The sequence below is a fragment of the Pseudorca crassidens genome, chromosome 13 (assembly GCF_039906515.1).
Source record: "Pseudorca crassidens isolate mPseCra1 chromosome 13, mPseCra1.hap1, whole genome shotgun sequence".
Classification (NCBI taxonomy): Eukaryota; Metazoa; Chordata; class Mammalia; order Artiodactyla; family Delphinidae; genus Pseudorca; species Pseudorca crassidens.
The window spans coordinates 44,501,558-44,645,736 of NC_090308.1; positions in this window are offsets into that span (position 1 = coordinate 44,501,558).

A 144,179-nucleotide genomic window follows, 5' to 3' on the forward strand; every position below is an offset into this window, starting at 1 on the left:
TTGTTCACTTTATACAACAATAAAACATCTTTTGACCTGAAATTTTATAATATAAGGAATCTGTCATTTCTCTAATGACCTTAACAGGTAAATTGTTTTTTCTTAGAAAAATTGTTTGACCATGTATTATCACTTGTACAAATATACCTAAGAAAAACTATTGAAAGCAGAAAAATCTTTACATTTGAAGATGCTCATCACATTATTTATAAAAGAAAATATTGAAAATAAGCTAAATGCTGGTTAATATGCAAATAATTACATAATTTTGGAACATTTGCTTGAATAAATAAGCCAAAACTTAAAAAATAGTTTTTATGGTGAATTTCAACACGCACTGCCTACAATAACTATATTCATTAATTTATTCATGTATTTAGCAAATGTCTTTAGCATGTGCTAGACACTGTATCATAAAAAATTTATATGATAAGTTTTTAAAAGCAGCATGCAAAATTATAAATCATATATTATTGAAACCATTTTAGTACCACAACAAAAATTATGAATATAAAAATATCAGAAGGAAAGTTAGTAACTGTAAAAAATTAATTTTGAACTTCCAATTTTCTGTATATTTAATATTACTATACTGATTTTTACAAAAACAGCTTTAAAAATTCAAGAAATAGGTAGAGGCTGAAAACCCTGACTTATAAAAATTAGTGACACAAGAATTAAAATACACTCTGTAGGCTTTTATGTATATAAAAAATGCACTGTCTTATTCAGTTCTCTATTCTCTTTATGCATAACAGAGCTTGTCTACTCTAGTTATTTGCTATTTCAGTATCAGTGATAACCAGGGTCAAAGGGCTCCCAGTCTTTGAAAAGGTACTGTATAACAGATTAGTTATAGGGTATCAGTAAATTGGATCTAAATGCAAGGCATTTCTCACAACATGTCTCAGTGTCGCTTTTCAGATTCTCCCTTGTAACTTCAGTAGCAGCACATGTAGAAAGCTAGCTTAGCCTACAGAAAAAAACCTTTTCAACTGGCATTTATTTTTATGTCCAAAGTAAAAAATTTCAGAGGTTGACTCACTGGTTGGCTGCATTAATCCCAAACCAAGTGAAGTTTCTACACAGTCATATACTAAGTTTCTCTCAGCAGGATTCCTAAACTTTTTGCAGAATATATCTGAATTTTCTGGCCACAAGACAATGGTAGGAGAAACAGTGCACTGTGGAATAATTAATTTAATCAAAATGTGTGTTTTCTGTTAAATATTCTCCTATTTAAGAAGCTGTGAAGACCATCTGTGATGGTTGATTTTATGTGTCAATTTTGGCTAGGCTGCGGTACCAAATTTTTTTTTTTTTTTTTTTTGCGGTATGCGGGCCTCTCATTGTTGTGGCCTCTCCCGTTGCAGAGCACAGGCTCCGGACGCGCAGGCTCAGCGGTCATGGCTCACGCGCCCAGCCGCTCCGCGGCATGTGGGATCTTCCCGGACCGGGGCACGAACCCGTGTCCCCTACATCGGCAGGCGGACTCTCAACCACTGCGCCACCAGGGAAGCCCGGTACCAAATATTTGATCGAACAGCATTCTACATATTTCTGTGAAAGTATTTCTGGGATGGAGTAATATTTAAATCAGTAACCTTGAGTAAAGCAGACTGCCCTCCATTATGTGAGTGGAACTCATGCAATCAGTTGAAGGACTTGAGAAAAAGACTCATCTCCCTCAAGGGAGATTTCTGCTGGCAGCCTGCCTTTGGATTCATAATGCAACTCTTCCCTGCTTCTCTAGCCTGCTCACCTACTCTGCATATTTTGGACTTGCTGGTATCCACAATCATGTGAGACAAGGAGACAATTCCTTAAAATAAATTTTTCTCTCTCTCCCCACCCTTCTCTTACACACACACACACACACACACACACACACACTCACACATGCTATTAGATACATTATCTTATGTGTCTTCTTTCTCTCTCTCTCTCTCTCTCCCCCTCCCCTTCTTTTACACACACACACACACACACACACACACACACATGCTCACACATGCTATTAGTTCTGCTTCTCTGGAGAATATTGACTAATACTTTATCTTATGTGTCTTCTTTGTCACATTGTCTCTTATCAATACCCAGTGTACTGGCCTCTTTCTTAAGTGTCGTCATTACACAAAGTTGCTTGTGGAATATAAAATAATTCACCATGTTATAAATTCAGAGAAAATTCTCCTGTAATTCAGCTAGTGAATCGGGTCCTAGTTCAGGTGTCTCCCCCATCCACCCCTTTTTGATACACTGGCCAATAAGAGGATACTTTGGATACTAAGGCTAGGGAAGATCACCGTATCATTAAAACCATAAATAACTTAGGTTTTACAAACAAGTTTGGGAGTTTAATTACAGTCTAGCTATATCACAGAAATGGATGTTTATATTATTAATTGGCAATATTTACCAGGTGAAGGAAGTAACTTTCAGTATACTAGGTTAAACAGGTAAATCCTAATGGTTTTATAGAATTTTACCTCAGATTCAACATCACACAGATTTTTTTATAAGCTTTGCATTTGCTGTGAACTCATTTTTAGGACTCCCAGTCTATCAGAACAAAAGGCTTCCTGTCTAGAAAGCCTTGTGGTTAAGACTGGCACATTTTTTTCACAGTGTTTTGCCTGACACCAAAGATGACATCTTAAGTAATTTTACATTTAAAGAAAAGAAAAAAATAACCTGTAAGAGCAAAATTGCTCCAATCGAAGAAGAAAATATTTTTCTACCAAGAGTCCATATATAGCTCTTACATCAGCACAAAAGATAATATTTCAAAATGGAAAAACCAAATCAAAATCAATATGTCCAACTGACACTAAAATGAGCTCAAAATTAAACTCCAGATTTAAGGGTTTCATTGACTGGATAGGATCTTGGACATAACCCAAGGAAGGAAATGTTGTATCAGTAATGTTTCCCAGTTCTTTCTCAGTTGCTTTTTTCTTTTCTTTTCTTTTTTTAGCTAGTACTAGCAGCCACAGTTCACCATGACAAAACTTTACAGATGCAAAAAGTACACATCACATTTAAAGGTTTTGTGATATACCAACTATATTGTAGAGCTTATTCAGAGATATGTGGTGATGGAATTATCTGCACAGTTTTCTTATGAACTTCATATCTTAAGGCTGTACAGCAGGCCTCCCTAAGCTACTGGAAAAAAAAAATACACAGAAAACTTTGGGTGAGATATCCGTGTCCTGAGCTGCAGGGATTAAGACAGCTAAATAAAGAGGAGGAGTATGTGTAAGACTTAAATGGATAGAGACAGACAGCAACTTCATATGAAAAAGTATGGCACACCTGGGCAGGACCATATCAGCTGCAGTAAACGACGTTCTGGTGTGTAACAGGAAGTCATTCAATGTCTTCAAATATAACTCCAAGATACTGCACAGAACTAACCTGTGGTAAGTTGGAGAAATTATCCAAACTCAAGTGCACTTATAACAGTAAAATGAACAGAAGTCAAGAATCTGCTAATAACTAGAGTCACAAATAAAGTGAGAACAGAAACACGGTTTAGACAAGAGGAAGAAATGTCAGTCATGTGAGAATATGAACCACCTAGCAGCAGTGAAAAAAGAAACTGCTGGCAGCTCACACTTCCAGTAGTTCATAGGGAAGTTGAACAGGACTCAAAGCCATTATAGCTACTCAATTCTGGATTGTTCTTGAAGGGAGGATGGAACCAAGGGGCAGTGACCGAAAGTACACGTATTTAATTCACCTTATTTTCTAAATAGCAAAATGATGTATAATACCAGAATATTGACTCAGATATTTCTACAGTCTACATTTTCACAATTCGTCAATAAAGAAGACTAGTAAAATTCTTCTTTCTCTGAGAAAATACAATCAACAATAAACTTTATTTGAAAGAATAATTTTAAATATAGCCCTAGTGTTAAATCATAATCGCCAGCCCCTCCTTGAATGTAGTTATCTCCTTAAAAACAAAATATTCCAAAACATGCCACAAAAGTTTAGCACCTAAATAACCTTTTTTCTTGGCTTTCATATATGCACATCTCTAGATTTCTCTTTGTCTTGATGTCACCTCCTCAACTTCTGTGGCAAGATTCTCAGTTATTCAGACTATTTAAATAATCAGGTTTCTCAGTGTTAAGTATCTGGGCTCTCTTCTCTTCAAACTCTACACTCTATCTGTATATTATTTGTCAATTCTTATGCTTTCTATTCAGTTACCATCTGATGACCAATGACTCCCATATCTCCATTCCAATTATGTTGCTTATTTAATGCATATATATAGAGAGAGGCTAGAATATATGAGTAGCTTGGCATCTTAGATGTCAATTTGGATGGCTCACAAGAACTTCAAACTTCTGAATATTCAAATATTTGAAAACATGAATTATTAATCTCATTCTGTAAAACCTGTTTCTTCCCAGTCTTTGTTGTATTATTAAAGGGCATTTCCTAGCCTTGTCTTTTCCCTCTTTATCATTCTCTATGTTCAGTTTACTACCAAATCCTCTGGATTCTACTTCCAAAAGGATATATGTGATTCTCTTCATTTTCACTGTCTCCACCTTAATTCCATTCATCATTATTCCTTACCTGGATCACCGCAAAGGGCTTCTAACGGGTCTCCCTGCTTCACCTTTATTTTCACTCTAATTCTTTCCCACACATATACTAACATGATCTTCCCAAAACCTAACCTGGATCACGTCACTCTCCAGCACAAAATCCTTCCAGGCTCCATTGTATTCTGATTAATATCTAAAATCCTCAACATGGCCTAGAAAATCTTTTCAGATTCATCTGATGCCACATTTCTTCCATCTTCACCTCCACTGACCTGCGTCCATTGATCTTTCAACTCCTGATTCATTAGGTGTCTCTCGGTTCTTCTCTGTTCAGCTTACAAAGGTACAGTTTCCTCTAACCAAATTATTCTTTTTTCTTCCCTGTCTCCTGTCCTATGATTCTCATTAACTCTTAGTATCTACCACATCACATATTCCTCTGAGAAGATTTCCTTAAGTACTTAACCAAAGTTAGAATCCCCATTATACTCTCCCATTAGGAAAACTTTATGCTATATAACCATATATTGGAGTAATTGTGTATTTAATGTATTCCTTTCCCATTCCACCCAGGAGAATGGGGTCAAAATAGTTTTATTTAGTATTATATATTCAGTATGCAGTCAATAAATGTCTCATGTTAAATAAAATCTAGATTTTATTCTGTTCTATTCTAATATGAAATATTCATAGTAACACTGATACAAGTTGTTTTCCTCAAAATGCTTTCTGTTAAATTTATAAACTCAATATGACTTATAAGTTTGTCAACAGTTGTTTAAAAATGCTTTATAAATAATCTTTCTTGTTCCATGAAGGACTTCTTGAAAAATCCCAGTCATAGGACTTAAGAGTACTGGCTCACAGACTGCTTAGAAGTCACTTTTTTTTTCTTTAAATAAGTTATTTCCCCTTAATTTGAGTGTAAAATCTTTGAGGACTTTTCCCTCTACATGTAAATTATATTGCATTTTTTCAAGCAGGCAGACCCTCATACTGCCAATTTTTTTTCTATTTATAATTATACGGAGTTGGCATGTGTTACATCATTAAATTTGTAGAATCATTTGTATTTTCCAAAGTGTTCTTAGCATGCAGATGATCAGGGTTGCAGGAGATAGGATACCTCACTAGAAAAATATTTACAAAGAAAAAAAAATAACTATGCAGTATTGGCATAGCCACTTATTCCAGAAACTAAAGTAAAACAATTTGATTTTAATATTATTTTAGAGAGTTAGATGTTTGTGTAAGTTTGAGTCATGTTGTTTTGCTTTTACTCCCACCAATTCCGGTGTAATTTTGCTCTCTCAAGTTTTCTATTAAAAGTCTGAAACTGTACCTTACTTCCTTTGACCAGTAGTTTGCTCCCCCTGGTGGTCTTTGCTAAGTTCAAACTGTTAACAAAATACAGATATTTAATTTATAATTTGGCTTTTTTTTCTTGATGTTTTCGAAGACTGACATCTCAGCACCCTATTTCTGGGGGAGTAGGAGATGTCACTAAACTTACTGGCAAGAAATGCTGTCCATTGGTTTGGAGGGATCACCCCAGTATCTCTAGTTCAAAAATTTCTCATTATAATCCCTAAATCAAATCATTTTTATAAGAATTTAACATTAAGAAGCATGGTGACAGGATGATAATTATAAGCTTATTATAAAGATCTATCAAGATGGACCAATATCTAGAAATACTGCGGGGCAGGGGCTGGGAGGTGGCAGGGGGGAAGGCAAAGATTTCCTGCTTGGGAAAAATCTTTCATCTGAGACTATAACATTATTTCCTATTTCACTGAATATCATTACAACGTAAGGAGTTTCTTTTGAAATCACTGAATGTTTCTGATATAAAAGAGATACAGGTTGAAAAGGAATTGGATTAAGGAAAGTAGCACTTACTTGAATCCAGTCTTCTGAAATAAGGTAGAGCATTAAAAATAAATGGCCACATTTCTAAAGACCATTAAAAATAAATGGCCTTTTCTAATTTGACATCACGTAAATACTTCAAATATTTAATGGTGGCAGAGTACAAGCTAAATTCTGAGACAAATGCTGAAACAGTATATTTGTGTCAAAATGTCATATTGGCTTCCAACTTAAGAAGCCTTCAGTGAAATGCTCTCAGACAAAGGAGAAGGGAGCTATCTCCAGCTGAATATACGCCTGCTCCCAAGCTGTACTCAAAATGTTTTACCCTGGGCTCATAATGCTGGAGAAGGCATGCAGAAGAAAATCTACAATATTTTTTCCTCAGATGTCTTATCTTGAAGACTTTTTGCATTGTTTAAGCCTCCCTATCTGTCAGAGCCCAGTGAAGAGATGGATTCACTCCAGTAAGTTTTGAAAAAGCTACTGGCTATTAAGAATAATGAATGAAAAGAGAAAACAGAAAGGGAGCTGAGAACAAGGCGGGGAAGGGAGTTGAGCATTTACATCTGAAGTATAAAGATCTTTAGAAAGTTTTGGGCTTAGCAATATCGTTTACATAACAAACACTTGAGAAGATTTAGAACTCCTTGCAATCATAAGGATTTAGGTGATTTTAGGAACTTTTCATTCAACCACTATTCAGTGCAGACTTATATTAATGCTACTGGATTTATCCCATCAACATTAGCTGCTTATGGACTAGTAGGTACTGTAACTGTGCAGAAATAATAACTAGTAACTGCAGCGAATTAAGAACCCTCTGGAGAAATCATCTGTGACATTCTTTTGTAAGATCAGGGCATCTATGAAGCTTTTCTGTATTGATTTCGAGATATTGGAGAATCTGAAAGGGGGTTAAACCTTTTCCATTTATGGTAGCCCTAATCTTAATAGAGGGCCAGCTGGTCCCCTGTAAAGCTCTCTGTTACATTTAGCATGAGGCTTTGTTGTACATAGTTCTCTTAAGCCAATTAAAACTTGACATTTTGTACACCCTGTAATTAAAATGCAAATGAAGGGATGAATTTTATTTTCAAAAATAGATTACACAGGTTGATTAAAATGAAAACTTACCTAGACCCAGGTTTACAGATAAATAGTGTTTTCAAAGAGCCTACTAACATGGCAGAATATGAATTCTGAGCCTGTGCTCTACACAATAGAAAGATCCATTATCTACATGTCAAAGCAAGGGAAGGAAGTCCCAGAGACTGAAAAATATAATTATTAGGTAGACTCTTTAAAGTAATGGTATAGAGAAAGCAATTCACCAGTTTCTATTTGAAATTAACTTTTCTATGGTTCCATTTTGCCTCAGACTTAGAAAATGCTAGCTTTAAAAAGCACATAGCCTTCAGATGGTATGGATAATGAAAATTACCACAATGAATGCATTTATGAAAACCATAAACCTTTGTGCACTTACTCTATTTTTATCTGTCCACTTGAGTAATTAAAGGGGAGCTTCTGGACACACTAGAGACATTTGGGTCACAATTCAAACATATAACCTCCCTCTCTCAGAGGAAAGGTGAACAAAGCTAAGAAAAGCAAACACTTTAGAAATGACCTTGCATTATTCTTGTTGCTACTGCAAGAAGATGCAATTCTAAGGGCGATGATGGAAAGGAATAAAATGCAACATTCATTTTCCACTGAAAAGCCAAATAATGCTTTGTTATTGGTTTTTCTAAGAAAGCATTTTCTAGTCTTTGCCACTTAATCATAGCTGAACTCCTTGCACATACAAAACACAATGTCATATTTAATTTTTAGCCATTAGGAAGATGGATACCTTGTAGATGTTAAAAGCAGCAAAGATAAAGAAACAATTATATAATATTTGTGGCGTAAGAAATAAAATACTCCTAGATATCATTGATCACATACAATAATTATTTTAAAAACTTAAAGACATGACACCAAACTGAAAATTTGGGGCGTAGATAATTAACATGGGGTTAGAAAAGGTCACCTTAGCTACCGTGAAACTGAAACTATTGCCACAATTTAAATTAGGCCATTAGAAACTGAGTGTGGGAGTTGAACCAGCATCCACAGCATGATATAGCACCCTGGAACATCTCATTAAATACTTCAAATTGATGAAGTGCTTTAACATCCTTATGTTTTTATTTACTGATTTAAATTCAGTCCTACAGAGCAGAAAAGGAAACAGAATACAGTTTAGAACCTAAAGGAGAACTAGAAGGGAGGAGATATTTTACTGGATTCTTTAGAATATATTTGTTTCTTATGCAAGTCACTTCAGTGGGCTTCCAGGGCATGGCTTTTCTCAAGAGAAAACGAAGACTGCAGATTTTTCTCTCATTGAGACACTTACTCCTTCATTTTCTTATGCCTTTTTAAGAACCAAATCCCTAATTTCTCTTACCTTTATTCTACAATTTGGACATAACAAGATATTAAAGTCCCAAGATAATACAATCTGTCTGCTTTTTGCTTCTAAAATAACAAATGAATTTTCCAAAGATATTCCTTACCATTTTCATTATATTCTTAGTGTGTTAGTCATTCTTTAGTGTTTCTGTTATCTTGTTCACACACACACACACACACACACACACACACACACACTATTTTTAATGTTTTACTTTCTGGAAAAGTTTTCTCCTGAGCCTTATAAACATATATAAGCATCCCAAGAGTCTTTACTTTCAAGAACGTGGTTATTGGCTCTCTCTCTCTTTTTAAGACTGAACCCCTTTCTTTGAATCTTTTATTTCACTCTTTTTTCCCCCTCATAATTTCAATCATGTAGTTCCAGAAGGCTTTTGCTATGGGATATCAAGATCTGGCTAAATGTGGGGTCTCTGCATGGCAAGCTAATAGACCCTGGTTATTTAGGAAATTCAGCCCTTTCTTCTACTCTGAGGACATAACAGGAACTCACAGGCCCAATGCAGAGCACTCTTAAACAGCAGAAAGGCAATGATTGTGCCCATGGGGCTACTCATGCTCTTTCACTCCCCAGCTGCTAGTCAAGTCCTTTAAAGAAGCTGATGGGCAGCAACACATGTGTGTTACCAGGGGATATTCCATCAACCCTGGAAAAAAGCAAACCGCCCCTTTGGGATAAATAGAGACTGTCACCACAGAGCCAGGCTTTTCCCTCATTTACTTTCTCTCCTTTGTGACTGCATATCCTGTTCTCAGAAACAGTTTGTTTCTCTTCCTAAGACTTCTTTCAGTCCACCCCAGGGAAGATTCCCTATTTACATCTTGCTCCAGCTTTAGGAAAGGCTACTTTCCTTGGTTATCAGCTACCATCTCAACAGGGAATCAGGAATCAATACCATGGATCACTACTCTAAGAACTAGTTTAGAGTTTCCTGGCTCATTCTGAAGGAGTACAAGTTTTTCCATCCACCAAAAACTGATACGATTACAAAGAAGGAATATGTCCCAGGAACTCAATTACCTTTCCTCTCTAACCTTAGTCTAGAATTTTCCAGGAGCGTTATAATGAATTCTCCCTGACAATCTGCTGGAGTTCTGAAGGACAGTCCATCCGCCTACATCATGGATTATCTGACTCGACCTGGAACCTGGTCCCTTAGAAATGCTGAAATAACAGCAGAGATACATGGAACTTTGAGATACAGCACGACACTACACTTAACATCCTGTCACCCTTAATCAGAAGCCAGTGTTCTGTTCACTCTCGTTTCCATAGTTTCATGCTTTACTTTCCTACTTAGACTTCACTGATCTTCTCCTCCCAAAACTTTATATATTCCTTCTAAAATCCCTGTTTCATGGCAAACAAAGCAAAGCAAAGCAAAACAACACAGAACAAACAAACAAAAAACCCTCTTTTACATCCCTTCATCAAACATTCCCTTCAGTTCCCTGCTTTTGCTAAAAATAGTCTTCCCCTTTCCACTAACCCCAGCTCTCTGAAATGGAGACTGTGAAGTCTCAGGGTCAGGATGTTCATGTCAGGAGGGGTGTCAGCATTCTGCTAGCCCCTAGCTCCACCCCATCCATAGACCTGGCACTTAGAACCCTAACTCCCCCCGCCCCCACCCTGGATAGAGCCTGCCTCCTCTGACATCATGCCATTCAACTCTACAATCCAGAATCATGCACAAGCCTCTGGGTCATTTTCCCACATTTATCAAAGGATTTAGCACCATGACTGTGGGCTTCCCCTCCACTCAACTTCTTGTCAATACTCTCCCATGCAGGTGACCAGTTCAAGTGCTTGCTTCATAGTTTCTGGAGCTTTTTGACTCTGGTGAACTTTATATTCACCTTGCTGCAGGCCCTCAAACCCAAAACTACATCTGGGATCTTGTAATCACATGGAACTACTCCATCTCTGAAGTTTTCAGCTGTAAATTCTCATTTGTTCTAATACCTATCCTTCCATTTCCTCACTTATTTATTCCTATTACAGCTATAATTGAAGCCCATAAGCCTCTAGCTGCTTATCTCTATACCTTTCCTCAATCTATGGACAAACTCCATATTCCTTCCTATCCAATCTAGAGTCACCAACTTGAATGCATCTCTTGTTAACAACATCTGCTTCCTTTCTCCTTTAACCTCCTGCCATCCCTGCTCTGAAAAATCTCCAACCTGGATCTGGAACATCCCACCTCCTCTACTCTCACACCAGAGCTGCCAAAATGAGATTGGAGACAACCACAGAGCTATGCACATTGGGCCACAACAAAGTCCAAGTCTCAAACCTCAGCTTGGTACCTTACATTGCATGGCAGTCTTTCCAGTTAGTTCCCTTGTACAAGTACCAGCTATTAGAAGAATTCTCAATCGTTGTATCCTGACGCATCCCCATGAGTTTTAAAATTAACTTTTTATGAAAGCATAAAATGACATAACAAAAAATGCACATAAGTTTACATATTGATGGGTTTTCAAAAATTTAATACACCTGTGTAAGCTGGCAATCTAACCAGGAAACCAAACATTATCAGCAACCCTGAAGCCCTGCTGGGCTCCCTTTTGCCCTATTCGCCTGACTTTAAACAATACAGGTTGTTTTGCTTTTTTAAAAATTTCCTTGTTTCCTTTCTTTTTCCTTCTCTTCTTTTTTTTTTTTTTTAATGGATATACCATAGTACATTTATCTATTATAGTATAGGCAGACATTTGGTATGCTTCTAGTTTTGGGGTATTAAAAATAATGCTATTATAAAAATTCTAGTACACTTTTTGGGGTGAACACAGTTGTGCACTTCTGATAGATGTATACATAGGAGTGGAATCATTAGATTACATGGCCTGCCTATGTTCAGCTCTACTAGAAGTGCCAAACCACTTTTCAAATTGAGTGCACCACTCTATACTCTTATGCAGACCTTGACCTCATGAATTACCTTTCAGTAAGAAAAAACAAATAAACTAAATAATTACAGCTTGTGGCAAGTGCTATAAAGGATATAAACAATTAATGGGATAGACAGTGCTTGGGAGATTAAAAGTGAGCTACCTGTGCGGTGAGGAAAGAGCACTCTGTGGCAATGACATTTGAACTTGGACTTATCAGGAAGAGATTCCCATAGGAAGAGCCAGGAAAAGCACATGCTAGGCAAAAAGAAAAGCAAATATAAAAGCCCTCGGACAGGAAAGAGTTTGGTATGTTCATGGTACACAAAAAAGGCAAGAGACTTATTTGGCTGATAGATTATAAGAAAGAAAGGGAGGGGCACACATTCTGGGATGAGTTGGGAAAGGTGAACAAGGATCAGTTCGTGCACGGCCTTCCAGACTACTGGCTGGAGTTTGCTTTTAACTTTATATTCAGTGGAATGCTCCAGGAAGTCTGAAGCTGGGAATGAGTGTGTGTGGGGGGGGAGGATTGACACCATCTGATTACTTTTCATTCTGGCAGCCACCTGAAGAACAGACTGTATACCGACAAGAGTAGGAACTGGAGCATCCATTAGTAAGGTGACCAGGTGTCTTAGGACCCCTAAATTTTTGTCTAATGTTCCACCTGAGCATAATAGCATCCTTTATCAATCTCAGAAATGCTTTGTTTAAGTTAGGAAGTTAAGCATATGGTCACCCTAACCATTAAGGGACTTTAGCAGGAGTATACAAGATAGATACTGTTGGCCTGAATCGGGTTGTTGGTGTTCGAGAAAGTAAGAAGTGATTCAATTGAAGACCTATTTTGAAGGTAGCACTGAAGGATGTATTCATGGGTTGCATATGGGAAATAAGAGAAAGGCACAGACTGAGCATGATTTCTAGATTTTTGCCCGAAATTTATGGGGGTACCATTTCTTAGATAGGGACATCTGAAGTATGAGAAAGACAAATCTACCCAACTGATGGAGAAATCAGAACAGGAGAGATGGAAGAAAAAACAGAAAGTAAAATTGCCAAAATAAATATTTACTTTTTTAAAAAAATTAAATTATTTATTTATTTTTGGCTGCATCAGGTCTTCGTTGCTGCATGTGGGCTTTCTCTAGTTGCAGCAAGCAGGAGCTACACTTCATTGCGGTGCACGGGCTTCTCATTGTGGTGACTTCTCTGGTTGCGGAGCATGGGCTCTAGGCACATGGGCTTCAGTAGTTGTGGCTCACGGGCTCAGTAGTTGTGGCTCGCGGGCTCAGTAGTTGTGGCTCGCGGGCTCAAGAATGCAGGCTCAGTAGTTGTGGTGCACGGGCTTAGTTGCTCTGCGGCATGTGGGATCTTCCTTGACCAGGGCTCGAACCTGTCTCCCCTGCATTGGCAGGCGGATTCTTAACCACTGCACCACCAGGGAAGCCCAAATATTTCTTTCTTTTCTTCTTCTGTTAGTAGAAGAAAGACTGTCTTTAACCTGAAGTATAATCCTTCCACTTGTTCTCTAAATCTTCTCCCCTTCCTTTTTTATTTGCCTCACACTCCCAGTTATCCCTGCTTCAATTTTACCTTTTCCATCTTATTCACTCTTTCTGAAAGACTATAGATGTGAACAACTATTCATCTTTAAAAAAAAAAAAGAACAAGTAAGCAAACCCCCAACACTCCAAGAACCCTACATCCTTTTTTCACTACCACAGTTTCTGGGACTTTCAGAGCCAAATTTCTGAAAGTGGTAATCTACAGTCAAGATCACCCTTTCCTTGCCTCCCATTTCCATGAAATCACTGGCACTATGATTTCCATCCTCATCACTTTGATTAAAATCTCTCCCACCCGTTACCTCCACAGGGCAAATGAATGAATACTTCTGATTCTTCGCTTATTTGACTTTCAGAATCCTTTATCACTTTTTGGATATTGTCTCTTACATTTTTCCTACCCTTCCATAAAATTAATATTCTTCAGAAATCTATTTAGTCCAGTTTTCTTCTCATTTTAAAAGGTATTCCAGGACTTCCCTGATGGTCCGGTGGTTAAGACTCCGCACTTCCAATGCAGGGGGCACAGGTCTGATCCTTGGTCAGGGAACTGAGATCCCACACGCCACACGGTGTGGCCTAAAAATAAATAAAGGTATTCCTCCAAAAGATTCCACTCGGTTCTTATACTCACCTCAAAAGGGTGATAAATATATTTACTGTCTTGATTTTGGTAATGTTTCCATGGATGGACACAGAAAGCAAAGCTTATCAAATTATACACTTCAAATGTGTGAAATTTATTGTAAATAAAGCTGCTGAAGAATTTGTCCCTTAGTTTGAATGAATCTTGGCAGAAAATCATAAAAAGAGAAGACTTGTTCCCATAACACTCTTGCTATGGTGGATATTTTCTGATTTCCAGTGGGACATACCTGCCATGTGAGTTAAATCTTATATCACCAGCTATTTATTGCTCAGACGTTGACAATATGTTCCTAAAGGCAAAATTCAATAAAATTAACTTGAGTGACTTTTCAGGTATGAATCTAGTTATGATTTTTCAGATATGAGTCTGGTGTGAAGCTTTCTGAATGGGTAATTTTTTTTCTCATGAATGCCTCAGGTACAGGTCTCATGTTTTGTCTGAACACTCTAGCCTATCTTACCTCAGAAGAACAAAGACTGAGTTAGCTCTATGTCTATTTCTTTCTGGGCCTCCAAAGTTACTACAACTTATTTCCAGAGTATTATAGTATGCTAGAGAGTACCCCCATTATAAAGTAATATACAATAGTTCCTAGAGCAGCAATCGCTTGCCTTTGGAGGAAGTGTGATCTCTGCCACCAAGACTCAGTTTTTCCCTCCTTAAGATCACTCTCTGAAACTCCGAATCACTTTGCTAGGCGGAAATCATCAAGCCTAGTGTTTCACCATTACTGTAGTGTGGATTCCAGAGAGAGAGCCCCAGATACTAGCTTTGCCGAACTTTTTAGGATAAAACAATCTGTTTGCAGCCCCAGAGGTTCTACACCCCCTTGCTAGGTGGGATACTGGTAAACTGAGACTACAACCTGTGGGATAGAGCAAATGCATCTCTTTTTCTCAAGCTTGACCTAAAATAAAACCTATAACATAGTCTCCAAGAGCTGCCACTCTGAAATGCCCCATAGCATCCAGTTAATGCTGCTCAAGACTAAAGACAAGGAGATGTTATCAGTCCACACTTAGAAGAAGCTTCTATACGTATACCTCTGATCATTATCTATGGTGAGCCATTTCAGCAGTAAAAACTTACATTTAGAAATGAAGCCTCAGACTTAGCTGTCAGGTTTCTAATAGGAACTATCCCTGGGAATTTTTCCCTGGAGTTTGGATATAGTACCCTAAGCTTTCCAAATTGACTTCAGTGCTATTATGAAAATGTTTTGGGGGGTGGTGAGGGAAAGTCAGTACTGGAGTGTTATTAGTCAATAATTCAAGATCACTGTCAGACATTCCCTGTCTCTTATCTGATCCTTAGATTTACTTTTGGGTATGTATATTAATAAATATTCACTTAACATTAGCACCTTCTATTTTGCCTAAACCAGCCCTAGTCCAATTTGTCCAGGATAACGCCAAATTGACTAGCTCTAATAGTAGACTCCAAACTTCTTTGATCAAATACTCATATCATTAACAATTAATTAAAATATAAAAAATAAAATAGCCATGCATGATCAGAATCTACATATGCATTCCTTTTCTTTAGAAGTGATACATGTGTGTGTACTACTATTCTAAGCCAATATTTCAAGGCATAAAATATGCTTAAGATTAGGTTTATTGCTAAATATAGTATATATAACTTTATATTTCAAACAGTTTTCTTAATAATTTTATAATTTCAAAGAATTTAGCTGACTTTTTTTATCAGACCTGATTAGATCTTCATTGATCTTGCCTTGACATGTGGCTGGCAAAAAAACCCACATGTACTAGTAGCAGAAATTTCAGCTCTAACATCCTCAGAGGGTGGAGAGGAGGGTTGTTTGCTTCTACTTAAAAACATTATCCTCAACCCAGGGTTATTCTGCAGGGTTCATTTTGATCCACTTATTCATTTCCACAAGTTTAGTGTAGTTAAAACTAGATAATATAATCCATATAACAACTTAATGAGACACATCTAAACTACACAGCCTTACAAAATGCTGAAAGCAAACATCTACTTGGTTTTATGTAAACTCCACTCTTCCGCCAGATACCTTATGGATTCTTCATGAAATTGCAAATATGACATAATGACCTAGTGAAGATTCCAGTGCCTATTCACATTTCAAATATCAACAAGACTTAATTTTTATTTCAACTTCAGGAAAAAATATCAATATCAGTGCTAATATTTTCTTCACACTCTTCAAAGGGCCATCCGTGTATCTAATGGTGCACTCACCCCAATTTAGAGACCACTGATTTACACGTGAGTGCTTACGCCACAATTCCTATTGGTTCTATCTTCTCTGTATATTTCAACAGTGCAGGCAAGATCTCTTCCACCACAATAATGTGTATTTATTTTAATCACAATTAAGTAAAACATTATATCTCTTTTTTTCTTAGTCTGTATATTTAACTATACCTCATTAAGATCTTAAAAATTCCACAATTCTTTTTATATATAAAAAAGACAATTTTTTATTTTAACTTTATGTTATGACAGTATTTAATTACTACATTCAATATTAGTGAATAAAGCTAGAAAATCCTTCAAACAAACACTAATATACAAGTGGTATCGACATCTCACAGCCAACAATCCAGGCCTCCAGCTAGTTCTATTTGATAGACACCCACTTAGTTTCACCCTCGATAGCAAACTATCTATCTATATGCTCAAGAGATGCAATGATTGTTGTTTCACTACCATTATCTAAAGGAATAAAATATGAATCCCATTTTTATATATTCCTGCCCTCTAAGAACATTAATATTTAAACATTATTAAATATTCAGTAGTTTAATTTCACAGCTAGATATTTAGAAAAAGTCACTGAATCTTAGACATGCATAGTATTGAACAGACAATACCTGTAAAAGCATTATCTGTGAATAGAGCAAAATAATCTAAAATTGGACACTCCACTTCAGTAATAATTGCATGAGTGAAACATGGAAATAATTCCATTTATTTAATGAGTGGTCACTATGTTTAGAACAGGCTAGATGATCCTGTTATGAATCATGAAGTTGACTGAAGGACTAATTAAAAAAAAGAAATATATGATAAGGACAAGCACTAAATACAAAGATGAGGAAAAATAAATGTATGAAAATAAAGGGGTTAGGGATTTTCACTGAGAAGATTAGAGGGAATAAACAAATACTCCTTTTCTCAGTAAATAAAAGCTCTGGAGTTCAGAACTCAGCTTGTCCCAAAATAACATCTTGATTATCTTTCTAAAATTCTAATTTATGACTCCTGGATCGTCATCTGTTTTAGAATATAACTTCTACTTAAGATTCAACACATTTTTGTTAAGTAAATGAAAATGAATAAATTAGAAAAAAATGGATATCTGATATAAAGGGGACAATTTTTGTTTTGCACTGCCTAATACAAACTTGCATTACTTCTTTTGTTATTGTCCAAAATATTAAGATTATATTGTACATAATTTTACGTAGTCTCTAGTACTATGAGAAAAAATTGTTTTTAAAATGTTACGTAAAGCAATTATACTCCAGTAAAGATGTTAAAATAAATAAATAAATAAATAAAAAGGTTAAAAAAAAAAAAAGTCAACCAAAACAAGTCATAAAAATGCTATTTTTACCAAGGAAGGACAAGTTTCCACAGGAAAATAAAAGTGAAATTTATAATCATAATTTTAAAAAAATTGTTAAACATACAGTTGGTGTTGCTACTTATGGAGCAATGTGGTTAATTAGGGTTTGGATTGGGATTGGGTTAAGAGAAATAATGTTCATAATCTATATAATATATGCTCAGTGTTTTGGAGTTGTTTGTAATTACTGTTGGACTAATGTGACAGCAAACATTTTGCAAACAGCCCACAGCAGGCCTTAGATCGTTTACATTTTATGAGCAGCTTTTCTGACTGAAGAATTAACTTAATAGTAATTTTTGAAAATTAGAACATTCTACAGAGTAAAAAGAATATAATAAGTCTACCCACAATCAAGATTAATATTTTGGTAGGTTTCAAGCATGTCTTCTCTGAGATATATACATTTGTCACATGAAATTACATTCCTACAATATGTACCATATGTAGTTGCATCCTATTTTTTTTTACTTAACTCCCCTATTACGAATATTTCTCCATTCATTAAATACTCCCTAAAACCATGACTTAAACATTCTTATAATATTCCGTTCTATACTTGTACTGTAATTTATAAAGCCTTTCTCATTTTTGTGGCTATTTACATTATATCTGATCAAAACCCACATATTTTGAAAAATTCCAAAACATGAAATTTCTGGTCCTAAAGTTATTTAAAACTCCTGCTGCAATTTTCCAACTGTCCTTGCAGAAAGGTTCTTATACCCAAGCTAGTACTGCATAAGAGAAACTCCCATTTTACTATAGATAGTCTTAAATGCACTAGATATTATGCTACTAACCGTCACACTTCATGGGAGATTAAATAGTATTACATTTTACTTTTATTTTTCTTATAAACTACTAACTAACATGCTTTTACATGTTTGTTTTTATAGATAATTCTTGACTTTACTGTATATGTTCTTTTCTGAATTCTCTACTCTTGCCATAATTTTCTAAGTGATTTTAAGAACATACGTCTTTACATATTAAGGATGATACTGCTATATTTAATATATATTTTTTGAATATTTCCCCATTTATTATTTCTTCCAATGTTTTGAACCTCAAAGTTTAAATCGTTATTCAATCTTTATTCTTTATTTTTCTCATGCCATTTATTCTGCTGTTTTTGTTCTTAGAAAGTTCTCCATTCTGAAACTATATAAATATTTATCTAAATGTCCATCTTGTTACAGTTTTTGTTTTCTTATATTTTGTTATTTAATCCATCTGAAATAATTTGATTCAGGGTATAAGAAAAAACACTTTATTTTTTATTTAGGAACAATTGTTCCAGCACCACAGAGTGAATCTACCTTTTCATTCAATAAGGACTCCCTACTCACAGTAAGCCAGCCTCTGCCCTAGGCACTGAATCATTCCTCCTTTGCTGCATTGGTCATAGTCAACCTTTTTAAACTATGCTGTATCACTTCTTGTGCCAGGAACATATTATTTTAAGTATTGTCTATTTACAATTCACTGTAATATGCAGAGAGGCAGATTGTCTTCAGATGTCCCTACATATTTGGTTTGTTTGTAAACTTTGGGAGAATGTGTGGGACTGGATGAGGACAGTAATCTTTTAAATTTCTTCATTCAATTATGTGTGGTTTTAATTTTAATAACATAGGTTACTTTTATAACTTTACTTTTTTACTGCTTTATCATTTTTAACTACTTCAAAAAGTTTAATATTCCTCCCATTATTCTGTTTAGAATCACATCATATGAATGAATATGAAAATGATTAATGTATCTACTTTCACAATATTCAATTTCCCATTTGAGAATATATTTTGTCTCTTTGTTTAGCCATTTGATTTCATCCTCATGATTTTTTGTAATAGCTTTTACAATGGCTTTGTGTGTTTCTTTTTTTATAATTCAAGTGTTAGATTATTGGAAATGCAATATTTAAAAATTACTTTTGCAACTATTTTTGGCTACTATATTGAATTCTATTGTTTGGTATATTTATTTGTAACAATTTGCTTTTAAAAACAATATTTCTAATTTATTTTTAGTAGAATCCCTTGATTTATACTTCTTTTTTCTGAGAACGCTGTGATTGTGTTTCCTCTTTTTTAACAGTACTCTTATCCCAGAACAATGCTAATAGTAATGTCAGTGCCTCCTGGTCTTGTTTTGATTTTAATGGGAATGCCTCTGCTGTTTCAAGGTTAAGTATAATGTTGTCTGTTGACTTCAATAGATAGCCTTTATTATAAGTGATAACTATCTTTCCATTACTATCTTTCTATAATTTTAAAATAAAAATTTATTGTTATAAACTGTAAAATTTCCTTTCTGATTCTTTTAAAAATAGTGTTTTTTCCCTCTGACTTATTGTCAAAACTTATTGATTGTTAAAACTTTTTTTTTTTTGCTATAATAAGCCCCACCTGGGTATCTGGGTATGTTTGATGAAAACATCTTAAATATAAATGGTCTGTAGTTTCGTCTTTTGTGCTTTCTTCTACAGGTGTCAGTTTGTAGATTATCATGGTTTAATAAGTGATACATGTTCAAATAGGATTTTTGGGGGGAGAATGGAATGGATTACACAAAAAGAGAATTACCAGTTATTTGAAAACTGAAAAGAATATATTAATTAAACTGATTGGGTTTAGAGACTTTGGGAAGTAATTCTTTCACTTTTTGTTTCCACTTTTTCATGGGCTTAGTCAATAATATCTAACAATTTTACATTGCATTTATTTGCTGCCGTGCTATTTAAATGGGGTTCCAGGTAAATCTTATTGCATTTGATATTCAATACAACATGATGAATCAAGTGTATGTAGTTGTTTCCCCATTAAAGATAAAAATAGTAGCTCAAACAGGCTTGACTTGTCCAATGTCACACTGGTGTAACAAGCAGCAGTCAAGGTTAAAATCCCAAATAATTCAGAGGCCAGTTTTCTTTTGAGCACACTATCTTGCCTTTTACTCTAACTTTTAAATGGCCCCATGGGTCACCTTAATTTATCCCTCCAATGCAACTTAACACTTATCTACCTATGTTTTCCTTGAGATAGACTCCATCACTTCATTTATCACACTGAATTGACCAATATGTCCTTAGTGTTGCCTCTGTTTGACTAAACTTGAGACAGGTTTCTTCCTGCCCTGACCTCCCTTTTCTTAGAGCATTTACTTTAGAAAACAGTTATAAATGCTGTCTTTGTCTCTTTGAGATGTAAGTATTCTCCCAGCCTCTTGCCAATTTTACAACCCAGGAAGGTCCTACTCAAGGACCTAGGAGCCATCCCCTGGAAAGGTAATCATCAAGAAAGATGGCACCTTTATCTTCCAGTGTCTGTGTGACATAGGAGCCGAAGCTTCTAAGATAAGCACCAATTAGCAAACACAGAAGGCCCAATTTCATTGACCAATCTCCTCTTTAATATCCTCCTGTACTTTTCACTAGCTGACCCCAGTGCTTGAAAACTCTCCCATCTATTGTCTGAGTGGAGTAGAGTTCAGTCTCTCTCCGGTGTTAACAATAGTCTTGAATAAAGTACTCCTTGTCCATTTAACTCTGTCAGGTACAATTTTTCTTTTACAGTATTAAAATGTATCTATTTATTTGGTAGTTTTCCACTCTGTTCTTTGAAGTTCTTAGAAGCTATACTGGGTTTCAATCCTGTTTTTAATTCCTAACACAACAAAAGTACCTAAATATATGAGGTATTTAATAAATGTTGATTGAATACATGGAATATGTTTGAATGAATAAATGAATGAATAAATGAATGACTGAATGAATGGGCTGCAGGAAGGCAATTTGTGGTCCAGAGTCCCTGTCCCCATTATAAGTAGAGCTCTCTCAATTTTTTTTAAATAACATTTGGAAGTGCTGATCTATAGCAGATACCTCCTGCTATGCAAAGACAGAAAATAACAAGTGACTGCTCTGTAAGTGGTACTTCTTCTAAGGAGATCCAGATACTGTTAAGGGGGTGATCTCATCCTTCTAATTTAAATCCATCCTCCATTTTTCCCAAGGATCACTAGTTGAAATAACACTGTCAGGCCTGTGCCCCAAGAATAATAAGTTAAATGAGTGTTTTGTTGGAATACAGCACCTCCATAAAGCTTTGTTTCAATGAGAGAGTTTGATTTCACCCACCAACATTCACCTTTCCTCAGATATCAGAAGATCAGAGAGACTTTCTGTTATCAGCTTAAGGAATAGGCATGTAGTTTGGCAAAAGTATAAAGTAGGTAAATAGCAATGCCTTCTTTAGCCCCTTTTTTCTAAAAACTGTCTTCTGAGATGGTGATGTAATTGAACTTATTTATTAATGAAGGTCAGCTCACTAGATTTCCTATCATGATGCACTTTGATATAGCAGCTTTTCTACATCACTAGTCGCCAAGGTCTTGCCATTTCTTTTTGCTATCTTACTATGTTTGTTTTAATTCCTTATGTTTTTCATTGTTTTATATAGCCAGCCAATATGTACATTGTTTGTAATTGTGTCTGTTTGCCAAGTCATACTCTCTCATTCAGACTGAACCAACCTCACTTTTGTTTTAGTTCAACTTCTCTCTGTAGGGTATGTGCATTTCCACCACGCTCCTTCCCAGGAGTTCAGGCTGTTTACCTTTAAGGGAAGTAGACCCAGCAGGGGCCCAGCCAAGGGACCCTTCTCTTCTGCCCACGTCACCTGTAACTTTGCCTCCAGGTGCTTCCTTACCATTCCTTGTATTGATGTTTCCTTTATAATACTTAGCACAATCGGCAATTATGTGTTTATTCCTGCATATATTTGTTCAACGTATGTCCTTTCCATTAGACTGAAAAGTATGATCATAGGCCATGTCTTTTTACTGACTGCTGTATCCTGGCACATGGTAGCCACTGCACAAATACCTCGACTACGAAATGGTAATCTCAAAGAAGCTAGGTCACTATTGAGAGAGGTAACCCACATGTCTTGGGTGGAGAGTTCATGAAAGGCCAGCAGTCCAAAGCAGAGCCCATGCCTGAAACTCTGACAAGGTCTTCTATCTCCCTCTACCAGGAAAGGAGGAATACAAGGCCTGTCACTAGCATCCCACCCACAAGCTGCCATCAGTTCTTTAAAATACTTGAAAATGTACAGTCAAAATTGCTACCATTTAGGAATATAGCATTTATTGGGAATCTGTAACATCTTGATAACTTTCTATAAAGCAAATCATTTTAGCAGCAGTGTTTGTAATTTTTGAAATTTTTTTCTAAAAAATCCAGAAAATCTAACTTTTAAAAATAAACAACCATATATTTATTGATGAACTGTCTAGGCCTAGAGCCGGGGTAGCAACTAGGGCCAACTAAGTCCATTTTCCATCCTGGGACCATTCTCCTCTGCCCACTTCACCTGTGACTGCCTTCAGGTGCTCCTCTATCACTCGTCATTTTGCATTTTTCTAACACAAGGTACACATTTCCAGTAAAGTATTGCAAGAAGGAAGCGAAAAGGTGAGAGGTGTCCTAGAATGCTGCCTAATATTAAAATATTTACCTGAAGGTATAAAAGCCAGAATGGCAAATTATGCCACTCTGTTAATACTGATATTTTTAATTGGACAGTGGTGAGAATAGCTGTGGGCTGATGTAATTAGTGGTTAGAACACAGGTCTGAATTAGTGCCTTAGCTCCATATCTTAGTAATTATACACACAATAAGCAGTTTTATTCACCTTTTTTAGAACTGTTTTTATAACATATAAAATAACACAGTATTCTCTTTTTAAAAGCCAAGGATATAATATTTGTAAAGTGTCTAATGCAGTGTCAGGCACATTATTAGTGCTCAGTAAATGACGATGATGTGATGATGGTGATGTTAGTGATGACAAAGAACATGTAACTGACACCTTCATATACTGAATAACTTAAAGTTTTCTTTTAAACCACATAAGGCATAAATACATCCCTCAGTTTTTAATTTTAAACTGTTAAATGTGGCAGAAAAACATGTATACATACTATCCTTCAATCACTCTAAACTATCATTCTCTCACACCTGTTTTCCTCCCATCAATAGCCTCTTGTTTTTGTTGTTTCTGTGGTAAGATCCTATTTTATCCTGGGTTGGAGGGTAGGATAGGGGCAGGGAGGTATCAGGAAGGCTGACCACTGTCAGAAGAACTATCAACCCAAGATGTTTGATGCCTTTTCTCTGGAGACCTGGGTTCCAGTCTGGGCTCTACTACCAGTTAATGATATAACCTTGGGCAAGTGACAACCTGTCTAGGCTTAGCTCCTCATTTGTAAAATGAAGGAATTGGCAAAGAGTCCCTTCTAAAGCTCCTTCCACTTCTACAAGGACTATGATTAGTTCCTATCACTCTAGGCAACATCTTACTGTCTTAGCTAATAAGGTCACGTATGTTCAGTCTATCAATACATCATTTTGCAGAGGTATTAACAATTCTCTATTGATGTTCTTCTGATCAGTTTGAATGAGTGCTATTAGTAGAAATATTCTCCCTAAAAATGTACCAGGTAATAAACTTGTAGTTTAAGCCACACAATCATTAACAAGTTATTCCCAAGAGTTCAATAAAAAATATTTCTCTAGGCACACTCCTATCTTTGTAGATATCACATAGGTTAATCCTGACATCAATGGCCATCATTATCCTCACCAATTACTATGAATAGTGATCACAACAGACAAACAGGCTTCTTTGGGACATCCAGAAATTATGCACGTTAGCCTATAAGAAGAAAAACCAAGAGAAATAAAATAGCTCTTTACAGAATTCCTATGTTTTTCTCTTATTTTCCTTTGTTAAGAGTATTAGGAAGTAGGGCACTTTATCCTTTCACTTAATTTTGAGGGTTGAATTTAATGATTTTTTTAAAATTATGTAATTTGTAGTTTTTACTAAATTTTTTTGTTATTTATTTCTCTTCCAGAATCATATTTCTAGGCTTTAGTGACTTTGTCTCACTTGGTCTCAGCAGGATTTAGACAAACACAAACACACCAAAAAAAACACACATACACATACAAACAGTTGTTTCCTTTCTTTGTTATGCACATCTCTTTACAGGACTTGACTTCATCAGATTCTTTAGAAATGCTTACTACATGTGACACAATAACCCTATAGATAAATGTCCTGAATAGATAGTATAATTAAATTAAACTTTGGAGGCTAATTTTCTTCACCTTGTGGTGCTGGTAGCTGGATTAGAGTATTTACATTCACATTTTAATCCATTAATCTAGGAATCAATGTATGACCTGAGGCAACAAGTAAATAGCTTGCCAAAACGAAGCCTGGGCAGGTGGCAACATTGATCCAGATGGCAATTTCCCAAGACCCCTGGAAATATCTGGTGCAAGAGTCTGACAAACAGTCACAAAGGAGTCAGGGCCCTGCCCAGGACAGCTCTCTGATCCCTGTGGCACGGCTTATCTTCTCTTCCAACTCAAGGCACTGAGTTTCCCGCATTTTCCATAAAAACTATACATGTTATTAACAAGTCCTGCTTTCTCTGGGACACCATGGATCATGCAAATCATATTTCCATTCAATTTACCCAGGCCATGACAAATATGCCCTCTCCTTTCTCAATAATTCCAGTAACATATCCCTGTAACTTTGTGAAAGGTTTTCTTTCTGTTTTTCTTTTTGAATTCTGCCTCACTTATTTGTCACTATCTATTCTTTGGAACTCTTGAGATTTTATAATTTATTCTTTTTTTTTGAGAAAAATTCCCAAAACATCTTAAGATGTCAAATATTTCTTTTAGGTAAAACCTTCAGGGCCTTGGCTTCACAGCAGATGGCAACACAATGCAGTGGTATTGTGTTTGGCCAGTGACAGTTTCCATATTTAAAGCAGCGGTATTGTTCCTGGTAAGCACTCAGATGAATGTACTGGATCTCTCTGCTATTAAATTTTTGTGCTCCTTGGTCAATAGCACACTTCTGCACGTGTTTGCCTTGTCTTTTGTTCACATCTTTTCCTGTAACTCACAACCTGAAAGCCATATTCTTTTTCTTTCTATTGCCTGACTTTTTACCTTGCAGGTTGTGTTTGCTCCTGATGTTCCAGTGGACATTTAGTAACCATCAAAGAGTCCATTTGAAGGTGCTATTTGCAGTTTCTATATGTTCAATTGAATAGATCCCATCTTTATCATCTCTTTCATTTCCCCCAATCCTTAATTCATGAAGGATAGTTAATTAAGTAACTGCGATGACTTAGTTGCCTTGCTTATTTCATTCTCACATCTAATGTACATGGCCCTATTAGTTCTCTGATCAATTTATAACCTTGATCAAAATCTGACATTCCCAAATCAAATAAGCTTGTTTTCCACTATTCCCCAACAAGCCACTTCCACTTCACTCAGGTTGCCTCTTCCTTTTTCATTGAACACTCAGTGCTCATTTCTAGCTCTACTGCTTGGCCTGCCTGAACCACTTTGTCCTTTCCATGGATAACCTGTATCTCTGTCAGCCTCCGTGTCGTTGCAGCCATTCTGCCTACAGCAGCCCACACAGTCACTCTCCTTTGTACCTTCGCAGCACTTCAATCAGGCCTTACAGTCTAATACACATCAAATACACTTTTGTACTGTTCCATCTAGATTGCAAGCTCTCTGCCCTACACTCTCTCTGAAGGTGCCTTAATGCCATCTATGACCCCACACAGTAAAGATTTTGATTGAACTGTATCAGTGGGTCACTTGGTATTACATCTTATCTTCTACAGTCTTAAAATATAAAACCTCTTCTTAAAATTAATATGTCCAGTTTTTCCCTATTAAAACATAGCATAAAATACATGCAAAATATAAACTATAATAATAATCTCCATTTTCCAAATACTCAGATAATACCTATTGTTAGTATGTTGATATATTTCTTTCCAGTCTTTTACAGATAGAGAGATAGAAAAGCCACATACTTATGTCTTTAATTATCTGAAAATGTGTATTTCCATTTTATTTTTTCCACTTAGTCAAACATGAAGATTTTCTTAAGGACCTTGTATAGCCTTCAGAGGCATGATCATATACTTATATAATCATCTAATTACTCTCATATTATTGGACATTTATATTTAGTCTAATATTCTAATTTTTTAATACTATTAGTAATTCTGTTATGAACACACTTCACATAAACTTGTGTGTTTCTGATTATTTCCTTAGAACAGACTCCTCAAGTGGAATTGCTAGGTCAAAGTGTAGGAATTACTTTAAGACATTTGATTAATATTGATAATTTGGCAGGGTTATAGTGTCCTCTTGATTTCTTTTTGATTCATTATTCATTCTCTTATCCAATTCATTAATTCTACCAACGTTTGTTGAGTATGGGTATCTGCTACTTGCTGAAGAGATCCTGAAGCCAACTTCAGTCCAGTGCTGCTGTTGTTACAATGAGAGGAAATCCCTCCAGGATTACGGTGACAGACTGTCTGTCAGTCTATGTGCCGTTATGGTTTACTCTTTTAAAATGATGTGGTCTTCTTGGCTTCACTTTACACTCAAGTGATTTCCAGAGACTTATCAGAGATCCTTTTACCGTGTTCCACTCGATTAAACTCAAATAAAAGGCAACTTAATGGTACTCACTCTCTTTCAAATTTCTACCCCTCAATATAAAACACCAACCATTTTCCCATTTTGCCAGCACCATTACAATCCAAGTTGGAAAGTTTCATACCTATGGAGAAGTTCTGTAGCTTCTCCATAATGTTTCTCTCATGCAATGGTGTCATTTGATTTGAACTATGAAACTGAATAAACTGCACAGTTTAAAAAATGTGGACTATCGGGAATTCCTTGGTGGTCCAGTGGCTGGAACTCTGTGCTCTCACTGCCGAGGGCCTGGGATTAATCCCCGGTTAGGGAACTAAAATCCCACTGGCCGTGCTGCGAGGCAGAAAAAGAAAAAATGTAGACTATCATAGAGGTATAGAATTTTACTCCTAGATTTTACTCTTATGACCTAGCTCTGGCAGGCTAAGCCATTATCTTCTACTGTGAACACTCCAGAAAGAGAAAATTCATATAACCAATGAGGGTAGTCAGAAAATGAAAACTAAAAGGCAGAGGAAAACTGAATGAAGCATTGGAGTATCCATCTTTTAGATGGTGCGGATAAACAGAAAGGAGATACCTATCTGGCTCCTAGATGGGCTCCTCGTCCCTAGCCTAGCAGATAGGTCAGGAGGGAATATCTGAGTCACATGCAAGGTCAGGAGGGTATTTGTTCAGGCTATTCCTCAATATCATTTTCTTTTGCCTTTTATTTCCCTACTCTTGCTCCTTTTCCTCTTTCATATGTGATTTTCATCCTTTATTTCACCTCAGAATTGCCTGATCTGAAACATGATTACTTTAAGTTTGTTCAACTTCTTTAAATCATTCAGAGACAGTTTCAGATTTGCATTTCTATTTCTGGAGTCGAGGGAGTGCTTTCAAATTCCCCCCATTGTTCTTCAGAACCACCTTTTTCTTATCACATTTCTAATCAAATTTTAGTCATAAAATACCTGTCATTTCTTATAGACTTTGGAAGTTTTTGGTGTTCTGAAAGAAGTTGTTGAGGAGGCTTTTAAAAATTATTATTTGTAAAATAAAATAAAACTATAATTTGAGAGAATAGTTTGACTTATCCCAATGGTTTTATTCTATTAATTGTAATCATCAAGGACAAACTTTACATTGTTTTCTCTGTCTCTTTTTTCTTTTTTTTAAGTTTGTTAATAGGGTTGAATTTCATTAGTCACAGAATGGTTTTAAATAACTTTGTCCAAGATCCTTTGGATGAATTCAGAAACACACATTTATATGAACTTTAGATTAATGCCTTTGTATCATTTTCACCAGTGTCAGCAACTTGTGGAAGATCGTGTTTGATTACCCTACTGCCTCTCAGATTTTTCAGGTGTATGATTCAGGGAGGGAAGCCGAATATGTGCTGGAAACACTCATCTGACCTGAACCTCTTGGTTCCTCCATAGCTGCCACCTAAACCCTCGTTTCCCATAGTCCCCACTGGCTGAGAAACTGGGCTGTGGACCCCTCAACTCCTTAAGGGAGACTTTCCCCATCCTCACCCATATTTAGGCCCCATCCAAAGGGCTAGGTTATGGCCCAGGTGTCCAACCTCAGTTTTCATCCTATTGCTTTCTCAGTACTTCTTTGTAGGACTGGAACTCTGCTCATCTGCTAGTCTTCTGGCCCAGATCCGGGTCTTGTATTCCACTATCCCTGTCTACTCCCAAGTGTCCTGTCAGAGAGTGAAAATCACAGTGCAAATCAAAGAGTGAAACCATCTTTTGCTTTTTGGTCATTTCCTCAGCAGGTCTTCTTTGGCCACCCTATTTATAGACGATGTCCTCCAGAAATGCCTCACGAGTCCAATATTGTGTATGGATGTGTGTTTCCTTTATGACGCTTATTACAACTTAGAGTCATGATATTTATTATCTGGAAATGTGGCTTTTGTCCACCTCCATGGAAGCCAGGGATGTACCTGTCTTGCTAGTTTTTATTATCAAAATTTAAGATAGTGTTATAAACATAGTGAGCACCAAATAAATGCTCACTAAATGAAAATATGAGCAACACTGACCTGTTGATCATTTTCATGTCAGGCTCTGTGCTGCTTTCATCAAAATTACCAACTTACCCTCAACTGTCCTGAGAGTCTCAATATGAACCCAGACATCTCTTATGACATGTACTCCTCTGATTCTAGCACCTACTCAAGGTGCTTGCTCTAAAACCTCAGTGCCTCTTTGGAAGTGAATACATGATTACAGAATTAGAAACCTATTTTAGGCATTAGAAATTCTGCATTTGTCACAAGGATATAACTCAAACAGAGAATGTACTTGGTAGTGCTCATGTTCTTGTTCTGAATACACTTGAGGGGCCATTTCTAGACATAAGTACTTCTCAGCAGCTTCCTTGTTCTTGCCCTGACTAAATACACACAACACAGCTCTTCAGCTGGCATACGCAGCCCTGCCTCAGCTTCAACTCAGCCATAACCAAGTCTGGTCACATACCAGTAGCTCTAGCCCCTCAGCACTTGAGGTCTAGATTTACCCACTGCTCTCATTCTGGCACCCAGTAGATCTGGAACAAACCAACATTCATTTGCATGCTAACTAAACTGCAGACTTTCTCCCTGACTTCTAGACTGTGTATAAAATATGCACGACCAGATATTTATCCTGAATCCTGATTTATACTCGAGTTTTCTCAACTGGAACTGAAGCAGTCACCAAACCTTAGATCATCTGGCTTTACTAGAAGAACCCTGACATGTCATCTGGTTCTTGCCAGCATTCCTTTCCAAGAGCAAGACACACTTCTCCGTGCAGCTGCTAACTCCAAACCAAAACCACAATGCCACTACCACCTGTCAATCCTGGCACCACTTGCCCCTCACCCAAGCAGAGCCCATGTGCATGCATCAACCCAGATCAGGTCAAGGATGTCAGAGACCTTCAGCTTTGCAGTTTGTATTGTAAGCTTTCAGTCTTCAGAAATGAGACTTTGAGACCAGGAGAGGGCCCTTGCTCTTGTCCCACCCATCCTCCGATTATGGTGTCTCCCAAAGAAGCTGCCATCACTTCTGGTATACTCTGAGGCCCTTGAATTATGAATGTGCTCCTCAGAAGAGCTCAGGTTAACCACTGCTAACATAAAATCCACCAGAGATAGGTATTTAGTCTGTAGCAAGACTTACATGAGTAGTGACAGTTTCTGAGACACATTCTTTTCTTTTCCATCCTTTAGCTTTAAGGATCTACATTATTTAAAAAATAAGTTAACAATTATCTAAAGAAAATATCGAGACTCCAAGAACTATAGTAATCTAGTGCCTTCCTCAGAGTGTGGTTCCAGTACCTGAGAACCAGTAGAAATGCAAACTCTCAGGTCCTGACCTAGACCCACTAAGTCAGAAACTGCATTTTTAACAAGGACCTCAGGTGATGTGTATACACAGAAAAAATGATAAACATTGATCTAGCAAATATGAGAGAAGTATGTAGATTGCCTCTAAACACAGAGTAATGTTGTTTGGCTTGCACTGAAAATTAATCCTTCCTTTGCCTACTAGGCAAGCTTCCATCTATCCTTCAAAATCCTGCTCAAATATTACCCCTTCCATGAAGACTTTTCTGTAAGAAATCCAAGGAAGAGTGGTTTACTCTCATCCTCTCCTTAGCTGATTTTATCCTTTTCTTTACACGATGTTATCCATAACAAGAGGTTTTCATAAATAAGTAAAATTAAATAAATCATGTGAGTTCCCCCATAGGTAAAATTATGAACACATAGGTCATAATAATAATAACAGCTTACAGTTTTTGAACACAATGTGCAAATAATGTTCTGAACACTATAAATATATTAACTTAACCCCTAAAAGCTGTTTGAGGTGGATGCTATTATTATTTCCATTTTCAGACTCTGTTAGCTGTAAGCTCATCAATTTAGAATAATAACACTGGGAAAGAACCATGGTTCACAAATTACGCTGGCTTGTATTTTCTTAAATCTAGAAATAAAATGTAGACTAGAAACTGACCATCTACTAAACGCTTTAGTTTCCAAAGTTTCATGTTTCTAATGCAATATCAGACATATAGTTGCCTTGAAACCTCATTTTCACATTCAACAAGGAGTTATTTTTTTTAAATAGAGGGTTTAATCTTTAAATCCTTAGTAGGAATAAAACTAGAATCTCCTAGATCACCTCCACACTGTTGCCTCTCTAATGCATAGTATTAAATGCTACACACAGAAGGCAATTAAATGTATGAGCTTGACTGAATTTCTTCAAACCTATCTAGAGAGATGAGATACACCTGGTTGTTCTGTTAACTCTTCTTCACAGGTTACAGTTACACACAGAGAAGACAAATAATAAGCAGGTCCAATTCTGAAACAGCTGTCTCAGGTTTCTGCAAAGCATGGGCTATCACCAACAGCATTCGATCTGATCAGAGCCAAGTAAGCTCTGATTGGCTGTTACATAGCAATAAGCATGGCAGGGCACCGCCCCTAAGGGCCATGTCAGGGCCAAGACTCTTTAGCAGTGCCTCCAAAGGGCCCTTGCAAATTCTCATACACTGCCATTTTCTTTGAGATATTTTATAGGACTGGAATCACTGACCCCTTAAATTGTCTTCATTACACACTTTATTTCAGAGACTTAAAAGAAAAAGGACAAAGAATTAGAAGGTGAGGGCAAGGTGAATATATTCATCAGCAGTATATATTCATCAGCAGTGTGAGGACACAACTTATAGTATTTCCCTGTATTATTCCATATGATTCTGTTTGTTGAGGCCATTACATTTGCCAAAGATTGTGTGCTCCCATTCCCCACTCCCCAACTAAATAAAAAATTTAAAATAAAGAGTGCCAGAGTATTAAAAAAAAAATCAACCTAATACAGGACATACATTGACCAGTCTAGTCATCTAATATAATAAATGATTTAATACCAGGGGAAAAAAATTCTCTGAGTCAGGAATTACTTTGCATTCAACTGTATTGTGTAAGATAATACAGAAGCCAGACAAATTAAGAACCCACAGGCACTTATTTAAACTGAGAGAAATGTGTCTATCCTTTATCAATCTCATCAGATTTCTAACACTATTTCATAAATATCAAAAGAAAATATAAAGTCATAGGTTGTTAACCTTCAGATGCAACTGAAACATATGATGCTTATGTTTGCAAAATGAAAAACAGAGGTTTGAAAGTTCAGTAAAATATTCTACTGCAACCTAGTATAAGTTTATTCACTATTTCTAACTCATCATTTACTACAGAATTACCCATTTGAAGTATTTTAATAAAATTTATAATTTCTGGGTCTCTTACACATTTCTTATGCATGCTGAAGTACAAAATTTGGGGAGATTTGAGACCCTCAAATTTCCTTAATCAGTTTTGCACATCTGCAATTTGCTGCCATGCTGCTATTGACATAAACAGTGATACTTATTCTGTCAATAAAAACAGCATTGATGCTAAGAAGCATTTTAGAATATTGATCCCCAGAAGTCTCATATAATCTAAAGCCACTGTTTATTATTCATTATCACCCATTGCTAGAAAAACACTTCCCGCTCTCAAATTTCAGACCATTATCTAACTGCTGAGACTGCTGTTGCTGTTATTAGAGTCAAATGCTTTCAGTATGTGACTCCATAATTGTACTGCAGGGGAAAATTCCATAGAAACTCCACTTCAGTTTTAAAGAGCAGGGTGGAATGGGGAGAAAGATTTTCTCTGAGGAAGCTGTCTTGCTAGCATTCCTGGAATAGCCTGGTTTCAATGGATCCACTGTGCTTCCATCTGAACCTCTATTGATTCCAGCTGCTGTCTAATTGGCCCATGACTGAGTAACACCCCTGAATGTGTTGCATTTGTATCACCAAAGTAAACAAGGAATCTCTGCCCTGTATAACATCAGTGGCTGCCTGAAGGAAAATGCTTTTAGATATCTGAATGTTTCATCCCCAGATTTCTGGATACCTGTGGCCTTTTGTACAATCTCTATGATTGAATTCCCTGGCAAGTAGAATCTTAACAGGCCTCTGGTGGGATGCCATACACCACACTTAGACAATTTAATAATGATAATAGTGGTAGTGGTAGAAGTAGTAATCAACACTTGCAGGAAAGTCCAATGCATGGTGTGCAAAAGCTTCAAAGAAATGAATTACTGCCATATATACATATACTGAAAAATTACTTTTAATCCTGTATTCTTGAGTTAAAAAAAAAAAAAGATAAATTCTAACTTCAGGTACATACCAAGAATCTTTTTCTCCTACTCTATTTCTGGGGGTGAATTTGCTCTAAATATTTAATTTTGGAAAAAGAAGTTGTTGTCCTTTTAAGCTAAATTTCTTTTCCCCTGAAGGAAAAGAGAAGAAAATAAATTTATTTTATAATTAATCTGGGAGAGCTTTTTGCCATCCTTTTTTGTTTTTATTATGGATGACTAGAACAGCTGCCACCTGCAATGCCAATGGTGAAGTAAAACTTAATTATCACCAGCTGGTGGATGAGGTTAAACTTGCTTACTGATGACCCAGGACAAGATCTAAATAAGGCAAATAAATAAAGTAAATAAGAGTTGGGAGGTTTACCTTCCAGTAACCATTTTCAAGAGATGTGTTAATTTTAGTAGAACTTCCAAAATCTTACTTTCACTGAATAAGGCATATAATTTTATTTAAAGGGGGAAAAAAATGTGTGTCTATATACTCTCTACATCATACACATGAAACTATAATACACCTAAGAAAAATCTTTACTGATATAATTATTGCAATATTGTGAATATATATTATAAGGATCTATCACATTATGGAGGCCACATTTTAGGGACTCAAGGATCTTCTTTTTTTCCTAAATTATAGTAATCTGGTTTTATTTTTTTAAGTAATTTTCACTCCTCTGTGCAAAATTTCTAACCCTAAGCAAATAATTCGGAAGATGCAGGTGATTTTTTACAAGTAAGGCTCCAGAAAACTTTGGCAATTATTTCCTGATGCGTATACACAACACCTGGCTATATAAATAGATTGATGACTGAGAGCAGTTTAGTTTGTTGGAAACTGCCTTTTGATTTTGACAAAGCTATGCCAGATTTAAGGTGCTGTCCTGAGACCTGGGAGCCAATAATGTTTATATAATGAAGATAGTACAGCTGGACTGAGGACTGAGTTTCATGAATAGAAAGGACCCAAATACTAAGGGAAGGCATGCTTATAATTGAGAACCCTGAAAATGCAAGGCCTGTTCTATCTAGTCAAGTGGTTTTGAAGTCCAAAGTCCAAGCATTTTTAGAACATGATTAACAGAATATCTATGTCAAAGTGCAAAAGGGCCTGAAACTACTATAGTCCAGTATTCTAGGCAAGTAAAATTATAGGTGCAAGGCAGTACTGACTTCTATTGTTTTCTGTTTAGTACAGTTATTCCAAAGATCCTTCTCAATAAGAACATTTTACAAAATAAAAATGAGGAACTAGGCTAAATTTCCAAAACGAGAGAAATAAAAGCATTGTTTTGACAATTCCTAGCCCGAGAGTTTTGGGAACAGAGAGGAAAAATGACATTCTCATCTTCAAGAGTTCAATTTCTGTGTAGATTCCAGAAATAATATAAAATCTTTAATCACGCCCTATCATCTCTCGGGGCTTCAGTTTCCTCATCTGTAAAAGTGCAAATGGAATTAAATAATAAGGTCCGTTCTACATCTCTTATCCTATAATTCAAATAATAGTACTTTTTCCCTGAAGTAATTTTCTTCTACTAACATATATTTGAATTTTTAATACCCTTTATTGCTTCAATCTCCTTTCTGGCCAGCAGCCATTCTTGGATTTAAATTTTAAGTACTTAACAGAACCTTCATTTCAATTCAAAGGTGCAACTGCAGCCACAGAGTATCCCAACTAGAAGAGTTCTCATATTTTATGAGCAATAACATTTGAGCTTGAACTGGAGAAGTTTACCCTTTCTGTAAGAAAATTAGCCCCTCCCAGCATGCATACTGCAGCAAAATATGACTCATCAGTGAAAACGAGAGGTCCAAGAACTTAGTTTTGTTACCCAATCACCTATCTCTCTGGACGCTCTGCAGAGCACCGAAGCATGATAGCTCATGACTAATAATAACCAAGGGAAAAGAGATAAGCATTGTCAAAGTCAGAAAGCACCTGCCTACCATTCACACCAATGGCTCTACAGAATCTAGGAAACAAAAATGAACTCGTTCCTATGTAGAGATTTTCCAATTGCCAGAGATTTACTTAAACCATCCCTCTCCAACCTTCAAAATTAACTGATGTAAAAGGATGCAAATTAAAACTTGTAATGTAATTAACAAGAAGACTTAATTAAAAGCAGGCAAGTCTTAATAAACCAAAATAAAATACAGGAATTTCATCAAGAAAATTTTGTGTTTATTTTATGAAACAGGTTTGGTTTCTCTCCTTTTTTTTTTTTTTAACATCTTTATTGGGGTATAATTGCTTTACAATGGTGTGTTAGTTTCTGCTTTATAACAAAGTGAATCAGTTATACATATACATATGTTCCTATATCTCTTCCTTCTTGCGTCTCCCTCCCTCCCACCCTCCCTATCCCACCCCTCTAGGTGGTCACAAACCACCGAGCAGATCTCCCTGTGCCATGCGGCTGTTTCCCACTAGCTATCTACCTTACGTTTGTTAGTGTATATATGTCCATGACTCTCTCTCACCCTGTCACAGCTCACCCTTCCCCCTCCCCATATGGTTTCTCTCTTAAGACAGAAAAAAAAATAAGCATAAAGAAAGCAAACAAATTTAATAAATTTTATTAAAAAACATTAAATTTTCAAATAATTTATAGTCAGTTCATAGTTTATAAAGAAAGTATATAAATCTATACATTTTATTCTATTCTGTTGACAAGGCTACTTTAAGTAAAAATGACCACTTTCATTATTCAGCTGAAAGTACTATTTTATTATTATTATTATTTTTTAACATCCTTATCGGAGTATAATTGCCTTACAATGGTGTGTTAGTTGATGCTGTATAATGAAGCGAATCAGCTATACGTTTACATATATCTCCATATCCCCTCCCTCTTGCATCTCCCTCCCACTGTCCCTATCCCACCCATCTAGGTGGACACAAACACGCAGCTGATCTCCCTGTGCTATGTGGCTCCTTCCCACTAGCTATCTATTTTACATTTGGTAGTGTATATATGTCCATGCCACTCTCTCACTTCATCCCAGCTTACCCTTCTCCCTCCCCATGTCCTCAGGTCCATTCTCTAAGTCTGCATCTTTATTCCTGTCCTGTCCCTAGGTTCGTCAGAACCATTTTTTTTTTTAGATTCCATGTATATGTGTTAGCATACAGTATTTGTTTTTCTCTTTCTGACTTACTTCACTCTGTATGACAGACTCTAGGTCCATCCACCTCACTACAAATAACTCAATTTCGTTTCTTTTTATGGCCAAGTAGTATTCCATTGTATATATGTGCCACATCTTCTTTATCCATTCATCTGTTGATGGACACTTAGTTTGCTTCCATGTCCTGGCTACTGTAAATAGAGCTGCAATGAACATTGTGGTACATGATTTTTTTTTTTCAAATTATGTTTTTCTCAGGGTATATGGCCAGTAGTGGGATTGCTGGGTCATATGGTAGTTCTATTTTTAGTTTTCTAAGGAACTTCCATACTGTTTTTCATAGTGGCTGTATCAATTTACATTCTTACAAACAGTGCAAGAGTGTTCCCTTTTCTCCACACCCTCTCCAGCATTTACTGTTCGTAGATTTTTTGATGATGGCCATTCTGATTGGTGTAAGGTGATACTTCATTGTAGTTTTGATTTGCATTTCTCTAATGATTGATGTTGTTGAGCACCCTTTCATGTGTTTGTTGGCAGTCTGTATGTCTTCTTTGGAGAAATGTCAGTTTAGGTCTTCTGCCCATTTTTGGATTGGGTTGTTTGCTTTTTTGAAATTGAGCTGCATGAGCTGCTTGTATATTTTGGAGATTAACCCTTTGTCAGTTGCTTCATTTGCAAATATTTTCTCCCATTCTGAGGGTTGTCTTTTCGCCTTGTTTATGGTTTCCTTTGCTGTGCAAAAGCTTTTAACTTTCATTAAGTCCCATTTGTTTATTTTTGTTTTTATTTCCATTTCTCTAGGAGGTGGGTCAAAAACGATCTTGCTGTGATTTGTCATAGAGTGTTCTGCCTATGTTTTCCTCTAAGAGTTTTATAGTGTCTGGCCTTATATTTAGGTCTTTAACCCATTTTGAGTTTATTTTTGTGTATGGTGTTAGGGAGTGTTCTAATTTCATTCTTTTCCATGTAGCTGTCCAGTTTTCCCAGCACCACTTATTGAAGCGGCTGTCTTTTCTCCATTGTATATTCTTGCCTCCTTTATAAAAGATAAAGTGATCATATGTGTGTGGGTTTATCTCTGAGCTTTCTATCCTGTTCCATTAATCTATATTTCTGTTTTTGTGCCACTACCATACTGTTATTTTATTTAAAAAATTTTATTTATTTATTTTGGCTGCACTGGGTCTTCATTGCTGCATGCAGTCTTTCTCTAGTTGTGGTGAGCGGGGTAATCTTCGTTGCAGTGTGTGGCTTCTCATTGCGGTGGCTTCTCTTGTTGTGGAGCACAGGCTCTAGGTGTGTGGGCTTCAGTAGTTGTGGCTTATGGGCTCTAGAGTGCAGGCTCAGTAGTTGTGGCGCACGGGCTTAGTTGCTCTGAGGCATGAGGGATCTTACCGGACCAGAGCTCGAACCGGTGTCCCCTGCATTGGCAGGCAGATTCTTAACCACTGTGCCATGAGGGAAGCCCCATACTGTCTTGATTACTGTAGCTTTGTAGTATGGTCTGAAGACCAGAAGCCTGATTCCTCATGCTCCGTTTTTCTTTCCCAAGATTGCTTTGGCTATTTGGGGTCCTCTGTGTTTCCATATAAATTGTGAAATTTTTTGTTCTAGATCTGTGCAAAATGCCATTGGTAGTTTGATAGGGATTGCACTGAATCTGTAGATTGCTTTGGGTAGTATAGTCATTTTCACAATGTTGATTCTTCCAATCCAAGAACATGGTATATCTCTCCATCTGTTTGTATCATCTTTAACTTCTTTTATCAGTGTCTTATAGTTTTGTGCATAGAGGTCTTTTGTCTCCCTAGGTAGGTTTATTCCTAGGTATTTTATTCTTTTTCTTGCAATGGTAAATGGGAGTGTTTCCTTAATTTCTCTTTCATACTTTTCGTAATTAGCGTATAGGAATACAAGAGATTTCTGTGCATTAATATTGTATCCTGCTACTTTACCAAATTCATTGATTAGCTCTAGTAGTTTTCTGGTAGCATATTTAGGATTCTCTATGTATAGTATCATATCATCTGCAAACAGTGACAGGTTTACTTCTTCTTTTCTGATTTGGATTCCTTTTATTTCTTTTTCTTCTCTGACTACTGTGGCTAAAACTTCTAAAACTATGTTGAATAACAGTGGTGAGAGTGGGCATCCTTGTCTTGTTCCTGATCTTAGTGGAAATGGTTTCAGTTTTTCACCATTGAGAATGATGTTGGCTGTGGGTTTCTCATATATGGCCTTTATCATGTTGAGGTAAGTTCACTCTATGCCTACTTTCTGGAGGGTTCTTATCATAAAGGGTGTTGAATTTTGTCAAAAGCTTTCCCTGCATCTATTGAGATGATCATATGGTTTTTCTCCTTCAATTTGTTAATATGGTGTATCATACAGATTGATTTGAGTATATTGAAGAAACTTTGCATTCCTGGGATAATCCCCACTTGATCATGGTGTATGATCCTTTTAATGTGGTTTGGATTCTGTTTCCTAGTATTTTGTTGAGGATTTTTGCATCTATGTTCATCAGTGATATTAGCCTGTAGTTTCTTTTTTTTGTGACATCTTTGTCTGGATTTAGTATCAGGGTAATGGTGCCCTCATTGATGTGTTTGGGAGTGTTCCTCCCTCTGCTATATTTTGGAAGAGTTTGAGAAGCATAGGTGTTAGCTCTTCTCTAAACGTTTGATAGAATTCGCCTGTGAAGCCAGCTGGTCCTGGACTTTTGTTTTTTGGAAGATTTTTAATCATAGTTTCAATTTCAGTGCTTGTGATCACTCTGTTTATATTTTCTATTTCTTCCCGGTTCAGTCTCGGAAAGTTTTGCTTTCCTAAGAAGTTGTCTATTTCTTCCAGGTTGTCTATTTTATTGGCATAAAGTTGCTAGTAGTAATCCCTCATGATCCTTTGTATTTCTGCAGTGTCACTTGTTACTTCTCCTTTTTCATTTCTAATTCTATTGATGTGAGTCTTCTCCCTTTTTTTCTTGATGAGTCTGGCTAATTGTTTATCAATTTTGTTTATCTTCTCAAAGAACCAGCTTTTAGTTTTATTGATTTGTGCTATTGTTTCCTTCATTTCTTTTTCATTTATTTCTGGTCTGATCTTTATGATTTCTTTCCTTCTGCTAACTTTGGGGATTTCTTGTTCTTCTTTCTCTAATTGCTTTAGGTGTAAGGTTAGGTTGTTTATTTGAGATGTTTCTTGTTTCATGAGGTAGGAATGTATTGCTATAAACTTCCCTCGTAGAGCTGCCTTTGCTGCATCCCGTAAGTTTTGGGTCATTGTGTTTTCATTGTCATTTGTTTCTAGTTGTTTTTTTTTTTTTTTTTTTTTTTTGCGGTATGTGGGCCTCTCACTACTGTGGCCTCTCCCGTTGCGGAGCACAGGCTCCGGATGCGCAGGCCCAGTGGCCATGGTTCACGGGCCCAGCCACTCCACAGCACGTGGGATCCTCCCGGACCCGGGCATGAACCTGTGTCCCCTGCAATGGCAGGCGAACTCTCAACCACTGTGCCACCAGGGAAGCCCTGTTTCTAGTTATTTTTTGATTTCCTCAGTGATCTCTTGGTTTTTTACTAGTGTATTGTTTAGCCTCCATGTGTTTGTATTTTTTACAGATTTTTCCCTGTAATTGATATCTGGTCTCATAGCATTGTGGTCATAAAATATACTTGATATGATTTCAATTTTCTTAAATTCACCAAGGCTTGATTTGTGACCCAAGATATGATCTATCCTGGAGAATGTTCCATAAGCACTTGAGAAGAAAGTGTGTTCTGTTGTTTATGGATGGAATGTCCTATAAATATCAATTAAGTCCACCTTGTTTAATGTATCATTTAAAGCTTATGTTTCCTTATTTATTTTCATTTTGGATGATCTGTCCATTGGTGAAAGTGGGGTGTTAAAGTCCCCTAATATGATTGTGTTACTGTCGATTTCCCCTTTTATAGTTGTTAGCATTTGCCTTATGTATTGAGGTGCTCCTATGTTGGGTGCATAAATATTTACAATTGTTATATCTTCTTCTTGGATTGATCCCTTGATCATTACGTAGTGTCCTTCTTTGTCTCTTGTAATAGTCTTTATTTTAAAGTCTATTTTGTCTGATATGAGTACTGCTACACCAGCTTTCTTTTGATTTCCATTTGCATGGAATGTCTTTTTCCATCCCTTCACTTTCAGTCTGTATATGTCCCTCTGTCTGAAGTAGGTCTCTTGTAGACAGCATATATACAAGTCTTGCTTTTGTATCCATTCAGCCAGTCTATGTCTTTTGGTTGGAGCATTTAATCCATTTACATTTATAGTAGTTATTGATATGTATGTTCCTATTACAATTTTCTTAATTGTTTTGGGTTTGTTATTGTAGGTCTTTTCCTTCTGTTGTGTTTCCTGCCTAGAGAAGATCCTATAGTATTTGTTGTAAAGCTGTTTTATTGGTGCTGAATTCTCTTAGCTTTTGCTTGTCTGTAAAGGTTGTAATTTCTCCACCGAAACTGAATGAGATCCTTTCTGGGTAGAGACATCTTGATTGTAGGTTTTTCCCTTTCATCACTTTAAATATGTCCTGCCACTCCCTTCTGGCTTGCAGAGTTTCTGCTGAAAGATCAGCTGTTAACCTTATGGGGATTCCCTTGTATGTTATTTGTTGCTTTTCCCTTGCTGCTTTTAGTATTTTTTCTTTGTATTTAATTTTTGATAGTTTGATTAATATGTGTCTTGGCATGTTTCTCCTTGGATTTATCCTGTATGGGACTCTCTGTGCATCCTGGACTTGACTATTTCCTTTCCCATATTAGGGAAGTTTTCAACTATAATCTCTTCCAATATTTTCTCAGTCCCTTTCTTTTTCTCTTCTTCTTCTGGGAACTGTATAATTTGAATGTTGGTGTGTTTAATGTTGTCCCAGCAGTCTCTGAGACTGTCCTCAATTCTTTTCATTCTTTTTTCTTTATTCTGCTCTGCTGTAGTTATTTCCACTATTTTATCTTCCACGTCACCTATCCGTTCTTCTGCCTCAGTTATTCTGCTATTGATTCCTTTTAGAGAATTTTTAATTGCTTTTACTGTGTTGTTCATCATTGTTTGTTTGCTCTTTAGTTCTTCTAGGTCCTTGTTAAATGTTTCTTGTATTTTCTCCATTCTATTTCCAAGATTTTGGATCACCTTTACTATCATTATTCTGAATTCTTTTTCAGGTAGACTGCCTATTTCCTCTTCATTTGTTTGGCCTGGTGGGTTTTTTACCTTGCTCCTTCATCTGCTGCATATTTCTCTGTCTTCCCATTTTGCTTAACATACTGTGTTTGGGGTCTCCTTTTTGCAGGCTACAGGTTCGTAGCTCCCTTTGTTTTTGGTGTCTGCCCCCAGTGGGTAATGTTGGTTCAGTGGGTTGTGTAGGCTTCCTGGTGGAGGGTACTGGTGCCTGTCTTCTGGTGGATGAGGCTGGATCTTGTCTCTCTAGTGGGCAGGTTCACGTCTGGTGGTGTGTTTTGGGGTGCCCGTGAACTTAGTATGATTTTAGGCAGCCTCTCTGCTAATTGATGGGGTTTTGTTCCTGTCTTGCTAGTTGTTTGGCATAGGATGTCCAGCACTGTAGCTTGCTGGTCCTTCAGTGCAGCTGGATCTTAGCATTGAGATGGAAGGCTCTGGGAGAGCTTTCTCTGTTTGATCTTATGTGGGGCTGGGAGGTCTCTGTTGGACCAGTGTCCTGAACTCAGCTCTCCCATCTCAGAAGCTCAGGCCTGACACCTGGCCAGAGCACCAAGACCCTATCCGCTACACAGCTCAGAAGAAAAGGGAGAAAAATAAATAAAGAAAAAATAAATAAAATTTAAAAAATTATATAAAAAATTATTAAAACTAAAAAAGTAATAAAATAAAGTAAGAAAGAAGAGAGCAGCTAAACCAAAAAACAAATCCACTAATGATAATAAGTGCTAAGAAGTATTAACCAAAAAAAACAAGACAGACAGAACCCTAGGACAAATGGTAAAAGCAAAGCTATACAAACAAATGCAAAGCTCTACAGACAAAATCAAAGAAGCATACACATATACACAAATAGAGAAAGAAGGAAAAAAATATATACAAATCTACCATTGGTAATAAGCTCTAAATACTACACTAAGATAAACATAAAACCAGAAACAAATTAGATGCAGAAAGCAAACCCCAAGTCTACAGTTGCTCCCACAGTCTACCGCCTCAATTTTGGGATGATTCATTGTCTATTCAGGTATTCCACAGATGCAGGGTACATCAAATTGATTGTAGAGATTTAATCCGCTGATCCTGAGGTTGCTGGGAGAAATTTCCCTTTCTCTTCTTTGTTCACACAGCTCCTGGGGTTCAGCTTTGGATGTGGCCCTTCCTCAGCATGTATGTCACCTGAGGGCATCTGTTCCCTGCCCAGACAGGACGGGGTTAAAGTAGCAGCTGATTAGGGGGCTCTGGCTCACTCAGGCCAGGGGGAGGGAGGGGTATGGAATGCAGGGTGAGCCTGCAGCAGCAGAGGCCAGCATGACATTGCAACAGGCTGATCTACGCCATGTGTTCTCCCGGGGAGGTGTCCCTGCATCACGGGACCCTGGCAGTGGCAGGCTGCCCAGGGTCCCAGGAGGGGAGCTGTGGATAGTGACCTGTGCTTGCACACTGGCTTCCTGTTGGCTGCAGCAGCAGCCTTAGCATTTCATGGCCGTCTCTGTTGTCCGTGCTGATAGTTGCGGCTCATACCCATCTCTGGAGCTCGTTTAGGCGGTGCTCTGAATCCCCTCTCCTTGTGCACCCCGAAGCAATGGTCTCTTGCCTCTTAGACAGTTCCAGACTTTTTCCCGGACTCCCTCCCGGCTAGCTGTGGTGCACTAGCCCCCTTCAGCCGTGTTCACGCAGCCAACCCCAGTCCTCTCCCTGGGATCCGACCTCCGAAGCCCAAGACTCAGCTCCCAGCCCCCACCCACCCCGGCGGGTGAGCAAACAAGCCTCTCAGGCTGGTGAGTGCTGGTCGGCACCGATCCTCCGTGTGGGAATCTCTCCACTTTGCCCTCTGCACTCCTGTTGCTGCGCTCACCTCTGTGGCTCCGAAGCTTCCTCCCCGCCCACCCCCCATCTCTGCCAGTGAAGGGGGTTCCTAGTGTGTGGAAACTATTCCTCCTTCACAGCTCCTTCCCAGAGGTGCAGGTCTCATCCCTATTCTTTTGTCTCTGTTTTTTTCTTTTTTCTTTTGCCCTACACAGGTACATGTGGCGTTTCTTGCCTTTTGGGAAGTCTGAGGTCTTCTGCCAGCATTCAGTAGGTGTTCTTTAGGAGTTGTTCCACATGTAGATGTATTTTTGATGTATTTGTGGGGAGGAAGGTGATCTCCTCTGTCTTACTCCTCTGCCATCTTGAAGGTCCCTCCAAAAGTACTATTTTAAAAAGTTGCTAACTGTGAGAGATTTGAAATAGGGCAGGCAGGCATCTAGAGAAGGTGTAATGATTGGAAAGGAATTAATGACGTGATCCAACTGCTTCAAAAATTGACAATTCAGTTCATAGGGATAAATGATGCTGAGAATGAACAAAGAGATTGCAGAATTAACTTGGAATATCTAACCCATTCTGTGAATTCCACTAAACGTTCAAGATAATGACATGCAAAATTTTGGACCTACGATTGACCTACTCTCTAGGATGTATTCTTTTCATTTTGCTTGCTTTTCATACTTAACACATGTTAAGGTGGCTTTGATCATTTAAGATACAGTGATATGTCAACAAACTTTGAAACTCTTGTCATAATGTCATCTCTGAAAAAGTAATAGATATGATATGCTTTCCTCCATGTTTTCTGCAAGGTGAAATGGTTTTTCTGATGTCATACCAAGTAATACTTTCCATTATTGCTTAAAACTTGACTAGGAGAGACAAATATTATGGGAGAGATGAACCATAAATACACATTTAGGGAAGATAATTTTAATGTTCTTCAGAAGTGTAATTTATTACACTGTTTTTGCAGCTCCAGTAGAGCTTCAGGGGAAAAGTAAAACACTAAACTTTTATATAATGAAAAAGAAAAGCAACAATAGCAAATGTTGTTTGAGAATTTTAGCTTCAGTAATAACCAAAAAAGAATGAATATGTCTTGAAAAACAAAACATGAGAGTCTTTGTGAAGTAGACACAGAGTCCACCAAGTGTGAGTGAATTAGACTAAAATATGATCTGATTAGACATACACATGTACACACAAAATATCTCCTGTAATTATTACAATTTGTGATATATTCTTGTCAACTGGGTTTGCTTAATCAGAATATAAAATTTTATAAAAGCTATAGCTCAACAGAACAAAATCACTACACTCCTAATATTGCAAACATAATTAACTTTGAATTATGTGAATTAACAGTGCCTAACAAATTATCATTCAGCTCTGAAATTAAATTCTTTCATACCATTAGATTTGTTTGTTAAGCTCAAGTAGGCAAAATTGTATTTAATATAGTAATAATGGTGCTTTTCTAAGAATGCCTTTGAGAAATATAGATTTATCTAAAACAAATCAAGAAATTTCTATTATTAGTTAATTTGTGAATATCATAACATCTACCTAATAAAATTAAGGGAAAAGTCTGGTGCTCTTACAGGATACTGTATGTTTATTACAGGAAACCCTTTTCTAATTACCTTTTTAATTAGGTATTTTATATGGTTATTTTGTGGTTTCATACACGCAATACAAATACATTTAATACTGTTTTAGATTCACAGGTTTTTTTCCATTAAAGTTATACTAGCACCTCCATTTACAAAAAGTAGGGTCACTTAAACTTCATCTTACACTGTCCATCGCAGATAATTCCCTCCATCCATTCACAAAATATATTTAAAGTTATCAAACAAAAAATCAAGGAATACAGTATTCAAATATTTTCATATGACCAAAGAATTGAAATTTAGAATACTTCTTATATTGCAGAGTCTATCTACGTAAATTCTAATGTTTCATTGGACTGAATTTTTGCTATATCAGGAGCAGGGGTGAGGGTATGCTTTCATACCCTCATATTTGCTCATATATTTGATTAGGTTCTCCTTCAGGGTATCATCAGAACAGTATAAATCCAAGTATGTTAAAGGGGAGGCTTCTGAGAGGCCAGTGGAATAACTGTGAGTGAGACAAAAGACAAATGATTTAAAAACAAAATGATTTAAAAACAAAACAAAATAAAATTCTAGCAGACTCGGTCGACTTGAATGCCACCATAAGGCATGTACTTTCTCATTCAAAAATGACCCCAAGATAATTTCTCAAGATCAAGGGACCCTGGTAAACTCAGCCAACTTAGGTTCTTCAATAATATTTGAGTATGGTTTGAGACTAAGTTTGTCATCAAGGGAAACAGGAAAATGTTTACATGGAAGGTGTTTGGAGCCTGAGTTTGATCTTAAGGGTCATGTTGAAATACTGCAGTACGCTAAAGCTTTCTGTGTATTCCAATCATAAAATTCAACTGGAGAGATGGCAAGGAGGATGCTTATCAGGAATTCTATTCTGCTGTGAAGGGTGTTGCTATTGCTGGGAACATACTAGCCTTCTTTCATAAATCATCTCACCTAGGGCTTGAGATATTGAAGTATTTCTGTAATCAGAGTGACAAGTTTGTTCTTGTTCCTAATTCTATACATAACCCCTTGCTGGATCCCTCTTGTAAAGAGAGGCTCAAACACTCAATGTGGATTGTCAGTGTCAGGTGTTAGTGGCCATGGTGAAAGAAAGAAAGGGGGTCAGGGAGAGGTAGAGGAAGAGAGAGAAGGAAGGAAAGAAAGAAGGGAGGGGGAGAGGGAGGGAGGGGGGAGGGAGGAGGGAAGGAAGGAAGGAAGGAAAGAAGGAAGGAAAAGAATAAAAGGCAGATATGTATAGGTAGATAAATAGACAGATGATAGATAGATAGAACCCCTTTCTGGTTCCCAGGCAGATAGAACATATTTTAAAATTAGTACAGACCACCTAACTCCAAGCCTATGTTTAGCTGAAAACTCTCTTCTATGATTTCAATGAAAAAATAGTACCTATTATTCCAAATTTGAATAAAATGAAAAGGCTGTGCTATTAGAATTATTTACAGCAATGCTGTTTGTTTAAATATTTAGTAAAATAATTTTCCAATCAAAAATAATACTTAACCCTTTGAGAGGAAGACAAATACCATATGATATCACTTATATGTAGAATCTAAAGTATGGCACATATGAATTTATGTAAGAAACAGAAACAGACTCACAGACATAGAAAACAGATTTGTGGTTGCCAAGGGTGAGGGGAGGTGGGGGAGGGACGGATTGTGAGTTTGGGGTTAGCAGATGCAAACTAGTATATATAGAATAGATAAACATGACTTCCCTGGTGGCGCAGTGGTTAAGAATCCACCTGCCAGTGCAAATCCCCCGGCCAATGCAGGGGACACCGGTTCGAGCCCTGGTCCAGGAAGATCCCACATGCCACAGAGCAACTAAGCCTGCGAGCCACAATTACTGAGCCCACATGTCGCAGCTACTGAAGCCCGCACACCTAGAGCCCATGCTCCACAACAAGAGAAGCCACCGCAATGAGAAGCCCATGCACCACAACGAAGAGTAGCCCCCATTCGCCGCAACTGGAGAAAGCCCGTGCACAGCAACGAAGACCCAACACAGCCAAAAATAAATTAATTAATTAATAAAAAAAAGAATGGATAAACAAGGTCCTACTGTATAGCACAGGGAACTATACTCAATATCCTGTAATAAATCATAATGGAAAAAATATTAAAAAGAATGTGTGTATATATACACACACACAAACACATATATACATATATGTGTGTGTGTGTATATATATATATATATATATATATATATATATATAAAAAACTGAATCACTTTGCTGTACACCAGAAACTAACACAACATTGCAAATCAACTATACTTCAATAAAATAAATTTTAAAAAATACTTAACCCTTTGAGACAGTTTTATAGTTGTGGTTCACCAGAGATAAGCTGGCTTGCTCACCATCAAGACGTGATCACCTACAGTAAGGCCTTTATCTAGTAGATTCATGTTAGTTCAGGATCTGGCTTTCATGGCAAGAGTTTTTGTTCATATGAGCAGGCCTGTCTCCTAAAGGGGGCAGATTTTCATTAACTAAGCTCATGACGATCCACGTATGAAAACTAGAATGTCGACTTATCAAACAGGAAGCAAAATTACCTAGGTGACGGGTCTCTGAACGTTTGTGCGGCAGAAAAGCTTCTTCAATGAAACCCCACAGAGAAATAATGCAATGTACACATGAAAAATATATATATTCTCCCATGTAGGTCTGGCCATTCTTTTAACATATTCCTTCTTCAGAAGAGGAATAAAATGATTATCTAGAAAGAGACTTTCTTAGGAGCGCACAGAGTCCAGCTGTGCCTGAGATCACACTCCCACAAGAACTTGATTGCATTTGGGCTCCTCTCAGACAACCTCTTGAGTTGTTCCTACAGATAGCTGATAATATACTTTGCTGACTTACCTTAACTTGTGGTTCTTCCTAATTTTAGTCTCAGAAAATATGTTTCAGTGATTTTTTAAATTTAACTCAAATGACTGCTTAGAAGCAACATCCATTTAATTTTTCACGAGAAATATTTTATTTTGAAAATATTGGCCAAAGAAGGAAATAGCTGCATTTAGTCATCATCATTCCAGTTTGAACCTCAAACAATTCCAGTACTTTAACTTTTATAGAGTAACTTCTTGGTTAGTTGAGGCCCTTGACATCACATTGCTAACACTGATTTTCTTCCAGTTTCTTTGGATGCTCTTCAATCTACTTTGAGGGCTTTTCTTCTTTTGCCAATTGCTTATGTGTTGGCATTTCTATCCTTGGTCATTGTACCTGTTCACTCTGAGCCCTCTCCCTTCATGGTTTCATGAGAACCAATATATACTATAAGATTGTATGCTTGTATATCCCATAATTACCTCAAATTCAACTTGCAAAAAAACTGTGCTAGGAAAATCCTGATCCTCTGTCACTTGACCATTTGACCATCCCATAAAACAGGAAAATATTATTTTTTCCACTATATCAAATACTTTCCAAATTCTACTGATTAGATCTCACAAAATTCTAAAAATTTATATTTTCTCTCTGCTGCTGTTCTTGTCCTAGTCACCACGCTTCTCTCCTGTGTTACTAAAACCGTCCCCGCCTTGGCTTCCGTATCTCCATCATTGCCTCCAACGCAATTCATTCTCCATATTGTGAAAGGAGTGGTCCTTCCAAAATGCATCTCATTTTCCTGCTTACAGAACTTAATGACTCCGTTTTCTTCCTGATATATGCTTCCTAACACTGGACTGACTGTATCACACAATAATTACCTCATCACTTACCCAACGTTTTCCTAAAGATAGTCACTAGATTTTGTCCATCAATTTACTCTTATTTACCTAACAGCATCTGACAACGATGGTAGCTCAATAAATACTTATCCAGAGAATCAATGAATTAATATAAACTTTGTATGGAGGCATATCTGTGAATACACAAAATAATGCATTTATAACATTAGGAACATGTTAGGGACATGCAAAATTATAATTTAAAAATTGATATATGTGCATAAGGCAGTGTTATGCATGGTAGTAAATAGGGCGGGAGATGATCCCATGTCCATTGTCTTATTTGACCCTCACAAACCAAGCTGTGAATTAAAATTCTCAAGAACAATAAAAGAAGATAAAAGTAAACATTTTAGAGGACTGACCACTGATCTCCAACTTTGCAGTGCCTGCTTTTGGACATAGCATTATTATGATTATTGTATTTTTTACAGTAATGTACTACTTTTACTTGCTATTAAATGTTTTGACCCACAGAATATTCATAGATCAATAATATTTAATGTTATTTTCTTAATGAGTGCATATTTGTATATTTCGTACTTGCATAGAGAAGGTGACCGTAGGTAAGATTGTGAGCTCTGGCAAATGGCCTATGCTTCAGTTGCCTTTTCTATTAAATAAGTAATAGTACCTACTTTATAAGTTTGTGTGAGGCTTAAATGAGTTTATTTATAGAGTAATAAGAACAGAGCCTGGCACATAAGTACACACATTAATTATTAGTTCTTATAGTTATTATACATACATGATGCTATTAATTTGGATCCTATAATTTTATCTGGAAGCTAATATCTATCTATATAGAGGTTTTTTTTTTTTTTTTTTTTGTGGTACGCGGGCCTCTCACTGTTGTGGCCTCTTCCGTTGTGGAGCACAGGCTCCGGACGCGCAGGCTCAGAGGCCATGGCTCACGGGCCCAGTCGCTCCACGGCATGTGGGATCCTCCCGAACCGGGGCACGAACCCGCGTCCCCTGCATCGGCAGGCAGACTCTCAACCACTGCGCCACCAGGGAAGCCCGTAGAGGTCATTCTTAAAAATTTTTATTACGTTTACTAGGAGGTGATTGATTATAGCCTTTCTTTTCACTTAAATTTTGTGTATGCCATGTTTTCTAATTATGTAGTTACTCTCCTAGGTTTTTGTCTTCCTTTTTTCAAATATTGTTTTCATTAATTTGTAGGAAACTTAAGGATTATAATACCTAAACAAATTTCTTCTATAATTAATTTGCATTCAGCAAAGTCTACACTCAGATTTCTTAAGTACTTCTTAAATATTTTCCCTCTTCCCTAAAATTTATATATCATTGTCATTACTTAACTTCTAAGAGCAAATGACTCTTATTAAAACCAGAATTTTTATACGCTGTTAGTTCGTAGTGCAGATCATTGCCTCTAGGTGTTTCAGAATCAAAATCAGAACTACTAAATAATTTAGAGGTAAGTTAGCAATTAACTGAAAATGACTTATCACAAACTGTGGTTCATATGTGGCAAGTGGGCTGGCAGAACGGTTACAATCTGCCAGACCAGAACTCTCTCTCTCTCATTCTCTAAGAGGTAATAGCCAATAACGGACATAGAAATATATTCACATAATGAAAAATAATTAATACAGCTTCATCACTCTTTCGTAAAATTGTGCCTAAAACTCTATAATGTGCTAGCATATAATTGCTACTATATGCTTATCTCTTAGAAAAAATCCTGTGCATAGAAACAGGAGGGATACTTGATATTGAGATAGAAATTTATAATTTCATCTCATTTTCTTTTCAGCTGTACTATAACACCCCAAATCATTTAATTATTTTAAAGAAAATAGAAAATGGAAAGTTTTATTTAGGGCTAATATAATATTTCATTTTGTTAATACCTCATACTGGAGAGGAAAAAATACACATGGTGACAAATACTATCTTTGTTTTCAGACACCATAAAATGATTGAAAAATTCATAATTATAGAATTGGAAAGGATCTTATAGATTGCCCCCAGATTTTATAGCTGAAAGAAGTAAGATGCAAAAGGGATTAAATGTCATGCCAAAAGCAACACACGTTTGTACCATTCCTGGAAAAAGAACCTCTGTCTTCCAATGCCAAGTCCCATGTGCTTTCTGTGTCTCAATCCAAAACAAATTACTGTGGATCATTGGCTTCTGCTAACTAATTTGTTTTTAAGATAAAATATTTCTGTCGCACAAGATCACCCACACCTTAGAGCACAACAAATGTAGTTTGACTTTATGCCCAATAAATAGAAGCAAAGGGCCACAGGGTTGCAGCAATACACCGAAGTTCTCATATTGCCCACTTTTCCCAGACTACGTCATCATATCAAAACCTCACAAGAAAAAGAATAATTGATTATGCTTAACTTGACCTCCATAGAAGAAAGGCCTCAATATCCTGTTCTACCATTCTAACATCTAAGAATCCAGTTGTAGGTCTCAATTCTCTTCTTTCTTATCTGGATATCTAGGGGTTTCCTTCGTATTATTTGTCCTCAGTGGGAAAATGAAGACCTGATCAACCACTGTCAGTCCAAGACTGCTTTCTCTCCTTATAAGTTCATTCAAAAGTTTGCTAAATCAAGACATTCTTGAGAGCCAGATTAGTTCTTATTTAATGCTACCTTTCTAATGTACCCAGCACCTCACAGGTGCCCAATACATTTTAGAGTAAATAAACTTTGGATTCAATCAGTCATTGGTCTTGAGGACTATTTTCTTCATGCTGAAATTCACTTTAACTTTTTTCTACCTGTTTTTCTTCTTAGGGAAAGTTTACTTACCCTTTTAATTTTCCTCCCAACTTTTCTAGTAAAGAAGTACAGAACTGTCCACTGTGCTCTAACAAGAGCACAAACATTCAGTATTTAATGGAAAGATTATTTCATAATTTCAAACTGTAATAAATTTTTTGGAGTTTTTAATATTATGTTTCCTTTAAAAAACAGTGCTTTTCTGCTGACCCAGGATCAGCCAATATCCATTCTCACCACCCCCAACCCTTGGGGTCTCTTTCTCTTGTACTAGCACTTAGGCAGTCATCCAATATGATAGAATCCCAAGACAGAAAGACAATTATCTTTCTAAATGAGCTTGCTTGTAATCAGTGAAAAAAGAAAATACCTAACCCAGAAATGTTTATTTTCCTTGCACCTCAACATACTTGAATAGTACTGTTTTAGTTTTCAATCAAGATTATGTGTATCATTTCCTTTTCTCCTTTGGCACCAGGATCTATAGGCAGTAAAGATGCATTAAAGAGCCAAAACCAAGAAAGCGTCTGTAGAAGTGAGCCAATAATAGAAGTCAGTGTCATACATGTAAGGTCAGGGCAAGGCAGGAAAGAATGCCAGGTAGACAGATCAGAGACTGATGGATGCAGAATCAAGAGGTCAGATAAGTAGCTGGGACTAGAAATTAAGCTAAAAGCTATTAGTGGAGAGATTTTCTACTTTGGGGAAAGCAGGACAAGAGCAAAAAATAATTAACTGATGCAGGACTTCCTGTTGGTTCAACTATTGGCTCAACTGTTGCTCTGGCTGCCTCAAAGCTAGCTTTTTTTCTCTCTTGTTCTACATGAGACTGACCCAAGGGCTGCAAAAGTGGCCACTGAACAAGCCAGCTGGGGAGAAGAGTGTGGAAGAAGGACATACCCACTGATTGCAGAGAATTTGTAAAAGATCTATTGCTCCCGATCTGGAAAAGCCGAACTCAGTTCACACTGAGTCTGGAACACTACAATAATTCAATCAATCTTGGTAATATTATCTCACTTATTGATATTTAGGAGCTTAATGACCCTTAGATCTCATGTTTTTTGAAGGGATTTTTCCATATTGTCTTCTCCTGCGAGAGGCCATTTGGTTTGGAAGTCAAAGCAGAAAAAAAGGGCAGAGCTAATGAAACTACGGGAGAAATGCTGAAGAACTTGCCACAGTTCTCAGCAAACGTAGCTTTCCTGTCTACATTGCTTCTTCTATCATGATCTTCTAGGAAATTTGACACAGTTTTTTCAGTAAATTGTCAAATATTTATTGAGTACCTACTATGAGACCAGTGGTCCATTAAAAAACTAAAGACTGTGATACAGGGATGGACAGTAGGAGACGAAGGATTCAGAGAATGCCTCTGTCCAGTCCCCCTGATGTCTACCTTACAGTCTTGAGATTTCCCATTCTTCTTCTGGCTTGAAACTTTATTTCTCCTAAACCAAAATCAAATGCACTACCCACTTTTATATTTACCAACATTTTCTGAGACTCTTTAGGATGTGCCAGTTGGTAGGAAAGCAAAGTTAAAAAATATATATCCCTTGCTTTAGATATTGCATGATTTACAAAGGATACATACAAACAACTTGAATATTATTTCTTCTTGTTATAAAAGTATTTGCAAATGCATGCTTCATCTCTCTTATGAGAAATCAGGAGAATTTTTGATGCTGGAATTAGAAAAATATCAAATCACTCCTACTGAAGATTATAAAAGGAAAGAACTGAAGAAATGAAGTTAAAAAGTACAAAACAAAAATAGCAGAAAAGAAGGGGTGTGTGTGTGCGTATTTGCATGTATGTGAACTTTTCTTCTTCTTTTCCTAAGGAAAGATAAAACCTATAAAGGAAAAGTCAAATTGGGTCATATGGCTGCATTTCTTAAGTACCTATGTGAAGAAGAATTGAGTAAGCCATGCAGATAGTTGCTAATCTGATGATCACAAGTGAAAGTGGATTTTAAGGAAGTGTTTGGCAGAGATACAGGAGAAATGATCAAAAGACAGTAATAATATTTTAAATAGCAGTGCTTACTCATCACCTAATATATTCTGGATATTGTGCTAGATATATCAATATAATGTAGTATAATACTCCTCATAACCCAGTGCATTAAGACAGATTCCCCAAAAATGGTTACCAAAGGACTTTCATAGATGTCTTGCATCACATACGCACCAACTTAATTAGTTTTCAAACACATTGATGACATACTAAGCTGAAACAAAATTCAAATGAGTTTTTTGTATTACAGGTCTTGTGGTCTCTAACACATTAAAGCAGAAATTCTAAGCAGAAGAATATGGTATATAGCAATCCTCATACTAATTTTGGATGATGGAACCTATTTTTAAGGGATCATATTGGAGGTTGGTGTATTAGTGCCCTGAGAAATATGCTTTGGAAAATATTGTGACTAGGCATTAAGTATTGGGAAGAAAAAGCTTGAGACAGAAAACAAAAGACTGTTAATATTCATTTACCTGCACCAAAATAAAATAAAATTTCAAGTTCAAACTTAGGAGAGCTTAGGGGAAGAGTTTCTATAATACTTTGCACTGGAATGGATATTACTAATATATTTCATCGTCATTGCTATTATTTTGGTGTTCTATATTTACTGCACTATTTTGTTGAACTTAAGAACACCTCATATCACGGAACTTTGATCACTTTCCTCTTAAGTCTCAGCTTCCTCAATCACAAATTCTTCTACCATGGAAAATTTTAGGAACTTAATCCCTAAATGGGGGAAAAAAATCACTATAATTACAAGAGTCATGAACAAAGTGATACTGACATACTGAGGAGAAAGATCTGACCCTTCCTGGGGTGGGGAGGTTTTATAAAAAGATGACAAAGGAGCTGTTCTATAACTCCCATTGAAGCTGCTATGGTTTACTTAGAGACTTGGTGCAAGAAAATATTTGAAAAGAACAACAGAGGGAAATGATTATGTAATGGGTCTTGTCAGGCTGTTTGCTAGAAAGTTCCTGGTTAATATTTTGACCCATCTCATAATACATTGTGGGTCATTATGGTACATAGCATTTAGTTATTCTTGTGGCCTCACTTTGTCTCTGATTCAGAATGATTGTCTGGGCTAACTTCATTTTTATAACCTATTTAAATTATCCCTGGCCCAGTTCCAAATTTTATCTGAAGTACCATTCTTTTTTTTTTCTCTTTTTCATTTTAAAGACTTTTTTGATGTGGAGCATTTTTAAAGTCTTTGTTGAATTTGTTACAATATTGCTTCTGGTTCATGTTTTGGTTTTATGGCCGCCAGGCATGTGGGATCTTAGCTCCCCAACCAAGGATTGAACCCGCATCCCCTACATTAGAAGGTGAAATCATAATCACTGGACTGCCAGGGAGGCCCCTGAAGTACCATCCTTAATGCTGTATTAGGTTCATGGACAAAAGGGGAAATCATTCCCACCCAGCCAGTCCTGGAAAAACTGAAGTGCTTTGGGTCTCAGACAACTGTAACAATGGGTCAGATATAGTACTGACTCTATCAGCCCCAGATGAAATCTCAGGTGGTTTGTAGTTTCTACTTCTTCATCCTTTAAACTACCCCTTAAACCTAACCAGCACAGGATTAAATTAACTCCCTCCCTTTTCATACTTCTTCCAAAGTTATTTACAGATGAGCAGCAGAGGACAGAGACCGTGGTCCTCTCTCACTGGTTTCTTCATCATAGGCACATTGAGAGGCAAAGTGTCTTCTTTTGTCTTACCTCAGAAAACAAGTTAAATACCCCAGATAGTTTTCTGATTTGTTCTTCTTGATCATTATAGATTTATCTTTGACTCATGATTTAAGTTAACTCCAAAACAAACTTACTGAAATGGGAAACTGTATGCTTTGTTTGTTCTTGTTTTTGTAAGAAAATAAAGATAAAGCGTAAAGTTTCCACTCACAGGCTGAAACATTTCACCTTTTAACACCTAATTATCAAGCTTAATACGCTTTATATTATGCTCCTTTTCTTGTTTTTCCCTTCTTTGTTATATTTGATAGGCAACTGTAAAACTCCAAGATAGTTTCTAGACCAAGATAATTGTAAACAAGCAAGATTATGATGACAAAAAAAAAAAGTCAGCTGAGAATGTGAAACTAAAGGCTGCATAAATGAAGTGAACTATAATAGAAAATGAATGTTTATTATGTTAAAAAATTAGCAGCATGAAAAGGCGTTAAATAGAAAATCACTTGAACCATTGGTAAAAGTGGATATCTAGAGTCCTTCATCATTTCTGAACAGATGTGGGTTACTAAAACCGGAAGTTATTTCTACAAATAAAGAAGAGGTGGGTCACCAAGCTACAGCAGGATTTAAGACTCAACTAGAATGTTTGCAGAAAAAAATATAACAGTTTGAGACAGATCAAAAGAAGAACAGTATTATGGAAAAGAGGGCTGCAGGGAGATCCAACTTTCTGTCCTAGAATTATGTTTGCAAGGATTCATGCCACTACCACTCCAATATTTAACAAAAGGTCTATATAAGTTTTAGAATAAATACAGTAAAGCACCTATTTAAAGTATAAGTCCTATTTATTATTTTTTCCTCATTGATTTAGCTGTGTATTTCTTGTTTCCTTTTGAAATCTTCTAATGGTTGCCCTCAATGTGCCAGAGGGAACATAGTGCCAGCTGCCATTGAGACTGATGTAGTGAAAGGGCAATTAAACCAGTATTAAGGTTTCTGTTTCCCTCAGAATGCAAGAAATTAAGGTCTTTGAATTCTACCTTAGGATAAAAAGGTAATCAAGTTTATTACTAGAGTGCAAGAACAACTAAATCGTACATGAAATTATTTTGTTAATTCAATGAGTATCATTTTGAAATAATTCATATTTTAACTATATGTGTATCATCTAATAAGAATGTGATGATTTCCAGTTTTTAACAACTAATTAACATCTTGCTCAAAATATTTTTCTCTTTGTTTTAGTGGCTTTTTGTGGCTCTTTACAAGTGTTGGAAACACTGAAAAATATAACCATAAAGCTCACAAGAGGAACGTAATATCTTTTGAACTAAATGCTCCCTCATGCTTGACTAAAGAGTAGTAAGCCATTTAATCGGTGTCTTATATTATGGTCTGTGGATGAACGCATGCAAAAATAGTATTATGGTCTATGAAAATGGTATGATCTTAGAGATCCTAGCTCCTAGCTTGTGTCTAATCAGATGGCTTAAAATGTAAAATGAAAAAAGAGTTAAAATAATCATATGACAAAGAAGTGTTCAATTATTTTAAAAGCTTTCTTATGACAAAGTATTTAATCTTTCTAAGAAAAACATTTTATCATTTTTGTTTATAATGACCTCGGTAGAGTAGTGTTATGGTGCTTTCCAATGGACATTTTATTATCACAGGTAAAAGTATTATAGATGGCATGAGGTTTAGTGAGTGTGTAGAACCTCTTCAATACATACGAAGAAATAAGGGTACAGGTGGGAGATACTGGTGGAATCCTTTTTCTCTTCTCCACTGGAAGTGTGTTGGCAATTCCTCTCTTCCTATGGATATCCCCACTTGGTTTCAGGCTGATCAGGGCCTATACCATCAAATGGGTAGGCTAGATATGCTCCACGTATATATAATTGAACCTGCACCTGACAGGACCTGCGGAAGCACTGCTACTTCCTCCCGTGATTCACTGCTTCAAGAGCTCAATAGTAACATTTTTCCAGAACCATTCTGGTTCAGACCAGCTTTGTCAGCAGAAGCTTCGTTTCTGGACAAATGCTAACAAACTCATATTGTGCTCTACAGTGATAATATAAATAAATACAAACTAAGAGCAAGATTTAAATAGCAATGTTTTGGGGAATTCAGCAAATGTTCGGTAAGCTACCTCCTTTTTATTTGATAGCCACATTTGTTTTTGCAAATGTATTCTGATAAAATATAACGCCATGGGTCTTGCAATTTGTAAAATGTAACTTCTTGATTTTTCTCTAATTGACAACTCATATGTTGAATATACCCTTTGCCAGTAAACTGGTCTCCTGATAAATAAGAACAGATTTCATGAAGTCAATTTTCTTTTCTTTCTTTCTCTTTTAGATTTTATTTTTATAACAGTTTTATGTTCACACCAAAATTGAACAGAAGGTACAGAGATTTTTCATATACCCCTTGTCTCCCCACACACAGCTTCCTCCCCTATCAACAACCTGCACCAGAGTGGTACCTTTGTTACAGTCAATGAACCAATATTTTTAAACTCTATTATAGCAAGGTTGCAGAATAGAAGATTAATATACAAAAGTCAGTCACTTTCCAATATAATAGCAATCAACAAGTGGAATTTGAAATTTAAAACCCAATACTATTTACATTAGCACCCCAAAAATAAAATACTTAGTTTTACATCTAACAAAATACATACAAGATCTAAATGAGGAAAACTACAGGCCTCTGATGAATGAAATCAAAGAAGAAACAAATAAATGGAGATATATGTCATATTCAAGGAAAAGAAGACTCAAAATGTCAAGATGTCAGTTGTTCCCAATTTGATCAATAGATCTGATGCAATTCCAATAAAAAAATTATGTTGTGGATACTGACAAACTGAGTCTAAAGTGTGTTTGGAGAGGCAAAAGACCCAGAATAGACAACACAACATTGAAGGACAGAATAAAGTTGAAATATTGATGCTACCTGATTTCAAGGCTTACTATAAAGCTACAGTAATCAAGACAGTATAGTATTAGAGAAAGAAGAGACAAAGAGCTCAATGGAAGGAAAAGAGAGCCCAGAAATAGACTCACATAAATAGTCAACTGATCTTTGACAAAAGAGCAAAGGCAATAAGTGTAATGGAGCAAAGATAGTCTTTTTAACACATGGTGCTAGAACTACCGGACATCTACATGAAAAAAAAAAAAACAAAACACCGTTACACCCCTCACAAAAGTTAGTTCTAAATGGATTGTAGACCTAAGTGTATAAAACTCCTAGAAGATAACACAGGAGAAAATCTAGATGACCTTGAGTATGTCAGTGACTTTTTAGATGTAACACCAAAGGCATGGTCCATGAAAGAAACAATTGATATTCCAGACTTCATTAAAATTTTTAAATTTCTGCTTTGTGAAAGACAATGTCAAGAGAATGACAAGACAAGTCACTGACTAGGAGAAAATATTTACAAAAGACACATCTGATAAAGGACTATTATTCAAAATATACAAAGAACTCTTAAAACTCAACAATAAGAAAACAAACAATCCAATTAAAATATACGCCAAAGACTTTAGCAGACACCTCTCTAAAGAAGGGATACTGATGGCAAATAAGCATATGAAAAGATGCTCCACACCATATGTCATCAGGGAAATGCAAACTAAAACAATAATGAGATACCACGACATATCTATTTGAATGGCCAAAATCCATAACATTGACAACCTCCAATGCTGATGAGGATGTGGAATGACAGGAACTCTCATCTATTGCTGGTGGAAATGCACAATGATACAGCCACTTTGGAAGACAGTTCAGCGGTTTCTTTCAAAACTAAACATACTCTTACCAAATGGTACAGCAATCACACTCCTTGGTATTTACCCAAAGAAGTTCAAAACTTATGTCCACACAAATATCAGCACATAGATGGTTACAGCACCTTTATTCATAATTGCCAGAACTTGGAAGCATCCAAGATGTTTTCCAGTAGGTGAATGGATAAACTGTGGTACATTCAGACAATAGAATATTATGAATATTATTTAGCACTAAAAAGAAATGAGCTATCAAGCCATGAAAAGATATGGAGGAAGCTTAAATGCATATTACTAAGTAAAAGAAACTAATCAGAGAAGGCTACAAACGGCATGATTCCAACTATATGACATTCTGGAAAAAGCAAAACTATGTACATGGTAAAAACATCAGTGGATGTCAGGGGTTGGGGAAGGGGAGGGATGAATCGGTGGAGCACAGGATTTTTAGGGCAGTGAAAATACTCTGTATGATACCGTAAGGATGGATACATATCATTATACATTTGAGACAAACAACCCCACAAGAGTGAACTATAATGTAAACTGTGGGCTTTGGATTATTATGATGAGTCAACATAAGTTCATCAACTGAAACAAATGTACCACTCTGGTAGGAGATGTTGGTAATTTGGAAGGCTATGCATGTGTGAAGGCAAAGAGTATGTGGGAAGTCTCTGTACCTTCCCCTAAATTTTGCTGGGAATCCAAAACTGCTCTAAAAAAAACCAAAGTCTTAATAAAGCAAAAAAAAATTCAAAATAGTAAGATGATGTTTTGATAAAAACAATCATCACTTGCTCATTGACCACAGGATAAAATGTTACATATACATAATGTAGGCTGAAGTATCCTGATTCTAATAATTGTGTCAATTACCGCAAATCAAGCCCTTCAAAAAGAATTCTAAAAAAAAAGAAAAAAGAAAAAAACTTTTCTTAGTTCTTCAGAAATCACACTCACGTTTGATATATCTCACCCCTCAGCCAGAGGGTCATGATACCATAGATGTCATGAATTATAGTGTCCTCTGAACTTTTGAGATTACTTCATGGAAAGTCCATTCCTCATTATACTAATGGCTTGAGACACGAAAACTAAGTTGATAACGCTTATCCACTGAACATTAATCAAGACAAACCTGAAGCAAAAACTCTGCAAACATATCACAGTACTCGTCTGAGCTGAAACTGAGCCAACAGGTAGTTGATGAATCCTTAGTAGAAGACTCATTTGCCATATGATATTTGAGTTGCAGAAGTGTTTGGGAACAAAAAGAACTTTACCTGTCCACATGTATATGTAGGCTGTAAGTACCATGTTCCCCCACATCTATATATCACTAACAAGAGTATTAGGAAAAGTTCAGAAAATCCCAGCAGTCATCAATTCTCATCTGTGTTTAATTACCTGAAAAATCTAGACAAGTTTGAATCATCCAAGCCAGTGGTGTTTCCATTACCAACTGTTTCTAATAAATATACATGATCAAAAGCAATTCTGCTTCCTTAACCCTCAGCATTTAGAAATATCTATAGAGAGAAAAGCAACACTAGGGAGAACACAAAATATTCCAAGGCAGTGGAGTGTTCCAAGGCAGCACATCCATTAAGTACTTCTTATGACACCTTAAAATTTTTACCATATAAAATTACAGTCTTTCTTAATGCTGAAGTTGGGATTGCTTGCCTTATTCTATGTCCATTTCCACCCCCTCCCCATGATTTTTACACTTCATTTTTCCCAAAAATATACGAAGAGCTTCTTTTCTATAAATTCAGATTGGTTTCACCACTTCTAGATAACCATTCTTGCAGTTGTTTATGGTTTTTAAATGATCCTTTGTGATATTTAAATAATCATTTACCACTGCTAGCACATTAAAAAATCATCTGATGATGACATAACTGAACAACAGTTAGAAAATCATTAACTGTAAACTGATACTGATGAGCTCTTCAAAAATCTAGATGACATAAATTATTTGTAATCCATAACTATATGGAGAATAAAAACACAACGTGAGGAAGATTCATATCTACACTAACCCTAAAGGGAAGTTATATAATAAAACCTCACAAATCTGGAATAATAGAGGAAAGTTTGCTTCAATTATTGAATACCTTACACAAATGCAGCATTAGTACATTCAAACAGACAAAAACCAAATGAATAAGGCAATTTTAATTTAAGGGCCTACTTTTCTCATCTAAGTTATTATCAGAATAAAAGGCTGTTTTTAGACTTGCCACTTGGATTTTTAAAAAATACACTGAGACTTAGTTTAGACAAATCTTTTGTTTTAGCCACATAATGGTGGTCCCTATCTTCCCCAGCTCTAGGTTGTTGTGGGTATGAAAGACATAGAATCTATACAACCCCACTCGATATTTGCCCTTCAGGGTCTTTTAGATCAGTGAAGAAGAAAGTTACATAAACATACAATTGCAATATAATGAGATAATGTTATATTAGACAAATATAGCAAGACCACAGATGAGAAAGAAAATGTGGTGTAGCACAATACTTTCTTATTTGGTTTTAATCAGCTTTACTATGTGATAAGCAACAACTAAAACTGGTAAGTTAAGCCAATATCAGAGCTGAAGTGCCATTTTAAAATACTGATCATGAATAACCTTTAGAGGAACTGCCACCTTACAATCTTTAAAAAGTTCAGGTAATATGGCTTTTTGAGACTGGGCTACAGAAAGCAGAGCTGTGTGACAGGGCAATAAATCAAGGATGTAGTTTCCTAAGGGTCTTAACTAAGTATGTTTCTACAATTAAGTTAGCTATTGAACTTAAATATTTTTAACAGTAAGAATATTTCTTATTATATATGCATAATGTATCTACCCGACTGCTACACGTTGACATACTAGCTAGGAAATTATATCCTGGGTAATCATTTTTTAACACATGTATTTTATGTCAAGTGTGACTTAGATGAAAATTGAAAGGTACATCACTTTTTTTGTTGTTTTACTTCAATCACTCCCAAGACTCTTAAAATTATATTTCTCTTTTGTTCATAAGCACAAAGCGTGAACGACCAGCCTTTCACTTCCTCAAGAGGCTACACCTCATGTTAAGCCATAATCTTCCTCTTGCTCTTGATGTGTGAATTCTATTTGTACTTTGTGAAGATTTTAGTCAATTACATATTTCAGTTCTAGTAAAGCTATAAAGTTTCATGAGATTCTATCCAGAATTCACTTGCCATGAGAGATTTGCTTTCAAATATGCATAACTAAAGTACCCTGGTATGTATCAGTGTAAACAAAAGCAAGTCCCACCCCCTTCTCACCATTTTATTTCTATTAATCTAAGAGTTGAGTTAAAATTTCAGACTGAGGTAAAATGGTTGCTGTTTTCCAAAAAATTATATGAGAATCCTTTTAAGATTATGTTAGTCCCCAATAAAAATATTTTACTGTATTGACAACTCGAGTTATTTTTAGCTTTTGGTTAATGATAAAAAATTATCAAAAGGCTATCATGAACTTATAATGCTCTGCAATATAAGATGATAATCTCTGAGTTTCTGCTATAGTGCCTAATAGATGTATACAAATTACATTTAAGGTATGGCACCCTTGTGTATATATGTAATTATGAAGATTAAAGGAAGTGGATTAAAGAAAGATAATGATTAAAGTTTACTAAGTTACAAATGGCCCTCTAAATCTGCCTCTTATAGCTTAACACTGTTCCTCACTGATTCCAGCTTTATGCATCTTTTGAGTTTTTCAAGGTTGACATGAGTACCAAAGCAAAATAGCCATATATACCAAATACATTAAGGCAACACATCATTTAGGGCCAATAAAAGCATGTTGGTAGCAAACCAGTGATCATCTTACAAACCAAACAAAGGTCATATCAAGACTTGACATATATACACTAATATGTACAAAATGGATAACTAATAAGAAACTGATGTATAAAAAAATAAATAAAATAAAATTCAAAAATTAAAACAAACAAAATAAAACCCCTTTGCCTCAAAGCCATCAGGGAGTTGGGTCTTTTGAGCACTAGCAGCCTGGACTTCTTGCTTGGTGCCCTGCAATAAACGCTGTGCTTTCCTTCACCACAAAAAGAAAAAAAAAAAAAAAAAAGACTTGCCTCAAAAATCCAACTCTTCTAATAAGCCTTCCTCATGGATTCTACTTTCTCTTCAGAACTTCTATTGTCTGTATTCAATGAAGCACACTAAAAAAGAGATGGTACTGGGTCCTACCCCTACTCGGGTCCCCAAAAATCTTTACTGTAATACCTGTGATAATCAAAGAGGACATCCTAGTCGAGCAATTGCTTTCTCTCTCCCTCTCTCCCTCCCTCCCTCCCTCCCTCCCTCCCTCTCTCTCTCTCTCTCATTCTGATATATTTATATTATTTTTATCTGTATAAATACCATACAATTACCTCATAATAATACCTTGAAGGAATATTTAAATAAATACTTTGAAAGATGACAAAAAAATGTAGCTAGTATGAGCTCACATCTTATACAAAAAAAAAAAGCTATGTGCTGGACAAATTAATATTATAAATGCTGTATAACAGAGGATAGCAGTTTTCAATTTCTCTTTAGTGAGGAGCAAGGGGTTGGTGCTAACTAAGTGACTGAGACTACATCCTTGTCCAGTCACCCTGGCTGCCCTCGGTCTGTAGTTCCATGTAGCCAGTTTTGCTTCAGAACCCTTATGACTGTCACACATGCTGTTGGTCTCTTTTTATGTACTCTAGGAATAGCTGATACATTGTTATGTTCAATCATGCTGATATGATCCATATGTGTATGCTGTGCTGGCATTAGGGGTGGTATGGGTGTTAATGGGGGTGGTACAGTGGGATGTGTGCCTTTTTGTCAGATTTCTTAATTTGTTAGGTGAGAGTTTCCAACTGTTCTCCATGTGGGCAGCAACATGATGTATCCTTCAAAATAACACTGAACATTCCTTCAGTGGCTGCTTAATCCTCTCATGTCCCATTACATGTCAGTTACATTTGCAGAATATATTTTAAAGCTTTATAAAATGAGAAGAGCATTGGGATAAAAGAGGTAATACACAGCAAAAACCACAGGCTCTAGAATCAACAACATGGTTTGATCTCAGAGCCACAATTTGCCAGCTATATTAACCAAAGAAAGTTATTGATATCTCAGTTTTCTTATCTCTTAAATTCCATAAGACCTCATTCTTTTAGTGAGGATTAATTGAAATATTATGAAGCAAATCATGTCAGGCATGAAGTAAACACTATGAACTTTATTTGTATTATAAATCCATTAGCAGAAAGGGACATTAAGAAAGCTTCTGTTCAGGTTCTTTCCTTAGTGGCTGACAAACGTTAAATGATGGAGTGTAGACTGAAGCATAGAGCAGGGACTTAAGATCTCTCAGGCAAAGTACTTCTTCTCCTTGGTCAGTTCATTATTATATAAAGGCCTATGTTGTTCTTTAATTGCTATCTTTGTGTTGAAATTGATTCTTCAATTCAAAACTCTTGTTACATCAAATTCACATATTTCTTTAGTGCTCTAAACAGTCTAGTGCAATGTTGAGCATGTAGCAGATTCTCAATAAATAGCTGTATGCATTTTAGACTTGATAACAGAATGAGTAAGGCAGCACTTTTCACTATAGGTGTCATTCATCTATTTTTTAAATCTATTTTGCCTAGTTAGTCCTAATACCATCTTGGTAAAGGATTCATGCCATGCTAGTGTGCTTGTATAATTTTATTTCCCTTTTGTACCCCAATCCCCCAAAAATGTTTGATTAAAAAAATATGCTAAATATAAAAGTGTATTTTAAAAATCCTAAACTATTTCTCCTCTTCACCCACTTCTCACATCTAAATTTTAAAATGCCTAAGTCCTTGATCATAAATGGTTAGTGGAATATACCTATTAAAGGAAGGCTCTTTATCCAGTTTTATGGTCTAAAGTTCATTCTATCCTTTATCAGCTGCTCTCATATATGTCTATCATATGATCAAGTGACTTCCAGACATTCTATTTGGCTACAGTCTAGTTCAAGGTACAATAAGTATTATTTTTCTTTGTAATGATTCAAAGTATTCTAATCAGTACCATTAAAGTTCTATTGGCCAACATAATATTATTACAGATTATAGCTAAACTATTACCTGAATATTAATACTTGAATTTAAATACATTTAATTTTATTATCAATTAAAAATTAAAAGTCATTCATCAAACACTGTTTACTGTATGCTTCACCTGAAAAATTTTCTTTGCCTTAGGTTTAAAACCTATTTTTAAGGAGTTCAAGAAGTCAAAAAGAAAGCAACAAAGAAGTAAATATTTTATTTATTTTTAATTATTGGAATGAACACCATTGATGTGAATTTTTGAAAGCTTATAGATGTCAGGTGTCATTATACTATTTATTAAAAACTAAATGTCACAGTATGCCTTATCCCAAACTTTAATTCTTCACTGTCAATCACCCTTATCCACTAAATCTGCTTGCACTCCATCCATCACAGCTCTCTTTTAGTTCTTATTATTTTATATCACATAGCTGACTGTCTTTTGTTCTCTCTCAGCCAATTTTTAATGCCTTTCCTCCATCTCTGGTTTACCTCTACCATATTCTCTATCAATCTCATGGGTCATAGCTCATGGAATTGCAGACTGTAGCTGCTCCTAAACACTCTCTAACTAAAAATTTCATAACCATCATGTTCAGTTTTTGTGAAACGTAAGTTACGTGTGGGAGAAATCAAGGCCTACATGAAGAATCTGATATTTCAGCCTAACATTGGATAACGCACTGCAGGTGCTTACCCATGCTTAGAGCAGGGTTTTTTTTTCTTCCTGGAAGTTCAGATTAGGATTTTAGAATGTTACCAATGACACTGATGTTTTTCATTAAAACCTTCATCCAACAGTTGGAGAAACAAAGATTGATTAACTGACTTACTCAAGTTCACTCTGCTAGTCAATGACAGATTTTGAACAGATGGGGACCTTGGGCTCCCCATCTCCTTCCCTTTCTGCTTCACCAGAGGGATTTGATATTATAATAATATTATGAAATTTGGTTTAAGTAGGGTTTAACAGTTATGGGTAGGAAATATTTCTTGTATAAATACTCATTTGGATTTGTGAAAAATTGTGATTACAAATCCACCCTCACAAAAGATGAGATGGTAATAACAAATAGCCAGAGGCACAGATACGTCAATTTAGCCAAGAACGCATATCTCATTAATAGTTTTCTGAAGCAAATAATGTCCAATTTACATAAAGGCATACATCGTTTTGTTGCTCTTCACTTTACTGCTCTTTGCAGATACTGTGTTTTTATATATTGAAGGCTTCTGGCAACTATGTGTCAAACAAGGCTACTGGCATCACTTTCCATTAGCATTTGCTCATTTTTTGTCTCTGGGTCACATTTTGGTAATTCTCACAATATTTCAAACTTTTCGTTATTATTATATTTGTTATGGTGATCTGTGATCTTCAATGTTACTATCACAAAAAGATTATGGCTTGCTGAAGGCTCAGATGATGGTTAGCATTTTTTAGCAATGAAGTATTTTTTAATTAAGGTGTATACATTGTCTTTTTATATATAATGCTATTTCACACTTAATAGACTGCAATATAGTGTAAACATAACTTTTATATGCACTGCGATAAATCTGTGTGACTTGCTTTATGGTGATATTCACTATATTGTAGTGATCTGGAACCAAAGCCACAATATCTTTGAGGTATGCCTATATTTTATTGCTGTTTGCCTAGGTTGCTTTCATAAGAGATTACAAAATCAGATCAGAATTATTAGTATCATTTTACAGGATGGTTTAAAATAAAGGCAAATATACACTGAAAGCAAAGAACAGGGAAATGGACATTTTGAGTGGAAGTGCTGACAGAGGGCTCTCTCAAAATCTACCTAAAAATGTTGAGCTGTGAAGCTACAGGAAAGGATATTTATTTTTGCAACTGCAGTGAGAGTCATGCAGTTTCTTCCAAGGATTTGTAAACATTCCTGTGGGTGGTCTATAACCAAAATTTGTTCCCTTAGCATTTCCCATATCCTAGCAGCTGGCTGCTTAATCACTGTTAAAGATATTACCATGTATGTACACGTGACTGCTAACAATTTTGAAAACTTGATGAAATGGAAATTGTCATGTGCAAATAAAATTATGAAAAGTGATACCATACAATATAGAAAACCCAAATTGGTTAATAAAAAGAAGACAAAAAGAGAGAGAGATAAGAGACAGAGTCAGGGAGAGATGCAGAGAAAGAGAGAGGGAGAAAGAGAAGGGAATTAGTTTAGAAGGCATAAGACTCAGTTCTACTATGATTTATCTTGAATTATAGGCAAATGCTTTATACAATATATTGTATATATCTCTCTCATAGAACAGGTAAAACAAATTCTTGACTATATCACAGAAATGTTATAAGAACTAAAGAAATAAGTCTCTTAATGTGGAAAAAATAAGGCTTTGAAGAAATATAAGTATTATCAAAATTCCTAAAACACCTGAAAAGGCTAGTAAAAAAAAAAGCAGAGGTTTTGTAGATAAATAAACAATATAGATGAAAGGAATAGAAGCCAGCTCACAATTTTTTTATTAAAAAATTGAGATTTTATTAAATCTAAAACCCACTATTAGAGTTCAGCAATTTACCTGTAGAAGATGATTATGATTTTGATTTTGATACCAGTTTTGATAGGATAAAAATTTAAACAAAAAAAACAGATCAGTCAACTGAGATAACCTCAATTTATAAAATATATGTCTACAATTTATTTTTCCAAAGAAGAATTTATGAAGAGGAAGGGGGATTGAAGGTATATGTCATATAAAGCTATGATGTGAAAACTGTTTAATCACACCAGACAGCATGAAAAGAAAAAATGTTGACACAATCCTAACAAATATCAGCTGACATCACCGATGAGAGGGTTATTATCTATTCTGGCAAGAGGATCTTCTACGAAACTGAACGTTAAACACTAGAACCTCAAAACCTAAGTCATAACTGGTGGCATACTCTTTAATGACTTTCACTTTTACCTCATCCTTAAACAGGATCATATACACAAAAACATAGATACACACACACACATATACACACTCATCACCAGATACCTGTGCTTTCTAAGGAGACTTAGATATAAGTGTCTATATGCCATTGAGTGTGATGGCATGGTGGTGGTCCTACCTGTTGTCTACTTATTACGGGCTTTCCTCCCCTCTGTGTGTCTTCTCATTGACCTCAAGCCAGCCTTTACCCTCCACTGCTGATGCACAAGGTTTTCATCACCCAGATGCTGCCACTTCTGCTACCATCACTTCTAATCTCTACTATTCTTCTAATCTCTTCTCCCCCTTTTTTTTTTTGATCTTTTATGTCTCTAGCTACTCCCCCTTTTTATTGGATTTTTATTGAAAAGACTTTAGAGACCTCTTTGTAGAAGCCTTTCTCTTCTGACCCTTCCTACAATCCATGTACCGAGAGCACATAAATATCTTGTTATATACATATATCTAGTACTAGAACATATATCCCACTATAATTGCTTGTATTTGTATATGTATACCTTGTGTTAAAAATTATAATTACATTTATACTATTATATATAATTTTTATTGTAATACTTTATATATAATTATATATTTATATCTACTTGTAGTGTGTATATGTATGTGTGTACATATGTGCATGTATACATATACACATACACATATACAGACATGTCCCTATAGTAGTTCCTCACTTATTTGTGAGCTCTTTAAGGAAAAGACTAAATTTCATCCAATTATTTAGGCACATGCTGAGCAATCAATAATTTAAAGGATAAATAGATGATGGGCACTGGTCTGTTTTTTCTCTTTTTGATATAAAACCAAGCATTCACAGTGAGGCAGTTATCATATTTAAAACTTTGGCTTGACATATGTGTTTAATTACTTCTTTCTGCTAAAGTGTTCTTTCTTTTCAGTCAAAAATACTCCCTCTGTTACTTTGGTCGTTTTCCTTCTTAGTTTTTAAAAAATTATTCTGAGAACTTGGAAGTCTAGAAGTGGTTCATAGATAACCCAGGCATTACTCTAGGAAAAAAAAAGTATACAAACACATTATATAGATTATATAAATCTATATAACACATTGAATAAACATATGAAGTTTAATGTACTTTTCTGCCCTAGGAGTACATGGGATATCTTTAAGGATAAGTAGTCACTTTGAAGTAATTGTGGTAAAAGGCTACACAATTGTTATTCTAACAAGAATGACTCACCTCAATTTTTAAAAGAAAAAATGTCATTAAGAAATCAAGTGTTCACTGGAAGGAAATTATTTATTATAAATTAAATTGATTTCAGGCATTTAGCTTCCTCAAGCTTAGACCTTTTTTTTCTGTTATCTTATTGACAGAGTTGAGACTGATAGCTGGTCAAGGAAAGCCCATCAGGTCAACACTTTGTAAAGAGAATTAATGGTCATGCCGATATAATAATCTCACTAAGTGCTTTAGTTCAACAATGAGAACCTAAGCTTAGGCAACCCCAGGCCAGTCTTTCCAGGTGCCACAACTCAATAAGCCCTGAATGACGACAGAACCACCCAATAAAGTCATGTGAAAGGTCAATCTATAAAATTTTGTCCCCAAGTACTCTGGAGTTTTCAGATTTATACCAAACTTTGATATAGAAACTTGAAACAGACCTTCTGGATTGATGCTCTTGAGGAAGGAGATACAATTATCTGTTCCTTGAGAAGCAAGCCACTGTTGGTTTCCAGAAATTAGTCAGAGTACTATATTTAATGATTGCAAAATAATTATTGATGTTATTAAATATAATCAACTAATTTAATATTTTCTTGTAATTCATATCACATGGATATTTGTGATGCAATCTCAGATCTACTTTCCTACCTTTGTCATCCACTCAGGAGCTTCAGTAGGCAAAACAATTCAGAATAAGTGATTGTTCTATATATTTTTTAAATGGTGCTTTCACTTCAGGTAACAGAAGCTCTTGTGCTATAACTGTGGTAAATATCAATATCTATTAAATTTAGTAAAATTAAAATCTACCTAAAGTGCCAAGAAGTATTTGGAGTGCCTCTCTTACTCAAAAAGAACATTCTATAATTTGAAAGGAAGGAATCATTATAGTATCACATTTCTGAAAAACAAAAGATGCTGGCTTTCACATTTAAAATATTGTATCTGTTGGTGGCTTATGGGGTGCGTAGGAAAACCAGGAGTTACTGATGTAGGACCCACTCACTTCTTTGATAGATAAATTTCATGCAGCTGTAACAGAATGTTTAAATAAGTTATTTTTGAATGAGGTCTTTTATGTCCCATGCAATTCAGTGCCTCAGGCTGTGAGCTCCTATAACTTGGGTTGAAGGATGTCTAGTTTCTGCTGAAACAAAAGTATGAGATGAATTGTGTCAAGAGAAACCCTAGTTTATGTGCTGTGCCCTGGCTTACTCACAGTGGTTTCTTTGTAAAATACCCTGAGGGTGCAGGCAAAGAGCAGATTCTAGTACTTCTCTGGTCAATTTCAAGCAAACAAATGAAAATGAAATAAAATGGCAGTAATACACTCTTAGGAGCAAAGGGAAGCTTGATCTTTCTGTCAGATTCTTTAACTTTTTCCAACTGTGTTTAATGTTCTTTATTATTTGTTGATTTAGAAGCAAAGCTTTTTTTGCACTTATCTACTGGTTGTACAAAAATTAAATCTCCAAGATAATAGCATCCAACTAGTATGTCCCAATTTCTAAAGCATTCCTTTTCAATGTATTTGCTTCTAAATTTCACCTCCTCAGTGAGATCCTCGTGAACATACAACACTCTTATTTCCTATCCCCTTTCCCTGCTTTATCTTTCTCTAAAGCCTTTATAATGGTCTAATGTACTGTAAACTTTACCAATTTGCTTTTTGGATTGCCTGTCTCCCATTCACACTAGATCATAAACTCCGAGAGAGAAGAATTTTGTGTCCGTTTTGATCACTGCTAAATCCCCAGAGGCTTAAACATTGCCTGGCACATACCTTACCAGCCATGGTTTAGGGTTCTAAAAACTGGAATTCATGGGATAAATAAGAGAGGTGGAAAAGTAGGTTGAAAATACAACAGGGATGGTATGTATGATCTTTATAGAATGTTTCTTCACTGATTCGGGGTGGATGATTGACCCAAGGGAATTTTTTGAAATATTCAATGTTTATTTTTTAATACCACCCTTTCTACCTCTCTTCTAAGTTCCTTGTTTTTCTCTCTCCAGGTGCCCAATACTCTTTCCTGCCTTACTGCCCCATATAACCCTCGTACTTCTACTTCAGAAAGGTGTGTAAAAAAGTCTTCCTTCCTTTAAAATATAAAGTGCCCCATGACTCTAATTTCTTCAGTTTTGATTCCTCCCCACACCTTTCCCAAAACTCCCATCCTTTGAGCTTAGAACAGATAAACTGTAGAGCCATAAGTTTAAACAAATTCATTTTTAACCTCTTAGACTCTCCAGGTTCTATCTGCCTGTTTATCTGTTTTTCTTGTTAAATCAAACTTCAAGTATTTTCATACTTGATTTATTAGCTTCAGATAATTTCCTAAGGTGGTGCAGCATAAAATTTCTTTACTCTTTTCTTTTTCCTTCCTAATCTCCACCCCTGTCCCTATCCCTGCTCATAAATACTTCAAAACCCTATGTGTTTTGAGGACCATCCTATTATCACCACAGATTAATTGTCATATTATCTTGCACTTGAATGTGGATCCATTTGAATACATTATCCTATAAAGATAATATTTAAAGAGTTAAGGGCTTCCCTGGTGGCACAGTGGTTGAGAGTCTGCCTGCCAATGCAGGGGACACGGGTTCGTGCCCCGGTCTGGGAGGATCCCACATGCTGCGGAGCAGCTGGGCCCGTGAGCCATGGCCGCTGAGCCTGCGCATCCGGAGCCTGTGCTCCGCAACGGGAGAGGCCACAACAGTGAGAGGCCCGCGTACCGCAAAACAAAACAAAACAAAACAAACAAATAAGAGTTAAAAAATTTTATATTATCCTTACTGTGTACAGAATATGGCCAGAGGCAGCTGTAGGGTACCTATTTTTGATGTTTCAAAATGTTCCTTTCAATAAAATGCTTCCTAGAAGGCAGAAATAGACTCTGGGAAATAAAAGTGATCTAAAGAGCTAAATAATCATCACGAGCAGTGATCAGCAAAATGGAATCATCTCTCCCCCACATACACATATGTTCAGACTGAGATAAACATGCACATACTTCAATTACAAGCAAAACTTTCTTGAGGGACAAGTGGCAGGGAGCACTGAAGCTGAAAGCAATGTGACAACACAGTGGCACACAATGGTGAGAAACAACTCAACCCTGTAATTAATTTCTATCATTAAAGTCCCATTAATATCACTTAGGTGGATGGCTCTGACAGGATGGGAATATTACCTAGAGACAGATTTCCTACTTCAAAGGTTATAGTACTGTTTGCATACGTAATTTAGAATAAATTATAAAAAGGTGAAAAATATGGAAGGCATTATGTATAACCCAAGATTAACTTAACAGAGCATAAATGTATGTGCCTGACATTGGCTGTGGTAAATATAAAGCTTGACACATTTTTCCCCTCTAAAAAGAAATGCAGAGGTTCAGTTCCCAAAATTGGATTCAGAAAACAATGTATATTTAGGATTAATTTATACAAAATCCTAGTACTTTTTATTTGCTGTCTATAATGGTTAATACTAATGAAGTAAACAAAATTGCCTCAAACTGGAGTCATTATTAAAGAAAACAGAAAGGAAGGAGAAAAGGAATTAGATGTAACCAATTACTTTTAGGACACAATTGATTAAATGGATATAGAATAAACAACATGGAAAAAAACTCCCTTTGCAGCTATACCAGTATGGCCAAAGAAAGCAAAAATTTTAGAATAGTGATTGTCATGAAAAAAGTTATTTGAAAAGCTGTAAAAATTTCTCTTAGGCTCTAAATAAAGTTTCTTTCATTCTAACCAACGTCTGGCAAGTGATTTATTTAGAAGACTATTCTGAACTCCCCCAACTGAGAAACACGACATCATAGAATCCTCCCTAAGACGGATTATTGCATAAGGTATATTGTATCTTTAAAGCATAGACAGATCACTTAAAATGACTTCTAATCCTCAAACTAGGTACTCATTTCACTCCCTTTCTTTGAAAATCTGAGTAGATTCCAAATAATGAAATAAGGATAATTCAACACTATTTTGTGAGATATGACAGGCTCTGGAATTAAAATTACATACAATTTGAACTTAAATTAGTATATGAAATAAATCAAACTTTTGAAATCCTTTCTCAGACTAAATCAGTGTAAGCAACAAAACGACCCTTTGTTGTATATTTCTGACTTTTTAAATTTTCACCTTGACAAAATATAACTTAAACATGCTTCAGGCATATATGTGAATAACATGGTGACATTTCCTTCAGCATTAAAAAAAAAAAAAGTTTAAACGTGATAAGGTGAGTTGCTTGTGGAAAAGAAACTCGTTATTTCTTCTTAACTTTGTCTCAGAGACAACATCTTCATTTTATTAACTCTAAATTTTTAAATGTTTTTTTTAAAATTATCTCATTGTAAGACTCAAAATCAGTTGAGGGTAAGATGATGGAATTCAAATATCATACTCTCTGCAGGCACGTAAAGTTCAGAGTTCAGATTCTACATATGTACCAGATGTAGCAGCAGTGTTCATTTGTTAATTCATTAAATGAATATTTTTGAGAGTCTAAAGTACACCAGATATTGTGCCAGACAACATGGTAGCCACTAGGAATACAGAAATGAATATGACATCTATGATCCTGGTGGGGGCGAGAAAAAAAAAATAAACATACTTTAGTAATTAGAAAGGATGAGTGCAATGAGAGAAACAAATAGGATTTTGTAAAAGAAGATAACAGGAAAGGACCAGATCTAGATGGAAAAGCCAAGGACATCTCTCAAGGTGATATTCAGGCTGACATATCAAGATGAAGCAGCCAAGGGAAGACTAGGAATAGAGATTTCTCAGAGTAGAAATGTAGCTTATCCATAGTCATGAATAAGGAGAGAGCTGGCAATGTTGTAAGAACAGATAAAAGGCCAAGGGGACAGACGCAAAGGTGAACTTCCACAAATGGTGCACAAAGGAAAGAGAGCATGAGGTGATTTGGGAGATATAAGTCAAGCCCATTTATACAGTACTTTTTGATAAGCTATAGTAACTAGTTAATGTTTTATTCTAAAGGGATGGAAGTCATTGAAAAATATTAATTAGAAACATTGTAGCTGACAGATTTTCCGTATATGATTGTTTATCTACTTCAGAAATAGTTGTTTCAAATTAATACTCATAACTAATGTACACATAATTAAGGAACAAAAAGTAGATGAAACGCTATAATAAAATATGGAGAGTTATACTAAGAAAACTTAAATATCATACTGGGCATAGAAAAATTATATAATGCTATTTAAATAGAGTGGTTTTAACATATTCTAAGATTAGGTTTGCTTTCCATCCTTCTAGGTGATAAAATTTATTATAAATGTGTCAGTAATGAAGGAAATATAGTGACTACTGCATCACCACAGTCGTGACCATTGCAGAAATTTTCATAGTGTTCTAGGCTCTGGCTATCCACTTACATCTACATAAAATAATACGTTACATAATAATTAACAGCCAAGAGCTCCTGCCTTTTTTTCCCTCTAGCTGAGGAAACTGAAGCTCAGAAAAGCATAGCCAGGACTTCCCTGGTGGTGCAGCGGTTAAGAATCCGCCTGCCAATGCAGGGGACACAGGTTCGATCCCTGATCTGGGAAGATCCCACATGCCACGGAGCAACTAAACCCGTGTGCCACAAATACTGAGCCTGCGCTCTAGAGTCCACAAGCCACAACTACTGAAGCCCACGTACCACAACCACTGAAGCCTGCGTGCCTAGAGCCCTTGCTCTGCAACAAAGAGAAGCCACTGCAATGAGAAGCCCGCACACCACAATGAAGAGTAGCCCCTGCTTGCCACAACTAGAGAAAGCCCGCGCACAGCAACGAAGACCCAACACAGCCAAAAAAAATTACTTAATTTTTAAAAAGTACAGCCACTTCACCTTGTCAAATTTCACCCTGAAGTCAGTGGCTAGAGAGATGATAATACAGGTCTTTCACCAAATAGCTCTTAAAACTATGACTTAGAAAAGCTTTTAGGAGAATAGTAAATTTTAATTTGGTTAGTTTGGTTTATGTCTAGTTTTTGTTTGTTTACTTGTTTTTTATTCTTCAAACATTTTGGAGGGTTTTGTGTTTTATGGGGGTTGATTTTAATTGTTAGTTGAAATACAATATTATATTAGTTTTAGGTGTACAATATAGTGGTTCAACACTTAAATACAGTATGAATTGATTACCACAAGTCTAGTAACCATCTGTCACCATACAAAGTTATTACAATATTATTGGCTATATTCCCTATTCTGTACATCTCCATGACATTTATTCTATAACTGGAAGTCTGTACCTCTTAATCCCCTTCACCTATTTCCTTCAACTCTCACTCCTTTCTCCTCTGGTGACCACCAGTTGTTCTCTGTATCTATGAGTCTGCTTCTCTTTTGTTTTGTTCATTCATTTGTTTTGTTTTTTAGGTTCCACATATAAGTGAAATCATACATTATTTGTCTTTCTCTGTCTGACTTATTTCACTTAGCATAATGACCTCTAGGTCTATGCAGGTTGTCACAAATGTCCAGATTTCACTGTTTTTTTCCTTAATGTGGACCAATTTTAAAGTCTTTATTGAATGTGTTACAATATTGCTTCTGTTTTATGTTTTGGTTTTTTGGCCACGAGGCATGTGGGACCAGGGATTGAACCCACACCCCCTGTACTGGAAGGTGAAGTCTTAACCACTGGACCACCAGGGAAGTCCCAAGATTTGTTTTTTATGTCTGAGTAATATTATATTGTATATATATGCTACATCTTCTTTACCCATTCATCCATCCATGGACACAGTTTACTTCCATATCTTGGCTATTGTAAATAATGCTGCAATGAACCCAGCGGTGCAGATATCTTTTCAAATTAGTGTTTTCTTTTCCTTCAGATAAATACTCAGAAATGCAATTGCTAATTCTATGGTAGTTTTATTTTTTAATTTTTGAGGAAGCTCCATAATGTTTTCCATAGTGGCTATATGAATTTGAATTCCCCAAAACAGGACACAGGGGTTCCCTTTTCTCCACATCCTTACAACACTTGTTATTTCTTGTCTTTTGATGATAGCCATTGTGATAGGTGTGAGGCGATAGATCATTGTGGCTTTGATTTGCATTTCCCTACTGATTAGTGAGTTTGAGCACCTTTTCATGTGTCCACTTGCCATATGTAAGTCTTCTTTGGGAAAATGTCTCTTCAGGTCCTCTGCCCAGTTTTTAAAAATTTATTTATTTTTTATTTATTTATTTTTGGCTGTGTTGGGTCTTTGCTGCTGTACGCGGGCTTTCTCTAGTTGCAGTGAGCAGGGGCTACTCTTCGTTCTGGTGCGTGGGCTTCTCATAGCGATGGCTTCTCTTGTTGCAGAGCACAGGCTCTAGGTGAGCAGGCTTCAGTAGTTGTGGCATGCGGGCTCAGTAGTTGTGGTTTGCGGGCTCTAGAGCGCAGGCTCAGTAGTTGTGGCGCATGGGCTTAGTTGCTCCACGGCATGTGGGATCTTCCCAGACTAGGGATCGAACCCGTGTGCCCTGCATTGGCAGGCAGATTCTTAACCACTGCGCCACCAGGGAAGTCCCCTCTGCCCATTTTTTAATCAGATTGTTTGTTTGTTTGTTTTTGACATTGAGTTAGTTGTGAATTCTTTTGTTTGTTGGGAGTTTTTTTTTTATTATGGATTCAATTTCACTACCAGTGATCAGTCTGTTCAGATTTTCGACATCTTCCTGATTCAATTTTAGAAGATTATGTTTCTAAGAATTTGTCTATTTCTTCTAGCTTGTTCAATTTGTTGGCACATAATTTTTATAGTAACCTCATGATATTTTGTATTTCTGTGGTGTTAGTTGTAATCTCTCCTCTTTCGTTTCTGATTTTATTTATTTGGGCCCTCTCTCCTTCTTTCTTGATGAGTCTGGATAAAAGATTATCTGTTTTGTTTATCTTTTCAAAGAACTAGCTCTTTATTGATCCTTTCTGCTGTTTTTTAATCTCTAGTTCATTTATCTCTGATCTTTGTTATTTCTTTCCTTCTATTCACTTTGGGTTTTGTTCGTTTGCCTTTGCTCTGGGACTCAAAGCTTGTGCATGAGCCCTTCATGAGCAGAGTCTTGGTTTCCCACAGACACCCAGCTCTTCTGAATATGAGCCCCACTGCTTTTCAAAGCCAGACACTGTGGGGCTCATTCTCCCAGTACAGGTCTCCAAGGCTGGACTCCGATGTGGGGCTCAGACCCTTCACTCCTCTACAGCTGTGATATCCCTCCTGCTTGTGGGTTGCTGCAGTGGGGATGCGGGTTCTGATTAGACCATGTCTCTGCTCCTCCTACCCATCTTGATGTGGTCTTTTCTTTATATTCTTAGTTGTAGAAAATCAGTTCTGCGAGTCTTCAGGTCATTCTCAGAGACAGTTGTTCTATGTGTAGCTGTAGTTCTGGTGTGTCCGTGGGAGGAGGATCTTCCTATTCTGCCATCTTGATAAAGAACTCCCCTCAAATGATTTTTGGATATGTGTGTATGTGTGGTGTGATTCATTGGGAATGGAAGGACACTTACCACATATCCACATTTTTCTTAAAACTATTATGCAAGCAGCTAAACATCACCAAGATTTACTGAGCTCTTATTAGTATCAGGAAATGGTTAAGCCATCCATTAGGATTTCCATGCCAAACAACCGTGAGTTATCTTGACAGCTCTCCCTTCTTTACACTGAACATTTAATCAAGTAGAAGATTCTGTGAATTCTACCTACTAAATATGTCTCCAGTCCAATGATTTTTCAATACTGTCATTGTTACCATTCTATATCAAGCCTCCATCTTTTGGCCTACACTGCTGTACTAGCTTCCCGGATCTTCTTTTAATCCTTCCAATCACACTCAGCACAGCAACCAACTTAATCTTAACGTCTTTCTCTACTTAAATGCTTCAATGGCTATCTTGCCTAAAGAAAAGAGCCAACACCCTTAATATGAGCTGCAAGACCCTACAGAGCCTCTCAGTTTCCTTTTCTGCAGCTCTCCTCATTGCTTACTGTGTTAGTCACTCTGTTTTTGTTTCGGTTTTTTTTGTTTTACTTTTTTTGTATCTTCTTCATGCTCCACCTTGGAGGTCCAATTTTAAGGTCTGCAGCATCACAATTCCCTTTCCCCGGAATATTCAACATCTCTATCTTCCATTAGTAAAATTCTCCTCATCCAGAGTCATCTTATGTTGACTTAAATAGATAATCTTATATAGTAGGAAGTATCCTAAGAATGAGCTTCCTGAGTTGGCAGGGTACCCCTTCACTTCCCCATTCTAACATTTATTGCAATAGTAAATTAAATGATTATTTATGTATGCATTTGTTTATGATCACATATTGTCTCCTCTTCTAGTCTGAAACCCTCAGGAGTGTGGGAACCCTATCTGCTAAAATCATGATTTCAAATTTTTAGCCTTCAGAACTGTGAGACAGTAATCTATTGATTAAGCCACCTAGTTTGTGGTACTTTGTTATAGCAGCTCTAGAAAACTAATAAAAATTGAATCAAGAAAAATAAGAGAAATACACAAATAAGACTAAGAAAAAGAAAACAAGCTATTATAGGAATACAGTATACATTATAATTCTATGTTAATATATTTGGTGATTGGAAATGGACCATATTCTGTAAAAAAGTAGATATCCAAATTTCTTTAGAAATAGACAATTAAAGTACAATTAATTACAATAAAGAATTCTTGGTGATGTTGAAAAATGTCAATGATATATTATGCTGAGTAAAAGGCAGCAGGATAAAAAGCATATTAAGAGTAATAAGAAAAATAGAAATATATCATAGAGAAAATACACCAAAATACTAGCAATTTTTATATAAAGGATTGTCTATAAGTAAATGTGTTATTTATTCTGTACACTTTCCTATATTCCTTACTTTGTTTAAATATTACTTTTAGTGCCAACATAGTCTATATGACAACATATATGAATATATATAACATATGAATATTTTTATTAATAACCTGATTAGAAAGATAAGTTCTCTATGAGCCTTACATAAAATGCATAAACTCTTTTTAAAAGCAGTTACCAAAATATTTTAAAGTTGTCATTTCTTTATGACAATGACAAAGATAAGTTCATCCTACTATAGTTTAGGTACAAATATTTTATTAGGTTCAAACTCCAGGTGGTCTATTATTATAAGTATTTCTGTTATTATTTGACTTTTTAGGCAAATTAAAGGAAGAACTTACTGAATATTTTTAAAACAGTTTGGAAAAGTGTTCCTGTAATATTTTTAAACATTACTATGAAAAAGAATATTCAAGCTTTTTTCCCAGCTTCATGTATAAAACAGTTATACTGCATGAAGACCAGAAAATACATAGGATAAGAAAAAAGAAAAATCTGCCTTCATCCAGTATTCAAACTGAGAAGAATACAAGAAGGAAATGATGACCTTGAAGAATGAAAATAAATTGGATTTCTGAAATCCTTTAGTTTTAATAATCTACAATGTTATTAGTATTAGGGAAAATTAAAATGTACAAACTTTATTTTGTCAATGCAACGTTATTTTAATTGGTTTTCTTTATTTTGAGATAATGAACATTAAAATCACATTTTCACGATTTTGTGAAGACTAGAAGTTTGACCAGACTTTTGTTCAGTGAATTACTTCCATCATCTTAAATTACTTGATTCCTATAAGAATCAATTTTTGAGATAATGAACATTAAAATCATATTTTCACGATTTTGTGAAGACTAGAAGTTTGACCAGACTTTTGTTCAGTGAATTACTTCCATCATCTTAAATTACTTGATTCCTATAAGAATCAATTTAATTTATTAACAAGGTAGATACCATAAAATAATACTTACATTCTGACTACAGAATGTATTTATTACATTTTTTCTATTGCTTCTTAACTTTCTGGATGAGATTAATATTCTAATAGAAATTTTTTATTGCCTTTATAATTCTGGATAATAAAAACCAAACAATGTCTTTTCTCCAAGGAGAGTAGCTACATATTAAAACAAAAACATGACTATAAAATTTTATGTTAAAATATTTGTACATTATAGATACATTGTATATATACACAATACATCAATATTGTATATACATAGTAATATTGTATATACATAGTAACATTCCATTGTGTTTGTGTGAGTGTGTGTGTATATATAATTCATCCATGAGAAAGAAGAAATCTGCTATTTCCAATAACATGAGTGGACTTTGAGGGCATTATGCTAAGTGAAATAAGTCAAACAGAGAAAGACAAATACTATATGATATCACCTATATGTGAAACTCTAAAAAAGTCAAACTTATAGAAATAGAGAGTAGAATGGTGATTACCAGTGTGTGGGGGCTATAAGGGAATTAGAGAGATGTTGGCCGGGGGGGACTAATTTCCAGTTAAGAGATGAATAAGTTCTGGGGATCTAATACACAAGCATTATGACTATAATTAACATTACTGTATTGTATATTTGAAAATTGTTAAAAGAGTAGATCTTAAATGTTCTCATCACAAAAAGGAAATGGTAGTAATGTGATATAATGTAAGTGTTAGTACTACAGTGGTAATCATATTGCAATATGTAAATGTATCAGATCCACAAAGTCTATACCTTAAACTTAACACAGTGTTTTATTTCAATTGTGTCTCAATAAACCTGGAAATAAAATAAAATGGTTAACTAGAGGGAGAGTGAAGGTGCAGGATGAGGGATAAAAATAAAAGTCTTTTTTCAAAAATTGATAGATAGATAAATAAAATTAAAAATTTAGAGTATGAAAGAAGGGCTGAGACAGGCTTACCAAAATCATGCAGTTAAAAAGTAGGAAGACTTCATGTAGACCGATCTCTGCTAAAATAGGAACTTAGTCTGAAATATTCTCAAAAATGTTTCCCCAACCTCAATGAGGAGATGGGAAGTTGTGGACTTACAGGTGGCATGTGATGTCTCTCAGGTTACAGGGTCCAATTAACAGATCACTCCCCTTTACAGGCTTCTTATTGGCATTCTAATGACCTTACAAAAAGACCTCTCCTAAATGTGAACAAGACCTATTAACGTAATTGCAACAGTGCCATGCCAAAGCATAACGGAACCAGAAGAAAAAAAAAAAAGAATACTGATATGTTCTTTATTTAAAATTTTGATATTTTGTTCATCATTACTGTTTTACATTTTTTTAAATATTGCATTGAAATATTCACCTAGATTATTGATTGTTTGGCATCACCTTAAATTTTGCACCTTAGGTAAGTACCTCACTCACCTCACCTAGTCCCGGCTCTCAGTTATAATTTCTGTTGTGTTTCTGGTTAGTATCATTTAACGAATGAATCCCTAACATGCTTTTGTTTGTTTCTTTTTACAAAGAGAAAACAATCATGCCTGTAGAAACAGAATTAATTTCAAAAGATGTATATAATTCAAATAAGTTCAGATAATCTACATACAAGGCAAGGAGTGTAATTTACCAGGTGTTGGTGGTTGATGGAATTTTGCCAAACTTGAGAGGGGAGCAAAGCAGTGCTGACTGAACTACTTTTGAGCTTCTTTACCCTTTGATTATTATAAGCCTCAATTTCATATTCTTTGGGGAAATGGGTCAGGAAGAAGCCAAGATCTCTTAATATGAAGCTATGTTATATCCCAGAACTCAGAAGAAATCCAGAGGTAACCAGTAGAACTGGCCTAATCCTCTAAAACCAGATGCTTAAAAATCTCTAAAACAGTTATAGTTGCCAAATTGCTTTGTGTTTCATTTTTAGATTCTTAAAACTTTGGTGATGAAGAACATTGTCTTACTCTGTGGTTGACAAATGCTGGCCACTTCATGACAACTTTACTGGGCTGCCATAAAAATGTTAAAAACAGGACAATATTATATGAATATAGAGAGAAACAAGTATAGACACATTCAAATATCACTTAACATTTCTTATAAAAGACTTGCCTTAAGTAGGTAATTATACCCTTTCTACATTTTGTTTTTAGCATACTTCTTTTATGAAATTATGGTAAGAGTGCATGGTAGTTTTCTTTTAATATATTTATTTGGCAAAATAAATACTTGGTAACCTTATATTGTTTACCCTATTTAACAAAAATATTCATTGACCCATGAAAGCAAAAATGAAGTACAACTTCTCACCAAATACAGGGTGTAGCAACCCTGACAACTGGTTACTCTTCCTCCACAAACTCATAATAAGAACAACAGTAACATTTATTGCATTCTTATTATGTGACAGGCACCAGGCTAAGCTACTTTCCACTAGTTTTTTTTTTCATGTTAGAGTATGATATTTATTAAATTTCATCATTTATGATCACTCTCATAACCAAATTAACCCTAACACAAACTTTGACATTTAGAAACACAGAGAGCATACTGATTTTTCAACTATTTTGCTTACGTGTACTTCTCAATTGTCATGTAGTACTCATAATTAGGAGATACTATACATTAACCCTCTCATATTATGCTTATTAAGAACCAAATTCAGGGGTAGAAAAATGCCAACATAAATTCATTCTCCCAAACTGCCCATGAATGTATTGTCACTGTTCTTTCTGATCATATACTTATGGTACATTGTTCAGTAAGATGTATAACTGTAGTCACATGACAACAGTTATGATGAGGCAATATCATTTCAAGAAAGAAATACAACAAATGAAACTAAAAATTCAAGAGAAGCGATCGGGGCATATAAAAATCATTTGAGAACACCACACAAACTTCAGTGTTTTCCACTTTCCAGTTGGAAAGAACATGCGCAAAGTTTTCTTAAGACAGTTGTCAGGTGTGCATGAAAAATTGGCTTTCATGTCATGTATGTTGAGAGGAGATCAATTTCACTGAGGAAAAAGAACTGTGTTCATCATCTTTTGGGTCTGTCTATATCATCTATAGCTGAGAGAAGTTTTTATCTTGCTTTCTTATCCACTAGTATTTTATTTGATCCTCACCACAGCCATGACATAGACATTATAAAGACAAAACCCTATGAGCCTGCCCCTAGCTCTCATCCACATAATTCATACTGTGGCAGCTCTCTGGCTCCAGAGCCATAACATTTAAATCCTATAGTTGTTTTCTCCACCCTCAGAACATTTCACTCCTTCCATGGTTGTTCAGTTCTAATCACTACAGAGGATTTCAAAGTGAGCCCTGGTCCCCCAACCTCTCACCACAAACCAACCCAACTTCACTCTGAAGCAACATAAAAAACACCCAAAAAACAAAACACCACCTCTTTCCATCCAAAACTTCACATATTTGAAGGCAACACTAGCCCACCTAGGTCCTCTTACTGTCACTTCTTGGGAATGACTATCTCAGTTCTTCAACCATTTGTCGTGTGGTATGGCTTCCAGTTCACCCAATTAGCATTCTTACTGTGACTATGCAGTGTGACCCAAGGCACCAGACGTGACCTGTTCAGGGCAGAGGGCTATGGATATGGCCACTGCCTGTGTTTATTGGGATGCTATAACATTTTCTTGATGCAAACTTATTTGATATTTCCTCCAGAAGTCATGTTTTCTTCAGCTTAGAGTCAACTTCAACTATTACTGATCCCCCCACCCAGTCTTTTGTATATTACCTACTTTCAAATCAGGTTTCTTCATGGGCTGGAAAACTTTTAGTGTGAGGGATCAGAGAGTACATATTTTAGGCTTTGAAGGTCATATATATTCAATCGCAACTACTGGACTCTGACATGGTAGCACATGAGCAGCCTAGCCAAGACAGAAAAGAAGGGTGTGCCTGTGTTTTGATAACTTTGTTTACAGAAACAAGCAGCTGACCAGACTTGGCTCACGCATCACAGTTTGCCAACTCCTGCTACTCCATCCTGTGCTTACTAAGTAACTTCTAGAACATCAATGCAAAACTCTCTTTCATCTTGATTTCATTCGACTGAAGTTATTTTAATCCTCACCTCAATATCGCAGGTGCATCAATCGACCTTCTCAAATTGGTGTGCTTACCTTTTTGGACATGTGTGCCTGCTAGAGCTTCTAAGTCACCGGGGGGAGGAAAAAGGTAAACTAGGACATAGACAGTGACCTAAAGCACATTACTGCAGTCTTCCCTGTACTAAGGTTATCCTGTTTTCTGTCTTACACTATGGATTTACACTGGGATTTGCATGCATGAGGTTTGTTAAGAAATACCTTCAAGAACATTTGTGAGGGGTAACGGGAGCAGGTTTGGGTGATGGAGAGGTTAAACAGTAGTAGCTATAAACATATGTCTTAGCCAACACTACAGGAGCTCCAGATCTGGGATGGACCTTCAGAGTTATCCCAATTGAAAAAGGAGACTGGGGCTTTGTACCCCCAATATTGGCTAGTCATTGGATGTAGGATGCTCCCAGGAAAGAGGAGTGGAAAAGGCAGCTTCCTTTGGCCAAATGTAATTCCTAAAGAGGAGCCCTGGTAACTCATCAATCAAAACCCCTGGGAGCTGGGGCAATATGTGTTTACTTCTAAAGAGAGGATCTGGACAGCACCTCACAACATCCACTTGAGCTGCTTGGATATACTTGCTCCATAAAGTAAATTCACCTCACCTGGAACACAGCTGATCCAGGATTATGACTGATCTCTTTGCATGGGGAAATTTACAAGTGGGTCATGAATAAGAAGAATCATTGCTGTAGCTGGTCTTGAGGTCACAATAATACTCATCATATATTTACTAACCATTCTAGATTACACTCACCCTCCGCTAGCACTTCCACTGGTCCAGGCACTATGATGCATTGGTGTAGACCATGATGCAAAATGATTTAGACCCGCAGCCCTGGTCATCTTGCCCTTCTCATGCTATGGTTGCTGCATTTGTCCATTGATTCCCAATATCGGACAAAGAACTATAAGAAAAGCTCCAATAGATCACCTGAATCCCAAGTGTATTCCTCCCTGCCCAAATTATGTAATAGCATCCCTACCATATCCTGATGATCACAGTCAATTACCCCTGCTGTGGTAGCTCTTTCCTTGTCTGCTTATCTCTTGGTACAAGAAATCCAAAGGAACAGGTAATACACATAGCTTAAGGCTTAATGGAAGTCTCACTGTGTCCCAGATTAGAAGCATTTCCCCTCTGGAACAAGAACCTATAGATCCAAGGAGACTAGAATTGTGGGGAAGGCAATCACAAATTACCCAAGTGGGTTACTTGTTAAAAGTAAAAGGTAAGAGTGCTGATAAGCAAGATCACTCCAGCTTCCATCCCCTGTTTTGGAGACCCATTTATTCTGTCATTAGCCTCTCTGTCCAAGATAAACTAGGATGGTTGCCCACTCTAAGGTGAAGGGTACCAACTTCTGAAGGACACCAGGGATAATCTGATGTCAAAGTTGGAGGCAGTGAAAGCCAAAGTGGGCTTCAGTCCATACTTGTAAGTTTCAGCTGCGTTCACAGGTTCCAATTTGTTTTGTTTTCTCTCCTACTTTAAATCCATTTTCACTTCCCAATTACATGTCCTGTGGATTTCAAATCCCAATATCGTACACACGAAGGCAACAACTTTACAGAGACTACTTAACTAGTTCCCACAAATGGGTAAGTTCAAATACCTAAAAGAAGCAGTGCTGCTTCTCCGATTGAAGCTTTACTGATATATTCGGTGTCCCCACAGTGTAGAAACCTCCAACTATGAATGCATTAATTTTGTGATGGTATCTCTTTAAGTATTATTATGGAGTAATTAAGAGCACTGCTTTTGGAGATTGGCACACCAATATTTGAATCCTTTCTGTACTATCTACTAGGTGTGAAATCATGAACAAGTTACATAAATTCCATGTGACTCTTTCTCCATCAATAAAATGTGTGAAAACTCAAAAGTTATTGTGAGGATTAAATGAGAGGTCATTTTTAATTAATTAATTATTGATGTGAATTAAAATTAGCACCCAAAAATATTTTGATTATGATTATTAAATTATGTCAGCTTTCTCAAAATTCTCTGGAAATTTAGAGGTTTTGTCCTCTCATCAAAAACAAACAAACAAACAAAGACAGCAAAAAATAAGGGGAAAAAACCCTCTACCCTATAACCAGCATGAATGGAACACAAAATTATTCCAAAATTGGCAAAAAATGTTAATATACTTTTTGGTAAATAGGTACTTCTTTAAATTATAGGAAGGGAGAAGTAAAGCCATCTGGGGAGGAAAAATATTGTGTCATCCTTCTGGAATCGCTTTGATGCATTTCGATCAGGTTCTGATTTCAAATCACCGATAAGAACCCCCAGCCTTGAGAAAAGAGCTCTACTTAGAACTCTATTTCTGTGTAGTGTGAGCCTTCATTTTTTTCCTTCCTCATACTCCTTGCACAAAGACCCTGAAAGGGCTCCCACCTGTCAGTCTACTTAAGTCGCTTCCCTTCAGCAGAACTGACAATTGCTGATTCCCTAATGCCCCCAATAAATCATGATCAGGTAATTTTTCTTTTACATTTTCCAGAATAGCAAATAAAAGCCTCTCTCCTAGCTGTCTCTTATGATCTATTTACTGACCCCCATAGATTACTCTGGCTTTCCTTATTGACCTGCTGCTGAGGCACAGCTGACTCCTCACGTGTGGTTTCTTCTGCCTGAGGAAGGTAAAATTCCCCCTTAATATGACTGGGTTCTTTACCCTGGTACTGAAGGAAAAAACGTCTGTAAGATAGGAAAGGAAGTTTTATGCCATAAAAAATTCAGAACTGATGGAATATTGTGCACCCTGCAGTTTTTTTTCTAGATTTGCCAGAGATTTCAGGACTTTCTGATTTTCTCAGACTATTCCAGTTTCTTTTAGCAGCATCAAGAAGAAGGTGTTAAGAGCCCAGAATATCATGAAAGCCTTAAACACCTCTTGCAATGTCATCATACCATGAAACTGTACAGGACCATCACCATGTCCTATACTCCGATCCTTCTAGCCCCAGGATCTTTATACAGGTAATTCTGGAGCAGTTTTCAAGGAAAACAACAGGCAGTATTGTGGTTTCCCTGGATCCACCCCAGTTTTAGTAAAGCCATCTGGGGTGGGAGATATGGGACTGAATGTCCCACATTCTAAGAAACCCTTCAGTCCTTGGCACACTAGGGCAGTTGGTCACCGCATACAGAGTCACTAGAAATATGTACCCTGGAGACAAGAAGACCAAGGAGCAATTCCTATCTCTACTTATTTCTAGTTGTATCACCCTGGACAAGTAATTCAACCCCAATCAGACCTTAATTCCCTCAACTGTACTTAAGAGCAGAAATACCTTTTTAAATAGATTTGTCCCAAAGAGAAAATGACATAATGAATTTAAATTATTTCACATAGCTTCAGGGACATTATGAGTTATTAATATTAGCTATTGTGAGTGTTGGTGATGTTACTTGATACTGAGTACCTCTTAGGTTCGTTCCTATAGCTTTTGAAGACGTTGGTAGAATAGGAACATTGTAAGTTTACTCTTGAGAATAGTAGGTATGTGGTCCCAGAATCAAGAGCTTCTGGATTCCTAAGCAATTTCTCCACTGAGATATTAAAACCCTGCAACATTTTATGCAGGTGAATTCTGTAACATACTTCATGAGAAATGACACGTGAAATAGGAGTTAGCAAGACCATGGTTAGCGTGTGGCTCTGGAATTAAAAAGATCTGGCCTTAACTTCTGGCTTCACCTTACAGATTGTGCAGCCTAATCTCTTTAAGCCTGAGCTTCTTCATCAGCAAAGTGGAAATAATAATACTGCTCTCACAGGAATTGGGGGAATTCTTAAGTGAGATAATGCTTGAAAATTGTTTAGCACACCACCTGGCCATTTGAATGTGCTCAATAAATATTATAAAATAATAGCTAACATTTAAGGCTAACTATGTGCCTTGCACAGTTCTAAGGTTTTTCATGAATTGACCAAATTAATATTCAAAATAACTGTGTGAGATACATATCATAACTTTTTTTCAAGTGACAGATGTGAAAACCAAGGCACAGAGAGATTAAGTAGCATGCCCAAGTTACACAACAGAGGATGTGTGATTAAGATTTAATCAAAGCCATCAGGCATCAGAGCCCAAACTTTTAACCACTAAACTATTATTACAGTGTCTCAACGGTAGAGCACGGAAATGTGAGAAAATTAGAGATACTCTTAAATATCGACCTTCGAGAAACAGGAGGTAGGGGAATGGATAGTGGATTATCAGCAGATTGGATGTTCAGGGACCTTGAAGGGTGGAACTACACTCATTATCACACTAGACACACTAGACTTCCTAACCAAAGGACAAGTTTCTACTCACCCAAAAATGTACACTCGGGGAAATCACTTTTAAGTATGGACAAGGAGTGATAGCTTCATGTTCATCTCTGAAGGACACAGCTAAACTGGGCTACAGACACACAGCCAGATAATAAAAAAGCATCTTAGCCTTTCTTTTATTCAGTCCTAGGACATATAAACCAAGGTTTCCCTGACTAAAATTGAAAGTTCATGTTAGGTTGCCAAAGAATTACTCTTTTCACCTTTAGAATGATCTTAATATCACCATTAATCAGTGACAGATAAATCAAAAACAGGACAGCATAAGATCAAAGAAGTTGTTTTCAGCTGTAGGAACAACTTCATGTCACTAAAGAACTCAACGCTTTTCTGTATCTATTATTTGCAACACCAGTGAATTAAAAGCAACATGCATATGCATATTTTGGACTCTTGCTTCCAGTTAAAAAAACTTGCTCCCATACTAATAATGAGAACAAGTCAGATAAGCCTCACTATTATATTTTTATCTTTTTAAACCCACCAGAAAGCCAAGGTCACAAAGAACATGAATGAGTTAAATTCCAGAAATTCATGAACTCTTCTAAGAGAGAAGGCACCTGCCATTGCTTTCATCAAAACTACCTGAACAGCAGTAAGGAGAAGCCAGTTAAAATTTAATGAACTTTTAATGGCCACATGGAGGCTGTAGTGATGGACTGAAATCCTTAGGAGCCCTGCCACCTGGAATCTACACTCACTCATTAACCCTTCTTCATGAGTCTTCAGTGAGCATATGAGTAATTGTAATGCAAGAAAGTCTGGGAAAGCTGACAGAGTGCCCCATTCCCTAGAAATGGGCCTTTCCCACAAGTAAGACTAGGACTTGCTGGAGACTGGTGACAGGGCAGGATGTTGAGAGAAATTCATCTTATGCACTCCAGGCTGTTACGGAATGCACTACAGAGGCTCTCAGAAAGCTGTGGAAATGTCAATAGAATGGAAAAACATTTCATTGTTTAGAAAGCCAGAGATGGGATTAGAAAACAAGAACACCTCAGTGACTGAAATCTGACTGCCAGAATTTAAAGCAGAGAGAGAGAGAGAGAGAGAGAGAGAAAGAGAGAAGAAAGAGATCCCACAATTCAGAAAGTTGTCACCTAAGTTGTAAAGCATAAAGAGATTGCTAAAGACTTGGCATGCTGAGATCTCAATCCCTGATAAAGGAAAAGTCCTGACTCTAAAAATTTGAAACCAGTTGTAAACTAAAACTAGAGCTGCATCAAAGTCCAAACTCAAATCAAATTTCTATTAGATCAATTCAGCTCCCCACACTAACAGCCTGACCAAAGAAGGAACAAAGCTTTTACTAGCTGTAAATATTTATTTCAGTCTCTATTTTACACACAATGTCCAGCATATAATGAAAAAGTACATGACTCACAAATAAGTATAAAAATATGATTTACAGTAAAATAGAGGAAAAACTCAACTGAAATAGACATTGAGATGGTCCCAGGTGCAAGTTATCAGATAGAGATTTTATTTGTTTTGTCATTTACTTTTCTTTCTCCTCTGATATGAATTATTTGTGGATTATAATATACATTAAGTGAAAAGTAGAATAAAAATCAGAAAATATCAAATATCTAGAAGCAAATCTAACCAAAGATGTGTGTTTAAAATTTTTAAATATTGAAAATAATAATTAATGAAAATATAAATATTACACGCTAATAGGTTGTAAGACTCAATAATGTTAACATGTACATTTTCCCAAAATTGATCTTCAGATTCAATGCAATACCAGCAGAGTTCTACAGACTTTTTGTTTGAAATGGACAAATTCACTCTAAAATTTGTATGGAAATTCAAAGTATCTAGAATTGTCAAAACAATTTTGAAAAAGATGAACAAATTTGGAGGACTTTCTATATGTGATTACAAGGCTTACTTTAAACCTATAGTTTTAAGACAATGTGGTAATAGCATAGGGAAAAATAAAGATCAGTGGAATACAACAGAGTTCATAATAGTTGCACATCTATACAGACAATTGATTTTTTTTTTTTTTGCGGTACGCGGGCCTCTCCCATTGTGGAGCACAGGCTCCAGACGTGCAGGCTCCAGTGGCCATGGCTCACGGGCCCAGCCGCTCCGCGGTATGTGGGATCTTCCCGGACCGGGGCACGAACCCGTGTCCCCTGCATCGGCAGGTGGACTCTCAACCACTGTGCCACCAGGGAAGCCCGACAATTGATTTTTGACCAATTTACCAAATCATTTTAATGGGGAAAGAAAAGCTTTTTAAAGAAATGGTGCTGAAACAATTGAATGTACTCATGGAGGAAAACAAAAAATGAAGATCAACTTCCACTCTACTCCATACCTATGAATTCATCAGAAATAAATCATAGACTTAAATGTAAAAGCTAGATTCCTAAACTTCTACAAGAAAACATAGGAGAATGCCTTCATGACTTAGAATAGGTATATTAGTCAGGGTTTTTCAGAAAAACAGAACAAATATGTATGTATGTATGTATGTGTGTGTGTGTGTGTATATCTGGTATGTGTGAGCTAAAATATTTTTTATAAGGAATTGGCTCACACAACTAGGGAGGCTGGCAAATGCCAAGGTCTGCAGGGTGGGTTGGCAAGCTATAGATCTAGGAGAGTCAGTGGCTTAGTTCCAGTCCTAAGGCCAGCAGGCTCAAGATCCAGGAAAAGCCCATGATTCATTTTGAATCTAAAAGCAGGAAGAAAGCCAGTGTCCCAGTTTGAAGGCAATCAGGCAAGAAGAATTCTCTTATTTAGGGGAAAGTCAGACTTTTGGTTCTATTCAGGTCTTCATCTGATTGAATGAGGCCCACCCACATTAGGGAGGGCAATCTTCAGTATTCAGTTTACTGATTTAAATGTTAATCTGATCCAAAAACACCCTCGCAGAAACCCTCAGAATAATGCCAGAAAAAAGACCATGTCTCACAACCTCTAAACTATTTTTATAAATCTATAAGGAAAAAGTATCTTGCTCTCACTAGGTGTACTAGAGGTACTTAATAGCATCGCATTATACTTTTAATATCTCTTAGCACAGTCATTGACAATAAATGAGTATCTTCAGAAGAGCAACAGATAAATTCCTTCTCTTTGATCTGAATTAATTTAAAGTGTGTGCTAAAAATAATGGGTATCAAAGTAAGATATTTACTTTTAGTTATCCGTTTGATTTTGGTAATAACTTGGGGTCTCTATGAGCCAAAAAGGAGTGCTTTTAACGGAAGTTCAGGTAACATGTGGCTAAGTGCCCATTAGGGTGGATATTGTATAGTTTACGTAGGGATGAGGAAGCCATAGAGGTAAAGGCTAGGGGGGTACATTGTCTCTTGAACTGAAAATTCTATAATGGTCTGTTGTAGAATGATCTGCTCCAATCCTACAAGAGCTTATGAACTTTTAACATAATGTACAGTAATGTAGATTTCATCTTTGGAAAAAAGATTGATTAAAAGAACTTGGGTTACGAGGATTTTTTAAAAGACCATATCTTTACATGAAAATCCTTGAGAATATATAACTTCATTTTTTTCTTATACTTGATTGGCCATATTCTTTTTTTAAAAATTTTTATTAGAGTATAGTTGATTTACTATGTTGTGTTAGTTTCTACTGTACCGCAAAGTGAATCAGTTATACATATACATATATCCATTCTTTTTTAGAGTCTTTTCCCATATAGGTCATTACAGAGTACTGAGTTCTCTGTGCTATCCCGTAGGTCCTTATTAGTTATCTATTTTATATATAGTAGTATGTATATGTCAATCCCAGTCTCCCAATTTATCCCTCACCCTCTCCCAGCTTCCTCTCCTGGTAACCACAAGTTTGTTTTCTATATCGGTGACTCTATTTGTTTTGTAAGTAAGTTCATTTGTACCATTTTTTAAGATTCCACATGTAAGTGATATCATATGATATTTGTCTTTCTCTGTCTGACTTACTTCACTCAGTATGACAATCTCTAGGTCCATCCATGTTGCTGCAAATGGCATTAATTTGTTCTTTTTTATGGCTGAGTAATATTCCATTCCTCTGTCAATGGACATTTAGGTTGCTTCCATGTCCTGGCTATTGTAAATAGTGCTGCAGTGAACATTGGAGTGTATGTATCTTTTTGAATTATGGTTTTCTCCGGGTATATGCCAAGGAGTGGGATTGCTGGGTCATATGGTAATTCTATTTTTAGTTTTTTAAGGAATCTCCAGAAAGCTCTCCATAAGTGGCTGTACCAATTTACATTCCCACCAAGAGTGTAGGAGGATTCCCTTTTCTCCACACCCTCTCCAGCATTTATTGTTTATAGATCTTTTTTTTTTTTTTTTTTGGGTTCACTGGCCTCTCACTGTTGTGGCCTCTCCCATTGTGGAGCACAGGCTCTGGACGCACAGGCTCAGCGGCCATGGCTCACGGGCCTACCGCTCCGCGGCACGTGGGATCTTCCCGGATCGGGGCACGAACCCGTGTCCCCTGCATCGGCAGGAGGACTCTCAACCACTGCGCCACCAGGAAAGCCCAGTTTACAGATCTTTTGATGATGCCCATCCTGACTGGTGTGAGATGATACCTTTAAATCTGCTTTGTTAACTGTTACAACACTTAGTTGGTAAAAAATAAACAGCAAAGTACATATTCCAATTTTATACAACTATGATTTAAGATGTGCAAAATATTTTATAACAGTATTCTAAATGTGTAGTACTTGGAAATTTTATTCCCTGTTGTCAGCATACAAAAAATTTTGGAAGCTACTGTCATTCAAGTAATGTGCACTAAAACTGAAGTTGCATGATCTTGTCCTGTTTTCTGTGCTGAGACATAAAGAACTGGAGCTCCTCAGAGCCCACCGAGATGCCACTTAGCGGTTTCAGAAAGAGGTATGCTCATTGCAGAGAATGAACAGGTGAAACATGGCATAAGCACGTTGAAGCTTTAAAAACAATACAGCTACCAAAAAGGTGTCAGGGACTCATTGCAGGGGTCACCAAAAGGGGGATGCAGAGGTAATAAAGGGAAACAACAGGCAGACACAACTGCCCAAAGGGTGGCCCTAGAACCAGTAACTTGGCAAACTATCCCTCATGCCTCTAAGGCCAGATCCATCCAATTATTCCCCAATCTACACAAAGGAAGAATTAGATAAAGCCCTAAAACGGGGCTTCAGTAGAGATCTAGGAGACCATGGGTGGTTAGTTAATGAACATGGGCAATACTTCTTTCCCCAAACTGCATCCTGTCAAGCCATCAGGGAGGCTCATCAAGGAACTCACTACAGGAGGGAAGTCCTATATAATAGGTTAGTTGAGGTCATGGTAACTTCTGGCATGAAAAGTATAATCAGTCAGATAGTTGAGACATGTCGCATCTGTACAATGAACAACTCCAACACCAGACCCCCAAAAGGCCCCAGATAAGGCCCATTCAGACCACAGGGACATATCCTGGGGAAGACTGGCAGATTGATTTCACTGTCATGCCGAGAGTACCAGGCAATTTCAGGTATCTCAGTGCTAGTAGACGCATTTTCTAGGTGGATAGAAGCATTCCCTGCTAGAACTGAAACAGCAACTGAAGTGGTTAGAGCATTACTGGAAGAAATAATCCCCAGATTTGGGCTCCCAGGATCCCTACAAATTGATAATGGTCCAGGATTTGTGTCTCACGTGACGAAGGGGATAACGAGGGCCCTGAGCATAAAATGGACCTTGCACTCAACCTGGAGACCCCAGTCGTCAGGGAAAGTAGAGAGATTCAATCAGACCTTGAAAGGGGCCTTAGACAACCTATGTCAGGAAACTCGAGAAAATTGGATTAAGTTGCTTCTGATTGCTCTGCTCTGCCTGATGTAAGTCCCAAGGGATAAGTTAAAGTTAAGTGAATTTGAACTCATGTATGGTAGACCCATTCCCTAAACCAGAGAGAAGGGATACCTTAATACCCTTGAGATAGAACAACTCAAGTGTGCCCTCCAGGTAGGAGAAATTATGAAAGCTCTCATGGCATGTGGTAACCAGGTGCTGCCCACACCCACTGACCTGGCCCCCCACCCCTTCTGGCCAGGAGACCTGGTGAACCTAAAACCCTGGAAAACCGGCAGCCCACAAAATTAGCTCACTCCTAAGGGGAACAGACCCCACTTGGTGATCCTAACCACTCATTCTTCCCAAAGCTGCAGGGGATCACTCTGTGGGTACATCAGACTCAAGTGAAAAGGGCCCCAAGCCCCCAACTCCAGAGAGACAACCTGGGGCAAGGAACCCCCTTGACTACTCATGTGAACCTCTCTCTGACCTGAAGCTTCTCTTCCAAAAAACAACAGAAGTGCAACCAGAAATATTCAGGCCAGCACAGTGAGCCTCAACATCACAGCACACTTTTGCCTGCAGGCAAAAGACCTAGATACCTTCATTTCTAGGAAAATTTGACATGTGACCATTATTCTCTTGCTAATATTTGGGCCATGTATCTTAAATTGTCTGGTGTTCTTTTTCTCCAAAATGTTAGACAAATGGTGATCACTCAGGGATACGAACAGTTAGGGCCAAGCCCAGGCGACAACCATATCTAAAAGCAGCTGGGGAGAAGTTCCACTCCTCTCCCTGGGGTTGTGACAATGCCCCATGTCAGCAGAAAGAAGTTACGGAAGCTGGACCATCGCCCCTCGGCGCCCCCTCAAGAACGCGGAGCAGAACAAAAGACGGAGGAGGGATTTTCCACCAGCAAAGCCCATTAAAAATTCCCAGGAGGGCTTCCCTGGTGGCGCAGTGGTTGAGAGTCCACCTGCCGATGCAGGGGACACGGGTTCGTGCCCCGGTCTGGGAAGATCCCACATGCCGCGGAGCGGCTGGGCCTGTGAGCCATGGCCGCTGAGCCTGCGAGTCCGGAGCCTGTGCTCCGCAACGGGAGAGGCCACAACAGTGAGAGGCCCGCGTACCGCAAAAAAAAAAAAAAAAAAAAAAAAAAATCCCAGGAAATAAAAACAGAATCTGGGCATCAAAATTAAGTCTAACCTGTTTTTTTCTTTTCCTTTGCACTTTGTCTAGCTTCACTTGCTCACAGGGTGCCGCATGTAGAGGCCTCACACCGGGCACTTCAGACCAGGGTTCCCAGTGCGAAACAGCTGCGCTGATGCCTCAGCTCGGCGGGCGGCCAGGTGCAGAGATACTGCGCCTGGCACTGCGATCTGGAGCGTGAGCAACGCCCCTTCGAGAACTCCGCCCCCTCCCCCGCTGAAGCCCAGGAGATCCTATAAAGCAGCCCCACCCATGGCCTGTAGGGGAGTGTGTGCTCTAGGGCAAGAGCTTGCAGCTCTCCATTCTCTGATCAAAGAATAAAACTTTCAGGGATCGAGCCCAGGCTTCCTGCCTTGGGAGTGCGGAGTCTCAAAAAAAAAAAAGAATAAAACTTTCCTTTGCCTTTGAACCAAACTCGATCTCATTCTATTGACTCAAAACGAAACTAGGCAGGAGGATCCTTGTTGGAGGCCCACTCAGGAGGGTTAGTAACAATATCACTGTGTCAGGGTCTGTTTTCCACACTCTCTGGTATCTCTACAGCCGGGGGTGGGGGGTGGGGGTCCTTGGACGTTTGGTGCTTCATTTGCCCTCCTGTGGCCTCCCTATATGAGCACCGCAGTGCCTCTCCTCTGATCACCTCCTACAGTTCTTCTGGCTTTGGAGAAGAGATTATACTGTAGGGTGGGTGTCAAGTGTCCATTTATCACATTATCTTAAGCACAAAACAAGCTTTTCCTCTAAATTAGGGGACAGCAAAATAGAGTCCTCCAGCCCTGATACCTGTTTTTATAAATAAAGTTTTATTGGAACATAGACACACACAATTGTTTTAATGTCACCTATGGCTGCTTTCATGCTACAGTAGCAGAGTTGAACAGTTGAATCAGAGACTTTATGGCCCACCAACATTAAAAAACTTACCATCCTGCCTTTTATAGAGTTTGTCCACACTTGCCCTAAAGCAGCACAGCCACAGCACATCCTGTAACATTTTAGAGTGCTACTTGAAGGTGTAGGGAATACAGCATGATATAGAAAGCTACTTACAGCTGCTATTTGATGAGATCATTCTCATGGTACCCAGGTCAGATTTGCTCACAGTTTCCTTCTGAGAAGCTCTGCTGAGTTCCTGTCAATCCCTTTGGAGCTACTTATTCACATTAAAGTAGTATGCCTTGGGGTTCAGAACCAAACGCTGTGATGCCTGTGTGAAAGAAGTGTTTTCTCCTGCCCTCCAGCGTAAGTCCTGCATCCCCAGTCTCAGTTTTTTCTCAAGAGCTACGCCTTTACGGAATGATAAATTGGTAATGGAAAAGTCCACATCCTGGAGGGGAAATTGTACTTCCTGCCCAGAGGATGAAGTGTTACCCTAGAACCTCCCAAAATGATGCCATTCATTTTACATTGTATCATTGTTCTCAATTATTTACTGTCTTAACTTGCAATGTCCCCCTATGCAGGTAAGTCTTCCCACATGACTGACTTCAGGCTTGACCATACGACTTGCCTTGGCATAGCAGATCTCAAGTATTTGATATCCTAGCAGAAATTTGAGCCATCACATAGTTCAGCATTCACACTTTTCCTTCTGCTTTGAGGAGATCATGTTCCAAATCATGACTGGCAATACGGTCTGCATCTTGGCATGAAGAAGACACATGACACACAAATAACTCACAGCTGCCTCGGCTAACACGTAACATGAGTGAGAAATAAACTTACGTTGTTATAAGCAACATGACTTTTAAAATTTTTGTGCTGTTACTTAGGATAATGGTGAAAGACAGCCATCCTAGGTAGCTCAGGCTGACATCATGAAATATCATAGACTGGATGGTTTAACAACAGAGATTTACTTGTTATAGTTCTGGAGGCTGGGAAGTCCACAATCAAGGTGCCAGCTGATTCAGTTCCTAATGAGAGCTCCCTTCTTGGCTTGCAGATGCCTACTTCTTTGCTATGTCCTCAAATTGCCTTTCCCCTATATTCTTCTTCTTCTAAGGGCCACTAATTTCATTCTGAGGTCCCCACCTCCATGACCTAATCTAAATCTAATTACTTCCCAAAGGCCCCATCTCCAAATACCATAATATTGGGGATTAGGGATTCAATGTATGAATTTTGGAGGGACATAAACATTCAATTCATAATAATAATAATTAATGTAGAAACTGGTAACAGAAATGAAGTACTGACATAATTAAACCTCTAAAACATGTAGCATTAGATTAAATGTCAGAGATGGTAAGACTGCCATCACCTGGGACAATTTAGAAGGCTTTGAAGGAATGGAATGGTGGCTTTAGACCCGCGGTTCTATGCCAGGGACAATTTTGCTCTCTAGGCAACATTTTGCAACGTCTGGGGACATATTCAGCTGTCACAACTGAGTGAGGGGGTGCTACTGGCATCTGGTCGATAGAGACCATAAATACTGCTTAACATCCTACAGTGTGTGGGATAGCCTCCCACAACAAAGAAATACTGATCCTAAAAATGTAAATATTGTCAAGGTTGAAAAGTCCTGCTTTAGAAACAGAGATTACTAATAAAAACATTAGTGTATTTGGTCACCTTTGACAAGTTATTTCAAAAAAAGAGATAAACTCAAAAGAGTTGAACAATTTGCAAGCAGGTATGATGCTGAGTATGACTAATCCAAAATCAAAACTTTCTGAGTTTTTTGTTATTAACATCACAACTATGGCATCTACAAAAATATCTCAGCTCAGGTTCACAAAGAACAGTTCATTTCCTTTTTTTAAAGCCTCTCTTAATGACCAAGTCAAAAGCCTTCTGCAGTTCCTTCACCTTAGCTCACCATCTCCTGTAATCTACTGCTCAACTAGGTCGCAACTCCACAAACTGTGTTCTATTTTATAGGCCAAGAACAATTCAAATCCATCGACAGGGGAAAACAATCCCCCTCACGTAAGAAGCAACATACTAGTTTTCAATGTACACACACAGCTTAAATTATTAATCAGAATTCTTAGCTGCTCTATCTAAAAACAACCGTTCAGATTTCTACAGTTTTCCTCAAGACCAGTGAATGGGTGTTTTTTATATCTGCGAAACAAAAGGGACAATCTAGATGGTTTTTCCAAAACAGGCAAACAAAAAGTCTGCTTCAAAGATGAATTCAAATATCTATCTTTTTATAAGAACATATATGGAGAAAGAATTGGTTTTATTTTTTCCATTTTCTATCTATCAAGATTTCAAAAATCAATGGGCTGATGTTTGAAGTCTTATTCCCTAACTCCAGTCAAAATAGCAGGGCTGTGATATGAGTAGAAAAGATGGGAACGGGGAGGCTCAAGGAATTTTCTATACCACGACTGATACTAAACAATTATATGCACATCCACTGTTACAGAAGCTACTCCCAAGACTGTGCTCTCTTTTGGGGACTCTCGTTGTTATAGTTTCCATACTGAGACACTCAATTAAGTAAGACTTTACTAATGATCCTCTGAACTTCTCATGCATAAACTTCCTTTCCAATGAATTAGTTCAAAAATACAGCCACATTTCAGTGTGAGAAGTTGTTCAGAACTTCAAAACAGGGAAATGCTTCCAGAATGTTCTGCCAGTTTGAAAACTCCAGCCTTGCCAAACTTATAAAAGCAATGCCAGTGAGCCTGAGGCACACGAAGCCTATGTGCTTAAGTTCTACCGGGATGGGAAATAGTCCATTCCCAGATAGCATCCCAAAATGAATAAAATGAAACAAAACAAAACTTTTCTTCCTGTTACTGCTACCGTTGAATATTAAAACTCTCCATTGAAGACAAATAACCCCAAGGAAGTCAAAGGATCACAACCGTATGAATGTAAAAGAAAAAACAAAGGACAGACTTAAATATCACTAAGTTCTACCAACTTCATATTTGTGTGAACATTAGAAATAAACAAGAACATAAAGTATTAAGTCCAGTCAAAATGTTTCAGCCGAGTTTTAGCTATTCAATTCTACAAATACAAATAACTCATTACATTTTTCTCTACAATGACAGCAATTAAAATTTTTTAATACAGTACAAGTAAATTTTTCAAAAGGATTGACACAGGTAGGGGCTAACTAGCCGAGAACACTCATGCTTACAAAAACTCAAGTTTTCCCTCTTAATTCTTGATCCCTGCTAGATCACATTTCTCAGTCCCCTTCCAGTTTAAGTGGATAGAAGAAATGTACACCACTTCTACGATTAGTTTCTACAAGCTCTCTGCTGGCCTCCATGTTCTGTCTCTTTTCTGGAAAAGACCCTAGAAGATGAGAGAGCCACAAGATGGAAAGAGCCTGAAACCTAAATCTCAGTGTGAGTGAAAAGATGCCCACCAAACACTCAATTAAAGCTGGAGGTAACCAAGATCAAAGCCAGTGGGGTTTGAGGTCTTCTGCTGCAGCCGTTCACCTCCCTTTACTACTGATTTGATGAACCCAGGGCATGTTTGTGCACCCTGAGAATGGAGGAGACCTGCACTGTCCTTCCCACATATAGCTTAGGAAGATAGCAAGAGCCTGGAGAAGGAAGGGATGCATGTGGGGCTAAGCAGACAGAGACAGGGACAGCTTCACAGAGATTCCCAGTGCCCGGTGTGGTCTCAGAGCAGACGATTTCAGGGCACAGTGGCAGAGCAAGGACAAATGGCACACACAGTTGACTAATGCAATGTGTTTTTGCCCTCACTCCACACTGCTGCAGCCACATTCCCCTTTGCAGTGCCTCCAGAAACTGACCTATGCTCCCTCTACACCGCCTTCGCTGTGGCCCAGTCCCAGCACAAAAGTATTGGAGTTTCCAGACCAGAAGAGACCCAGAAGGAATCAAAATGTATAGTGACCATAATCTGGTTTGCCTTATATTTGTTCTCTTGGTGTAGTTATTTCCAGCACCCCCTTTTATTCTGGAAAGTATCTGATGTAGATGATAAATAACATGGTTTCTATAGGAATAGGGATGTCTATATAAAGGTCTGTTCATGAATATACAATATTAAGGATGACATGTCCCTCCCTGGCCATATTACAAGACAAACTCCCTAAAACTTAGATTCAGCCTGAAGAAAAAGGTACAAAGTTGACTAAGATTATATTTCTGCCACTGGGTAAAATGGAGGCTCAAAAGAGAAATTGAATTTAATTATAAAAAGTAAGTTCTATTTCTTACATTACTGAGTTGTAGTGAAATTTTTATCTCTACCCATACATGTCACACACACACACACACACACACATGCATACACACATATACACATTATAGTATAGGATATATCAGGCTTCAAATCCAAGTTCTTTTACTCACTATTAGGATTTGGGTTTGTTTCTCAGCCTCCCTGAGCCTGAGTTTCCCCAACCTCATCTATAAAATTAGGATCATAATTCTTGATTTTTATTGTGAGAATTAACATGTTTAATATGTTTGCTTGAAAATATCATTCTTTAATGAAATTTATACTTAACCTGCATATACTTACATATAGCAAAAAAAATTCAGTGGAAGGAAGAGTTTACCCAGGTCTATCCATGTGACTATGCTGGAAATAATGAGCATGAAGAGTCGCATGACGTTTGGCCCTTCGTTCCCTGCCTGCCCACATTTCCCTGCTCACACTGTCACACGTGTTCAATTTTGATGATGTATCTAAAACACAGCCGACAGCCATGGCCCTGCCACAGCAGATTTCCAAACATTCTCAGAGAAACAAAAGGCAAAGTGACCTGGAGATCACTGGTGTTGGCCAGGTCGGCCACATGATCACCCTACACTGATGCTGCTTGCGCCAGGCTCTGCGCTTTCAAACACACCTGTTCATTCCACCCAGCACGTGTGCCCTTGTGGCAGCACCACAAGCATCGTTCATAGACCTGCTCCTGAAGGTGGGGCTTTTCATCGTGGCGGCAGCCCTTCCCTGCCCAACTGGCCTAACCTAGCCCTCCCCATCTCGCTGCATCCCATCCTTAAAAAAGTAGCACAATCACATAGCAACAGCCTCACTGGTAGGTGTGTATAGACACCAGGGTAATCACGTCCAGGAGGGCAAAGTAGAAAACCAAGAGGATGACAACTGATAATGATAACACAGTCACTAAGCACTGGATTTATGCCAGCCATTGTATGAAGCACTTTCCATTAATTGTCTCCTATAAGCCTCACAACAACTCTGCGAGGCAGGGGCTATTTTATCATCATGTCATAGGTGAGGAAGCTGACACTTAAAAGGGTAAGTACTAGGAGAGATATTTATTGAGGGCTTACCAAAAGCCAGACACTATTTGAAATTTTCTGCATATATTTCATTTAGTTGCTGTAGCAAGTCTATGAGGTAGTACTAATATTTTACCTGTTTTACAGATGAGGAAAATGAGTATACAAAGTGAATTGAATTTTCCCAAGGTCATCAGTAGCTAGTGGTGGGGGTGGAGTCTGAACCCAAGTAACTTAGCTCCAAAGTGTACATTCTTAACCACTTTAATATAACTAAGAACTGGTTGGTTAAGTCTTCTGGATTCCAAGGCCCAAACCCTTAACCTCTCAATCACATCAGATGTCAAAGTGTTATTAACTGTCATGATCCCAAATGGATTCCTTTTATTTTGCATATGGGGAACCTGCGATCAGAAGGGCTCATCGGTCTGCGAATCTTCAGCAAGCTCTTGGCAGGACTTCCTGTAGTGCTGTGCATTGTAAGGGAAGCTTCCAGTGAAGTGACAGCCCCTTACACAGCTCTGGGGCTTATGTGAGCCCTCTGAGGCAACCTGACACTTTGGGCAGAGCTGTGACTCCCAGTACAGAATGTGCTAGATTTCTCTCAGTGTGGATACATAAGAATACATTCTTATAAGAATGTATCCACATTCAGCCTGTTACTCTCCAAGTCCTTCTGCTTAGACACAAAGTAAGAAGAAAATTAAATAGTTGAAGCAAATTCTCCAATTGTCCAGGCTCACAGGCCTATATTATTGGGAAAAAAATTATATAGAAAGGCAGTATGACAAGTAATTCATATGGAAGACCACAGACCCTGGAACCACACTTCCTAGGTTTAAAGCTCAGCTCTGCCATTTACTAGCTGGATGGTTTGGGGCAAGTAACTTAACATCTATTTTGCCTTTCTGCATCTGAAAAAGGGGTGGTAATAAAATCTTCCTCATATATATATAATATATATATCACATAGTAAGTTCTATTTAATTTTTTTGCCATTATAATTACTAGGTCCTTTATCTGTTAATGAGCTGAAAATTCTGATAGAATATACCTTCAAAACATTTTCTCCTGTCTCTTCTAATCAATGTGCACTATTAACCTTCTCCAGTCTTTCATTTTTCTCTATCCTCCTACTCTCCCAAACTGTACTTTTGAAGTCAATAAAGGGGCAAGCTCTGAATACAGTGGTATATCAGGCTCATTAAAACATTAACAGCTATCTTCTCACATCCAGGTCACTTAATTTTGATAAATTAAGAAACTAAGTACAGGAGGTTTTAGAGTGAAAAATTTGAGAATTAGGGAGTAATTTGTAGTTTCTTTCAGACTAGCAAACTGCATAGACTGGAAAGTTATAAAATTTGGAAATTAAACTTAACGTTGTCCATGTATGACATTTTAGAAACTTCTTTGATTAGTCATCAGTTTGTTTAAATTTTCATGCTAGAAAATGCTCATATTTTACAGTTTTCTAAATTTCAATTCCTAGGTTCTTGTACTATTAACATAGTTAATACAGTATAATTTTGTTAGTATAGTATAATTAGTATAATATAATGCTTGACCAATAGCATTATAATGGTGGAATCCGAAAATTTAGACCAAAATCTTTTACATTTCTTGCTTTTTACTTAACAGTATAGCCTTGTGTTGTTAATTAACTTGATTTTGGGAATCCTTTCACAATGTAAACATTTATCAGATCATTGCATTGTACACTTTAAATATATTATAATTTTGTCAATTATATGTCAATAAAGCTGGAAAAAATATCCAAACTTTTATAAAGAAAAATTACTTCATTTTTGATTCAAATATTTACCATGTATTTCATAAAAATATTATTTTGCATATGTAAAGCACATTGGAAGAACAATATACAGTATCTATTTTTAAAAAATTAAGTTTCAAGTTATTCTATACTATTCTTTACTCACAATAGGTAATTTTTTTCAGATGACCAAGATAACTGTTTCCAACAAAAGTCTATGCTAGAACAAATACTGTCTATATAAAACTCTTTATTAAAACAAATTATTACCAATAATTGTATAATAATTGTATAATAGAGCACAAGCTGCAAGTTACTTTATAATTAACAATGTTATTTTGAATTTAACTTTTCTACTGGAAAGCACCCTACAAATTCAGAATTTCATTTATCTGTTAATATGCCAACTGTTACGAAATTTTCCGCAATTCAAAAATCCAGTGATTAAATAGCTCTTTGATAACAGTCTTGCAAAACAAGCCAGTGGAATTATGCTTATTATAGAAATACTAGAGTTGTATCTAAAACCTTTCCATACTACTTCAGCTTTTCAACTCTTAAGGGAATTAGAAATTAGACTCTATTTCTAGCAAAATTCCAATTGGGAATAAGGGATGACCTAAAAGAAGGGAATAAACCTGGTTATTACAAAAGAGACTCAAATAGATTTTGAATAATAAGCTCTCATGTCCTTTTCCAAGTGTAGGAAAATTTTATCATAAAATGTATGACCCACTAGTCACTTAGAAATCCAGTAAAAATATAAACATAAAATATAAGTGTGCTTCAGGTAAATTCAACATAGCAGAAATCCAGGGAGAATAAAATCAAACTTGAATCAAATCCAGAAGGTATAGTCATTTTTTTAAAGATCAGAATATAACCGTATTCCTATGGCTTGATTTTTTTTTTTTTTTTCTTTCAGGTTGTTGGATTACTATCCTTTCTGCATCAGCCTTTGAGTAAAAAAAGAAGTTCAAACCTACCTAAAAATTCAAGAAGATTTGATTCTGGTGTTTTCCCAATTCCTGTTCCACCTGCAGTCAAAAGAACAGACAGCAAATTAGATAATCATTATCTGAAAACCTTGTCTCTGTTGTGCTGTTCCAGGCAGTAGACTAAGAAAAGCATCTCCTGGGCACATAGGTGTTCAGGGAAGGCAAAATGAAGATATCAACGGGAGTGGGCTCTGACTTTGACCACCCACCCGAATCCAGCTACCACAAAGTGGAGCACTGGGCCGACTATCCATGGCTAGCCAGCCACTGGCCACCATTTTAGAATTACGTAGGAACCACAGAATAAGTCACAAGCAACAGAGCAAATCAATGGTTCTCCAAATTACAGAAATTACAGAGCTCTGCCCAATCCCATGTTCACCCACACCCCCATTTAAAACTCAGTACCTCAGAATTTGCTCAGATACGCATGAAATATGAGCAGTATTTTTAAGTATGATATAAAAATGAATGGAAACATATTGATATTCTCAAAGTATCAGGTTTCATTCTGATTTCTAGGGTCTATAATAAATTAATATTACAATCAGTTAAAATTATTTGCATAATGAAGTGGAGACAAAAATGAAAGTGGGACAGAAAGTGAGGGAAAGAAAGACAGAAGGAAGAAAGAAAATTATAAATTCAAATTTTATTTTATTGGATTACTTGTCTCGCTATATTTTATCTTTTAAACTGCATCTAAATGGCACCAAGGCAACTAATTAATTCAGCTAATCAATATGTGGAATTCAGAGAACAATCCTATCTATACTAAGAAATAGGATATTGTTGGAATTTTGTATTTTTCAATGTCTATCAGTATCAGGCATACAGGACCAAAATGTCTTTGTATGTCTCTCAAACTCCTTTAGTTGCAGCTTCTTTAGTCAGACTTTCACACTTGTTTATCTCCTCTATTTAAGGTTTTAAGTGCAAGAGCAAACTCTCCAAAAATACAGTATCTCAAATTTAAACAAAAAATGCTAGCCTGTTATCTATTATTTGTATAAATCTACTTTATAATTTAATTCTAATACAAATGTGTGCTAATACTTAGATGCAGCTTGAATCCATTAATTAGTTTGTATTTTATGGATGGTGATGGAATCTTAGCAATATTATTATACCTCTTAGTATAGACATTACAGCCAAGGAAGTACATCTTCCAATTATCTCATTACCTGGCATATGCTTAATTATTGTTGTTGTTACTATGAAGACTTTGCTAAGGTAAGGCTCATAAAATTACATTTCAATTTTCAATTATTCCTAAAAAAATTCTTGTGGCAAAATATTGCCATCTCTACTGCAGATGAAGAAAGTGATCAGCAAATTGTTTTTGTGTGATTTAATCATTTATTTCACAACAAACCTCATCCACTATTGTAACAGCCAATTTCTAATTGATAACAGTTTGCAGGTGACCACATGTCATTTTTGTTTATGACAATTTTCAGATGGTCATCTCAGTGCTTTTCCTAGTAGATATGTGTTCAGCAGCCAGTGCAACATCACAGGTGATCTTAATTGATACCCAAGTGAATTGCCTCAACAAAGAGGTCTATAATTAAAAAGCCACATGACTGAAAATGATGAATTCCCTCCTTACCATCTATGCTGCTTCTTCTCGATCAAGGTTGAAATACATATTGTGGCAGCAAGCCTGAAACCCTGTGACAGCAGCACATAAGCCATCTATCTCTGTTCCAGCCAACCAAGACTTTTAACCAATATTACATCCACTTACAGTGACAAATTAATAATTACCGAAAATGTTTTAACGTGCAAAGAGAACACAGTAGGTACTTAATGTGTGGATGAGACATTCCATTTAATATCACATGTTGACTCTCTTATATATCAATTCAGTTTCCAGCAGTAAGTCTGTATTGTAAAATGTGATAATCTGATGTAAAAAGAACTGTAAAACTAAAATGTTTACAAATAAAAAATTCTCTGAATAACATTATATAAATATCATAAGATGAGAACTGGTCAGAACTTCCCACAGATAACTAAATCACTGATGTCTTTACAATTTTCAAAGAGAAAAATTAAAATTTCCTAAATGGGATGATAAAGGCAGCAAGGTAAGTATCCCTGTTGAGCGTGATTCCTCCAGGGTGCACACGTGGTCCAGAAGTCTCCTCAATGGAGAAATATTTGTTATTTTTTATAGAGTCACTGTCGTCCAGAACCAGGCTGTATAAAAACTCAACAGTGTGGGTTATTTTTTTTTCAAATTCCAAATTAGATAAATGTGTTATTCTCTGCCCCCTTCATAGACTCCTTGGGAAGGAATGTATGGTCAAAGTTACAGAATTTACAGGAAATGAAGACAAAGTGTTTGAAATAAACATCTACAATAATAGGCACAGCTCATAAAAAGGAAGAGTGAGAGATAAAACTCAGTCTTTCTGGATTGAGTTGTCGGGCTGAAGTCCCTGAAAGGTACAGAATGCTAACTAAAAAAGGTATCCGGGTGGTAGTTCTTTTCAAACGCATGTATTTCTCAGTCTATGTAGTAATTAGAACACTTGAAAATTCACTATAACAATATCTCATGTGGCCTGGTCATGGTTTTTCTCTCCAAGATGTTTCATTATCTTTCTTCATATTTTACTTTTCATTTTTCTGACCTGCTGCTCTTCAAGGACATGTTTCCCCTAAATGATGTTAACATTAAGGACTTATTAAGTACAAAATGGAGTGATATGTTCTGGTCATCATCTTATCCAAGGGGACTGACCATAAATTATAAATTGTGTGGTCTTACGAATGCTATTTCTATCCATACAATTCTTACCATCATCCTAAAAAATAACATTCCTCAAAAAGCATTTTATCAAATGAATAATGGAGTCCTATGGACACATATAGGAAAACATAAGCAGTTTTCATAATAGATGTCTGAAAACATGATTTGTTCACTGATGTTTGGCATTGTTTTAGAAAAATGCTTTGCATCTTTCTGCTAATGCTTTTTGTCTTAAAGCATCTTGTAGTATCCCCATTAATCTGAACAAACTCAACAAACAAAGAGCAAGGCTGCTTTGGCAGAAGGACAAAGGACACTTTCCCCTCAGCTCATAACAAATTGCTTTCATTAAGAACAAATGGTCTTGGAACATTATTCTACTTGAATCGCCGCCGGGTGACAAGCCCAAAGGGTAGACCCAATGTTCACTGTAAACAATAAGAATGGGTCTCAGCTAGTGGAATGTCCTTCTGTAGTTTAAAAACTCCATATTCTGGGAGCATGAGACGGGTCACTTCCAATAATAAAACACCAATTTGTGATAACTTTCAACAGTTGTTATAGCTTCAGACTTTGTCTGTGATTAAGACAATTCCAAATAAAATGGAAATCACAAAGTGGCAGAAAGTTTTCGGATACTTTTATGTTTATTATTGGAGATAATACTTTTCTGAAGTTGCATTAAGAAATGAATAGCTTATAGATATCTTAAAAGAAACACCTATTTCAAGGTTTTTCTACACTATCAGGAACTTGATCTTTAGTGAAATATTCATTGCAAATGTCTTTTAAAAAATTCTTGCAGGGCTTCCCTGGTGGCACAGTGGTTGAGAGTCTGCCTGCCGATGCAGGGGCCACGGGTTCGTGCCCCGGTCCAGGAAGATCCCACATGCCACGGAGCGGCTGGGCCCGTGAGCCATGGCCGCTGGGCCTGCGCGTCCGGAGCCTGTGCTCCACAACGGAAGAGGCCACAACAGTGAGAGGCCCACGTATCACAAAAAAAAAAAAAAAAAAAACTTCTTGCAAAACTTAAAATACATGACACTAAAAATAAAACAAATTTCAGCTTAAGTGCAAAATAATAGAAAAGGGAATTGTAACATAATATAAAAATATTCTGTGTCCATAGTTTTAGCTGATTTTTTTTGTTTGTTTTTGTTTTTGTTTTGCGGTACGCGGGCCTCTCACTGTTGTGGCCTCTCCCGTTGCGGAGCACAGGCTCCGGACGCGCAGGCCCAGCGGCCACGGCCCACGGGCCCAGCCGCTCCGCAGCACGCGGGATCCTCCCGGACCGGGGCACAAGCCCGTGTCCTCTGCATCGGCAGGCGGACTCTCAAACACTGCGCCACCAGGGAAGCCCTTAGCTGATTTTTTTTGAATCACTGGGCATTTTTCTTATAAACTTCCAATCAGTGAAGCTTACAAAAAGACAACAATTTATAGATATTTCATAATGTGACCTTTAACTCTTTTCTATTTTTAAGCATGTTTGATTTTGAAATAACTTAAAGTCAGCATTTAATACATGAAAAATAGGTTTCATGTGTGCACATCAACTCACTCTTCATAACGCTATTTTATTATTTCACTTACCACACGACGTCTTTACTACGCATTTATACATTTTAGGCTGCAGCATACTATAACTCCGCTGTTTAAACTGAATCAGATTTCCAGACACAGAAGGTGTTTTAAAAAGCAAGATTAAAAGCCAGCTAAGCCAGAGCACTTCAAAAGCTCCTTGGCCTTGCCCTGAGCAAGAAGTTGAGGAGAGAGGAGGGGTCATAAGAAGTACATTTTGTGTTTGAATAAGGAATTGATTGGGGGAAGAACTCCAGGTTAGCTGAGACAGAAGATCATAATTTTCTACTCCTCCAACAGTATGTCAATAAAAGAATATTAGAGACTCTATCTTCTAAGAAGCAGTCTGTCTTTTGGTTTCATCATCACCATCAAAAAGCATTTTTGTTATTCACCCAGTGGCTTCTCCACAGGAAGCAGTATGGATTGGCTTGAGTATGGGAAGGAACCACAGAAGAGTCACCATTATTTAATAAATCCTTACATCATATACGACGCAGGTTGTAGAGAGTATCTTTACTGTGGCTCTCTTTGCAGCCTCATACATATGTGCCAACAAACAGATACATAAATAAACCCATTTTAGAATCAAAAAAAACAAAGCAAAGCAAACATAAGTGACTCCATCAAAACACTATAGATAAACTAACATTCTTCATTTATACTGTAGGTGTATGGTCACTTTTTTCATTCCATAATTTACTGACTTCAATCCTGTAACTATTTTAGGAGTGCCTAGTATGTGCAATCACAGAGATACGAAAGACAAAGTCCCAATTGAAAAAAGAGGCACCACGATTTCTATTTAATGGCCAATACTTTACAACTTTATACAGTTGAAAGAAAAAAAAATTATAGAATATTGACTTTATTAATTAATAATGTGTTAATAATTTTTTATAAAAGCCCAAAGCCTTGAATTTCAGAAACTTTCAGCTGGAGTACATCATAAATTAAATGATGGCAATACTGTTGAAACATTATCTGTAGCCTAATTCTCTGTGACATTTTAAATAACTAGGGGGGGAAGAGAAGCCCAAATTATCGGTAGGAAGACAGAAAGATCTTTGTTATCTGACAGAACGTAAGAGTGGTTTTGATTTGAGAAAGTATGGACTTCATTGTTCATAAAGTAATGTATATATCCCTCCTGGAGCTCTAATTCCTGTTGTACACTTTGACAGACCAACCTCCAAGGTGGCTTTGTCCTTGGAAACAGGGACCATAATCTGGAAAAGGCGGCTTTTCCTCAGAAGCTTGTTTAAATGACGTCTCCCAGTTCCTCTCAGCTCTGATTCATGATCACTGATTCTGAGCTCTGCCTTACATCTTTTCTGATTCCATTTGATCCTATATTGAACCTTGAAAGTACTCCATTCTCACTCTCTCCCTTGGTTTTTCTTACTGGGTCAAAAGGTGTTCAGCCTAAAGCAGATATTTTCTCTTGCTTCTTTCTCCATCTGTCAGAATATTTATCATCGTTAATGGAATGAACCATCACATCACATTTTATCAGAAGGTACCGACCAGGGACTTCCCTGGTGGTCCAGTATTTAAGACTTTGCCTTCCAGTACAAGGGGTGTGGGTTCAATTTCTGGTCGGGGAGCTAAGATCCCACATGCCTCAAGGCCAATAAAATGAAAAAACATTAAAAAAAAGAAGCAATATTGTAACAAATTCAATAAAGACTTTAAAAAAACAAAAAAGAAGGTACCGACCAATTGTAACCAGTTCACTAACCAACGTCATCATGGACTTCAAAATATTAATTACAAACAATGTTTCTAGATGTTACATAGAAAAAGTTTCAGAAGTCAAAGGAATTTGTGAAAAAAAATAGGTGAAATAAAGTTAAGTTTCTTCATTGACTCATAGCTCAGGGCTCTTTGCTAATAAGCACATGAATTTCCAAGGGGAGGTGTGTTGAAGCTTATCCGCCATGCGTAAACCTGTTTGATCAAGGCACTCCCCACATTTTATTTGCAGAACCCTTTCAAGGCCTTATAGAGAACCCATTTTTGAGACATTCTTTTGCTGAGATAAATTAAATAAGCCAGGCTGAAAAGCCCTCAAGTCTAAATTTTCAAGATATTTGGATAAATAAGTTATCAAGATTTAATTTTTACATGAATAGTTTAAAAAAATTAAAACTCTTGGAATGTCTAAGATTGATAAATACAACTATTCTCTATTCTCATTTAAAGTTTTTCATAATAAAAAAACCATGTCTCCATGCTCTTGGTCAAACAAGAAATAATCATAACACCATCCTATCTAATTACTATCAGATCCAGAATGACAAGAACCTAAAGTAATTATGTGACACAACCTCTTATAAGTCAATGTAACTAGGCCATAACAAAGTAAAACAACTAAATCTTTTGGAATATATATATATATATATATATATATATATATCCAAAAATACAGAGATATACATTGTATATATCTATATGTATAGATAATATAATATTTTATTTAATACATATTCCTTCCAGGGCCCAAGTTACAATGTCCAATAATAGTTAATACTAGGATGTAAATTCACTAAACTCAAAAACGATGTCTTTCTTTTTTACTTTTGTTTCCTCTGTAGCATTTACACAGTGGCTTTTACAGAGTAGGTAGTCAGTGAATATATGACATATAAAAATACACAGATGAGTGTCATGGTGATAGAAGAAAAGAAAGGAAGGAGGAGGGAGGAAAAATAAAGGTCATACAATGTGTGCAGTTAGTCATTTCCTAAGCATTTATTGGCTATCTTGAGCTTCCATTTTCTATGCTAAACACTAGCACAAATATAAAAGTGGCCTGAACTTAGGAATAGCTAGCCTAGTAAAAGAGACAGATATTTTAATAAATAATACATTAACAATGTATAGGACTGTAATAGAGGAATGTACAAATATAATGAGAGTAAGGAGAGAACAAAAACTCTTTGGCAGGGAAAAGAGGGTTTCAGAAGCAATTAATATCCAGATTGGGTTGTGAAGGATTTTATTAAGTGAAGAAGAGAAGGAGAGCATTCCAGAGGAGAGGAAATGTCATCAGCAAGTGCACAGAAAACTGAAAAGGTATACTGTATTCAGAAAATAGCACATTCAAGAAAGTACTATCAGGGAGGTGATGGGGCTGAGAGGTAGGTGGGGAATGAGAAACAGCTAGATGCTATTGCTGAGAACCTGGATTCATATTACCCATGTTTATTTAATCAAGAGAGTTTTTAAAGTAATGATGAAACTTCAATATGACTCATGACATGGATAAAGAAGAAAAGCCCTCATCAGAGACTAATTAATTGCAGCAGTAAATTATCAATAAAGGCAAAAATAATATCACAAGTATGTCTGAATTTGTCAGATAATACATAATACATAAATAATTTGTTCCAGTTTAATCCAACAGACATTGTACAACTTACAGGAAAGTTGATAAATGATGCCTATTTGCTAAGGGATATGCATAATGTGATCACATGTGTGAGTTCCTGAAATTCTTAGCTGTGGCACAAGATTTAAAAACAACTATAAAACCTCTTTACATATGTAACTGAAAATACATATTGAAGGAAAACTCTTGCCATCATGAATTTTCTTTTCTCTCCATGGAACAGAGTTTGGGAATCACCACAGTAGACACTGGAGAAAGAAATGAAAGATGATGTTCCCCTTGGCAACGAGATATACTCCATATGCTCTATGTAACTCAGTTAAAAGGAGCAAATTGGTCCACAGAACTCCTTAAAAAGTGAAGTTACTAATAAAAATTTCAAGTACCATGGGAGGACAAAAAGGGGTCATTTTTATTAGAAAAGTCCTATGATGCCAAGAATGTGACTAACTACCTATTCGTGGGAGGGTAGATCCTTACAAACAAGTGATTTGGGAAGGAAACCCAATTAAACTTTGAATTATTGTCAATTAAGAAGAAAAAATTTTAAAGATAAAACATAGACTAGACTAAACTGTCTTTGAAAGCAGATGGAAAATGGCCAATTTAAATTAATGGCTATGTTTTTAACTTAGAGTTATTATTCTCTAGATATTCTGCTGTTATCACGGCTACTTGTCATGTTGATGATACCAAGAAGATAGTAACCTTTAGAGCAAGATACACCTAGAATAAAATCTCAGATATGTCACAATCAATTGGATTGCCCTTGAGTTATTTTCTCGATCACTCTGAGACTTAGTTTTTTGCTTTTTTTTTTAAAATTTTCAAAATGAAGAAATATTCATTTCACTGTGTTGTTGCAAAGATTAAATAAAATAAAATCGTTATTAGCATTATGATATATACTAGCATGGTTTGAGTTCCCACAGAAACAGACCCTTAGACAAGGATTAGAATTTAAGCACTCTGGGAAGTGATCCCAGGAAAAACTTTTAGATACATGCAGGAGTGGGAAAAGTATGGGAATAATCAATAAAGTGCACTATCTGGTCTGCTACCCCTGGGGATACTACTGCTCAAACCTGTTGGGTACTCTGTGAGATAGTGTAAAAAGCTCCTCGAAGTGGTCCCAGCCAAGGGATAAGAAAAATGAGGAGGTTTATCCACTGAATCCCCATCTATTGTTGGCGGATGTCTGGGTACCTACAGCCTGGGAGTAGGAGGCAGATGCACAGGCTCAGTCAGGGTATCACAGGCTTAAAAAGCTAAAAGTTAAAACTCAAGTCATTAATTTGAATTGGCCATTTTCTTGCCTTCAGAAAGTGGAGAACATGGCAGAACACTGACAGCATCTTCTACATGTACTAAAATACCAATCCTGGGGGTAGGCACTAGGTGTTATTCAGATTTGTATGCCCAGTACATGTTTGTCATGATAGGTACTGAACAAATGGATGAATGAATACACAAATGAATGAGTGAATGAATGAACAAATGAGTGAATGAATGACCATTAGTTTTGGAACAAATATCACTCTCTTTTCCCAGAACATTGTTTACCCCTCAGAGGTGTTGGATGTAAAAATGTATAAATTAGGGCTTCCCTGGTGGCGCAGTGGTTGAGAGTCCGCCTACCGATGCAGGGGACACGGGTTCATGCCCCGGTCTGGGAAGACCCCGCATGCTGCGGAGCGGCTGGGCCCGTGAGCCATGGCCGCTGGGCCTGCGCGTCCGGAGCCTATGCTCCGCAACAGGAGAGGCCACAACAGTGAGAGGCCTGCATACCGCAAAAAAAAAAAAAAAAAAAAAAGTATAAATTACTATTTTATAACTGTGAAAATTTTATGGAATTATAAGCATGTTCTGAGAAAAACTCAAATCTAAAAGGCTTAAGAGCCTTTATTTTGTTATTAGGCACATGTTCTTATATTATCCCTATGAGGAAATCCAGAGCAATTCACAAATTAAACAGAATTTAAAATGAGTTATTCAGCTCATAACAGGTCACATTTAGGTTCTCAGGTAGCATATATAAAAAATAAAGATAAGCCATCCACCTTAGCCTCATAGCCCTGGCTTGGTTACTGTTATAATAGAACCAGAAACCAGTTAACAAAAGCCTTCATTGTATAAAATAAGAAAGAAGGCACAACTTTGAGCTGCTGACTCTGTAGCACTGGTCATTTTTCATGATGGTTCTGTGCTCAAACTATTTTCACAAAAACTACCTGAACTTTTATATATTCTAACCAGGTTTTAGTGCCAGAAAGTTCTGCATAAGAAATTAAAGTGAACAAGTGTCTCTATTTTATTTTACTTTTTTAGTGTTAAAAAGTATCCTTTTATTTATTCATTTTTTTTTTAACATCTTTATTGGAGTATAATTGCTTTACAGTGTTGTGTTACTTTCTGCTGTATAACAAAGTGAATCAGCTATATATATACATATATCCCCATATCCCCTCCCTCTTGCGTCTCCTTCTCACCCTAGTCTGTCATACAGAGTAAGTCAGAAAGAGAAAAACAAATACCGTATGCTAACACATATAGGGAATCTAAAAAAAAATGGTTCTGATGAACCTAGGGGCAGGACAGGAATAAAGATGCAGACATAGAGAATAGTCTTGAGGACACGGGGAGGGGGAAGGGTAAGCTGGGACGAAGTGTCTCTATTTTAAATGCTGATACCATTGGGAAGAGTAAAGAGTTTATAAGTCACTCATAAGTCAGCAGGAATTCATTCAAATAATAATAATAAATATCATTATTGGGCTCTTTACATTCTTCATCACTGGCTAAGCTCATTTACATGTATTTAGTGTTTTATTTACCCTTCACAAGAACCTGAGGTAGTACTATTATTAGTCTTTATTTTGCCGGGGGGAAACTAAGCCTTAGAGATTTAAGTTACTTTTCAGGCTCACACAGCCAAGAAGTGGCAGAGCTATATTTCAAAGCATGTCACCTCTTTCCACAGGATCTCTGTCTCCCCCAAATGTAAAGAAGCTGGTCATTTTCAACATTGGTCTTATTTGGTCACACATTGGTTATATAGTTTCTGTGGTTTGTCCAGGATACTACCTAATTTTTACAGCGCTCTTTCTAAAAGAAAATGTGTTCAGTCAGGCAACTGACTTCTCCCCTCAAAAATGGGTGGAACACATCCCATTTGTAAGCCAGAGATTGTCACTCTGCCAGGGCTACCACTTGAATGGAAACAGACTGTACGGATTTCACACCAATCTTACTCTCCCCACCCCTGCACTCCATGTTCTGCCTCTGGTATCTAGTCTCAAGGGACTCAGCTCCCATATTCACCATCCTAGAATATGGGATTCTCAAAAACAAGCAATATAACTTGTTTTAAAGGAAAATTATTCTCATAAATTGCCAAGAGTAGTCTTTCAACTTTATGCAAAAATGCTCATCCGTTGTGACTTACCATAACAAAGGAGGAGTTTTGCTTCCAAAACTAGTAAAACAAACAAACAAACAAAAGCCCGGTTTATTAGATTACAGTGGAACTTTAGTGCTAACCAATTTTGAATTGTTATTACATTTTACTTGATGCATATGGAAGAATATATATAAAATACATAACTTATAAGGCCTTATGATAAAATGAGTTTATTTTTAAGAGAAAACATTTTAATTCCCTTTCTCTTACAGTTACCCACTCAGTGCACAGGGCAGAAATGCATAATCTTACATTGATGCTTTCCAAAAATCATCCCCAAAATGACTACTCAAGGAACACTGTAAATTTTTAATCTTTATGTATGCATTTTCTCATCAGGCATCCAAACTCAATGCGGTTGTCTTTTCCTCAAACGAGGCCTCTGTACACTCCAGTAGGATCCACCTGCTTCACATGCTTACTGAGAGGTGGCAGCATCCTTTCCATGATCCCTGCCTGGGGTCTCCATTCTCTGCCAGTTACCACTTTATTTTATCTACTTGTTGCAAACTCCATGTGAGCATCTCTGATCACCATGCCAAATACTCGCTTCCACCCTAAACAGAAATGCATGCCCGGAAACAAAGAAATATCTTACTTTCTCTTCATCTCTAGACCTCCTAGATTCACAACCCTGAGTGTCTGCCTATGAGCATTATATAAATTAAGCCTAAGAGGGCCACAGAAAGGCCCGATTCTTTTCTCTTAAACATTATATACATATAACATTATATACATATATATATATAATTTTTTAAGAAAAGAGAAGCTCGGGCTTCCCTGGTGGCGCAGTGGTTGAGAGTTCGCCTGCCAGTGCAGGGGACACGGGTTCATGCCCCGGTCCGGGAAGATCCCACATGCTGCGGAGAGGCTGGGCCTGTGAGACATGGCCGCTGAGCTTGCGCGTCCGGAGCCTGTGCTCCGCAATAGGAGAGGTCACAACAGAGAGGCCCGCGCACCGCAAAAAAAAAAAAAAAAAAGAAAAGAAAAGAGAAGCTCTTTTAAACATGTGTATATTAATTTTGAAACATTAATATAAAAGATATGTTACTTTTGTTGTGTTGAATTGTACTGAAATAAATATGCAGAAAAAAATATTTGGGATATTGTGTTTGATTAGGCTGGGAAAGGTTTTTTTTACTGTATTTTAAAGAATAGGCTTTAGAATACATGTAACTAAGACAGAAAGACTGATTACTTATGAAAAAGTAGATACAAATTTTTACCACTCTGGTCGACTTTCTATTTAACCATTTAAATATGTGCAACAGGTTAAAGTTGTGAAAACTTTGAAAATATAAAAATGCATGATTATCTTATACTAATACAACATTCTCCTGAAGTGTGGCCAGAAAGCTATCCCCATCCTCTGCTGCACTTGTCAAAAATGGAAAGTGCTAGACCTCCTCCAGAGAGTGAGGTGAGTGAGAACCTCTGGGAGTACTGCTCAGGAATCTGCATTTTACAAGCACAGCAGGTGATTATTATGCACAGTAAATTTAACTATCACTTCTTCCAGCCTGATGCTCAGATTACATTCTCTTTTTCACAGCTACCAGGGAATAGCTTGCAAGACTGATTTATTTCTACTGTCTATAGATCCCCAGACTCACCTTAAGGTGTTTGTCAATGTTTGGGTCTTTCTGAACAGAACACCTCCACTACTCCCTGTGTCTTACCATTGACTTGCCTCCTACATGAGGCCACTCTTAAAGGGTAAGCACTGGCTGGCTTGGCTCCCCCTTCCTATGCCACGTGACCTCAATTCACTCAAAAGCTGGCATGAAGCAATGGATAAGACTTAAGCCCATAGCATCAGACTTCCTGGCTTCAAAATCCTGCCTCACTGACCAACTGTGTGGCTTTGGACAAGTTTTACTACCTCTTTGTTTCTTTTCTGCAAAATATATGTAGAATCTGCCTCTCAGCATTGTGTTAAGGGTTTAACAAGTTAACATATGCAAAGCACTTAGTAACAGCGAATGACACACAGGAAACCCTGGGAAAATATGAGCTAACATCATGATCTTACCCCAGTCCTCCTAAAGACCATCACTTAACCGAAAGGAACCAGTCTTTCTAGAGACGAATTAGAGGGAACTATGACCCAAGCTATAGGACTCTGGGGTGCTTCTCAAATTATGCCCCATAGGCAAAGACTCTTATGCTTACAAAGAGGGGTAACTGTGCTAGAGTTTCTACCTTTTAGCAAGGAATTTGCAGTGGCGTGACAAAGTAAGCTGACACTGAACCAGAATTTTAGTATCTGGAAAGCAATGTAATTGTGTAAATGAAACAAGATGTCTCTATGTAGTGGACTACATTCTAGGAGTGTTAAGGGAAGGAGGGAGGGGTAATAAGGCAGAATAATAAGATGAAAGTATCACCCCCCAGGAAGAGCTGTGTGTGCGTCCATGCCCATCTGTGTTTAACCTTCTCTTTTTTCCTATCCGGCCTCGGTGAGGCCACACTCATCCAGGACGTGGAATTCCTGCCCCCCTCAAACAATCTTGCTCTTGGTAGTCACATCTGTATTCCCTAACTTACAGCTAATTAAGTGAATTTACAAACCTTTTGCCAGAATTCAGAAGAATTTCCAGCTAACCATATCAAATTTTAGCTCTGCATGGTAGGTGCGATTTGACTTCATGGAATCACTGGTTCTGCAATTAATTCTTGCATTTGATTGGATACTTGCACCTCCAAAGCCATAGTCTCTTCTATTCACAATGCTATGAATGCAGTACAACTTTACTTGAGATTCAGTATGTCTGGTACTCAAAACACAACAGGAACCTGATCATTTAATTTGTCTCCTCTTAATCCTGTTTCTGCCCCATAGAAGATCCTCAATGTTATTGGTGCAATGGCTGAATGAATGAGTACAATGGATGACAAATCTCTCAAACAGGAAAAACATTTTTTAAAAAGAAAGATGACCAAAGTTACACACAAAAGTGATGAGCATAATATTTTCATATTGGATATACTGAGGATGCTAAGCCACTTAAGAATACATATTCCACAAGAAGGTCTTGAACCCTGTGAATGTTTTTGGGAAACAGAAACATATATAATCAACATTATAATTCACTATGATGAGTGTGAAAACTTTAAATGCACAGTAAAGAAAAAAAAAAAGATGACTAACCTCATTCAATACAAAAAATCAGAGCAGCCCTAGTGGATGATTTGATGCTAAAGCGAAATTTTAAGAGAGGAGGAGAGTACTTCTACTTTTGGATAGGATTATTAGGTCATGGAAGTCCAATGCTCTTGCTGTAACAATTACGTAAAATCTGAAAAATTACAAAATCATAGTTTTAAACATATTGGAGAGTGGTAGGCAAAAAAGAGGATTACATGAATTAGGGTTCTGCCTTTAAAGCGCAGAATGAAATCTTCCATAGACTTTCAGAGCAGAGGAGACAGAGATTTGACATGTTCTTAATGGCCCTAGGAGAATCATGCACAATGAACAGGGTCAAACCACAGATGGACTGAGTCTTTCTGCAGCCTAGCTCTGACTGAACTCCGATTTGATTGGAGTTATCACCCCCTCTCTCTTTATGCCTGACTAAAATAAAGGGGGAGAGTACTTTACTGCTTTTACTTATAAAATATACTATCTTTTAAACTATGATTAGAACTTAACAGAAAAACTAATAGAAGCATGAAGCAGTGAGAAAATGTGACTAAAAAAGTAAAAAATTATCCAGTGGAAGCATATGTGCAAATAATCAAAAAATTGGACTCAATACATAGGTATTTTTAAATACTTCATATGTTAAAGAAAACAGAGTAAGAGCTGAACAAAATGAGTAAAAATATGAATTTCAATAAAGAATTGGAAACTATAATGAATCAAATGTATATTCTAGAACAAAAAATAAAATATCTTAAGTTAGAATTCATTATTGGGAACTAAGAACATACGAGAAGATAGGATTAATGAATTCAGAGATCAACAGAAAAAATATAAATTGAAGCAACAAGAAAAATAAAATAGAACAGAATAAAAGGTACAAGTGGGACACAGTCAAAAGGCAAGTATACATATAAATGGAGTCTCAAAAGTAGAGGAAAGAGAGGAGGCGGAGTCAAGATGGTGGTGGGGGAAGACACGGAGTTAGCATCTCCCCACAACTAGGGTGCCTGCAGACTGAAAGTGAGGGGATGGAAAAAATATTCTATGCAAATGGAAATCAAAAGAAAGCTGGAGTAGCAATACTTGTATCAGATAAAATAGACTTTAAAATAAAGACTGTTACAAGAGATAAGGAGGGACACTACATAATGATCAAAGGATCAACCCAAGAAGAAGACATAACAATGATAAACGTTTGTCCACCCAACATAGGAGCACCTCAGTACATAAGGCAAATGCTAACAACCATGAAAGGAGAAATGGACAGTAGTACAATAATAGTAGGGGACTTTAACACCCCACTTACACCAATGGATAGATCATCCAAAACGAAAATAAATAAGGAAACACAAGCTTTAAATGACACAACAGAGCAGATAGATCTAATTGATATTTATAGAACATTCCACCCAAAAGTAGCAGAATACACTTTCTCCTCAAGTGCACACGGAACATTCTCCAGGATAGATCACATCTTGGGTCACAAATTAAGCCTCAGAAAATTGAAACTGTATCAAGCATCTTTTCTGACTACAATGCTATGAGACTGGAAATGAATTACAGGGAAAAAAACTGTAAAAATCACAAAACATTGCACTACTAAATAACCAAGAGATCACTGAAGAAATCAAAGAATTAAAAAAATACATAGAAACAAATGACAATGAAAACACGATGACCCAAAACACATGGGACCCAGCAAAAACAGTTCTAAGAGGGAAGATTATAGCAATTCAATCTCACCTCAAGAAACAAGAAAAATCTCAAATAAACAATATAACCCTACACTTAAAACAACTAGAGGGCTTCCCTGGTGGCACAGTGGTTGAGAGTCCACCTGCCGATGCAGGGGACATGGGTTCGTGCCCTGGTCTGCGAAGATCCCACATGCCGCAGAGCGGCTGGGCCCGTGAGCCATGGCCGCTGAGCCTGCGCGTCCGGAGCCTGTGCTCCGCAACGGGAGAGATCACGACAGTGAGAGGCCCGCGTACCGCAAAAAAAAAAAAAAAAAACTAGAGAAAGAAGGACAAAGAAAACCCAAAGTCAGTAGAAGGAAAGAAATCATAAAGATCAGAGCAGAAATAAATGAAATAGAAACAAAGAAAACAACAGCAAAGATCAATAAAATTAAAACCCGGTTCTTTGAGAAGGTAAACAAAATTGATAAACTCTTAACCAGACTCATCAAGAAAAAAAGGGAGAGGAAGCATATCAATAAAATTAGAAATGAAAAAGGAGAAATCACAACTGACACTGAAGAAATATAAAGGATTATAAGAGACTACTGAAAACAACTATATGCCAATAAAATGGACAACCATGAAGAAATGGACAAATTCTTGGAAAGGTACAATTTTCCAAGCCTGCACCAGGAAAAATTAGAAAATATAAACAGACCTATCACAAGTAATGAAATTGAAACCATAATTAAAAATCTTCCAACAAACAAAAGTCCAGGACTAGATGGCTTCACAGGAGAATTCATCCAAACATTTAGAGAAGAGCTAACACCGATCATTCTCAAAATCTTCCAAAAAATTGCAGTGGGAGAAACACACCGGAATTCATTCTATGAAGCCACCACCACCCTGATACCAAAACCAGAAAAAGATATCACAAAAAAAGAAAATTCTAGACCAATATCACTGATGAACATAGACGCAAAAATCCTCAACAAAATACTAGCAAACAGAATCCAACAGCACATTAAAAGGATCATACACCATGCTCAAGTGGGATTTATCCCAGGGATGCAAGGATTCTTCAGTATATGCAAATCAATCAAAGTGACACACCACATTAACAAATTAAGTAATTAAAAACCATATGATCATCTCAGTAGATGCAGAAAAAGCTTTTGACAAAATTCAACACCCATTTATGATAAAAACTCTCCAGAAAATGGGCATAGAAGGAACCTACCTCAACATAATAAAGGCCATATATGACAAACCCACAGCAAGCATCATACTCAATGGTGAAAAACTGAAAGCATTTCCACTAAGATCAGGAACACGACAAGGATGTCCAGTCTCACCACTCTTATTCAACATAGTTTTGGAAGTCCTAGCCACAGCAATCAGAGAAGGAAAAGAAATAAAAGGAATACAAATTGGAAAAGAAGAAGTAAAACTGTCACTGTTTGCCAATGACATGATACTATACATAGAGAATCCTAAAGATGCCACCAGAAAACTACTAGAACTAATCAATGAATCTGGTAAGGTTGCAGGATACAAAATTAATGCACAGAAATCTCTGGCATTCCTGTACACCAACAATGAAAAATAAGAAAGAGAAATTAAGGAAATACTCCCATTTACCACTGCAACAAAAAGAATAAAATACCTAGGAATAAACCTGCATAAGGAGGCGAAAGACTTGTACTCAGAAAACAATAAAACACTGTTGAAAGAAATCAAAGATGACATAAACAGATGGAGAAATATACCATGTACTTGGACTGGAAGAATCAATATTGTGAAAATGAATACACTACCCAAAGCAATCTACAGATTCAACACAATCCCTATCAAACTACCAATGGCATTCTTCACAGAATTAGAACAAAAAATTTTACAATTCGTATGGAAACACAAAAGAGCCTGAATAATCAAAGCAATCTTGGGAAACAAAAATGGAGTTGGAGGAATCAGGCTCCCTGACTTCAATCTATACCACAAAGCTACAGTAATCAAGAGAGTATGGTACTGGCACAAAAACAGAAATATAGATCAATGGTACAGGATAGAAAGCCCAGAGATAAAACCACATAAATATGGGCACCTAATTTACAACAAAGGAGGCAAGAACATACAATGGAGAAAACACAGCCTCTTAAATAAGTGGTGCTGGGAAAATTGGACAGCTACATGGAAAAGAATGAAATTAGAACACTCCCTAACACCATACACAAAAATAAACTCCAAATGGATTAAAGACTTAAATGTAAGACCAGACACTATAAAACTCTTATTGGAAAACATAGGAGAAACACTCTTTGACATAAACCACAGCAAGATCTTTTTTGACCCACCTCCTAGAATAAAGGAAATAAAAACAAAAATAAACAAATGGCACTTAATTAAACTAAAAAGCTTTTGCACAGTGGAGGAAACCATAAACAAGATGGAAAGACAACCCTCAGAATGGGAAACCTTAAACTAGATGAAAATACAACCCTCAGAATGGGAGAAAATATTTGCAAATGAAACAACAGACAAAGGATTAATCTCCAAAATATACAAACAGCTCATGAAGCTCAATATCAAAAAAAACAAACAATCCAGTTAAAAAATGGGAGGAAGACCTAAATAGACATTTCACCAAGGAAGACATACAGATGACCAAGAGGCACATGAAAAGATGCTCAACATCACTAATTAGAGAAATGCAAATCAAAACTACAAGAGGTATCATCTCACACCAGTCAGAATGGCCATCATCAAAAATCTAGAAACAGTAAATGCTGGAAATGGTGTGGTGAAAAGGAAACCCTTTTGCACTGTTGGTGGGAATGTAAGTTGATACAACCACGATGGAAAACAGTATGGAGGTTCCTTAAAAAACTAAAAATACAACTACCATATGACCCAGCAATCCCACTACTGGGCATATACCCTGAAAAAACCGTAATTCAAAAAGAGTCATGTACCACAATGTTCACTGCAGCACTATTTACAATAGCCAGGACATGGAAGCAACCTAAGTGTCCATCGACAGATGAATGGATAAAGAAGATGTGGTATGTATATACAATGGAATATTACTCAGCCATAAAAAGAAACAAAATTGAGTTATTTGTAGTGAGATGGATGGACCTAGAGTCTGCCATACAGAGTGAAGTAAGTCAGAAAGAGAAAAACAAATACCGTATGCTAATGCATACATATGGAATCTAAAAAAAAAAAAAATAGTACTGATGAACCTAGTTGCAGGGCAGGAATAAAGAGGTAGACATAGAGAATGGACTTGAGGACACGGGGTGGGAGGGCGAAGCTGGGGCAAAGTGAGAGTAGCGTCGACATATATACACTACTGAATGTAAAATAGCTGGCTGGTGGGAAGCAGCAGCATAGCACAGGGAGATCAGCTTGGTGCTTTGCAATGACCTAGAGGGGTGGGATAGGGAGGATGGGAGGGAGGCTCAAGAGGGAGGGAATATGGGGACATGTGTATGTATATGGCTGATTCGCTTTGTTGTGCAACAGGAACACAGTATTGTGAAGCAATTATACTCCAATAAAGATCTATTTTTAAAAAAAGAGAGAATGTTACAAATGTCAAGGTCAAATAATAAATGAATAAATAAAGCTGTAGAAGAATATCACTATCAGAGACCATTATGATATACTTGATTCCTCCTAGCCAGTCAAAAGGCAGCTACCATCTAATTAAAGATGTTTAAAACTGGAAGGGACCTTCTCTATCACCTTGAAAACATCTTCAGTGCCTCAGCAAGTTAAATAAATGGCTCTCAATTACACAAACTTTTTGGTAGCAAAAAAAAGTCTAGGGTATCCCTGGTGGCGCAATGGTTGAGACTCCGTCTGCCAATGCACGGGACACGGGTTCGTGCCCCGGTCCAGGAAGATCCCACGTGCCGCGGAGCGGCTGGGCCCGTGAGCCATGGCCGCTGAGACTGTGCGTCCGGAGCCTGTGCTCCGCAACGGAAGAGGCCACAACGGTGAGAAGCCCGCGTACCGCAAAAAAAAAAAGTCTATAACCCAGATACCTCAACTTTCATTTAAACGTTCTTTCAACTGCACCACTCAATATGATGGTAATACGGAGGACTAGAGAAGTTTTCTAGGTAATCCATATATAAAATCCGCTCTGGACTCCACTGTCTCTTAACTTTGTCTTGTCGCCCAAATCATCCTCGGAGTTCTTTGGGGAAAACTTGGTTTTGTGTTCTGACTCTGACACTTCTTGGTTGTGGATCATGGGCTGATCCCTTACTCTTTCAAACCTCAGTTTAATCATTTGTAAAGTAGGGAAAATCACAAAAGCACCTTCTAGGATCATTTTAAGGATTTCATGAGATAAAGTATATAAAGCATTTCACAAATTGAAAGGAAAAAAAAAAGTAGAGTAAAGAGAATAGAGCAGAAGGAATACCTACAGACATAACTGGTGAGAATTTTCCAAAACTGGCAAAGACTTCAATCCATACTTTCAAAAAGCTCTACAACACCTAAGAAAGAAAAGTATAAAGAAAACACGCATAGGTATAGTATAATTAAATGCTAGAAAAGAGACAAAGAAAAATAATCATAAAAATGGCAGAGGGAAAACAAGACGCATTACATTTAAAGGAGCAGAGTATAAAAGGACAGCTGGCTTCTCAACAGAAATGGTCAAAACAGAAGGTAGTGAAATGACATCTTTAAAGTGTGGAGAAAAACAAACAAACAAACATGGTAAGGTAGAATTTTATGCTCATAGGAAATATCCTGTAAAAATAAAGGTAAAATAAGAGGTTATCAGACAAAAGCTGCCTTCCAAGAAATACTAAAGAGAGATTTTAGGCAGCAGGAACTATCCTACTTGGGAGCATGACATTTCAGAAAGCAATTAAGAGAAATAGAAAGACTAAATAAGTAGTATATATTTTAAAAGTCAAAATGTATAAATAAATGTGATTTTAAATGAATTTTAAAATTACTAGAAAAATAGCATATTAAAAATTTGTAACTAAACTAAAAGAAACAAAGAGGAATAAAAGAATAATAGAAACAAACAAAAAAAACAAGAATCAACAAAATGTAGATATAAGCCAAAGTACAGTAAATAGAAATGGACTAAAGACTCCATTTAACAGACAAAGAATTTCAGACTGATTTTTTTAAATGCCAGATATATGGTGTTTACAAGAGATGAGATCTAAATATTAGATACACAGAAAGGCTGAAAATAAAAGAATGGAAACAGAAAGATATTTTATTAATATAAGGTACATTAGATTTTAAAGACAAGGCAAGAAAGTATCAGTAGATACTGAGTGGCATTTTGTAATAAAAGAATCGATTCAACAGAAATATAACAGTCCCAGAAAATTACACCAAATATACATTTTATTTAATAATTAAGAGGTACTTGTTGATCTTATGAGATGTGGTGGCTGAAGAAACCAGGTTGCTGAGAATTTAGAGATGAATGAAGGTGAATAGGGACAGGGAGTGCAGATTATGCTTTCAGTGTTTGGATGAGAAGGAAAAGAAAAAAACTAATTCAGGAGTTACCAAAAAATAAAGGTCTCATAAGATGATAGAGACTTGAATGTAAGTTAAACTTACATCATGAAAGACTGAGACGTTTTGGAAAAAATACTGCTATTGAACAGCACACTGCTCATTTGTGTTTCACTGGGTGCTAAGAGTAGGTTTGTGTCATAGCAGAGACCTGATGAAGGTCCTGCCTTTCCTACTTATACTTGATATGACCTTGGACAACTCACTTATCCTCTGAGCCTCTATTTCTCCTTTTGTAAAATGAACATATTAATACTGACCTTACAGGGTCATTGTGAGAAGTAAATATAATTTTTACAGGAAAGTGATTTGTCAATGAAGCATGTTATGAACATAATATATTACAAGATAAATGCTGCTTACAAATCTAAAAAAAGACACAGTAAAGACCAATTTAGAAATTCTATAGCCTTTAGAATTTAAGAAAACTCTAACTTTTGCATACACACTTGGGATAATATCTATATTTTCTTACTGTCTGGGTGCTTTGTCTATAAAATGTAAGTACTACTTGGTGCTGAAGTATTTCCAAGAGTCCCTCGTGTCCAACTTTTTGCATTCTTTGGTGTGCCTGGGACCCCAGAGTGCTTCACCACGCAAATTCTATCTCTAGTCATTGTGATTTGCTTGTTAATTAGAGCCATTTAGTCTGGGAAACCCATGAGTTCTGATAAGGGAGTTCTTGAGCTTCCACAGCAAGATAACCAAACAAAACAGTGTCTGCAGAAATAGATTCCTATTTAACTAACACTACCTTGTCACAGAACATAACAGGAGACGTCCCAAGTATATTTCAATAGATAAACAGGAGCCACGCAAGCACTGCAGTAGGGAAGTTGTGAGGCAGATACAGTTCTACTTTAGGACCCTGAAGTGACTTTCTGCAAGTTCTAAATCATCCTTCAACACCAGGATTAATTAAGGACTTTTCTCTAAATCTTTTCAGACCTTTATTTCCCAGCCCCTGTGACAACAATGTGAGGTTTATTTTGTATAATAAATTTCTTATTCCATAATACTCATAGTGATTCTGCATCTATGACTGAACCCCAAGTTATGAAGTGAAATAGTGGTCAGTAAAGACAAAAAGGGTTTGATTTTGGTTTTTTTTAATTGTAAAAAATAATCCTGCCAGTCTATGCAGACAAAAAAGAAAAAGACATTTTAAAATGTCTCTAACACAAATGTGCTGGTGAGGGCTGACCCTATTTTCACAACCTGCAGCAAGAGTACAAATGGAAGTCCCCATGCTATATTAATAAGTATATATTGATTATAAGTTGAGCTAAAACTTCCAGGTAAAATATTTTCTGTTTTCTTACCCTGAAAAGTTGTAACTTAATATATGCACAAAGTTATGGTTTTATGTGTCTTAAATACCAAACTAAATAATTTTTAGTCATTCTAGTTATTAGACAAGTTTTTATTAATTTCAATTTGAAGAAACTCTGCATAGGCAGTAGTAACTAAAATTGTCAATAAAATTCTTAAAGCAATAGTTATATTCAGAACTAAATACTGAATTTTACATATCACATTCAAACATCATAACGGGAACACACAATAAACTGTCCTTATGCATAAAACACTACAAAATATTTCAGTTTCTTCACATAAATCACCATTCCTAAAATCATAATTTTTACTGTCTTTAAAAGCAGTAACTAGATTTCTACTGCAAATAGCAACATAAATTGTAGAGATCTGGCTAATGTTTTAAGAGAGTTGCATATATACAAATTTAATTTCGGTATGAATATTTTATAATGTAAAATTCAGCTTCCATGTGTAACTGTTGTAAATAGCAGGCTAATTTGTTTAAGTTTCTTAGTAGGATGGTGTGATGATTTATTTTATGTGTCAACTTGACTGGGCCATGAGGTGCCTAAATAAAAGGTCATTTCTGGATATATCCATGAGGGTGTTTCAGATGAGATTAGCATTTAAATTGGTGGACTGAGTAAAAGTAGATTGCTCTTCCCAATGTGGGTGGGCACCATCCAAATGTTGAGGGCCAAAAGAGAACAAAAATCAGAGGAAGGAATGATTAGTTCCCTTCCTACTTGCCTACTTGAGCTGGGACATAGCTCTTCTCTTGCCCTTGGATTGGAATTTACGTTATCAGGTCCTCTGATTCTCAGGCCTTTAAATAGGACTGGAATTATACCACTGGCTTTCCTAGGTCTCCAGCTTGCAAGCAAACAGCAGATTGTGGGATTCCTCAATATCCATAATCACACGAGCTAACTCTTTTTGTTTGTTTGTTTTGTTTTTTACATCTTTATTGGAGTATAATTGCTTTACAATGGTGTGTTAGTTTCTGCTTTATAACAAAGTGAATCAGTTATACATATACATATGTTCCCATATCTCTTCCCTCTTGCGTCTCCCTCCCTCCCACCTTCCCTATCCCACCCCTCTAGGTGGTCACAAACCACGGAGCTGATCTCCCTGTGCTATGCAGCTGCTTCCCACTAGCTACCTACCTTACGTTTGGTGGTGTATATATGTCCATGCCTCTCTCGTGCTTTGTCACAGCTTACCCTTCCCCCTCCCCATATCCTCAAGTCCATTCTCTAGTAGGTCTGTCTTTATTCTAACTCTTTATAACAAATCTTTCTCCCCCTCCCCCTCCCCCTCCTTCTCTCTCTCTCTCTCTCTCTCTCTCTATAATATTGGTTCTGTTTCTCTGGAGAACTCTAATACAAATGATATAGTCTGTGTCTGACCAAAGTTCTAGTCAAGAAAAATAGAAAAGTCAGATAAAATAAAAAGAGCTTCTGTTTATAGGCATCAGAGATCTGTGGAAACAAAGAGGACTAGAGAGGCTAAAATTCTGAAGAAGTAGGAATCCTGGAGGAGTAGCCAACAGATCTGTAGCTATTTCTGCCCTGGAATACTTGCTGGCTTGATGCAGTCAGTATCAATAGTAGAAGCTTGGTTCAGACAAAGGGTCTCACTGGGGGACGGAAAGGTTGGCAGAACTTTGGTGGTCCCCTGGTTCTGCAGTGACAAAGAAAGTGAGACTTGAGAAGCTTTAAGCATAAAGAATGCATATCCCTCAAGAGACGTCAAAGTCTAAAGGGGCTTTGAAACCTTACACACAAAGGAAGTTTATTATAAGCACTCCCTCCTGAGATTAGGAATGAAACGAGGATCACCATTTCTGTTCAATATTATACTGGAGCTTCAAGCAACTACAATAAAATAAGAAAAGGAAATGAAAGGTGCAAGTGTTGAAAAGAAGTAAAACTGTCATTATTCACATATGACTATTTTGTGATTATAGTAAATCAAAAGAATCTGTAGACAAACTATAAGAATAATTAATGATCATTACATACAAGGTCAATAAAAATTAATTGCATTTCTATATACCAGTTAATGTTAATGATACCAGTTAATGCTGTGTAAAAACCACCCCTATAACTTATTGACTAAAAAACTACCTGTTCAGTTGCAATTCTGAACATCAACAATTTGGTCTGGGATCAGCTTAGCAGCTCTCATTTCTCGGCCTGGCTTACTCATACTCTGTGGTCAGGTTCTGGGCTACTTAGGATTGGTTGGCTTGAGATGGCCATAGCTAGGATGACTCAACTCTGCTCAAGATGTTTACTCAGCAGCAGCAGGCTATCTTGGACCTTTTCGCATGGAAGCTAAGCATTACTAGAAAACCACTGAGCCAAAGCAAGTCACAAGGCCATCTAGATTCCATGGGTGGAGGAACAGATGCCTCCTCTTGATGGAAGAATTAAAGAATCATATTGTAAAGAGTATGAATACAAAAAGGGGTCGAAAACTAGGGTTATATATGTAATTAACCTATCACAATCAGCAACAAAGAAATATAGAATTTACATAAAAGATTAAATATAACATCAAAGATATCAAAACATTAAATACCGAACATCTGGACAAGATAGAGTAACAGAGAAAAAATTTTCCTTCCATTTGAAACAATGAATACATATATGAAGTGGTTTTTTTTTTTTTAATATTTATTTATTTATTTTTGGCTGTGCCGGGTCTTAGTTGTGGCATGCGGACTCTTAGTTGCAGCATGCATGTGGGATCTAGTTCCGCGACCAGGGGTCGAACCCAGGTCCCCTGTATTGGGAACGTGGATTCTTACCCACTGGATCACCAGGAAAGTCCCAGATATCTGAACAGTTTTTAAGACAGTGGGCATGAGGCAATGAAGGACAGTGATCCCTGAGGGACAGGAAATGAACAAGAGCCCTACGATTGCTCTAACTCAATGCCTTAAGAAAGTACAGCGTAACAGCATGGGAAGAATCCAGGTAGTGCTCAGGAAACTCCATGAGTTAAGAAGATACAGTTGGAGGGCTTCCCTGGTGGCGCAGTGGTTGAGAGTCCGCCTGCCGATGCAGGGGACACGGGTTTGTGCCCCGGTCCGGGAAGATCCCACATGCCACGGAGCGGCTGGGCCCGTGAGCCATGGCCGCTGAGCCTGCGCGTCCGGAGCCTGTGCTCCGCAACGGGAGAGGCCACAACAGTGAGAGGCCCGCGTACCGCAAAAAAAAGAAGATAGAGTTGGAAATTCAGGGAGACCAAGCAACAAGAGGAAAGAAGAGAGCTATCCAGAGAAAGAAACCTCAAGATCTTTAGAGGGTATCATTGTGTATTTAGCAGAATACTGATGAGCATGTGTATAAGGAAACTACCTGGGGCCAGGAAAAGAGCTACTCAAAAGGAGTAGACTGAGCAGTGCATAACTGACACAGGGTAAGAATAGTCCCTATCCCCACCAGCCAAACTAGAAAATCTCATAATTCATATGACATTGTGCAGAGTGAAGGGTCTTAGTTGTCAGGAATAATTGGCCTTAGATTAAATTCAGTTCGGGTTTCAACTAATCAATCTTAAAAGAAAGACCTGAAAATATCAAACTGTTTCCAAGTAACTTAACCAGCATTACAGAACAAAACAACAATATTTATAGAAGTGCAAACACATCCAACACCAAACAAGGGTAAATTCACAGTGTCTGGCATCCAATCTAAAATTATAAGATGTTTAAAAAAGAAGGAAAATATAACCCATAATAACAGAAAAATCTACCAATTGAACTGAGTCAGAATTCAAATAGATATTAGAATTTGCCGATAAGAATATTAAAATACTTAATACAACTGTGTCACATATGCTCAAAAACTTTAGTTGAAATATGGAAAATATTAAAAAAGTCAAACTTCTAGAAATAAAACCATAACATCTTAGATGAACTATTTACTGGATGATATTAACAGATTAGATATCACTCAAGTATTTGTGAACCTGAACTCATAGAAATTTTCCAAATGAAATGCAGAGGTGGCAGAAAATGAAAGAAGAAAAAGAACAAGGAGAGGGAGACAAGGGGGGGAGAGAGAAAGGGACAGGGAAAAGGAGAAGGAGAAGAAGAAGGAGAAAAAAGAGGAGGAGGAAGAGGAGAAAGAACAGGAAAAGGAAAAAGCTTCACTGAGCTATAGAAAATGTCAAGGGGTCAATTATACATGTAATTAGAGTTCTCAAAATTGAGAAGCAAGTAGATGTGTTAGAGGAAAGGCAGGAAAATATTTTAATAAATAGTGGCTGAAATGTTTCCCTATCTGATGAACACTATAAACCATATCTAAGAAACTCAATGAGCCTTAAGCACACAAAATATAAAGAAAAATACAAGAAGACAAATCACAAACAAATTACTACAATATAATGATAAAGAGAAAATCCTAAAAGTAGTCAGCGAAAAGATATATTACCTAGAGAAGAATAAAAAATAATGGCAGCAGATTTCTTGTTGGAAAGAAAATATTTTGAAGACAGGAAATCAACATTTTTAAATGACTGGAGAGAGCAAGTGACCTAAAATTCTGTGCCTATTGAAAATAAGTTTCAAAAATTAAGGCAACGTGAAGGTTTTTTTAGACATATAATGATGAAAGAATTTATCACTAGCAGGTCCACACTACAGAAAACAGTAAAGGAAGTCTTTCTAGAAAGTAGACAATAATATTTGTCTTTCTCTGTCTGACTTACTTCACTCAGTATGATGATCTCTAGATCCATATAATATTGCTTATATGTGGAATCTTAAAAAAATCACAAAATGAACTTATTTACAAAACAGCAATAGAGTCAAAGATGTAGAAAACAAACTTATGGTTACCGGGGGGAAAGCTGGGGCAGGGGGAGGGATAAATTGGGAAATTGGGATTGATATATACATGCTACTATATATAAAATAGATAACTAATAAGGACCTACTGTATAGCATAGGGAACTCTACTCAATACCCTGTAATGGCCTATATGGGAAAAGAATCTAAAAAAGAGTAGATGTATGTATACGTATAACTGATTCACTTTGCTGTACAGCAGAAACTAACACAACATTGTAAATCAACTACTCCAATAAAAATTTAAAAAAAAGAAAGTGATACCAGATGAAAATATGGATCTATACAAAAAATTGAAGAGCAGAAATGGTAATTACATGAGTAAATATATAAATCTTTTACAATTTAAATATACTTAAAATATAAATGTTTATAAAATATAATTGATTATGTAAACAATAATAATAATATAATGTGAGTTTTATAACATATTTAGAAGTAAAATATATAGCAATAGTACAAAGGCCGGGAAGAAAGAAACAGAAGTGTAATATGTAATATTCTTGCTGTATGTGAAGTGTTATAATACCATTTGAAGGTGGATGGTGATAAGGTTAAAATGTAACAATAAACACAAAACAACAACTAAATAGAAAAATAGATGGTTATGCTAATGATCCAACAAAGGAGATAAAATAAAACCATAAAAATATATTCAATCTATGAGAAGGAAGCAAAAAAGGAAAAAGGGAAGAAGAATAGATGGTACATTACACAACCGATAGAAAGCTGATAAGTTTAAACTTAGCTATCTCAACAATTGCATTAAATATAAATGGTTTACACACACTTTTAAAAAGTGACAGATTGTCAGAATAGATAGAAAAGTAAGATCCAACTATATACAGCCTAAAATAAATACACTGTCAACACAGAGGTACAAATAGGTTAAAATTGAAAGGAAGAAACAAAATGTATTTTAATAATAATCAAAATAAAGCTAGAGTGACTATATTATAGCAAAGTAGATTTCAGAGCAAAAAATATGAACAGCAATAGAGAATCTCATTTTATAATGATAAAAAGGTAATTTATCAGAGAATATAACAATTTTTAACACACAGGAAGCAAAAAGTGATAGAACTGCAAGAAGAATTAGATAAGTTCACAATTATAGTCATAGATTTCAATTCTTTCTAATCAATAATGATAGAAAATGACAGAAAACTAAACAAAAAATCAGTAAGGATACAGAGATTTTAATAATACACTGTTGAGAGAGATTAAATCCTGAAAACATAAAAACCCTGGAGGAAAACATAGGCAGTAATTTCCTTGACATTGATCTTGGCAATGATTTTTTGTATCTAACTCCAAAAGCTTAGGTAACAAAAGCAAAAATAGACAAGTAGAAATACAATCAAACTAAAAAGCTTGTGCACAGCAAAGGAAATCATTAATGAAATGAAAAGGCAAACTACTGAACGGAGATTACATTTTCAAATCATATATCTGATTAAGGATTAACATCTAGAATATACAAATAATTCATACAACTCAGTAACAAAACACTGAACAATTCAATTAAAATTGGGCAGAAGAGTTGAATAGACATTTTCCAAATGGAACACAAAAAGATGCTGAACATCACTAATCATAAGGGAAATGCAAATCAAGATTACAACAAGATAACATCTCATACCTGTCAGAATGGCTCTCATAAAAAAGACAAGAAATGACAAGTGTTGGCAAGGATGTGAAAAAAAGGGAAACATTGTGCACTGTTTGTGGAAATATAAATTGATGCAGCCATCATGAAAAACAGTATGGAGCTTCCTAAAAAATAATAATAAAAAATAGAAGTACTGTGTGATCCAGCAATTCCATTTCTGGGTGTTTATCCAAAGAACACAAAACACTAACTTGATAAGATATATGCACCCTCATGTTCATTGCAGCATTATTTACAATAGCCAAGGTTGAGAAATGACCTAAGTGTACATCAATAGATGAATGGATAAAGAAGATGTAAGATGCACATATACAGTGGAATATTATTCAGCTAGAAAAAAGAAGGAAACCTTGTCATTTTCAACAACATGGATGGACTTTGAAGGCATTATGCTAAGTGAAGTAAGTCAGAGAAAGACAAATACCATATAATCTCACTTATATGTGGAATCTAAAAACAAAACAAACAAAAACACCAACCTCATAGATACAGAGAACAAACTGGTCGTTGCCAGGGATGGTGTAGGGGGTAGGAGAAGGGGGTCAAAAAGTACAAACTTTAAATTCTAAAATAAGTCATGAGGATGTAATGTACAATATGGCAACCATAGTTTAAAATACTGTATTGCATATTTGAAAGTTGGGGTGACCTAGAGGGATGGGATATTGAAAGTTGCTAAGAGAGTAGATCTTAAAAGTTCTCATCACAAGAAAAAGAATGGTAACTATGTATGGTGATGGATGTTAACTAGATTTGCTGTGGTGATCATTTTGCAATGTACACAAATATTGAATCATTATGTTGTATACTTGAAACTAATACACTGTTATAAGTCAACTATACCTCCATAAAAATATAATTTAAAAATGTGTTTTTGAAATGTGGCAGTTAAACAACAGACTCAATTTCAAAAAGAAAAAGACAAAAATATACATCATGTTCTTGGGTTGAAAGACTAAATGTAGTTAGGAATTGATCTAAAGGTTCAAACTGACCAATAGATTCAAATGCTTCTCAGGCAAAATCCCAGAAGAGTTTTTTTTTGTAAAAATTAACATGCTAATTCTAAAATAAGCAGAAATGCAAAGGACCTAGAATAACCTGAACAACTTTAAAAAAAGAACAAAGTTGGAAAATTAATGCTACATTATTTGAAGATTTATTATGAAGCTGCAACAACTAAAGGTGCAATATAGGCATCAAGATAGATAAACAGATGACTAGAACACCACAGTGTCCAGAAATATGCCTGCTTATATATGGACAACTAATTTTTGACCAAGGTGCAAACTTAGTTCATTGGGGAATGATAATCTCTTCAATAAAAGGTACTAAAATAATTGAATATTCATCTGCAAAAAAAAAAGTGAACTTTGATTCATATCACACCACATATCAAAATTAACTCAAAATTCATGGATCATAGTCCTAAATATAAAGCTTAAAATTATAAAGCTTATAAGGGAAAACAGGAAAAAATTTTTGTGATCTTGTGTTGGACAAAGGGTTGTTATGACTCTAAAAGTACACTCTGTATAAGAAAAAAATGAAGTGGATTTTTTAAATTAAAAACTTCTGCTCTCTGAAAGACATTGTTAAGAGAATGAAAAGACAAGCTAGAGAGTAGGAGAAATATTTGCAGATCATATATCTGATAAAAAAATTTGTTTCAAAATATATATGGAACTCTCAAAACCCAATAATAAAAAAGCAAACAACCTGATTTTAAAACTGGGCAAAAATTTTACCAGCCATTTTCAAAAGAAGATATTTAATGGCAAATAAGTTAATAACATCATTAGTCAACAGAAAAATGCAAATAAAAATCAAAAGGATATTTTATGACACATCTGTATACCAACTATAGTGATGTATAGAAAGACTGACCATATCAAATGTTGGCTACAATGTGGAGGAACTAGGACTCTGATACTCTGGAGGTGTGAATGTAAAACAATATAACCACTTTCAAAAGCAGACTGGCTTTAAATGTTAAACACATACGTAACTATATGATCCAGCCATACACTCCTGAGTATTTTAAACACATATGTACTGTATGATCCAGCCATACACTCCTGAGTATTTGCCTAAGTGAAAAGAAAGCTTTCCGAGTGAAGGAAGTCAGAAAGAGAAAAACACATATCGTATATTAACGCATATATGTGAAATCTAGAAAAATGGTACAGATGAACCTATTTGCAGGGCAGGAATAGAGACGCAAACGTAGAGAATGGACGTGTGGACATGGTGGGGGTAAGGGGGGGTGGGATGAATTGGGAGACTGGGATTGACATATATACACTACCATGTTTAAAACAGATAACTAGTGGGAACCTGCTATATAGCACAGGGAGCTCAGCTTGGTGCTCTAGGGTGACCTAGAGGGATGGGATGGGGCCGGGGGGTGGGAGGAAGGTCCAAGTGGGAGGAGATGTATGTATACATATAGCTGATTCACTTCTTTGTACGGCAGAAACACAACATCGTAAAGCAACTATACCCCAATTTAAAATAAAATAAATAAAATAACAAGAAAGCTTTCGTGCACACAACGACTTGTATATGAATGCTCACAGCAATTTATTTGTAACAGCCAGAAAACTGGAAACAATATGATTGCCCATCAACAATGTCTATGAACAATTTTGGATTGTTCATTTCTAGTATATAGAAATAAATTGAATTTTGTACATTAGTTTTATTAGTTTTGTATCCTGCAACCTTACCTAACTCATTTATTAGGTCTAGTAGAATTTTTGTATGGATTTTTTAAGATTTTTCTGCACACAAGATTAAATTAAAACCATAATGTGATACTACTATACACCACAAGAATGGTAAAAGTAACAGAAAATAGCAGAAGTTGGCAAGGACAGAAAATAATAGCAACTCTTACAGAGTGCTCTAGAGGGTATAAATGAATACAACCACTGTGGAAAACTGAAACTAAAGCTATGTATACCTTATTACCCAGAAATTCCACTCCTTGGTGTATACCCAACAGAAATAAATATATAGATTTACTAATAGACATGAACATGAGTGTACATAGCAGCACTATTCAGTAATATTTCCAAACTGGAAATAACACAAATGTTCATCTACAATAGAGCATAAATAAATTGTGTTTTTTTCACACAATAAAATACTATACAGCAATGAATGAATTATAACTATATTCATCAATCTTTATGGATCTCACAAATATTGAGCAAAAAAAGTCTGGTCACAATAGAGTACTACAGGATCCTATTTCCATGAAGTAATAGACGACAACAGTCTACAATGTTCGGTTAGCAATTTCTCTTGGCAGTGCTTGTGATTGGAAAATGCTTAATTACACAGGTATATTCACTTCGTGGTAACTCACTGGGCCTCACACTTGAGATTTATCCACTCAAATGCTTCCTACATTCCAAGGCATTGTGTATGTCTGATGTCAGCAGCTGTACATGCCACAAACCTCCCTGGCATTGGCATGCAATCACCTTTCATTTCAAGATCATAGGCAAAGAGATGTAGAAGCAGCATCCATCTCTTTGGGGCCTAAATGATACTAGTCACAAGAGCAGATGTTTAGGGTTACAGGTCACAAGTGCCAGATCCCAAGGGACAGATGGCCAATGTGTTTTATATTCAATGAATTTCTGTGTTTGTGACATGCAGAGCTCTCTGAAACACAAGGCCCAGAGCAGGGGCTGCCCTTGCCTGGGTCTAAGGTGGTCCCGATCTGGTTAGAATTTAACTGGCATGTTTGGCCATGGACTAAGGTGCTTGTTTGCCCCTACTACCTTTTATCCATTGCTTCTAAATATTTTTCCCAGTTTTGAGGGTGTTTTTCTCATAAAATTCTTTTTTTGGGGACATATTGCCACCAGATTGTATCTAAGCATGTTTAAATTCCATTAAAAGACAAAAAAAAAGGAGAGAGAGAAAATGATTTGGTCCCAAATAAACATGAACCTGGTTTGAGCCCACTGATCTGTTAGATTTGTTTTGATTAACTGTATCCCATTTTTGTACTCCTTATAATGTGTAAAAAGCTATAAACATCTAACCTGAGATCTTTTAACAGGCCATGTTGATTTTAAGTGTCATATTCAGGACCCTATGGATGGAATTGGCTATATGTGGCTAATTCACTGCTAATTAGATGTGTCTGCAAAATGGAGTTTCTTATATCATGGTTATAAATTCACTAGAGGCTTGAGTATGGAGAAGTAACCTAAAGAAGGAAGCTATATTCAGAGAGGGGTATCACTAATTATCACTTCTGCAGGCAGGTGTTCACCCAGATCATCAGAGGAAAGCAGTGGAGGGCTTGCTTTGCTTTATACTGTATCTGTCAGCCAGCTGATAACACCCTGCTTCAGCTGCCCTCCAAGAGAGGAGACAGGCTTTTTCAAAGAAACTAGCAGCAGTTCTGTGTGCTTGACTGCAGCGTGCTCTGAGGAGTCTCCTGGGTAGCCCAGAGAGACCCGGCAGAACAACTGCTAGCACGAAAAACAAATGACTTAGGGTGAGGTGGATGGAGAAATAAAGAGGAAGCAAAGACGGGAAATGAGAAAATTCATTTATCCTTGTATTACAGCAAGATGTTCTGTGAGCACTATACATTATTTCAAAGTAAAAGAGGAGAAAAATAAGTCTATGAACTGTATAATTGTGCACAGAATATATTAAACATTTAAAAAATCAATTTACAAGCATCCAAAAGTTCATGAGGAATTGAGAAAAAGTCCAAAAATAAGCTTGTCTGCCTAATCTAACTTCCTTCTATAACAGAGTAACAGGGCTGCTGAATCAATAGTTATAATTAGTTTGATGGCCCAAAGGGGACTGAACATAGTTAAGATGCAAAACATTGTCTTTGTTAAATCTCTAGTCCTAGGCCACTTGGCAAATGTCTCTAAAATGGATAAGACAGGAAAAAGACAGGGTTTAGATTATCTTGGGTGTATAAGAGGATTCTTGTGAGCAATGCTCGTGTCATCCTACAGGGGAAAAAGGGGTGGTATGCATTGATGAATCAAACTGAATTCCTCAAGAATGTCATGCCTGTTCCTCTTTCATATCTTTAGTAATCACTTAGATAAGGTTCAAACATCAGACTCTTGAGTGTGAACTGGAGAGCTTTTCATCAAGTCTGTTACTCCTGTTGTTGGAAAATATATCTTCTCTCCTCCTCATACCCTTTACTTCCCAACATCACATATTTATTTGGTCATACTTTCAATGGAGTATGATATTTTAACAAGACTCCTTGATTGAAATGAGGCCAGGAAAACTCAGACTGAAGGAAATAGAATGAAATAATCAAAGCTACATTTTAAATCAATCCCTTCCTTTCTATTTTCTCTCCCTATAGGTCTGGCCCTTCATTATTTCTTGCTTGAATCACAGTAAAAGGCTCATATTCCCAAGACAGCATGCTTACATTCAACCAGACTTGTTTTCAGAGATGTCCCCTAAGCCTATATTTCATTGCCAGTTTGCTGCTGAAAACCATTCATTGCTCCCAACTGCCATAGAATACCCTTGATTTCACAGTTACATCCACTTTCTTTTGGTTTCCCTGACTTTGTTCCAATATTATGCTGCTGATTTCTGTGTGATCTTGTACAAAGGGGACTACAGACTGCAGATGATTAAAAGTATTTGTTTCACTGAATATCACCTAAATTTTAGAAAAATCTTGGAAAAGGCTCAACACAAGTACCTCCTAAAGGATATATTTTACTAATTATGAGTTTAACTGTAGCATCATGACTGCTAAGTGAATACAGAAATTAGTAGTGCAATCTTTTCTAGAACGCTAGCATCATACTAATAATCAGTGATTTTTAAATTTATATTACCAAGCAAAGCTAATATGTTCAGGAAGTTATGAAAGAAATTGCTGCTATAATAATTTTTTCATATGAACAAATGCTCACATGATAAATATAGAGATATTTGTTATTGCAAATATATAGTTTATTGCAAATTTTTAGACAAAAATTCCAATAAAACCACCTACATTTTCATCCCTTAGTAACAAACTAATGGAAAAATGGGGAAATAGAAACTGAATAATCAGATAATATCCAATTTGGATAACTGTACCATACTGATTCTTCTAATATTAAGTTAGCAGTTAACCTGCACACAATGTGTGGCCACAGTATACATGTGCAGACATTACTTATTGTTCCATAAAGAAAATACTTTATGGTTTCTTCGCTGAAAAAGAAGTCTTTTTTTTTGAAATTCTTTTACAACATCAAAAAAAGTATAATTGAAAAAAATATAAACAACATTATTACTGATTTTATGCCTTTCCCCCCACTTCCAAGCAAACTGCCCCAATTCCAGCTTTAGATATTGTCCTTGACAATAAGCATCTCTGTAATGAGAAAATGCCCATTCATTTATCTCAACACTAGTTATATTCGCCAAGTTAATATAAGAGCAACAAACAGTCCTGAGCTGTGATACAACTGGAAGCAAACTGGGATTTACAGTCTTTAATGATAACTGAACCTGCTTAATAAAAGCAACCATAAATTTAGGGATAAAGTTCATATTGTCAATCCCTGTGAACAGTAGGATTTTAAGGAGGAAAGTGATTGTATATTTTTATGTTTCAGATCCAGAGAGAGATGATTAAAAAACAAAAAAAAAGGACAAGTTTCTCTTAGAACTCTCAAATTACTGTGCTCAATGAGGATCCACTGTTGTGACCATAGAAACAGCAAAAAATATGGCAACACCAGCAGAAATATATCAAGGAATATGTTTGACTTTGGCTTTTTTCCAGTTTAATATTTGTAGTTTTGATTATTCTCCAGTGACCAGTGTCTGTGACACATTAGAGTTCAGCACGAGGGCATGCAGGGGCAGTGCATCACTGCCCCAGCCAGCCCCAGGGCAGCCTCTGTCAGGCTGTATGCCTCCCTCCCTAGTTATGGTAGAGTCCACATTTAAAAGGACAAGGTGTTCACCACTACTTGCAAATTGGGGATTGGGGTTGTGAATACTGAATATACTATGCAAAGCAGACACTAATGTAGGTTGCACTATAAACTCCTCAATTGTAACTCTTCTTGCAGACATTTTCTATTTGTGAGTTGTTTTAATCATATCTGAAAAGCCAATTTAATCACATAACATATTTCATCGTGTATCCTGTGGTTTTTTTACCTGACATTGTATGGTATGTAATTTTTTAACATTTTGCATAAACTTTAAGATTTTTATTTCAAAAAATAACAGCTAACACTTTGATCGTATGTAGGTTACCGTTCCAAACATTTCAAATATATCAATTTAGTTGATGCTCACAACAGTTCTATGCCTGCGAGGTATATACCATTACATCTCAATTTTTCAGATTAAAAAAACAAACTGAGGCACTGAAAAGTTAAGTAACTTGTTCATTTTTACACAGCAAGTAAGGGGCAGAGCAGGGATACAAACCCAGGCAACTAATGAGAACTTACCGTATAGCACAGGGAACTCTACTCAGTGCTCTGTGGTGACCTAAATGGGAAGGAAATCCTAAAAAGAGGGGATATATGTATACTTCTAGCTAATTCACTTTGCTGTACAGTAGAAACTAATATAACACTGTAAAGCAACTATACTCCAATAAAAAGAAAAAAAAAAGAAAAACCCAGGCAGTCTGTTTCTAATATGTACTTTCACCCCTGAGCTATTCTGTCCCAGATAACTACACTGGATGGCATGAAATATGTTTACCAGAGATTTTCAAAATAGTACTCGATAATTAGACATTTAAGTTCAAAACAGTTGTTTTCTTTGTTTACTATCTATGATAAAAGTATTTAGGGACTTATTAAAAATCACCTCACCATAAACTATTTTTTAATGTGTAAAATATAATGTAATCTGAATTTTTATTTGCACATTTAAAAAATCATTTTCCATTAATTAACTTAATCTATTTTTTAATAATTAGAGATTTGTACAACATAGTAAAATATTTAAACTTCAGAATGTCATATTTCTCCACAAGTCTTTGTTACTTTTTACATGATGTGTCAAAAGCATATTATAGAAAATATGGTTACCCTAAGGATAAGATTTCTTTCATGTTTCTTTAGCATTTTCATCCCAGTTTAAATAAAATCTATTTATTAAATTCTACATGACTTAAAACTTAATCTAAGATAATTCTATGATTATAGGTATCTACTACAAAATATTTTGTGGAGCTTCTTTTTCAGATGTCTCCACAGGCATCTAAACACCCAAGGAAAAAAATTACTCAGAAGGACCTTTTGAAATACTGTAGGGGATTGACTGCCTCCTGCCTAGGATCTGCCTATGACATTTTGCCCTTCTAAGCATTAGTCAGTCTCCGATATGAAGGTACACACACAGTCACGAAAGTAAACATCTAGTTTCCATGTAAAGAAAACACAGATGATTTTTAAAGGTCAATTACAGAAAAATAATTTTTCTATTTCCCATCTAGAATTTTTATACAAAGTTTATAAGCAAAGTCACATTTAAGTTACATATTTTTCATCCTAATTTTAAAAATATAATGCAATCAATCTATTTGGAAACACTGAACCAAATTTTTCTAGCTGTGGACATAAATGGATTTTTATTCCTTATGAAGGGAACAGAACTGCTCCTTTCTTCACCTTTTCTGTGTTTTTCTAAGCCCCTGCATATGCTCTGTTCTTCATGGGATCATATATGGACTAAATATTTGGTTCACTGTCTTCTGTATTTGATGGACCAGTTAAATCTTAAAATTAAATTAGAGGTCTTAGAGTGTCGACTTCTTTCAAAAATTAAGCATGATATAAAATAAGAAGTATTACCCATTATTGCCATAAAAATTAAAAAGGATGTAACCTCAGAATCACAGTGTTTCTCAAATAAAGACTGTTGAAAATCTTACAATGTCCCTGTTTTTCTCATTTTACCATAGATTATGGTAAATATCTGTATCGTCTATATTAATATCATCACAGACAGCCAATTATGCTCATGGACTGGCATTAAGGAGTCACTGGACTAAGCTGTGTTAGAAAGTTATTCAAGTCGTTATACTTTAATAATGCCTTTAACCTTTTGCTGTTGAGGAGATATTTGATGATTGTACAATTTGATGATTGTACAAAAGATGCATTTTTAACTGAGAGTCCAAGAAAGAAGTCATTTTTTTCCAACAAAATAAATTTCAAAAAGCCCTTTCTTCACTAAAGTTATCAGGTAAAACTGTTCTTCAGGGAAATCTCATCACACCAGCAAAAACGTACCTGGTAGGGATCATGGCCACAAAGCAGAGTACTCAGCTTGGTTTGAGAATCAGGGAGCTACAGTGTTACACAGCCACTCTCATACCTAGAAAGGCTGGGTGTCAGTATTTTTCACAACTTGAGCTGCTGGAGGAAAGCAAGATACTCAGTAGAAATTAATGGATTAAGAACTAAAGATTGTACCTCACCAAGTATATAACGTGTTTGGAGAGAACTAAAATGCATTTCAGTAATTACCATTGAGATCATCGTATTTACTAAATTGCAATTTAGTAAACTGTAATTACCATTGAGATTCTAAGTAACATTCTAAGTAAGAAATCCAGAGCCTGTCTCAGAAAGCCACTTAAAAAACGTGGAAGACAGAATATACTTTCTTCTCAAGTGCTCATGGAACATTCTCCAGGATAGATCATCTCTTGGGTCACAAATCAAGCCTTGGTAAAT